Consider the following 121,377-nt stretch of genomic DNA (forward strand, 5'->3'; position numbering starts at 1 on the left):
GACCCCTGGCGGCCGGTATCAGGCACTTCCCGACGCTGGAAGAGTTCCGGGAAGGGAAGCGGGCCCCTCTGGAACCGAAGACATAGAATCCTAGCTACAGCTACTAAAGAAAAGTACACTATCAATTAGGGGCCGCGTCAGGTTCTCTGGATCTCCCCTTCTCCCATCCTGGACGCTCATCCCTGTGTTCTTTGCAGTGGGCCCGTCGGCCCTGCTGCCATCAATAGAAGCAGTACTCTCCCCGTCTGATTTCGCAGGGCCAAAGCCCAGGTGAGAGTCAGTGTGGTGTTCAGACTAGCCCTCGCTCCATTTCTGAGCCGCGAGGGCCGCACGCAACGAAATCAGGCAGCCCCGAACCTTGTGTCCTCCAGTGCAGTGAGTGTTCGGGAGCGACAGGCCGAGCGCGCATGTGCAGGCCCCGACATTGTGCTTGTCCCCTCCGGTGCTCCGTAGTTAGCCTCGGAGAGCTCCACGTAGGCGGCGCAGGCGCCCTTGGTGCACAGTTCACCTGCTGCCGTTGTCGTCGCCGCCGCGGCTCCCGGGGCTGGATGGGGGCCCGAGGCCAGCCAGTGGCACCCGGAAGAAAGAGACGCGGCGGCGGCGACGCCGACATCCTCAGGACGAGTGTCCGGACTTGCCCGCAGGCTCAAGGAGGAGGCGGCGAGGCCGGGTCCCCGCGGTCCCTGGTGTAGAGAAGTCGCCGTAGCCGCCGCGGCCGGGACTCCCCGGGCTCTCGCCCCTCAGGTCTCATTGACACTCAGGACCCTACGTACGCTGCGCCATGTTCAAGAAACTGAAGCAAAAGATCAGCGAGGAGCAGCAGCAGCTCCAGCAGGCGCTGGCTCCTGGTCAGGTACGATGGCCGCAGCTTTCCTCCCCTGGCTCCCGATACCCCTTGAACCAGCCCGCGGACGAAAAAGGCGGGGGGAGTGGGGCGTTCTTCCGTGACCTTTGACTCCTAACCCGGGACTCTTCCCAAACTCCGGATCCAGAAGGAGCTCCGGGCGGTGCAGGTCGCCCGTAACTCCTGACCTGGATTTTCCCATCGCAAAACTCCATCCAGTAATGAGTGGATGGGGGTGGCTGGATCCCTCGTGACGTCCCATCTCCGTTAAGAGTTTTTCCCTAAGGCCAGACTCCGAACTTACCTGATTTCTGATCCGTATTTGAGGTTCCCCCGCCCATCTGAGACCCCACGCTGGGAATGAGGGCGGGGTTGGAAAACCCGGGTCCCTTGTGATATCTAATCTCTGCTCGAGGTGTCCCCCTCTCTCATGCCCATCGTGAGATTTTGTGTGAAATGGCCAGGATCCCGCACAACTGACCCTTGACGGAAGTCTCTTAAATCCAAACCCAGGTCTAGGGATTGAAGGCTGGGGAATAGAGCCATCCTGGGTCAGGCTGCTGGTAGGAGCGGTGGGACATGAAAGAGGTGGCGGCGTGGCCGGCGTCCAGCGCCCGAGGCTGTCACGAGTTAGTCACTTCGCATAACTTGGTTGATCCGGGACTGGCGGGCGGAGGGGGAGACACTCTCCCTGTCCAGAACTCTGCTCTGCTTTTTGAGTCTTGTTGCTCTGCGGACAGGGTTATGTTTGTTTTTCAGGAATGCTGTTGCTTTAGGAAATGCGTTTCCAGGGGAAAGGAGGCGTGTTAGTAGTGTTAAAGATACAGTTTCCTAAGCGTTAACTGGAGATGTTTCGATGCTGGCAGCACAGGGTCTTAACAGCGAAGATGATGGTTTCTGCTTAATTTCTTCCCAGCCTTTTTGAATTGCAACAGATTGAGCAGATCTGTCCCTTAATTTTCGGGTTTTTGGTCTTTGCTTGCGGTTGCAAGAAAAGCTGAGTTTTGACTAACTTGGAGGCATTTCCAAATTCTTAACATAGAACGATTGCATTAGGTTTATTCGGAAACTATAAATTGAAGTTATTATTTTTAAATTTAAAGCTCATGTGTAGTAAAACAGTGCTTGAGAAAAACATCAGAACACAGCACTGAAGGGTTGCTTCATTTCTCAAGTATAAATGGTGGTTAAAATTTAAGTAGTAAAGATTGTCCTTTTCATACCATTTACTGCAGTCTTTTAAAATTTTACAAAACACTGTTAATTAAGAAACAAAGATAAACTTTAAAAGTGAGGTGGAGATGAGGAATGTGAGGAAATGGGCATGTTAGTGAATGTAAGGCACTTCCATTTGGGAGTGTATAAAATGTAATTGAGCCAGGATTCCATTTCTAGAAATTTATTCTAAGAAAATTTAGGATGTATTAAAGATTTAGCTCTATGGATTTTCATGTCAATGTTGTTTTAATAGGTTAAAAACTAGCCAGAAATGTCCACCAATAGAGAATTGGTTAAATAAATTTTATCAGGTAGTTAGTTTTGCTTGATAGGTTACTATGCAGCCATAAAAAGTCAGCATTTACTGTGTCCTTAGTATGTACCAGACATTTTGCTTAGTATTTACACAGATCATTTTATTTAATCTCACATAAGCCTGTGAGGTAGATAATACTATAATTCCTCTTTTATAGATGAAGGAGTGAGGCTCAAAGAGGTGAAGTAACTTGCCTGATGTTACGCAGCTAGTGTTAGAGACTTCAGAAAAGTATTAACACAGAAAGATATTTGTGTTAAAAGACAGAAGCAGCAGGTAAAATGTGATCCCAGTTTTGGGGAAAAGAATCTGTATGTAAGTGTATTTATATATACACATGGTAAAACTAGTTTAAGAGTAATATACTTTAAGGTGCTGGTGAATTACTGAGTGTGCTTTTTCTTATTTGTAGCGTTTAGCTTTTCATGAAAATGAGTTGTTTTTGTTCATTAACAAAGAGGTTGTTTTTAGTAATAAGCTAGTCACAAGCTAAGATGTAAGAGCTCTGTTTCTATAGCTTAATGCTTCTGGTGAAACAGGGCATCTGGATCAAATAAAATCACTTTGTGTACAAAAGGTTTAAAATAATCCTTTTGGATTATATGTATATTCACTGTGTTGGTCAGGCTGGTCTTGAACTCCTGACCTCTGGTGATTGGTCAGCCCCGGCCTCCTAAAATGCTGGGATTACAGGTGTGAGCCACTGCGCCTGGCCATTCTTGGTCTACTTTTGATAATTATTTTGTAACCTTCCTTTCTGCCTGCCATATATCTTTCTCCCTGCTTGTGAATTGTTACGATCTTAGAAACAAAAAATGTGGCCTGGTATGGTGGCCTCACACCTGTAATCCCAGCACTTCAAATCGCTTGAGCTCAGTAGTTCAAGACCAGCCTGGCCAAGATGGCAAAATCCCATTTCTGGCCAGGCACCGTGGCTCACGCCTGTAATCCCAGCACTTTGGGAGGCCAAGGCGGGTAGATCACCTGAGGTCTGCTAAAAGTACAAAAATTAGTGGGGCGTGGTGGCGCACACCTGTAATCCTGGCTACTCTGGAGGCTGAGGCAGCAGAATTGCTTGAACCTGGGAGGCAGAGGTTGCAATGAACTGAGATCGTGCCACTGCACTCCAGCCTGGGAGACAGAGTGAGACTCGGTCTCAAAAAAAAAAAAAAAAAAATTATGTTTTAACAACAAATATCTATTTTGGATTTTTAAACTCCTTGCAGAACTAAGTCAATGAAAGAAACATTAAGAAGTAATACAGACATTGTAATTTCTTGGGATATATGAATACAATATTTTAAAACATTTTTAGCCTTTTCAAATACTGCTAAAACTTAAAAATTATAGAAGTACAGATACAAAAGGATGAATACATGACTCCACTTAATTGAGGTACCTAGAATAGTCAAATTCATAGGGACAGAAAATAAAATGGTTGTTGCCAAAGGCTGGAGAGAGGAGAGAATGGGGAGTTACTGTTTAGTGGGTACAGAGTTTTAGTATGGAAAGATGAAAATGTACTGGAGATGGACGGTGGTGATTCCACGACAGTGTGAATGTACTTCATGCCACTGAACTGTATACCTACAAATGTTTAAACTGGTAAATTTTATGTTATGTATATTTTATCACGATAAAAAAATTAAGTTAAAAAAATCAACATATGGGCCCCTCCTTACGCCTGCAGAATCATCCCTTATTTTTTTCCCTCAGCTCAGAGATGGCTGCTGACCTCACTCTTTTAGAGTGAGACCGCAAAATAATAGTTTATGTGATACAAATTTAAAAAACAAAAACAAAACCAGCAAACAGTTCCACAGATAACAGGGAAAAGAGTCCTTTCTGAAAGGACATAGCCTTAATGTAAATCCAGGTTTACTAAATAGTTTCAGTCATGAAACTGGGGAAAGCATGAGTCCCAGAGAAAACATTTAGATCAGAAGGAGTTTATTAAGAACATGATGAAAGGCTTTAATAAGTTTGGTACCTAAAATATAAAGGTTTATTTGAAGAATTAACCTTGAGTTACTTTGACTGCTCTTTTAGAACTGGGATGTCAAATTGGTTTGGCAGTGACTTACAACAGTGCTGTGATGAGGATTCAACGGCTATGTCTCTGCCGTGACTAATCCATAGGTGTTGCAGGGAGAGTGAAATGAACCAGATATTAGTTATGAACGGTGAATGCCTAGGCCCTCTGCTGGATGTTGCATTTGCTTTGAAGGGTCTATGTAGTCCCTACACAATGGAGTTGTGAGACAAGTACTTTCAGTGTAATGGTGGTATGTACAGGGTGTTGTGGTTGTGCAAAATAAGGCATTTCTGGAGAAGATCAGGGTGACATTTGAGTAGAGCCTTGATGGATAATGAAAAGTCATGGTATAGGGACAAGGGATTCAAGACTTCCTCCTAAGGATGACTGGATTAGTTTTCTAATGTTGCATAACAAGTTACCACAACCTTATTGCCTAATAACCCAGTTATTATTTTATAGTTCTGTAGGTCAGAAATCTGGCGTGGCATAACTGGGTTCTCTGCTCAGGGTCTTTTTTTTTTTTTTTTTGAGACGGAGTCTCTGCCGCCCGGGCTGGAGTGCAGTGGCCGGATCTCAGCTCACTGCAAGCTCCGCCTCCTGGGTTCACGCCATTCTCCTGCCTCAGCCTCCCAAGTAGTTGGGACTACAGGCGCCCGCCACCTCGCCCGGCTAGTTTTTTGTATTTTTTAGTAGAGACGGGGTTTCACTGTGTTAGCCAGGATGGTCTCGATCTCCTGACCTCGTGATCCGCCCGTCTCGGCCTCCCAAAGTGCTGGGATTACAGGCTTGAGCCACCGCGCCCGGCCTGCTCAGGGTCTTGCAAGGCTAAAATCAATATGTTGTCCAAGCCGCGTTCTCATCGGGAGCTCAGGACCCTTTTGTATGCTCACATGGTTGTGGTAGAATTCAATCCTTTCTGGTTATAGGACTGGGGCCTTCATTTCTTGCTGACCACTTTCAGCTCCTAGAGGCTACCAGCAGCTCCTTGCCACGTGCCCGTGTAGGCATTTTGCTTTCTTCAGAACAGCAAAAGTACATCTCTCTGCCCTCTAGACCCATATTTGAAGGGCTTATGTAATTAGTTTAGACCTATCCAGGTAATCTTTTGATGAACTCATAGTCAACTGATTAGTAACCCAGTAACCTTAAATATGCCTTTAAAATCCCTTTGCCCTGTAATGTAACAATTCTGAGAGTGATATCTCATTATATTCACAGGGCAGGGGTCATTTGGGGTCATCTTATGATTTTGCCTGTTACAATGACTAAAATGGTTTTTCTTTTTTTAAGTTTTTGTAGTCAGGGCCTTACTGTGTTACTCAGGCTGTCTTGAACTCCTGGCCTCAAGTGATCCTTTTGCCTTGGCCTCTCAGAGTGTTGGAATTATAGGCATAAGCCACTGTGCATGGCCAAAATGGTTTTTCTTATACTGAAATTGAGTATAACTGTGGTCAGTTAATAATTAGGTAGTGAGCAATAAAATATTAATTGTGGGTCTGGATGTAGCTGTCAGGTTTTTTGGTTAGCAGCTTAGAAAGCTGACTCAGATTTCTTATGGCTATTGCAATTAATCAGCTCAAGTTTGGTTTGAAGGAACCTAAATCCCTTTATATCTTGAAGTGAGGATAGCCCATTAAGGAACCCGGCACCTGGGACAAATGCTCAAGTAGTTAGTTCTTTATGCACTGTTTTATACTTTATACTCACATCCATTTTCCCGTATAATCCTTACTCTTACAACTCTGGAGGAAGATCAACAAGCCATCAGGCCACGTTTTGCCACATAGTACTACTTTTCTGGGGAGAGTATGTTTTAGAACCTGTTAAACTTTGTAAACCCCGTTGTTTGATTTTTTGTCAGTTTCTCCAGAGCTGATGAGGCTCTCAGTTACTGATTAGAACATATGAGGCCAAGGTGTAAGACATAATGCCAGTTTTTAAGATTTGCAGTGAGGTATACTTTTTAAGCAGTTGGAAGGTCACTGTCTAAGGTAGCCCTTTCCTGGCATCTGGATATTTGGAAAGCTGAATTAATAAAAAAGCTGAATCTTAGACTTGATGGAATCACAACAGAGAGAGTTGATTAGTCAAGAGATATTTCCTGTAGTCTAGTAGTACTTTTCTAATTACTTTTCTAACTTTTTATCACCCAGTGACCATTTTATTAAAGGAGTGCTTACATATAATCATTTATAAATACATAGATACAAAAGACTGCCCCCATAGTGGCAGCCTTTGAGGCACCTACAGCCTTTGAAGCTGGCGCTGGCAAGGTTTGCAAATTATGGCTCTAGGTGTGGGAAGGGTTTACTGAATTTATCTCAGCTTTAATGAAAGCTATTTCTGATGTTCTTTGAACATTTGTAATTTGAATGTGGTGTTCAAGGTAGGCTCAAATTATCTCCAAGACTGAGATTAACACTACACAGTGACTGTGCTTTCCCTCGCTGTTTTCTAAATGGAGTGTTGACTTTTAGTCACATATTTTCTAGACATTTAAACCATTGCTAAGGCTTCAACTTTATTTCACATTCATTAATTTTCTTGTTTATATACTTTTTTTTTTGAGATAGAGTCTTGCTGGGTCACCCAGGCTGGAGCGTAGTAGCGCAATCTCAGCTCACTGCAACCTCTGCCTCCTGGGTTCGAGCAATTCTCCTGTCTCAGCCTCCTGAGTACCTGGGATTACAGGCATGCGCCACCACTCTTGTTTATATTTTTAAGTCCTTATTCTTCCTGCTTTGTCTTTGGTGGGAGAGGATATCTCATCCCTGAAAGTGACTTCTGCACATAGCTAATTTCATCTGTTGTATTGATTTTTCTGGTTCATCTTTTAGAAGGTGTTTGAGTTCTTACTTGTAAGCAACAAAAACGTAGTCAATCTAAGCAGAAAAAGAATTTATTGAAGACTCTTTTGCCTACAGAATTTCCTTGAGGTCCTAAAAGTCTGAGCTGATTGCTATGTTCAGTTATACTGGGGAGACTGCTCTGTGTTGCAGCTGCTTCATCTTGGCACCGGCATCGCGTCTTTCACTTCACAGCTTATATCTGCGTGGATGCATGAACTTCTGTCTCCATTGTCATCAGATGATGAACTTTATTCGCATGTCTGTTTTTTCACATCACTCACTTATGACTCGAAGTCTCATGTGTTTCATTGGTGGAGCTCAGGTTACCCTGTCTCAGATAAAAAGAAGATTGGGTTAGTAAGTTTTCTGAGTTCTAACTTATGGACTTATAAGAGCTATTTATAGAAAAAAGGTTATTAAACTTTTGTCATATTTGTAGATGCTTTTCCTCACCTCCCAATTAAACTGCTGCTTTGATTTGTTTTTCACGTAAATATCTCTTTCCCATTCAGAGTTTGTAGAAATAGACTCTTGTATTTTTTGTATTTCAATTTAAAAAAACTTAAATCTTTAATATAGCTTAAATATGAAGAATCTGATATGTGTGTCTTGCCCCATATAGATGGCCAGTTGTCCCAACATTTATTGAATGTCTATCCTGATGCAAAATGTTACTTTTTTTTTTTTTTTTTTTTTTTTGAGACGGAGTCTCGGTCTGTCGCCCAGGCTGGAGTGCAGTGGCCGGATCTCAGCTCACTGCAAGCTCCGCCTCCCGGGTTCACGCCATTCTCCTGCCTCAGCCTCCCGAGTAGCTGGGACTACAGGCGCCCGCCGCCTCGCCCGGCTAGTTTTTTGTATTTTTTAGTAGAGACGGGGTTTCACTGGGTTAGCCAGGATGGTCTCGATCTCCTGACCTTGTGATCCGCTGGTCTCGGCCTCCCAAAGTGCTGGGATTACAGGCTTGAGCCACCGCGCCCGGCCGCAAAATGTTACTTTTATCATAAGCTAAATACGTATGTCTGTCTAGATGTATATATGTGTATATAGAGTATGTGTATATGTGTGTATATATGTGTATATAGAGTATGTGTATGTTTGTATACTATTCCTCACAACCTCTCAGTTCCACCCTAGCCACAGCAATTTGTGCACAGATACGACAGACCAGAGTTCCATTTGTTTATTTATTCATTCATTCATTTATTTGACAAATATTTATTAACTACCTTTTGTAAAGTGCAGACTACAAAAAGAGGTAAAGTATCATGACTCATTCATTTCTCAAAATAGAGCTGAGTTCAGATCTATTTTGCTATGGGTGTAGGGGGATCTCGAAGTTTTGGTTTTATACTTCTAGGGTTGTTTTTAGGTCACCTTAGAGTAGACCCCAGACCCCTAGTTTAAATTTTGAGCCGTTTCTCCTGAGTTGTTTTGCATTGAGGATTATAGGAGTCAGGCTGTCAATTACAGAGCTAAATGGAATAGCATCTCAGTATTTAGCAGTGGTATTCAAGGTAGGCTCAAAGCAAGGCCATTAATTAGGTGGGCAAGTGCTGTTTATCTGCATTTCATACTATTGAATGTTAGAGCTAGAAGGTAGAAGGGATCTTAAAGATTGAATTGGCAGCCTTTTTTTGATGAACTTCTAATTTTGGAATAATTTTGGTTTACAGAAAAGTTATAAAGGTAGTGCAGAGAGTTTTTATGTACCCCTCACCTGGCTTCAGTTTTCTCTAATATTATCATCTTACATTAGTATCATGACTTTATTTTATATATATGGAGACACATAGTCCTCAAAAAGTTCATGTAGCTAAGATTATAGTTCTAGTTGGTGGCAGAGTTAGGCCAGGGACCTGGTAGGTAGCCTGGGTTTTCTAGTTGATTATATTTGTTATCCTTTTCTGCTTTTCATGTTTTTGCTCTTTTCCTTTCTTTCACTGAATTCTTTGGGCATGGACTGAGAGAAGGACTACCTAGTACATAGTTCACTAGTCAATATAGTCTTGCTAATTTGTGCAATAATTTTTAAATCTAGGCTTCCTCCAATTCTTCAACACCAACAAGAACGAGGAGCAGGACATCTTCATTTACAGAGCAACTTGATGAAGGTACACCCAATAGAGAGGTAAGTTTGGAATTATTTTTCTAGTATACCTCTCACAATAAACTAATTAATCTAAAATGTAATGCTGTTGATAACAAAATGGGAAATTATTTTGACAAGTCAGCTATTTAATTCCTAGGTAGAGTTATTAGTAACACAATTAGTCTTTTTTTTCACAAATAGCAGTTATGATTTATGTATGTATGTATTTATATATGTATGTATGTATGTTTTTGAGACTGGATCTGGTTCAGTCACCCAGGCTAGAGTGCAGTGGCACCATCACTACTCATTGCAGCCTTGACCTTCTGGGTTCAAGTGATGCTCTAACTTTAGCCTCCTGGGTAGCTGGGACTATAGGCATATGCCACCATGCCTGGCTAATGTTTAAATTTTTTGTAGATGGGGTCCCACTGTGTTGCTCAGGCTGGTCTTGAACTCCTGGGCTCAAGTGATTCTTCCAGTTATGCTTTGTAAACTTGGTTTGTTGAGAACCTTAATTTGAGAGGATAATACATTCTGGATTTAATAGTTGAAGTTTTCAGAATAATTTGATAAATTTGTTCAACATAGCATCATTTTTTCAAGCTGGTGAGTGGAAACTGAGAAGTAACTTATTGAACTTATTCCGTGTAACCAGCAGCTGGCATTAAAACTCATTATTTCCAACTTTGTTTTTCTGTGAAGTGTAACACATGTACAAAAAGAAGGTAAAACATAAATGTACAGAGATCAGCAAATTAATCATGAAGTGAATCCTCCCAGGTCAAGCAAAGGAACACTGTCAGCACTGTAGTGCTCCCTCTTTCCCCCTGAAGGATTACCACCATCCTGAATTTTTGGTATTTGCTTGCTTCCTTTTTTTTTTTTTTTTTTTTTTTTTTTAAAATAGTTTTACCTCTTAAATATGCTTTCTAAATGTAGACATTGTAGTTAAACATTTGGGTTGTCCGCAGGTTTTGGCTACTATGAATTAGGTTGCCATCAACATTATTGTACATTTCTTTTGGTGTACATGTACCTGCATTTCTGTTGGTATGTACTTTGGAGTAGAATCACTGCTCTATTTTAACACTTAAGAAGATAATGCTGATGGTTTTCCAGAGTGGTTGTAGAAATTTAAATTCCCACCAGGAGCTTATGAAAGTTGCTTTTGCCCTATATTTTTGAGAGTCTTTATTTTTCTACTCTGTGTAAATATGCTGGAAAACAGTCTTTTTCATTTCAGCTGTTCTGGTGGTGGTCTTTCATTTTAGTTTTAATTTGCATTCTCTGATAACTAACAAGATTGAGCATTTTCATCTGTTTATTGGCCATTTGATGTCTTCTTTTGTGAGTGCTTAAGTCCCTTGCCCATTTTTCTGTTGGATTATCTTTTTTAAAAATTGATTTGTAGGAGTTTTTAAAAAATATAGAATACATAGGAGTTTTTTGTTGAATATATATCTTGCAGATATCTTCCCACTCTGGCTTGCCATTCATTTTCTTAACGATGTCCTTTGATGAACAGAAGTTCTTAGTTTTAGGCCAAGTGTGGTGGCTCATGCCTGTAATCCCAGCACTTTGGGAGACCAAGACGGGAGGATTGCTCGAGTCCAGGAATTTGAGACCAGCCTGGGCAACAGAGTGAGACCCTGTTTCTACAAAAAAAATAAAATAAAATTAGCCAGTTATGGTGGCATGCACCTGTGTGGTCCCAGCTACTCAGGAGGCTAAGGCAGGAGGATCACTTGAGCCTTGGAGGTCAAAGCTGCAGTGAGCCATGATTGCGCTCGCCTGGGTGACACAGTAAGACCTAGGCTTACTTGAAAAAAGAAAAAAAAAAAAACGCCTGGGTCCCATCTATGTCCCATCCCTGACAGTACCTTCTATCTTAGAAGTTTAACAAAATGAGAAACCAGATAGGGTGGAGGGAGATGATAAAAAATTAATGTCCTTTTAATAAAAAACTTTATATAATTGAAAAATCCTTTATTATAAAATAAGTCGAAGTAAGGTTTACATTGCACTCTGTGGTCCAAAGTACCTGTTAAAGTTGTCAAAAAAGCTTAAAAAGCAAGGAGATGAAGTGATGACAATGCTTTGTCATTCTATCCGAAACCATCTCTTAGCTAGGATTGTTAAAATTTAGAAAGAAAGAAATAACCTTTAGCTGACTTGATCGATTGTAAAAGAGTACTAAAACCAAATCTTTCAGAAATAATTATTTTGTAACAGTATATTCAATTAAATTGTTTTAAAGCATCCTAGATTTTTAAAAAGTATTTTTAAAAAGCAGTGGTAGCCGTCAGCCGGGTGCGGTGGCACGTGCCTGTAATCCCAGCTATTTGGGAGGCTGAGGCAGGAGAATCGCTTGAACCTAGGAGGTGGAGGTTGCAGTGAACTGAGATTGTGCCACTGCTCTCTAGCCTGGGCGACAGAGCGAGACTCTGTCTCAAAAAAAAAAAAAAAGCAATGGTAGCAATCAGCATAATTCTGCACTATTTTCAGTGTTTCACTTTATTGTATGCAAACTAATATACTATAATGTCAATCAATATGCGGAGTATAGAAATGATGCCATTAATACTGATTGCAAAAACATTACAACTCAGTACTGCAGCTTTCATTCGAATTGGTTATATGTATAAACTGAGTTCAACAATATTGTATTTGAAATTGTAAATGCAGTAACGTAAGTAATGCTTAAGAAAATAAGATCTCAGGAGACTGTATATACTCTGTACTTTTATGCAACTTTATCAGATCATTTCAGTATATGCACCAAGGATATAGCGTATGTGACAAGAACTTTGAGTGTAAAAACTGTACTATGTACCTTTTGTTTATTTTGCTCTCAACATCTAAATAAAGGTGTTTTGTTTTGTTTTTTTAATTGTTTTAAAGTAATCCCCATCAGGACAATTTGTATGTATTTTTACAATTTTTTTTTTTTTTTGAGACGGAGTCTTGTTCTTTCGCCAGGCTGCAGTTCAGGGGTGCGGTCTTGGCTCACTGCAACCTCTGCCTCCCAGGTTCAAGTGGTTCTCCTGCCTCAGCCTCCTGAGTAGCTGAGACTACAGGTGGGCGCCACCACGCCCAGCTAATTTTTTGTATTTTTACTTGAGACGGAGTTTTACCATGTTGCTGAGAATGGTCTCAATCTCTTGGCCTTGTGATCTGCCCGCCTCAGCCTCCCAAAGTGCTGGGATTACGAGTGCGAGCCACTGTGCCGGGCCGTATTTTTACAATTTTTAAATTAGCTTATACCCTATTATCTAGAAATCCCATTTCTAGAAATCTGTCCTGTAGAACAATAGCATTTTAAATGTATATCCACAAGGCTTATTGTAGTAAGCTATTTATAATACTAAAAAGATGATAAAGTTTGATTTGTAATGTTAAGTTTTTCTCCAAACTAATCTATAGACTCAGTGCAATCCCAGTCAAAATCCTTATAGGTTTGTTTTCTTGTCATCATCATCATTATTACTATTATTATTTTTTGAGATGAAGTCTCACTCTGTCACCCAGGCTGGAGTGCAGTGGTGCGATCTCAGCTCACTGCAGCCTCCACCTCCCAGGTTCAAGCAATTCTCCCTGCCTCATTCTCCCGATTAACTGGGATTACAGGCACCCACCACCATGCCCAGCTAACTTTTTGTATTTTTAGTAGAGACAGAATTTCACCATGTTGGCCAGGCTGGTATTGAACTTCTGACCTCAGGTGATCCACCTGCCTCGGCCTCCCAAAGTGCTGGGATTACAGGTGTGAGCCACCACGCCCGGCCTTTGTGTCCCTTTTATAAAGAAGCCTAAGGCACTCCAAACAAAGACAGATTTATTTGGGTTTATATACAGTATTTACCAACACAGGAAAGTAGACATGTTAGTATTTTCAGCAATAGAGAAAAAGGCAAAACCTTTTTTTAATTGACAAGGAAATTAACTTAATGAAACCATTCTACTACCTAAGCATTCCAGATATGTAGACTTTACTGTGTCTACTGTTGCTATGGACAAATATTTATGTTTTGAGCTAAATTTCCACATTTTTCTTCCAAAAAAAAAAAAAAAAAAGCATTTTTTTGTCTTTTGAGACAGGGTCTCACTCTGTTGCCCAGATTGAAGCGTAGTGTCACAATCTCAGCACTCCACAGCTTCAACCGCCTGAGCTCAAGTGATCCATCCACCTCGGCCTTGTAAAGTGCTGGGATTACAGGCATGAATCATCACACAGGGCCAAAACAAACAAACAAACAGAAAAAAAAACACTTAACACTTAAAATAAATCCAAGCCAGGCACAGTGGTGTGCACCTGTAGTCCCAGCTACTCAGGAGGCTGAGGCAGGAGGATCCCTTGAGCCCGGGAAATGATTTTTCAATATGATATGAAGTAGGGATCAAGTTTCATCGCCTCCAATATGTTTATCCAGTTGTCTCATCTTTTTCACACTGCTTTACTGTTGTACATTTTTTCATTAATTGTGTCCATATGTCCATATTTGAGTGGCTTTGTTCCTGAGTTCTCTGTTCTGTTCCATTGTTCTCTTTGTCTTTGATACCACACTGTCTTAATGAGTATCGTTTTACATTCACGCTTTATATTCATGTCCATATTTGAGTGGCTTTTTTTCTGAGCTTTCTGTATTCTGTTCCACCGTTCTCTTTGTCTTTGATTCAACACCATACTCCCAGCTATTCGGGAGGCTAAGGCAGGAGAATCACTTGAACTCAGGAGGCAGAGGTTGCAGTGTGAGCCGAGGTCGTGCCATTGCACTCCAGCCTGGGCAATAAAAGCAAAACTTCATCTCAAAAAAAAAAAAGGGACATAAAAAATCTATTATTATAAACATTGAAGGCAGAGGAGAGTAGACTGAATTTGCATTGACTCTGAAGTCTACATAAGTCTACTCTGGGTACTCTCCTATCCTGCGCAAATGACACATCTGTCTGTTTGATCATAGCACTCTCTACTGGTGATCCTAGGCATAGCCCCACTATCCTCAGAGTAGGGCTTCCTGTCCTTGTTGTTTGAGGTTAATCTTTTTTGCTTTCCTAGGTCTGGGTTGCTTTAGAGCAATATGTAATGTAGGATCCTGTAAGGGATTAACTAGAGCAAATGAAGCTAACATCCTCCTATCCTCTGCCCCACTCCAGATTGGACCTGGACTTTTTCAGAGATAGGGTCTCACACTATGTTGCTCTGGCTGGCCTCCAACTCTTAGGCTCAAGGGACCCTGATTTTTTTTTTAATTGAGTTTAAATTCATATAACATAAATTAACCATTTAAAGCAAACAGGTAGCATTTAGTACATTCCCAGCGTTGTACATTCATCACATCTATCTAGTTCCATAACATTTCCATCACCCCAAAATGAAACCCCACGCTGATTAAGCAGTCATTCCCATTCCTCCTTCCTCCAACCCCTGGCAACCATTAATTTGCTTTCTGTCTTAATGGATTTACCTTTTCTGGATATTTCATATAAATGGAATCATTTGATGTGTTACCTTTTGTGTCTGACCACTTTTACTTAGCTTAATGTTTTCAAGATTCTTTTGTGTTGTAGCATGTATCTACTTTCTTTTTATAACTGAGTCTAATGATTTTTTTTAAGGGAGTAAAAATCTGTATACTGTATTAGTTTGGAATAAGACCTGGAATAGACTGATGAGGAAAGGATGGTTTTTGGTGTTACCTGGATTCAGCCTAAGTTTACATCCTGGCTTTGTCATTTGCTGACCGAAAGATTTATTAAAGTTAACTTTTCAGTCTCAGGTTTTCTCATTTGTGTAATGAGAAATTTGTGAAGTTTTGGGGATTATCAGTAAGATGGCATGTAAATCTCTAGTGTGGTAATTTGCATATAGTGGGCGCTAAGTTATTAGGGACAGCCTCGGAAGAGGGGAGGGCCTGCTCTGCTTCCTCTTTTTAGGGGAGGGGAACAGGTGGACTTTATGTGGATTAAGGTCCTAGGCATGTTATCTCTGTGTCGCTTTGCCTATTGAATTTGTGAAGGAAGGATTGATAGCTTCACTTTGCCTCCTATCTTGCTCTCTCCGGTTTGCTGTCTTCCTGAGACACTTCCTCATTTATTAGGGGCCATAGTAAACGTGTCTATTGTTATCCTGGGGACTCATCCATGAACAACTTGCATATTGTTTTTAAATTAAATTCCAGAATTAGGTGTGTTTTCATATACATACATATATATCTCTATATAATTTTTATATGTGTATGTATGTATGTATGAGATGGAATCTTGCTCTGTCGCTCAGGGTGGAGTGCAGTGTCATGATCTTGGCTCACTGCAACCTGTGCCTCAGCCTCCTGAGTAGCTGGGATTACAGGCATGTGCCACCACGCCTGGCTGATATTTGTGTTTTTAGTAGAGATGAGGTTTCACCATGTTGGCTAGGCTGGAGTGGAACTCCTGGCGCTCAAGTGATCCACCCACCTTGAACTCCTAAAGTGCTGGGATTACAGGCATGAACCACCACACCTGGCCCCAGTTTTTGAGCATTCTTAAGCACATTTTAGAGATTCATTTTATGTTTCAAGGCTTATATGGCTTAAAGGCATAGATTTAGAGATTACTGGGAAGTATCTTCGAAGTAGTACATGAGAAACATTCCTTCCTAAATCCTTTATTATATTGAATGTCGTGTTAATTGGTTTTCAGAGGTTAAATTAACCATGTATTCCTGCAATAAATGTCACGTGTTTCTTGTATATAATTTTTTTATATATTACTGGATTGATTCATTAGTATTTTGTTGAGGATTTTTTTGTCTATATTCATAAGAAATGCTGGTCTGCAGTTTTCTTTTTTTGTGATAACCTAGTTGTTGTATCAGTAATACAGGCCCCATGAAATGAGTTGGAAAGTGTTCACTTCTCTTGTATTTTTTCAAGAGTTTGTGAAGAATTGCTGTTAATTCTTCTTTAAATGTTTGGTAGAATCTACCATTGAAATCATGTGTCCTGGGCTTTTTTTCAAGGGAAGTGTTTTGATAACTAATTCAGTATCTACTTTTTATAGCTCTGTTCAGATTTTGCTTCTTCCTGAGTTAGTTTTGTAATTTGTGTATCTCTAGGAATTTGTCCATTTCATTTATCTCATTTGTTGGCATAAATTAAACTAAATTTGGCCCGAGGCTACCTGTATATCTTGAGTCCCTATGTAAGGAACTGTAGCCTAACTTAGTACATAAGCAAACTGAAATCCTAAATTAGGAATGTAGTTTTTGTAACAGCTCCTGAGTCTCAGGCAGTCACAGTAGTCAAGTCTGCCAATTGCAGGCTGCTAACTAAGCAGCCCATTCTCAAATGAGGCAAAAACCTTTGCTTTTAACACATAGTATAGCTTTGTAATCCTTTTCTGCAAATTCAGGGGTAATTTCTTCTCCTTCATTCCTGATTTTCATGATATGAGTCTTCTTTTTTCCCCTCTGTCAGTGTAGCTAATGGTTTGTCAATTTTGTTGATCTTTTGAAGAACAAACCTTTGGTTCCACTTTCTTGTTGCATATGCTGAGTATTTTCGTAATTGGAGTGGAAAGCTGATCTTTCATAACTTATTTTACTTAAGCCTGAGGTGTCTTGGACTTAGCAAAACTTCCTTGAATCTAAATTACATCTTCTTTCCTGGTTTCTGGGCTGATACATGTTTTTTCCTATCTTATATACCCTTGGTCTTTTCATTGGCGATTAAGACTAGGGAAAGTTAGTTACCTTGTCCTTTTATGCTGTCATTTTGTTTAAAGGCTTTCTGTGTAGTAAAACTATCCATATAGACAAAATAGAGCCTTGAGTTGTGATCTTGAATTTGATCAATATGATTTACCCACAGTCTGTACTGGATATTTCTTCACCTGCTGCTACTGTAAACCATTTTATTCTTGTATCTTCTGTAGAGTATGTTATCACAGGTACTTTTTATAGGGATGTCCAATCTTTTGGCTTCCCTGGGCCACATTGAAAGAAGAATTGTCTTGGGCCACACATCAAATACGCTAACACTAATAATAGCTGATGAACTAAAAAAAAAAAATAAATAAAGTCTCATAATGTTTTAAGAAAGTTTATGAAGTTGTATTGGGTCTCATTCGAAGCCATCCTGGGTCACAGATTGGATGAATTTAATTGACCCAAAATCATAAGGGTTCTACTAACAGTTGTACTTAACAGTATCTGAGAAGATAGAAACAGGACCATCTGCCAGGCGTGGCGGCTCATGCCTGTAATCCCAGCACCTTGGAAAGCCAAGGATGGTGGATTACCTGAGGTCAGGAGTTCGAGACCAGCCTGGCCAATACAAAAAATTAGCTGGGCGTGGTGGCGGGTGCCTGTAATCCCAGCTACTCAGTAGGCTGAGGTGGGAGAATCGCTTGAACCCGGGAGGTAGAGGTTCCAATGAGCCAAGATCATGCCACTGCACTCCAGCCTGGGCAGCAAGAGTGAAACTCCGTCTCAAAAAAAAAAAAAAAAAAAGAAACAGGGCTATCTGTCTTTGAGGAAGAGGGATTTACACCCTTACTAAGACACTAAACTTTTTTGCTAAGGCACTAAACTTTTTAGGCCCTTCCCCCAGTATTATACATGAGAGATGATAATCAAGCCTTTGTTGCCTATGAGTAAAAAGGAATCTAAAAATCACTGAAATAAATAAGTTTTTCAAGGAATTTCAAAGAAGTTTTTTCACATGGGAAAGGACTTCTAGGCTGGATGTGGTGGCTCACACCTGTAATCCCAGCAATTTGAGAAGCTGCAGCAGGAGGAATGCTTGAACCCAGGAGTTGGAGACCAGTGTGGGCAACATAGTGAGATCCTGTCTACCAAAAAAAAAAAAAAAAATCAAAAAAATTAGCCACATGTGCTGGTGTGCACCTGTGGTCCCAGCTACTTAAGAGGCTGAAGTAGGAAGATTTTTTGATCCCAGGAGGTCGAGGTTGCAGTGAGCCATGACTGTGCCACTGCACTCCACCCTTAGTGACAGAGCAAGACCCTGTCTCAAAAAAAAAAAAAAAAAAAAAAAAAAAAGGCTGCTGGTTGTTGTTGGAAATAATCAGTCACAATGGCATGCTGCCTAACATGCTAAATCCTCCCCAGAAGACTTCAGGACTTTTGGTCAAATCGTGCTGTGATTTGACCCTTGAGGCGTCCTTGCTGTTTTAGTCACAGAAGTAGTAGATAAAACTTAAAAAACATTGAGACATGTATCTGAGTTCACAAACAAGGTAAACATCTCCGTGGGCTGAGAGGGAGTGAATCCTTGGTCCTAGAGGGTTTGGGGTTGGGACAAAGGCAGCCATTTTCAACTAGGGTTTTGTGAGAGAATTAAGCTCTGTGGAAAATGATTTGAGTAACTGCATTTTTTATTCTTCCAAGTATTGTATGAAACTATTACCATGCTATATATACATAGTAGATACATTAATTCATTGTATGCAGGCATTTGGATTTAATTTTCTCTTTGAACTCTGGTTGAGAAGGACTGGAGATGTTCTATACAGAGGAGATTTTGTGTTACAAGCTGAGAGCTAATGTGGGGCTCCTACCACTGGTGAAAGGAAGTTGAAAAAAGCTGTTGCTAACAGCTGCCTAGTGCACTCAATTGTCCATTATGGGAAACTGCTCTCCTTAGGGAGGCCTCATGACCAAGAATCGAATCCAACCTCACATTAGCTTAGTGACTGAGTTTGTGATAACCCCTATATTGCCATAAGGTAAGAAACCCGAACCAAGGCCTTGGGTATCAGATTGGCTGGATAAGGAGGGATGAGCACAGGAGGAAGGACAAAGATAATACCTTTTTCAAGATGAGCCTGTAAATGAAAATTCTAAAATAAATGTTAAGAGGGCAACCAGTAAAAACAGAGATTAAGACATATTTACTCCAGATGAAATTAAAGTAATACAATAGTCTGGAAATTACTTTAAAACAAATTTCTTCAGTAAGGAAAAGGAAGTAATAATTTTCTTAAAAAGAACAGAAAATTGTGGGAGAAAAACAGGCCAAAACAAAACTAGACTAGATGGATATGAAAAAGAACTAATTAGAAATTCTGTAAATTGGCTGGGCATGGTGGCTCATGCCTGTAATCCCAGCACTTTGGGAGGCCAAGGCGGGCAGATCACTTGAGGCTAGGAGTTCGAGACCAGCCTGGCCAACATGGCAAAAACTCATTTCTACTAATATTACAAAAATTAGCTGGGCATGGTGGCGCATACCTGTTACCCCAGCTGCTCGGGAGGCTGAGTGAGGCAGGAGAATTGGTTGAACGCAGGAGGTGGAGGTTACAGTGAGCTGAGATGGCGCCAGTGCCTGGGCGACACAGACTCCCATCAAAAAAAAAAAAAAAAAAAGAAAAAAAAAATCCTGGAAATGAAAAAAATTGATGTAAACATGTAAATCACAATAAAACTCAGACTGATGCCAGTTACAGAGAAAATTATAGAATTCAAAAAGAACACTGGCTAGGCGTGATGGCTCATGCCTGTAATCCCAGCAGTTTGGGAGGTCAAGGTAGGTGGATTGCTAGCACTCAGGAGTTCAAGATTAGCCTGGGCAACATGGCAAAACCCTGTCTCTTTATTTTCATTTAAAAAACAAAAACAAAAAGAATACTGAGTAATCCTACCAAAACCACCGAGATTAAGGAAAAATATATGATATGCCTCATAATGATGTTTCGTTCAGTGATGGACCGCATATATGACGATAAGATTATAAGATTATAATGTGTAGATTTGTGTAACCTCCCTCATCAAAAAATTGATTTGTGTAACCTCCCTCATCAAAAAATTCGTTCTGATTATAATTTATTGTACATGTAATTCATGATTGTCAGTATTTTGGTGTGTAGCATACAGTTTCTGAAAGAAAACTAAAGCACAGAAGATAATATGTACCAAAAGCACTAGTGTAACAGAAAATGTCTTTAAACTTATTATAAAGTTTCAAATGTTTCTTCTGTACATACTTTAGAGAAAAATAATTATAATCTTTGTCTCATAAGATTATAATGGAGCTGAAAAAGTCCTATCGCTTAGTGACATGTAGTTATTGTAATGTGTTTGTGGTGATGCCGGTATAAACAAACCTATTGTGCTGCCAGTGGTATAAAAGCTCACAGTAATGTCCTAGGACTTCACCTTCACTCACCACTCACTCAGTGACTCACCCAGAGCAATTTCTAGTCCTGCAATCTTCATTCATGACAAGTGAGTGCCCTATAGAGTTGTGTAATTTTTTCTTTTTTACTGTAGTTCTATTATACTTTTTCTGTGTTTACATAGATACTTACCATGGTAGTACAGCCGCCTGCAATATTCAGTACAGTAACATGATGGACTAGTTTGTAGTGTAGGAGCAATAGGCTCCACCATGTATCCTAGGTATGTAGTATGCTATGCCCTCTAGGTTTGTGTAAGTATGCTTGTCCAACCCAGCTTATTTTGCTGCTGTTCTTGTTGTGTTTTGTTTTAGTCTTTTAGCAGCCTAAAGGCATGGTTTTTAGTTTCTGTCTCTAGTGATAAGTGGAAAAGAGGGATGAGGAAAGGTCCTTACTGATTCAACTAGAAACAGAAACTAAGAACCCATGACTGTATTTTCTACCTTGGACACCCCTCCATGATGTTCACGTGACAAAATGGCCTAACAGTACATTTCTCAGCATGTATCCCCTCCCTGTTGTTAAGCAATGCATGACTGTATATCCTCCACGTCTCACACTCATGTATGTATGTGTGTTTATTTAGGAAGGAAATAACAAGGTCAACAAAGACTCCTTAGGGTTTAAGGTGGCTGTCAATGGACACTAATTTTGATATACTTTTATATATACATGCATACATATATGAGAATATGAGACATGGAGGATAGATTGAAAACCTTCAATGCATATCTGCTGAGAGTTTCGGATAGTCTTCATGAATGTTCAGACACGTATAACTTCAGTGTTGGTTCAACTGATGGCTTCAGTGGGGAACCACACAGAAGAGGTGGATTAAATCCTTAGCAGAATTGCATCTGAGTTGGTTTTCCATTTGAAGAGTTTGAGAGATGGAGTTGAGACAGAATCTTAGTGAGAATATTTAGAGAACTGTTGCTTATGAGACTTTTTCAGGCATAAGAAGGAGATAACAAGGACAACAAAGACTACTTAGGCTTTGAGGTGACTGTCAGAGGACACTAATTTTGATATACTTTGCTTTTGCTAGGGTTAGAGGTCATAGTGTACATTTTTGTTTGGCAGCATCTTTTGAAATGGTGGCCATTTTTCTATGCTGGACATTAGCTTTTTTGTTTTTCTCTTAAAATTTCAAATATACTCCTCTGAAGTTTTGAATTATTTTTTAATGTGGACAAGAGTGACTTCATTACAAAAATTAACTTTGGAAGTCTAAGAAGAGTGAATTTTTTATAGCCTTTAACTTAAATTTAACATCCATTCTAAGGATAATCTGAGTTCCTGGGAGAGTAAGATTTTCAGCAGGAGTAGAAACTTGGATATGATGATACCCTAGAGCCAAAGAGGCATTTAGCATATTTTAGTATACTACTAATACTAAAATTAAGAATTTAGTGTAAATTGCTGAATCCTGTCCAAGAAGTACTAGTTATTACGTAATATAAAAGACTTTGAAATGTTTTTCCTATTTATAATTATGATGGTCTCTAATGTAGGACCAAATGAACAGTTAGGTAAGGCTCTAGTTAGTATTCATAACTCTACAGTACTGAGATGAAAAGTTTATGTTCTTAAGCTTTTGCAGACTTTTTTTCAGATATTTATATATGATATAATATGTAACTTATCACCATATTAGATAATGTATTAACTGCCGAATTCATGTTTCAAAAAATTTTTTTTGAGGCAGGATCTCACTCTTTTGCTCAGGCTGGAGTGCAGTGGTGTGATCACAGCTCACTGCCGGGCTTAGGCGAGCCTCCTACCTCAGCCTCCCAGGTAGCTGGGACTACAGGTGTGTGCCACCATGCCTGGCAAATTTTTTGTATTTTTTGTAGAGACGGGGTTTCATTATGTTGTCCGGGCTGGTTTTAGTTTTAGTTTGGAAATAATTATAGATTCATAGGAGGTTCTGACATCTTTTGTGGGGGAGACCCTATATATGCATCACCTATTTCTCCCCAATAGTAACACCTTATATAACCATAGTACACTGTCCAGACAAGGAAACTGACATTGGTAAACTGTGACATCCATAGAACTTATTCAAATTTTACCAGTTTTACATGCTCACATCTTCTCTGTCTCTCTGTGTGTGTGTGTGTGTGTGTATAATTCTATACAATTTTATCACGTGTAGATTTGTGTAACCTCCCTCATCAAAAAATTCGTTCTGATTATAATTTATTGCACATGTAATTCATGATTGTCAGTATTTTGGTGTGTAGGATACAGTTTCTGAAAGAAAACTAAAGCACAGAAGATAGTATGTACCAAAAGCACTAGTGTAACAGAAAATGTCTTTAAACTTATTATAAAGTTTCAAATGTTTCTTCTGTACATATTTTAGAGAAAAATAATGTGGTCTGTAAGTACAAATAAATGATTAAAGTGTTTTATGTTTTATTCTCTCCATGTGTTTTCATGCTATTTTTTGAATATGTAAAAATGAATGGGTCAGTATTTATAAATGTTATTCTGAGACATTGTGTTCTTTACTATGCATTTTTAAGCCCACTTTATTGAAGTGTGATTGACATGTAAAAAACTGTGCATACTTAATGTATACAATTTGATGAATTTGGTGATAAGTATACACCTGTGAAACCATCACCACCATCAAGGCCATAGGCATATCTATTACCTCCCAAAGTTTTCTCCTACCTCCACTGTTACTATTTGTGGTAGGAAGTAACATAAGATCTACTTTTCGAGAAAATTTTAGGCCAGGTGTGCTGGCTCATGCCTGTAATCCCAGCACTTGGGAGGCCGAGACAGGTGAATCGCTTGAGCTCAGGAGTTGAGACCAGCTTGGGCAATGTGGTGAAACCCCGTCTCTACAAAAAATACAAAAATTAGCAGGCATATTGATGTGCGCCTGTAGTCCCAGTTACTCAGGAGGCTGAGGTGGAGGATGGCTTGAGCCCAGGAGGTTGGAGGTTACAGTAAGCTGAGATTGCAATACTGTGCTTCAGCCTGGGCGATGGAGCTAGACCTTGTCTCAAAAAAAAAAAGTTTTTTTTAAACATTATAATACAGTATTGTTAAGTGTAGGCACTATGCTATAGAGAAGATCTCGATAACTTACTTAGCTCACGTGTCTGAAACTATGTCCCGTCATGTGTTTTTTTTGTTGTTTGTTTTGTTTTGTTTTTTGAGATAGAGTCTCACTCTGTCACCCAGGCTGGAGTGCAATGGCACGATCTCGGCTCACTACAACCTCTGCCTCCCGGGTTCAAGCCATTCTCCTGCCTCAGCCTCCTGAGTAGCTGGGACTACAGGTGCGCACCACCACGCCTGGCTAATTTTTGTATTTTTAGTAGATACGGGGTTTCACCATATTGGTCAGGCTGGTCTTGAATTCCTGACCTTGTGATCTGCCCACCTCAGCCTCCCAAAGTGCAGGGATTACAGGCCTGAGTAACCACACCCAGCCCTGTATTGTTGTTAATTGGTGTTGATTTTTATAACAGAGTACCAGGCACTCTGTGTGCAGTGGTTCCTGTTGCATATATCATTTGTATGCCAATAAGCAAGTTGTTCATAGGTTGGATTTTGAGATCCTAAACTGATCACTCATCTCCATTCCTGATCTTTTCTAGCAGCTTATTATTTCTGTGGGTGGGATGGTGGTGGGGTGGTGGTGGTGATGGTGGTACTGATGTCCATTATAGTGTTATGCATGCTGCGTGGTGAGAACACTTTGCAACATGCCATTATGATTTGTTTTTCATCATTTGTTTTATTTTTATACTTTTGCTTATGAATTTTTGCTGAATGAGACAGCTACTAGCCGGGATGATAGCAGAGCCTGCTTTTCTCTCTGAGTATACTATCTTTGCTTTGGATTCCTCCAAACATCCTAAAACACAGAGTGACAGTGTGGTGAGTCCTTCCACCGCTTTCTGCATTCCCTTTGTGGGGAAGCAAAGTAATTTGGCAATGTAGAAGCAAATCTCATGTTACTTGCCACTTACTATCTCTCAAAGTATCTTCAGTGTCCTGTTGCTAACCCTGCTTTAAAAAAATCAGAGAGTAAATTGCTGAATTCTGATGGCTGGTGTGCTTCCTGGTAGCTTTTTAACTGCAACAAAAATAACACTGTTTTTGCTAATGTAGCTACTTTAGTAATGAAGCTGCCTTCACTTATTCTAACCTCTTTTTTTCCTAGGGAATGTTTGTTCATTAACTAAAAAAAGGTATGCAGTGCTAGATATCTCTGTTCTACTATTGATGGGAGGTTAAGAATATTTTGAAATATGACTTACGTTTTTAGGGGAAAAATTCGTTGTTATGTAAATCCATAATTAAACAGCATTGAATAGGTGGGTAGATTCTACTGTAACAGATAATTGCATCTTATTTCGCAATTACCTGTTTTTTATATATTAAACATCTGAAAGAAGAGAATTGTCTCATTTGTTTTCATCTGACTGATGTCACACGGTTTTGAATCCTGTATGTAATTTCATCTTAGGAAAGTGGATATTTTCCTATTGAAAGTATCTGGTAAGCTCATAATTTAGCAAATTAGAATTTAGAGATGTTTGCCCAGTAAGGATAGCCTTTGGTGTTAAACACTGACTGAACTGGGATTGAGATTTTTCTTTCTTTTTTAAAAAAATTGTTCCACAAATCTATTAATTACAAAAACAGAAAGTTTACAATGGAGAAATGTGGCAAACACCATCAGATTGAGGTTTTTCTAAACAATAAGAATTGATTTAACTTATTAGGTAGCTGGTGATGGAAGTAGTACATTTCTGTACTTGAACCATGTAGCCAGTAAAGACTTGGTATGCATATGGCCAGCAGCAGTCTTAAATTACTTCGTAAACTCAGTTTTAGGAAAGAAAGCAGCTAGGGAGATAATGGGATTTCTAGTGATGCCTTAGCTTGGGTCTCAGGGAAAAGTGGTCTCTCCTTGGCTCTGGCTACAAGTAATATCTTATTGTTTTTAAAAACTGATTTGGGAGGGAGTCAGAAGTCCCAGTTAGAGAGACTTACTGTTTTGTTTATTTATGTATATATATTTGTTTGTGTGGGGTCTCATTCTGTTGCCCTGGCTGGAGTGCAGTGGTGCAGTCATAGCTCACTATACCCCTGGGCTCAAGCAGTCCTTCTTCCTCAGCCTCCCAAGTATGTGGGACCACAGACATACACCACCATGCCCAGCTAATCTTATTTTAATCTTTTTAGAGAGACAGTCTCACAATATTGCTCAGGCTCATCTTGAATTCCTGGCCTCAGGTGATCCTCCTGCCTCAGCCTTACAAAGTGCTGGGATTACAGACATGAGCCACTGTGTCTGGCCCAATTTACGTTGAAAAGCATAAAATGATATTGCTGTATATTTTCATGTAGTAGTAATAGAAGCTATTAAAGAGAAAAAAAAAACAGAAAAGGTTCTCCTAGGGCCAATTCCATAAGTACATAAAAGTAATTTGTATTGAGTACTTATTCTGTTGTTGAAAATGCTATTAATGTTAAAGTGGAGGCTTTAGAACTTTTTTTTTTCTTTCGAGTGAGAGGGTCTCGCTCTGATACCCAGGCTGGAGTGCAGTGGCCCGATCTCGGCTCACTGCAACCTCTACCTCCTGAGCTTAGGTGATCTGCCCACCTCAGCCTCCCAAGTAGCCGGGACCACAGGTGCATGCCACCGTACCTTGCTAACTTTTCTCTTTTTAGTAGAGATGGAGTTTCGCCATCTTGGCCAGGCTGGTCTCGAACTCAGGCTCAAGCAATCCACCTGCCTTGGCCTCCCAAAGTGCTGGAATTACAAGCTTGAGCCACCACACCCAGCCTAGTCAGAAACTTATTTCTCCCAATGGAACAAGGGAAACCATAGCATAGCTCATATTAGAATAAAAATTTAGTGAGGGTCTAATCCCTTATAGGCTCACTAGGCACTGACTTTTCCTTAGTTAAGTTTTTTGAAAAATGCAGCTGTTTACCCAAATTCTAAAATTACTGTAACCTTGGTGCTCAGCAGTCAATACAATGGTTGTTGAAAGATTGAAACAATATGTAATTGAGGACAAGCCTGGCAGGGAACCTGTGTGTGCTTTTAAGTTGAATATACTTTAAAAGAGTTTTTATCTGATTTTCCCCAGTAGAAAGTATTGGTGAGTTTTGAGTATTGACATGTATTGAGCTAGTTCTGCAGGCACCTCCCTAGGAGAAAGCCTTCAGAGGAAGCAATTGCATAAGGATTTAATATACATTTGTTGAGCCCTTACTACTAGTCAGGCAGAATATTAGGTCATGGGGACTAAGATGAAAATGGTCGCGTTCTCACCATGGGACACGTATACCTGTGTAACAGACTTGCACATCCTGAACATGTACCCCTGAACTTAAAAGTTGAAGGGAGAAAAAAAGAGAAGAAAATGTAGGGCTCTGTCCTCTGAGAGTTTATAGTTTACTTTGGAGACAAACATGTCAACATACACTGAAAGTACAAAGGAATTAAGGCTTCATAGAAAAAAAACACACACACACACACACAGGGATAAGGAATGTGTTAGCCTTCCAGGAACCATATAAAGCTTCACATACAGGGCTTCACAAAATTTGAAAGCTGAAAGATGAACAGAAGTTTGGCAGAAATGGAGAAGGCATTACAAGTAGTGACAGGTCTCTAATTTTACTTCTAGAGATTCCTAATGTAAATTTACAGGGCAACTTAGGCCAATACTTTTCATAAGCTATCCTGCATTTACTTAGATATGTGGTTTAATACAGAAATTGAAATACATATGTGGGGAGAAGTTTTTAAATGTTGTTCTCTGTGTGTTTAATAGGGTGATATTTCTGACAATTGTAGGGTAGCTGGTTTTTTGTTGTTGTTGTTGTTGTTTTTGAGGCGGAGTCTCGCTCTGTCACCCAGGCTGGAGTACAGTGGTGTGATCTCGGCTCACTGCAGTCTCTGCCTCCCAGGTTCAGGTGATTCTCCTGCCTCACCCTCCCAAGCAGCTTGGATTACAGGCATTCGCCACCATGCCTGGCTAATTTTTGTATTTTTAGTAGAGACAGGGTTTTGCTATGTTGGCCAGGCTGCTCTTGAACTCCAGACCTCAGGTGGTCCACCTGCCTCGGTCTCCCAAAGTGCTGGGATTATAGGTGTGAGCCTCTGAACCCGGCCAGTGTAGCTTTTTTTTTTTTTTTTTTCGAGGTGGAGTCTCACTCTGTCGCCCAGGTTGGAGTGCAATGGCGTGATCTCGGCGCATTGCAGCCTCCGCCTCCAGGATTAAAGCGATTCTCCTGCCTCAGCCTCCCCAGTAGCTGGGACTACAGGTGCATGCCACCACGACGATTTTATAAAAAATATAATTTTTATATTTTTAGTAGAGACGGAGTTTCACGATATTGGCCAGGCTGGTCTTGAACTCCTTACCTCAGGTGATCTACCTGCCTCGGCCTCCCAAGGTGCTGGGATTACAGGCATGAGCCACCGTGCCAGCCCAATGTAGCTTTTTTGTATGGACCACAATCATGTGTCAAGTCATTTACTTCAAACAGAATATGGACTCTTGCTGTTCTTCCTCTTAAGCTAAATATTTTATGGAGCCCCTTCATTTCCTTTCTCCATAATTGGCCCATTAATTTTCAATATATTAACTGACCAAGAGAATTGATGATCTCTATAAAGTATGTTTTGTATTTTATGCAGTTGTCGCCAACCTTTTTGGGACCAGGGACTGGTTTCATGGAAGACAGTTTTTCCATGAACTGGAGGCACAGGGATGGTTTTGGGATGATTCGAGTGTATTACATTTACTGTGTACTTTACTTCTGTTATTATTACATTGTAATATGTAATGAAGTAATTATACAACTCACGACAATGTAGAATCAGTGGGAGCCCTTAGCTTGTTTTCCTGCAACTAGATGGTCCCTTCTGAGGGTGGTGGGAGACAGTGACAGATCATCAGGCATTACATTCTCATTAAGACCACACAACCTAGATCCTTCGCATGCACAGTTCACAGCAGGGTTCACACTTCTATGAATATCTAATGTCATCACTGATCTGATAGTAGACAGAGCTCAGGTAGTAATGCGAGTGATAGGGAGCAGTTGTAAATGCAGATGAAGTTTCGCTTGCTCACTCACTGCTCTCCTCCTGCTGTGTGGCCCCGTTCCTAAAAGGCCATGAGTTGATACTGGACTGTGGTCCAGATATTTGTGACCCCTCTTTTATAATGTGTAGTATATTATATTTTTAGACCTAGAAGGCATTCATTGTGATGTTACGTGGATAGATGCCGTGTATACAACTGGAAGATAAAAGTTAATTCCTATGTTCTCCCAACCTTTCTTCCCTATCTAACTTTAAGGAAATGTCTTAGACTGATAAAATTTGAAAGCTTTTTATTAGAGGGAAGAGGAGGTACTTAAAGTTTGTCTTTATTAGGGAAAAGTTGAAACATATTACAAAAGTGGGGATAGTGTTGGTACAAGAACCCCTCCCCATATCCATTACCGAATGCCAATAATTAATAACTCATGGCCATCTTGTTTTATCTATTACCCTAACCCCACACTTCCCTGACCACACCACTACCATCTTGCCTACTTGTGCAGCTCCCCCTGGCTTCCCCACTCCCACCCCATTGGGTATTTGAAGCAAATTTCAGAAGTTCTGTTCCATCAGTAAATATTTTGGTATATATCTCTAAAACAGTGCTTCCCAACCTCCAGGCACAGGTCCGTGGCCTGTTAGGAACTAGGCTGCACAGCAGGAGGTAAGAGGCAGGCAAGCAAGTGAAGCTTCATCTGCATTTACAGCTGTTCTCCATCACCCGCATTACCACCTGAGCTCTGCCTCCTGTTAGATCAGTGATGATATTAGATTCTCATAGGAGTGCGAACCCTGTTATGAACTGCGCATGCGAGGGATCGAGGTTGTGTGCTCCTTATGATAATCTAATGCCTGATGATCTGTCACTGTCTCCCATCACCCCCAGGTGGGATCGTCTAGTTGTAGGAAAACAAGCTCAGGGCTCCCACTGATTGTATATTATGGTGAGTTGTATAATTATTTATTATACATTACAGTGTAATAACAATAGAAATTAAGTGCATAATAAATGTAATGCACTTGAATCATCCCAAAACCATCCCTGAACCTCTGGTCTGTAGAAAAATTGTCTTTCATGAAACCCGTCCCTGATGCCAGAAAGGTTGGGGACCACTACTCTAAAAGATAAAGATGTCTGAGCATGGTGGCTCACGCTTGTAATCCCAGCATTTTGGGAGGCTGAGAAGGGCAGACCACCTGAGACCAGCCTGGACAACATGGGGAAACCCTGTTTCTACAAAAAGTACAAAAATTAGCTAGACATGGTAGTGCACACCTGTAGTCCCAGCTACTGAGGAGGCTGAGGTTAGAGGATCCTTTGAGGCTGGGAGGTTGAGGCTGTAGTCAGCTGTGAGCATGCCACTGCACTGCAGCTTGGGCAATAGAGCAAGACCCTGTCTCAGAAAAAAAGGCTTAAAAAATTTTAGCCACAATATTATTTATCACACCTAAAAATTAGTAATTTCTTACCATCAAACTACCTAATCAGTGTTCAAAAAGTAGAAAACACCTTTGCAAAACTGCAAAATGCAAGATGTAACTACTGAAACATAGTGGCTGGCATTTGGTGGAATGGTTTTGTTTAAAACATGGAAGTTATTTTATCATGAGTTACTTCTATAGTTCTAACTAATTTTAGTTAGACAGTGAATTATAAATGCAATGTAGAATTTTGAACCTCAAAGAATCTCATCTAGTATCATGAAATCTATGCTAGTATGATGTAATCGGTAGAATGTTGCTTAACTGGGAGCCTTTGGCATACCAACAGAACAGAATAAAACAAAAATCTTTCACATCTGGAAGAAGAGGTTTTTAAGTTCTTCTGAAAATTATTATTTCATTTAGATTGCTAACTTCAAATGAATGAGGCATTGCCATTTCTTGCTGTCAATATATTTTTCAGAGCTTAGCCCAAATAATTTTGAGTATTATTTTATTGTAGGAAAAAATTGACATTACTTACTTTTCTGGATAGTTTTCTGTTTGAGTGAGATTTGTTAATTGATTCCCTGATGTTGATTTTTGTTATGGGGGAAAAACTGGGGACATAATGAGAAGAGGTATGTGACTAGCTTGAAATAGGTTTTGCTACATACTAATCTTTGCTGTTGAGTTCTATGTATTACAGCAAAATGAATTTTCTAAAATACTTACCATACTACAATAGTTTTGCCTTGCATGAAAACATTCTAATAAATGAACAATTACTAATTTTGTTTAGTAGATAAATGTATCTAATAGATCTTGGTATATGGGCTTTATTCTTAACAGTTTTAAACCTTTAGTTTTTTGTTCTTTTGCTTTACAATGTTTCTTTCTTTTTCTTAGAATGCATCTACTCATGCCTCGAAATCTCCTGACAGTGTTAATGGAAGTGAACCAAGCATTCCTCAGGTCTGTTACTAATTGTTATTTTAGAAAATAACAAGTCATTTCAGAGTGTTGGTCAGTCTATATTAGTTATTAGCATCTGACTTCACATTGAAATGGCGATGTCCAAATATTCAATACAGTGTATATGGTAATACGGGTTTGCTCATGGTTTCTTGGAAAAAGTTTTAAATGAAAGCAGGATTGTATTATTTCTCATTTTAAAAATTAACGTGAAGCCAGGCACTGTGGCTCATGCCTGTCTGTAATCTCAGCACTTTGGGAGGCTGAGGTGGGCGGATCACTTGAGGCCAAGAGTTCAAGACTAACCTAGCCAACATGGCGAAACTCTGTCTCTACTAAAAATAGAAAAAGTCAGCTGGGAGTGGCACATGCCTGAAATCCCAGCTACTTAGGTGGCTGAAGCATGAGAATCACTTGAACCCAGGAGGCATACGTTGCCGTGAGCTGAGTTTGTGCCGCTGCACTCCAGCCTGGGCGACAGAGTGAGACTCCAAAAAAAAAAAAAAGGATAATAATAATTATGAGAAAGTAAAAACTTTTTGAAAAACTGTGATCTGAGTTTATAGTTACAAAAGATCATGGAGGTAGCCATATTGAGAGACATACTGAGTTATATAAGGTGGAAGGGGAATATAAAGGAATGAGATCTTTTAAAGTATTCTCTACTTTAAAGTGTATTTTACTACTAGAGTTTAGGTTGTCCTTGATTTTAAAAAGTTATTTATAGAGAGGGGCTCAAGTCTTTTTTTTTTTTTTGAACCCTTCCAAAAAAGAAAAAAAAAATCATTGTGATAGCGGGCTGGGTGCGCTGGTTCATGCCTGTTATCCCAGTACTTTAGGAGGCCAAGGTGGATGGATCGAGACCGGCCCAGCCAACATAGCAGAACCCTGTCTCTACTGAAAAAATACAAAAATTAGCTGGGTGTGGTGGTATGCGCCTGTAATCCCAGCTATTCAGGGGACTGAGGCATGATAATTGCTTGAGCCTGGGAGTGGAGGCTGCAGTGAGCTGAGATTGTACCACTGTGCTCCAGCTTGGATGACAGAGTGAGACCCTGTCTCAAGGAAAAAAAAAAACCTTGTGATAGCAGTGTTGGAGATGAACATTTGTTTACTTTGGTTTTAGTGATGACTATTGTCATTATCCTGTCTGTTCTTAGTAGTCCCTAATGTAAAATAGTAGTATTTCTAATTCTGCGAACCCAGGGCATGAGTCTAGACAAGTTGATTTATGAGCTAAATGATTCGTGAACTAAATTACCTAGACAAAACATTCGGAAGTATTGTCTAACAAATGTTTAAATGAGCTTCCCAAACTCCGTGGATGGGTGTCATGTGAGCTTAGATCCTCATAACTGTCAGTGAGGCTGGTCAGGTTCTGGGGACAGCCCAAGTCCCTGGGTCTGTTAACTCTGGTCTTGAGCAGCCACTCCAGTTAATCCCAAATTCTTTACAAATACATAATTTTCTATAAGTTCCATGAAGTAGGGGTAAAATATTGGGAGGCATCAGTCTAAACAGCACTGTACTGAACATATCCAGTGATCTTTAAATGATACTATTACAGAGTATGATTTAAAATGTATATTTTCTTTTCTTTTCTTTTCTTATGAGACAGAGTTTCACTCTTTGCCCAGGCTGGAGCGTAATGGCATGATCTCGCCTCACTGCAATCTCTGCCTCCCGGGTTCAAGCGATTTTCATGCCTCAGCCTCCCAAGTAGCTGGGATTGCAGGCTCCTGCCACCACGGCAGGCTAATTTTTTGTATTTTTAGTACAAACAGGGTTTCACCATGTTGGCCAGTCTGCTCTTGAACTCCTGACCTCAGGTGATCCAGCCGCCTTGGCCTCCCAAAGAGCTGGGATTACAGGCATGAGCCATCGCACCCAGCCTGAAATGCGTATTTTCTTCTCTCATGGAATAGTCCAAAAAGACTATAGTTATGAATGCAAAAACTTGAATGAGTTAACTTTATAACAAATTCAGAATTTTAATTAAGACAAAGAGTGAATGTAGGTGATATTCAGGAAATAAGCTCACTGAGGGCTTTGCGCTTTCTTAAATATTACAGATATTTTCTTAAAAAATAAAATGGTATTTATTGTGTACTGTGTATTAGACATATATGAAACATTTTACATATATGATCTCATTCATTCTCATAACAAAAAGATGCCTTCCCTCAGTTTTTTTTTTTTTTGAGACAGGGTCTCTCTCTGTCACCCAGGCTGTAGTGCAGTGGTGCAGTCATAGCTCACTGCAACCTCAAACTCCTGGGCTCAAGCAGTGCTCTCACCTCAGCCTCCCAGGTGACTGGGATTACAAATGTGAACCATCACATTTGGCTTGTTTACTTTTATTTTAAACAAATTTCTGAAAAGTTGATTTTGGGTTTAGCAAATTAAAAACTGTATATACACGAAGCGAGGGGGAAATGCTTACTGTATTTGAGCATATTGACAGCAGCAGGAAACCATAGTTCACAGCAAGGTTGAAGACATGGTAGAAAGCACACCCTAGAGTTCTTAAAACATAGCAGCCTGTGGACCCTCTTATGTGTGGGGCAAAGTATCCTACATAGATTGAACATTCCTAATCCAAAAATCTGAAATCCATAATGCTTCAAAATCTGAAACTTTTTGAGTACCCACATGATGCCACAAGTGGAAAACTTCACACCTCACCTCTTGATGAGTTGGAGTCAAAACACTGGCGTACAACATAGTTTATTCAGTGTTCCCAAGGGAAAAAAGACTATCCCCACCCTCTAGCTGTAAGATTTTCTTTTCCAGGCATACCCAGATTCTCTCATATGAGTATGTCCACAAAGGGTTACACAGTGGCACATATGCAAGCCAGATGGCGCCAAGGGCAGGTTCCCCATGATGCTCCACATGGTTCCAAGACTTACGTGCTTTACTTGCTGTTTTTTTTTTCCCTTCTTCTCTGCTCTGTTGTATGAAGATTTGTTGCAAATGTCAAAAAGGCCTGCAGAGGCCCAGTGTGTTGGCTCACGCCTGTAATACTGGCACTTTGGGAGGCTGAGGTGGGCAAATCACCTGAGGTCAAGAGTTAGAGACCAGGCCGGCCAACATGGTGAAACCTCCTCTCTACTGAAAATATAAAAATTAGTCTGGTGTGGTGGCACGTGCCTGTATTCCCAGCTACTTGGAAGGCTGAGGCACGAGAATCACTTGAACCTGAGAGGCGGAGGTTGCAGTGAGCTGAGATCACGCCACTGCACTGCAGCCTGGGCAACAGAGCAAGACCATGTCTCAAAAAAGAAAAAAAAAAAAATTAAAAAGGCATCCAGCAGAATGCCTCCTCCTCCCTAGTGGACCCATTTCCTGGTCCCTCAGTTGCTTCTGGTGTTTCTTTTTACGTAAAAAAAAAAAGCACAGCGTAGAGTAACTTTTCAATCAAAACACAGCATCATAGATAGAGACTGAAAGCTTACCATTGTTTGTTCTTGCTGTTGCTTAACAGCTATTACAGATATTCTGATGTTACTACTGTGCTGCTTAGTTACCCTGAACATGGTTTTTTTTTTTTTTACTGTGTTAATGGTATGTCATATATATATTTCTTTTACTGTGAAGTACTTATGGGTGAATAAGCGTAAGAAAAGTATTGCTTATCAGTAGCATGTAAGTTCAGAGTCAGGAGTGATGGTGGTGCCAGACAACCACAGATTGTATTTGTGGCTGAAATTGTGACACCTTTGCTTTCTAATGGTTCAGTGTGCACACTGTTTCATGTACAGAAATGATTAAAAATATGATAAAAAATTACCTTCAGGCTATGTGTATAAGGTGTATATGAAACATAAATGAATTTCATGTTTAGACTTGGGTTTCATCCCCATGACATCTCACTATGTATATGCAGATATTCCAAAATCTGGTTCCAAGGTTTTTGGATAAGGAGTACTTAGTCAAAATGAGTTCACAATATACATATTGTTTTATAATTTGACCTTTCCCATTTAATAGTATATCTTGAACTTGTTTCCATATATTATTGTTTATTTTTAACTTTTTTTTGAAAATACTTTATAGCCCAGGACATACTTTTCAAGTTGCCTTGGGGAGTGCTCTCCATATACTATAATTTATAAACTGTATCCTGTAATGATAAACGTTTGGGTTATTTCCAGTTTTTACTCTTTTAAACCACCTGTGATATATCTGGGTGTATGAAGGGCATGGGGCATATTATCTGCTCTTACTCCTACCTTGCCCAGTATTATTAAATCTCTAGAATCTGTGAACAGAACATTTCTGTTTTGATTTTTTAAACTCTAGACTGAAGAGAATCTTTTTTTTTTTCCTGTGTTTTTTGCCTCCACATGATGTCAGATTCCCTGGAGTATTTCACTCCTGGCACCTTTGAGATCATACAGTGACCCTGTTGTTAGCTAATGAGAATGAGCTTCTAGGAGACATCGTTGAATATTGACTGCTGTGACCTGAACAAAATAATACTGCTTAGAACAGTTAGTTGAATTAGGTCATATTATTTTTCATTGTGACTAAATTAATTTGTTGTTATTCCACTTAATTAGGAGGACAGGTCTTGCTTATCACTGTCTAACATTGGAGTTACTGATCTGTGCAGAGGGACTCTAACTCAGACCTTTCAACTGTCCTCCATGATTTGTTAATGCCTATTTTTATTCCTAGTAGACAAATGGTAAGTAGAGCAGAGTTGGCTGTTACTAGTCAACTCTGCCTCACGTTCCCTTATTAAACAAAGTGGATTCATTACATATTACCCTCCCCCTGCCCCAATTCGCCTCTTTTCTTGAGAATGATCAAGCATCACTACATCCATAAAGACCCTCCAGATAAAGCCCACTCGAGTTCAGTTACACACTTCACATTTCATGGTACATACCTACATTTTAGACACTGGATATGCAGGTGGTCACTACCTTCAAGGATCTTACAGTTTAGTGGATGAATCCTCACAATACACTTGTGAAGTCAGCTTAGAAAGTACTGCTTTTTTCTTTCTTACAGATGTGCAAACTGAAGGAGAGTGACTTACTGAAGGGCATGCACCCCAGTCCTCTGACTCCAGGTCCAACAATTTTTCAGCAATAACCAAGTGTCTTGTTTTTCAGAAAACAATGTATTATGTAAAATGTCAGGAATATAAATTCAACTTGTTAGAACTTTTATTAGATTATTGCTGGTGATAGGGGTAATAGAAGTCTAAATGTGTGTATTTTAATCCACACATTCTGTTGGGTTTTGGTTGCAGTCAGGTGACACACAGTCTTTTGCACAGAAGCTCCAGCTCCGGGTGCCCTCCGTGGAGTCTTTGTTTCGAAGTCCAATAAAGGAATCTCTATTCCGGTCTTCTTCTAAAGAGTCTTTGGTACGAACATCTTCCAGAGAATCCCTGAATCGACTTGACCTGGACAGTTCTACTGCCAATTTTGATCCACCCTCCGATATGGATAGCGAGGCCGAAGACTTGGTAGGGAATTCAGACAGTCTCAACAAAGAACAGTTGATTCAGCGGTTGCGAAGAATGGAACGAAGCTTAAGTAGCTACAGAGGAAAATATTCTGAGGTAGGAGCATGATCTTTTTGCCTGTACAAAAATTTCTTCCGCTTGTTCTCTCATTCACATTACTGTATTGCTTTACTCCTGTGATTGGCTAAACTGTTAATTCCCTAGATATATCCTGGTTACTAATGGTATGTAGTTTGTGGCAATATTTAGTTAAAGACTTTCAATATCTAGTTAAGTAAAGACAGAGGCCCTTTGGCAAGACTCTTGGTAAAAGTTTGGAAAAGATTGTTGTCTGTAGCCTTCTGGTTCTTATATTCTGTTCCCCTCTCCTTTTGTAGTCCCTCTGTTCAAGGTCACTTGAACACCCAGTGTGGAGTTCATCTTCTGTTCTCATATCCTCTCCTTTATTCCTCTCTAACTGATGCGACTCCAAAATGACCTCATCCTGCCAATGAGGTTCCCATTATTACTGATTCTAAAATTGTTTTAGGTAGCCTGATTATCTGACAGATTTGGTTCGTTCTCATTGTACCTACATTTAAACCTTTGCCTTGGATCAATCTTTTCATTGCTAAACCCGTGAGAATGACACTCCTTGTTTGGTCTAAGGGAGGAAGGAAGTCAGTGCTAGTCCATTTCGCTTTTCAGTCCTTTAGGAATGTAGCATCTTCCTTTCAGGCTAAATTTTATTTGTTGCCCTCCCTCAATTCCCTCTGCATCCTATGCAGTTAAAACAGTTCTTTCTTAGGAAAGTCTTTTTGGAGTAAGTTGTCCATATCTTTTTGTTTGTTTGTCTTAAAATGTGTAATGTCTTATGGTTTGTAAATCACCATTGTAGTTAATTTTAATTAATGAATACTAAAGTTCAGAGTCAGTATGTTAAAGATGGCTGTAACTTCTGTTTCCAATTATGACTATAATATGAGTAATTTTATCCTACAACCAAAAACAAAACAAAAACCCAAATGAAATATACAATATAAGATATCTTTTTAAACTATGAAGTGCTGACAAAATAGGAAGCAATTATCAGGCTTAAATATATAGGCTGGCTGGAACCCACCCAGAGATATAAAGAAGGCATTAAAGCCATGTATGTCATGAGGCACTTGTAGAATCAAGCATCTTTTTCCTTTACATTTTTTTAACTTTTATTTTTAAATTTCTACCAAAGTTAATAATGGTCATGAATGTTTAGTCTTGTTTCTTCACTAACTTAACCATGGCTTTTAGTTTGAAGCTGGGGTAGTAGTATTTAAATATGCTAGACACTGTGTATTTTATATTTATTTGTTGTTGTTGTTTTTGAGACAGGGTCTCACTTTGTTGCCCAGGCTGGAGTGCAGTGGCTCAAACACGGCTCATTGGAGCTTCAACTTCCCAGGCCCAAGCGATCCTTCAGCCTCAGCCCCAGCCCTGTCAAGTAGCTGGGACTACAGGCGCAGACCACCACACCCAGCTAATTTTTGTATTTTTTCATAGAGATGAGGTTTTGCTATGTTGCCCAGGCTGGTCTCGAACTCCTGAGGTCAAGCGATCCTCCCGCTTCAGCCTCCCAAGGGCTGTTCTTATAGGCATGAGCCACTACACCTGTCCTGTATATTTTATATTTATTTATTTATTTATTTATTTATTTATTTATTTATTTATTTTTTGAGACGGAGTCTCGCTCTGTCGCCCAGGCTGGAGTGCAGTGGCCTGATCTCAGCTCACTGCAAGCTCCGCCTCCCGGGTTCACGCCATTCTCCTGCCTCAGCCTCCCGAGTAGCTGGGACTACAGGCGCCCGCCACCTCGCCCGGCTAGTTTTTTTTTTTTTTTTTTTTTTTTTTTTTGAGACAGAGTCTCGCTCTGTCGCCCAGGCTGGAGTGCAGTGGCCGGATCTCAGCTCACTGCAAGCTCCGCCTCCCGGGTTTAGACCATTCTCCTGCCTCAGCCTCCCGAGTAGCTGGGACTACAGGCGCCCGCCACCTCGCCCGGCTAGTTTTTTTTGTATTTTTTAGTAGAGACGGGGTTTCACCGTGTTAGCCAGGATGGTCTCGATCTCCTGACCTTGTGATCCGCCCGTCTCGGCCTCCCAAAGTGCTGGGATTACAGGCTTGAGCCACCGCGCCCGGCTCGCCCGGCTAGTTTTTTGTAGTTTTAGTAGAGACGGGGTTTCACTGTGTTCACCAGGATGGTCTCGATCTCCTGATCTCGTGATCCACCCGTCTCGGCCTCCCAAAGTGCTGGGATTACAGGCTTGAGCCACCGTGCCCGGCCTATTTTATATTTATAATGTCATGTAATATTGTACCATTCCTATAGATGTTAATTAGCTCAATTTTGTAGAAAAAGAATTGGAGAGTCATAGTAACTTGCTGCTGTTGCCTGGTAACTTGCTTATGGTCGGACAGGTTGTAGTTGCAGAGTCTGGATTTGATTTTAGGTCTTTCTGGTTGTTTCTAGTATTCTGTGCTGTCTCAGAGTCAGGCAGCTTATTGGGATCAAAAGAACTCATAGACTTTGTCTCTACCTCTCTTTGGCATTGTTAGTGCCTAGGATGAAATAATGTTGTAAATGACATCTGATTCTTGGGTTACTCTTCCACACACACCACCCCCCTCCACCCGTTTTTTGAGCACCATTTTTCTTTTTCTTTTATTTTTAGTTCAGGGATACATATTCAGAATGTGCAGGATTGTTACACTGGTAAATGTGAACACCATTTTTCTATTTTTTGTGAGATGGAGTCTCACCCTGTAGCCCAGGGTGGAGTTCAGTGGTGTGATCTCGGCTCACTGTAACCTCTGCCTCCTGGGTCCTGGGTCAAGCAGTTCTCCTGCCTCATCCTACAAGCATGCGCCACCATGCCCAGCTAATTTTTGTGTTTTTAGTAGAGAGAGGGTTTCACCATGTCAGCCAGCCTGGTTTCCAACTCCTGACCTTGTCATCTGCCCACTTCGGCCTCCAAGAGTGCTGGGATTACGGGCTTGAGCCACCACGCCCGGCTGTGACCACTGTTTTTCTGTGTGGTGTTATGATAATAGTAAGCGGAGAGTCCTGGTCTTAGGCAGAATTTTGTTTTTTATATTATTTGTTGCTAGACTCACCTTCCATTGCTGCATTTTTTTTTTTTTTTTTTTTTTTGAGACAAGGTCTCACTCCTTCACCCAGGCTGGAGTGCAGTGGCGTGATCACAGCTCACCTTGCAGTCTTGAGTTCCCAGGGTTAGGTGATTCTCCCACCTCAGTCTCCTGAGTATCAGGGACCACAGGCACACACCACCATGCCTGGCTAATTATTTTGTATTTTTGGTAGAGATGGCATTTTGCCATTTTTGCCCAGGCTGGTCTCCAGCTCCTGGGCTCAAGCAGTCCTCTTGTCCTGGCCTCTCAAAGTGCTGGGATTACAGGTATGAGCCACCATGCCTGGCCCTATTGCTGCCTGTCTTTTGATTCAGGATATCACTAGTGGCATTTGGGGGACGCAACAGCCTTCCAAGGTAAATGGCAAAGCTCTAATAGGGGATGCTTCCTCTTAAATCTGCAGCTTATCTCTTTAGCACTTCCAAAGTAGGGTCGAAAGAATTCACTGGAGCCATGTACTTAGCCTTCAGATGAGTAACGCTTTTTTTTTTTTTAATTATAATAGAGACAAGGTCTCACTAAATTGCCCAGGCTGGTCTCGAACTCTTGGGCTCAAGTGATCCTTCTACCTTGGCCTCTCAAAACGTTGGGATTACAGGCATGAGCCACTGTACCCGGCCCTAGATGAGTAATGTTTTATAACTTATAGGCTGAAAAGATTTGTTAATCCATAATTTCATCAGGGTGTGCTAGAATGTTTAAATACCGTATTTAGGTTAAATGGTTAAATATCTCTTTAAGGACTTGAATTACCAGTTTTCATCTGTTGATTATGAGGTTCTTTGCTTAGATTTTTGCAGAGCTATAGTCACAGACCCTATAACCAGAAGGAACTTTTAGAAATCAATTGCGTGATCTATTATAGTCCAAAGCAGAAAAATCGCCTGGTGAGCTCATTAAAACATAGTTTCCTGTCTCTTCACACCCTTCCCAAATCTTATTCAGTTAGATTGGGGTGGGGCCCAAGAATTTCTGTTTCAAGCAAACTTGCAGGTGATGCTATTGCTGATTTAGTCTGTGACTATAGTTTGAGTAGCTTCCTGCCTTTAGGCAAGCTGGCTTGAATCACCACCTGTGAATTAGGTACTAAAATTTAGAGGTATATCTCTAAGATGAAGTCATATGGAGATTTAATGTTTGTCAAATTTACATTTTGTTTTTTAGAAATGTATGTCCTATGTTAGTTTTGACTGTCATGCATCTAATTAGGTTATCTTACAAGAACTCTTATAATTTATTTTTTGACTTTCATAAAGAGAATTTTTTAGTGGACTTTAGAATAATTGCATTTATTTAAGAATGACTAATGTTGATGACTATATTTTAGCTTGTTACAGCTTATCAGATGCTTCAGAGAGAGAAGAAAAAGCTACAAGTAAGTCATTTGTCGACTGTATTATTAAGTCATAATTTTTAAATCAGAAAGATCTTACATAGTAAGGTATTTCTAACCCTTCCTTTTAAATAATTGTGCATATGAACAAAGTATTAAACTTGTTTTAACATTATTGGAGGTTTTGATAAAGAGGAAGTGAATGAGATCCCAGAGATTTTACCTCTGTTAAGGATGAGCTTCCTTGAGTTACAGATCTCTGTAATGTTTAAGAAGTTAGAATTTACAGCATGCCTCTCTCAAGCATGTTTTCTAGTGTCTCAGTCTATAGGTTGCTTCCTTGTTTTAGTAGTAAAGACATGTCTAACCTTCCATGCAGAGTGGTAACACCAGTTATTTATTGTTAATTCAATGTTCTAGTTGTCCGTAGAACATAGGAAATAAGATGATTGCAAGGAGTTTTTAATTTATTTGATAATGTTTTCTTTCTTTTTTCTTTGAGATGGAGTCTCGCTCTGTCACCCAGGCTGGAGTGCAGTGGTGTGATCTCGGCCCACTGCAACCTCTGCCTCTCAGCTCAAGCGATTCTCCTGCCTCAGCCTCCCGAGTAGCTGGGATTACAGGCGTCCATCACCATACCTGGCTAATTTTTATGTTTTTAGTAGAGACGGTGTTTCACCATGTTGGCCAGGCTGGTCTTGAACTCCTGACCGCAAGTGATCCACCCTCTTCTGCCACCCAAAGTGCTGGTATTAAGGTGTGCACCACTGCGCCTGGCTTTGATAATGTTTTCTGAAACATGCAGCCCATTGAAGTGGGAGGTAATTTTGACTTAACCCATTGTGCTGTTAATATTCCATGAATTCATTCTCAAAAGGTTACCTTATTCTTAAGTTTGGTTGGCATCTTGTTTGTGTTTCTTCTGTGAATTGCCTATGGATTTTTATTTTTAGATGTAGGTAAGTAATTCTGACACTAAGTGACAGTAAAGAATTGTGGTTTCATAGTTCCAAATTTCAATAATGTTAAGAGATAAAATTTGGCTGGGTGTGGTGGCTCATGCCTGTATTCCCAGCACTTTGGGAGGCCAAGGTGGGTGGATCATCTGAGGTCAGGAGACCAGCCTGGCCAACATGGTGAAACTCCATCTCTAGTAAAAATACAAAAATTAGCCAGGTGTGGTGATGGGCATCTTTAATCCCAGCTACTCAGGAGGCTGAGGCAGGAGAATAGCTTGAGCCTGGGAGGCGGAGGTTGCAGTAAGCCGAGATCATGCCATTGCACTCCAGCCTAGGTGACAGAGCAAGACTCTGTCTCAAAAAAAAAAAAAAAAAAAAAAGATAAAATTGAATGCTTTACTCTCTTTTCTACGTGTGTGCATGCCTAGAAACCTTTTAAAATAGGCAAATATCTTTTCAATAGAGCCAGTGAAATTAAAATTGTGGGTATTGCCAACACTCTTACCTATGCTGCTTGTACTAGCTAACATTTATTGAGCTCCTACTGTGTGCCACACATTTTGTTATATTTAGTTCTAGCCTCTTTCCTGTGAAGAAACTGAGGCAGAGTGACTCGTTCATTGTTGCACAGCTTGTAAGAGGTAGGGAGGAGAGCCAGGATCTTTTTCCTAGCAGTTAGACTGCAGAGCATGTGCTTGTAACTACTGCACTACAGTTTTTCATCATTCTCAGCATGGCATGTTCCTGCATTTAAAATTTTATATTTGAAACTGAACAAACAAAACCTGTGTTCATGGGTTTTTTTGGGAAAAAAACTTTGGTTTTGTTTTATTCACTTACAAGTCCCCACAATACAATCCAGTCATACTCCCTTGGTCATAAGTAAGCCATTTGCCTATCTCTATCCCCTTGTTTTGCTCGTTAGTCCACACAAACCGGTGAAGTTTCAGATTACTCTATTCCTTTACCTCTGTATTTATGTTGTACAGGGATATATGGTTACTTTGTTTCCATAGGCCATAACTTTCCAAGTTTAATTTCCTTTACTAGAGAAAAGTACCTTCCTTACCCTACCCCAGGAAAGGGTGAGTCATTTCATCTCTCAATATTAGTCTTTTATTAGCTTCTCAATTTTTTTTTTTTTTTTTTTTGAGAAGTCTCGCTTTGTCGCCTAAGCTGGAGTACAGTGGTGCGATCTTGGCTTACTGCAACCTCCGCCTCCTGGGTTCAAGGAATTCTCCTGCCTCAGCCTCCTGAGTAGCTGGGACTACAGGCACGCACCACCATGCCCGGCTAATTTTTTTTCTTTTTTGAGTAGAGGCGGGGTTTCGCTATGTTGGCCAGGCTGGTCTCAAACTCCTGACCTCGTGATCTGCCTGCCTCGGCCTCCCAAAGTGCTGAGATTGTAGGTGTGAGCCACCATGCCTGGCCAGCTTCTTGATTTTTTTTAATGTATGGTTACTAATTTAGCCATCTGATGTTCTTTGTGAAGTTTTCTGGATTTTTTTTTTTTTTTAATGGAGTCTCACTCTTTCGTTCAGGCTGGAGTGCAGTGGCACGATCTTGGCTCACTGCAAGCTCCACCGCCCAGGTTCACACCATTCTCCTGCCTCAGCCTCCCGAGCAGCTGGGACTACAGGCACCTGCCACCATGCCTGGCTAATTTTTTTTGTATTTTTGGTAGAGAAGGGGTTTCACCGTGTTAGCCAGGATAGTCTTGATCTCCTGACCTTGTGGTCCACCTGCCTTGGCCTCCCAAAGTGCTGGGATTACAGGCGTGAGCCCCGTGCCCGGCTGGTTTTGTATTTTTAAATATAGACAATTATTTTGTTTCTAAGCCACAAAAACCTTTAGAACAGGCTGTTAATTGATGTGTTCCACACATTATAGGTTTCAGTGAAATAAATTGCAGTTGGAATTTGATTTAATTTTTAAAAATTTTATTTTTTAAATTGAACAAACAGTAAAATTGACTTTTTGTTTGGTTTACATGCCCATGCATTTTAACAAATGTATAGATTTTGAACCACTGCCACTGCCAGGATGCAGAACAGTTCTATAACATCATGATCTAAGTTTTAACAGATTTTTCAATATGGTCACATCTTTAACATTTTAATCTTGTCCTCTATCTTCAGGTTATTTTTGGATAAACGGTTGTAATATTTTAAAAATAATTATTTTTGACTTGCTTTGTATTTACTATGTCATACAGTTAGCTGTTTAACCAGTTTTTTTTTCCCTCTCAATTAAAGGGTATATTAAGTCAGAGTCAGGATAAATCACTTCGGAGAATTGCAGAATTAAGAGAGGTAAGTTTCAGTGATGAGTACTTTGAAAATAGTAGTTAAATCTCATATTTATCAGAACTGTTGTATGTCCTAGGGTAGTTTCATATGCATCTCATTAGTTATACAAATAACTAACGAGTCCAGCCTCCAAGACCAGGGGGTCTGTTCTTAAAGTTTTTATTTGTATGATTTTTCTAAGATACGTTGTCAAAATTAATGAAATAAGGTCTTAGCAACAGAATATCATTTGTCTGCATGAACAGTCAGCGTCAACTTCCAAGGGTTAACTGGGTTCTTCTGTTAAGTATTTCAGGCTTCTTTTTGTTTTTCCTAACCATCAGTCTTTTTTATAAAATAAATTATGTTTATTGTAATTTTTAGGGGGTGAGTAATTTTTCATAGCAGACTGTTTGAATTCCTTAATGTCTTCCCGTGGGCCATGTGTACCCACTTGCCATCGGAGTAGGCAAGACCACTCCTGGTTTGACTTGCTGTCTCAAATTATTTTGTAATGAGTACCTGTTGACTTTTGGGGTTCTCCTGCTGTCAGGTCCATCTGATACCTTGTTGCTTCCCTCTGCTTTCTCCTATACAGATCCCAACAATTGCATATTTTACTGCTATTGGTGCTTTCTCTCCACTCATTTATATTGTTTGTTGAAGAATGTCTTGTTACCTATTTTTGTTATGAATGTTCTTCATGGGTTTTTGTTACTTTCTGTTAATTCGTTAATGAAACTAGTATTATTTTGAGAAGTTTGAAATAGGTAGCTTTAGGACAAATCCAAGTAAGTTTAATGTTTTAGGTATTGTAACTGTGTAATTTATCAGTCCAAGATACAGATTTAAAAAGTATAGATAGCCTTAAAAGGGTCAGGTAAATTAATAAATCTATAAATAGTAATTGAGAAAAGCTAGTATATTTGTGGGAGGAGACAAAGAAGAAAAACAAGGGAGTATAGATTAGGATGATATCATCAATATAGCCATATTGTCCCATAGAATATTCTTTGTTGTTATTGTCAATGACAGACTATTACGTGAATTAACAATCAGAATTAATCATATAGGAATTCCATGTATTATATCACTAAAGTTTTATTCTTATTGCTATCATGTTTGATTTCTAGTCTCTTGCAATATTTTTTATGTAGCCAAATCACTGAATTTTTGTGATATGAAAGAAAGATTATATAATTTACCACAATTCCCAAATAAATTCTTTAAAACATTCTAAACATGACTTTGAAAACCAGGCTAATTTACTTTTGTTATACTGACAAGACCAAGCATTGGCATCAGTAATACAAATAATTACAGATGTCCTTTATTAATTAAAATTTGTATAACTTCTTTTGGATTAATAACTTAGAAAAATGTATACCCACTTTGGAAGTTATAGAGAAGGAACAAAACCTTAACTCCTGGTCTGCCCAAGATTCTGGTTTTCTAGTTGGACTGGGAATGTGTTAGTACTCAGAAGAGTATGCATGGGGGTTAGGCGTATGCAACAAAGGGGTTGTGGAAAGTGAGAGAATGATAGCTAGGGTATCCTCTTTTGTTTCTCCTGCTTTATATTAATAGAGAGAAAGTGCTTTTAGCAGCTAAAAGCCCCTTTGCTTTTGCTAGAGGGGCAAATAATACGGCATTTCTACCCAAAAGATTTTTCTGTTAAGCTAATATCTTTTTGCTTAACATTTCTTTTTTACTTGTCTTGTATTTTGGGAATAAATGAAGGGTGTTAATGATAGGTATCTTGTATTTCTGGTGAGAAATTAAATGCCCATGTTTTATGCAGTTAATGATTAGATACACATAGTAATGGAGAGCAGGCATGTTTAAAATTCAGAGAGTGTACATTAGAGATTAGGCATCAGGTTTTGATGCCTAAAACCTGATAAATCCTCTTTAAAACATTCGCATTATTTAAATATGCATTGAATAAAGAGACAGGAATACCTCTTTATAATGTTATTACATCTGGAAATACAGGAATACCTGTTTTTTTTTTTTTTTTTTTTTTTTTTTTTTTTTGAGACTGAGTCTCGCTCTCTTGCCCAGGCTGGAGTGCAGTGGCCGGATCTCAGCTCACTGCAAGCTTCGCCTCCCGGGTTCACGCCATTCTCCGGCCTCAGCCTCCCGAGTAGCTGGGACTACAGGCACCCGCCACCTCGCCCGGCTAGTTTTTTGTATTTCTTAGTAGAGATGGGGTTTCACCGTGTTAGCCAGGATGGTCTCGATCTCCTGACCTCGTGATCCGCCCGTCTCGGCCTCCCAAAGTGCTGGGATTACAGGCTTGAGCCACCGCGCCCGGCCGGAATACCTGTTTTTTTTCCTTCCTATGCTCAGCCCTTCTCCACTAGGAGCCCTCGTCTGAGGGAGCTATACTCAAGAAAATACAGCTGAACGGGAAACACATCTACTTTATTCATAGATGAGGAAGCACCCATGTGATTGCTGGCTGTTAGTAAAGATAGGCCTCCTATCTATTCTCGAATTTAAATTATAGAACCAGCATTCCTTGGCAACATCAAATGGGGAAAGAAAAAGAATTGACTTTGCTAGCGGGCCCCAGCCTTACTCATCTACTCAGTTTCAGCTGTTGAGGGACTTAGAAAAACTGTGAGAGAGCTCACTGGCTAAAAAGCATGCCTTGTCATGCTTGTCTGTGGTAAAATGCATTTGTGTTTACCTTCCAAAGAGGGTGGAGCTCTGTGAGTACTCTGAATGCTGCCAGTTAGATTTGCAACTCTACCTAAATTTTTTAGGAGCTGGTGAAATACTGGGGGCAAAGACCAGAGGTAAGGGAATATGGAACTAAAGGGTCTATTTTAACTTTCCTGTCTAAATCCATAATTTTATGCAGTAACTTTATCTTCCTCTATTAGGAAATATTAATACTTATCAGAATCACAGATTGAAGAATTTGTTGTTATTGTTTTTTAATCTACCTACATGTGTTAGTTTTCTAATTACCACCAACTTAATGGCTTCACACAGCACAAATACATTATGTTGGAAGTTTGATCCAAGCCTCACTGGGCTAACATGTTGACAAAATAGTGTATAGGTAGCCGGGAGAGGGAGAAGGGGACATGATTAAAAGATGCTCCCTTGTATCGGAGAACTTTCTGTCTAGATGAAGAAATGAAAACATGCAAAATCTGAAAACTATAGTATAAATCGAGGAGTGTTTTTTGGTTTGTTTTTTGTTTTGGTGGGCTATTAGGACCGCTCTGTAACAGAGCCGAGCATGGAAGGTTGTAGGTTGTAGGAAATTATTTGGAAGAAATGAATTTTACCTTCCAGTTCCTTCCAGAAGTGGGGGAGAAGGGATGTCATAGGGCCACTAACTGTTGTATTTCGGAATAAAGACATCAGGAATTTCTTCACCCAGAAGAAATTTCTTTCACCCATCAGGAATTTCTTTCACCCATCAGGAATTTCTTCACCCAGATTCTTTTATTGGCATTATTTCATTAAAGAAGTTGTGGCCGGGCACAGTGGCTCCTGGGCACGGTGGCTCACACCTATGTCTGTAATCCCAGCACTTTGGGAGGCTGAGGTGGGTGGATCACGAGGTCAAGAGATTGAGACCTTCCTGGCCAACATAGTGAAACCCCGTCTCTACTAAAAATAACAAAAATTAGCTGGGTGTGGTGGCATGCACCTGTAGTCCCAGCTACTCAGGAGGCTGAGGCAGGAGAATCACTTGAACTTGGGAGGTGGAGTTTGGGAGTGAGCCTAGATCGCACCACTGTACTTCAGCCTGGTGACAGCGAGACTCCATCTCAAAAAAAAAAAAAAAAGTTGTTTTAGTACCAAAGCAATTAGGAAGGACATGTTCCCAGGACAAAGTAGCAGCTACTTACATGAAAGGAATTTAGATCTAAGAAAATCTCTCCACATTGGCTTTTGTTTCTTATTTCACTATGGATCTCTGAAAACTTTATTTAGAACATGACCAGCATTTGGAGACTACTGCTGTGGGAATGTCAAGTCAGGAGACATTTGTGAGAGGAAAAGTAAAAAATATGCTCAGAGATGTTGGGGCAATGTGGGTGTTGGGCAGAATAGAGAACACTTATAAGTGTACCAGATAGTGCCTCAGTGTTTTGCTGGGGCAGTTCTCAGTGTTTTGAGAATTAATAAGTTAGAAACAATGTAAGAAGAGGGAGTTGCTTATAAGTCTTCGAAAATATTGTTTGAGGAAAAGTTTTCTAGCAAATGTGTGAGGGATGGATTAAATTAGAGGAGGACTTGAGGTAAGGAATCTGTCTAGAAGGCTAGTGAAGGAAATGAACTATCACAAGCTTGTCCAACCTGCAACCCATGGCCTGCATGCAGCCCAGGACGGCTTTGAATGCTGCCCAGCACAAATTTGTAAACTTCCTTAAAACATTGTGAGGTTTTTTTTGTGTGATTTTTTTTTTTTTTTTTTAAATGCTCATCAGCTATAGTTGGTATATTTTATGTGTGGCCCAAGACAATTCTTTTTCTTCCAGTGTGGCCTAGGGAAGCTAAAAGATTGGACATCCCTGATCTAAAGTTTTAGACACCTGAACTGTGGTTATAGTTATGGTAAAAGATAGGATCTAATTCTAGAAAAAGTAATAAAAAATATTGATTATATGCAGGGATTAACAAAGATAAGTAAAATGTGACTTTGAATATTTTGAGTTTAGGGAACTAGTGAAGTATAGGAATCCCAGAATGATAAAGGAGTGTTTGATATTTCCATATGCTAACCTCTAGCATTCTAAGGGAGAAACATAGAAGACACAAGATTGAATCCAGAGGGCTGGAAGGAATCAGTGAAGGACAAAGAGGAAACTGTAATTGACAGGAATGTAGCCAAGAGCCCTAAAGCCATGGTCAGCAGATATAGCCAAGAAAAGCTTCCATAGGTGATTTTGTCATTGTGCGAATACCACAGAGTGTTCTTTCAAAAACTTAGATGGTATAACCTACTATATACCTAGGCAATATTGTATTGTTTATTGTTCCTAAGCTATAAGCCTGTACAGCATGTTACTGTACTGAATTCTGTAGACAGTTGTAACATAATGGTATTTGTATATCCAAGTCTATCTAAACATAGAAAAAGCACAGTAAAAATACGTTATTATAATATTATGAAAGCACCGTCGTATATGTGGTCTGTCATTTTCCAGAATGTTGTTACGTGGTATGTGACTATACCTAAAATGAAAGGGTAATTACTGGTGGCTGGTATTGCAGAGAGATAAAAATAAGTGGATTTGGTTAGGAAGGCTTGTTAATGACCTAAAGAAAGCAGCATTTTAACTAATTGCAGGGACTAGAAATTTCATTTTACAGATGAGAAAGCATTTGGTTTCGACTATCAGATACTTTCATATATTGGAGGAGGAAGACTCTACTGGCTGTTTGGCATATAATAATTTGGTTTCAGATCAAATGCATATAATATAACACAAGTAGTAAGAGTCTCAAAGTTTTACTTTTATCTTCAGTAATTTTTTTTTTTTTTTGGGAGACCGAGCCTTATTCTGTCACCCAGGCTGGAGTGCAGTGGCAAGCCTCAATTCACTGCAACCTCTGCCCCCAAGTGATTCTCCTGCCTCAGCTTCCCGAGTAGCTGGGACCACAGATGCCTGCCACCACACCCAGCTCATTTTTGCATATTTAGTAGAGATGGGGTTTCACCATGTTGGCCAGGCTGGTCTCGAACTCCTGACCTCAAGTGATCCACCCTCCTCGGCCTCCCAAAGTGTGGGATTACAGGTATGAGCCACCGCACCTGGCCTATTTTAAGTGATTATTTATTTTCTCCACATTATTATCAATGCAGCCATCATTACAGCTCCAGAAAGTGTACATTTTTCTTCTTGGATCTTCACATTCTTTAAGGAACAAAATTATTTGTTGATGCAAATGTTTTAAATAATGTTAATGTTTTACATGCTGATTATTCTCTAATTATTGTCGCTGATGCCTTAAGGGAAATGTAAATCTGTATTCAACATGTTTTTAAATTTTGAAAACTTTAAGTTTATATTTTTTGTTTTATACTGAAAATTGCCTGTAAATCGTTTTGTTTTAGGAGCTCCAAATGGACCAGCAGGCAAAGAAACATCTCCAAGAGGAGTTTGATGCATCTTTAGAGGAGAAAGATCAATATATCAGTGTTCTCCAAACTCAGGTAAAAGAATAAAAGAAAAAGTATGGAATTTTTTGGATAAGGAAAAATAGAGGTGGTTTGATTTGGATATCTGCAAGGTTCCAAAAGTTTTTTCTTTTTTAAGACCTATTTTTAAAACTTTTTGCTTTCCTCAATTTTTTTATTTTTAATTTTTTTTTTTTGAGACAGGGTCTTGCTCTTTTACCTCGGCTACAGTGCAGTGGCATGATCATAGCTTACTGCAATCTCAAATTCCTGGACTCAAGCAATCCTCCAACCTCTGCCTCCAGAGTAGCTGGGACTACAGGCATATGCCACTGTGCCCAGCTAATTTTTAAAATTTTTTGTAGAGATGGGGTCTCACTCTGTTGCCCAGGCTGGTCTCAAACTCCTGGGCTCAAGTGATCCTTCCGCCTTGGCTGCACAAAGTGTTGGGATTATAGGCATGAGCCACCACTCCTAGCTCCTCAGTTAATGTTAAGGATATTTTTTTATTTATTGTATCTTTTGACTAACTGCATAATAATAATAGCAAATACAAAAACCGACTGTATTGGGAGTAAACTTGTTTTATTTTCCCCCACTTTAGTAAGAAGAGTATCATTTAATCCATCCTCTCTCTGTTTTAAAGAAAGTACAATAAGCCATCTACATTGATGTGTTTTGTATGTGTGGATTCAACCAACTGGATAGAAATATTTAGGGGGAAAAAGCCATGTGTAGTGAACATGTAGACTTTTTTTCTTGTCATTATTTTCTAAAATATATATAGTATAACAACTATTTGCGTAGCATTTTCATTATTTAGGTAGTTTATGTAATCTAGGGATGATTTAAAGTATACTGGAGGATGTGTGTAGGCTGTATGCAAATACTACACCATTTTATATAATGGACTTGAGCTCCTGCAAATTTTGGTATTGACAGGGAATCCTGGAACCAATCCCCCACAGATACCAAGGGACAATTGTACTACTCCCATAGTTTTTTTTTTGGCTTTTTTCTAATGAAGCACATTTATATTAGGTTTCTCTGCTGAAACAACGATTACGAAATGGCCCGATGAATGTTGATGTACTGAAACCACTTCCTCAGCTGGAACCACAGGCTGAATTCTTGACTAAAGAAGAGAATCCAGAGAGTGATGTAGAGCCAGTAGGTAAGCTTCATTTTGTCAAAAGGTTAATTTAAAAACTAGAGGAGGGCCGGGCTCCTTGGCTCACACCTGTATTCCCAACACTTTGGGAGGCTAGTGTGGGAGGATCTCTTGAGTTCAGGAGTTTGAGACCAGCCTGGGCAACATAGAGAAAACCCTTCTCCACAAGAAAAAAAAATGAAAACGAAACCCCAAGAAAACCTAGAGGAGGATTTTGAGAGATTCCAGGATGTGAACTGATAGATGTGGGCTGAGGTAGAAATGTCCGTGGTCCTAATAGTTTCAGGAAGATGCAAGGGTTTGTTTTTTGTTTTGTTTTTTTTTGGTTCTTTGTTATTTAGGAGAAAATAAGTGTTTTTTGTTTGTTTGTTTGTTTATTTGAGGTGGTGTCTCACTCTGTTGCCTAGGCTGGAGTGCAGTGGCATGATCTCGGCTCACTGCAACCTCTGTCTCCTGGGTTCAAGTGATTCTCCTGCGTCATCCTCCTGAGTAGCTGAGATTACAAGTGTGCACCACCACGCCTGGCTAATTTTTGTATTTTCAGTAGAGACGGGCTTTCACCATGTTGGCCAGGCTGGTCTCAAACTCCTAATCTCAAGTAATCTGCCTGCCTCCGCCTCCCAAAATATTGGGATTACAGGCGCAAGTCACTGTGCCCAACCAAAATAATTGTTTTAATATGCAAAAATGTCATAGTCTGTGAGTAACACCACATTTTCATTGTAACTGAAATTCATTTATTATGCTACACTGTTTTATTAATAGCAGTAGCTAGAGGTCATATGAACAGGTCAGTTCTGCTTACATGCTAATAAATGTGCTATGTGTAATTGTTTGGATATTTTCGTTTTTAAATAATATTGCTTAAATATTTCTATATTCTTAGATATTTGTATTTGTCGTATTTCCTATTAATTGCTTTTTAACTGGAAAAAGAAGAAATAGCTATATTTTGTCTTAAAATTCAGTTATAGCCTTCTTTGCTTTGAAGCTTGGAGGTATATACGCAATAAAATTCCCATCTTTTATTTCCTAGCTTTTTCTTTCAAAGGGACTTAGGCTAAACTTGGAGTAAGTAGTTGAGCAGTTAACTGTCTGAGCAGCCAGCCTGTGGTGGGGTGATGGGGCGGGGGGTCGTTCCCGAAATTCCCCAAATATGTGGAAACTTCAGACTCATAAATGTAAAGTGATGGAGAAAGCTGCACTTACCAGAACTTCTCTCAGAAAGATATTAGAATGTGGTTGGAAAGAACACTGTACTTTATTAATCCTTTTGGGAGGTGAGCTAAGACACATAATTTTGAATAACAAAAGATGATTATCAAACTGTCATTTTAAGGAGGGTGGATTCAGTTAATGTTAGTTAACTACTGTGCCATTCTGAATGGGGTTGAACCACAAAGAGGTGAATTCACTACTAAGCTTCTTCAGATAAAGATTAAACAACTAATACTAAGTAGAGTTTTGGAAGGGTGCCAGTTTATTAGCTGACTAGGGTTGTCCCTTCTTCCTCTGACTAAGAGTATAGCAGAACGTTGGTGTAAGAATACACTCCTGGCTGGGCATGGTGGCTCTCGGCTGTAATCCCAGCACTTTGGAAGGCTGAGGCAGGCGGATTGCCTGAGGTCAGGAGTTCGAGACTAGTCTGGCCCACATGGTGAAACCCCATCTCTACTAAAAATAAAAAAAATTAGCCGGTCGTGGTGGCATGCACCTGTAATCCCAGCTACTTGGGAGGCTGAGGCAGGGGAATTGCTTGAACCAGGGAGATGGAGGTTGCAGTGAGCCGAGATCACGCCACCGCACTCCAGCCTGGGTGGCAGAGCAAGGCTCCGTCTCAAAAAAAAAAAAAAAAAGGAATACACTCCTGTGTACTAACAGACTGTTACTGGAGCACCCTTATATTTGTAACTGCCCAATGGGTTCACCTTGCCCACTGCCTAGACAGAGCTGATTTATCAAGACAGGGGAATTGCAGTAGAGAAAGAGTAATTCACACAGAGCCGACTGCACGTGACCGGAGTTTTATTTTACTCAAATTAGTCTCGCCAAGCATTTGCGGATCCGAGTTTTTAAGGACAATTTAGTGGATGTGGGGAAGCCAGTGAGCCAGGAGTGCTGATTGGTCAGGTCAGAGATGATATCATAGGTAGTCAAAGCCGTCTTCTTATGCTGAGTCACTTCCTGGGTGAGAGCCACAAGATCAGATGAGCCAATTTATCGATCTGGGTGTTGCCAGCTGATCCATCAAGTGCAGGGTCTGCAAAATATCTCAAGCAGTGATATTAGGAGCCGTTTAGTGGTGGTCAGAATCTTGTGGCCTTCAGCTGCATGACTCCTAAACGATAATTTCTAATCTTTTGGCTAATTTGTTAGTCCTACAAAGGCAGTCTAGTCCCCAGGCAAGAAGGAGGTTTGTTTGGGAAATGGCTTTTATTGTCTTTGTTTTAAACTATAAGTTCTCCCAAAGTTAGTTCGGCCTACACCCAGGAACGAACGATGACAGCTTAAAGGTTAGAACCAAGATGGAGTCAGTTAGGTTAGATCTCTTTCACTGTCTCAGTCTTAATTTTCCAAAGGTGGTTTCATATTCCTTACTGATGGCCCCTCCTTATGCTGCTTTATTGTTAGTGGAAGATGGAACTTCTGCTAAAACACTGGAAACACTCCAGCAAAGAGTTAAGCGTCAAGAGAACCTACTTAAGCGTTGTAAGGAAACAATTCAGTCACATAAGGAACAATGTACACTATTAACTAGTGAAAAAGAAGCTCTGCAAGAACAACTGGATGAAAGACTTCAAGAACTAGAAAAGATAAAGGTAAAAGAGCAGATGAGTTTTGTTCTAATTTAATCCTGTAAAGTTAGATCCACAGGCTCCACAGCATGGCTTGTACCTCCGGGAAAGGAGAGTGGATGGAAAGGACATTCTTATTTGCCCTGGCCTGCATAACACTTACTATACCTTGAGACTTCCTGTGTACTTTTCTCCTTCTACACTGTAACATGTATATAAATTTGATAAATGTTTAGAGTTCTCAAATGAGAAGAAGCTTTATTAGAGATGGAAATGAATTTCAAAATTTTTTTTAGGACCTTCATATGGCTGAGAAGACTAAACTTATCACTCAGTTACGTGATGCAAAGAACTTAATTGAACAGCTTGAACAAGATAAGGTAAAACAACAAAACCTATGATACTAAAATTTGTCAAGAGGTCCCAACATTTACTTTTGGAAACAGTTGGAAACATTCATGCTTGTTTCTGTTTTCCAAAATTATTGCAGCTTTTTCCATGAAAAATCTTTTTAATTCCTAGATTTATGTAACTACTAGCATTAGTTTTGTATTGTGTGAAACTGATTCTCTGATTTGTTGATCCCAGTCAGCATTTTGATTTGTAGACTAGAATAACTGTTGCAAAGTAAGTTTATATTTATAGTGCATAACTACTTTACAGAGAAAAGTTAAATTATTTATAGTTAAGGCATTCTAAATGTGAATAATATCAGTATGTTCTTTCAAATAATATGGAAACAGATTAATCTCTCAGATAAGTTGCCTAAAAAATAAATAAGGGGCTGGGCACAGTGTCTCATCCCTTTAATCTCAGTACTTTGGGAGACTGAGGCAGGAGGATTGCTTGAAACCAGAAGTTCAAGATCAACCTGGGCAGTAAAGCAAGACCCCTCTCTACAAAAAGTAACAAATTAGTTGGGTATGTTGGTATATGCCTGTGGTCCCAGCTACTCGGGAGGCTGAGGCAGGAGGATTGCTTGAACCCAGGAGTAAGAGGCTGCAGTGAGCTATGATCACACTACTGTACTGCAGCCTGGGTGACAGGGTGAGACCCTGTCTCTTAAAAAAACAAAAAGTAAGTAAGTGATAATGTATATATTAGCATAAATAACAATTTCTACAAATAAATCTTAGAATGTGTAGGTGAGATTGGAGGATTGAGGAAGGAATGAGTCTTTTTTTTTTTTTTTTTTTTTGAGACGGAGTCTCGCTCTGTTGCCCAGCCCAGGCTGGAGTGCAGTGGCGCGATCTCGGCTCACTGCAAGCTCCGCCTCCCGGGTTCACGCCATTCTCCTGCCTCAGCCTCCCGAGTAGCTGGGACTACAGGCGCCCACAACCGCGCCCGGCTAGGAATGAGTCTTACCTTTGGTAGTTTGGAGTTGGAGCAGCAGCTATAGCTATGCAGCAAAGACAGCCAGAAAATTCATGGGTTAACAGTTTTGACCTAAGTCTTTCAATCCCAAGTTCTTGGGTCCTTTTTCTAAGCAGCTCCCAGTTTGTTCCATACCATCCACCAGTTTCTTTAATATGCCGGGTTATCACTACAGTATTTTAAGTGGTCATGTAATTAAGAACATGTCAGAACTGTCCTGCTGTTAAAATGTATTGGCAGTCTTTTTCATCCTTTTGATAATATTGCTTTGCTAGATTATAAACTTCTTGAGGGCCTATTTAAATTTTTTTTTTTTTTTTTATTACTAAGAACTTAAAACATTTACAAAAGAAAAGCTGCTAAAATGAATTTCTGTGAACCCACCACCCATCTTCAACAGTTAACATCTCATGACTAATCTTGTTTCATCTGTACCTTCTCAACTCTCATTGTCGTACTCATCCCAGGATTGTTTTAGAGCAAATCCAAGAAATTTTATCATTTTTTTTCCAAAAGTATTTTAGTATATCTTTAAAATAAAAGATGTTAGTTTTACAATAATACAACCACATTATCATGATCACATCTAAAAATTTAATAATTTTTTAATATGACCTGCTATCTAGTCAGTTTCAGATTTTCTCTAGTCTCTCATATATTTTTTGCTCTTTTATGAATCAGGGTCCTTATAAAGTTTTTTCATTGCAATTGGTTGGTATGACTCTCAAGATTTCTTTTAATTTAGAGGTTCGATTATTTTCTCTCCTTCTCTTTCCACTATATTTTGGTTTTTGAAGAAACTGAAGTCCCATGATTTTGTTTTGAGATTTCATATAACAGTGTCTTACTTACCTGGTTGTTATCTTTCTATCTCTCCATTAATATTAGCCATCTGGAAGAGTCATACTCTAAAGTAAGGGTTGGCAAACCCTGTGGAGAGGGTGCTAATCTTAAGACCATGAAATAGTTGTCACAAAGTCTGAACATTTTTTCAACAGACAAGTGAACCACCTCATTTTTTGTTAGTCCTAAATGACTTTTTTACTTCATACAATTTGGTTATCTTTTTCCGCTGCTGAGCTCCATTTCTAGTGTAGATTATCCAGAAAGAGGGAACAGAAGTAACTAGCAAGTTGGAGGAATGGGGATGCCTTACTGAGCAAAGTAAGGAGTAGTGGTGGTACCAGAGACAGTCACAGGAAGAAAGAGAAAAACCACGTAGATGTGCCCTGGGATTTTGCTTTATCCAGTGTGGCAGCAGGCACCTTCCATTCTCAGTCTCTGGGGTTATCCCCATGTTATAGCACAGATCAATACTTGTAGTTTATTGTAGCATCAAGCCAAGTTCAGAAGACTATATTTTGTTCATTATAAACTGTTTACAAAGACAGATAGCACATTTGTAGAAAGGTTATAAATTAAATATTTTAAGTAGTAATGGTTTAATGCATTAAGGGTTAAACTATTAAAATTTTTTAATGTAAAAAATACCCTGTTATGCTAGGTAATAGGATTAGAGCAGAAAACAGATCTCAGTTTGTGAAGTACTGAAATAATTGTTACGCTGTACTTAGCAAGAAATATTTTTTTCTGCCTTTTATTTTTAATTTTTTAATTTTTAATTTTTTTGAGATGGAGTCTCGCTCTGTCACCCAGGCTGGAGTGCAATGGCATGATCTCAGCTCTTCAGCCTCCACCCCCTGGGTTCAAGCAATTCTCCTGCCTCAGCCTTCTGAGTAGCTGGAATTACAGGCATGTGCCACCACGCCTGGCTAATTTTTGTATTTTTAGTAGAGACAGGGTTTCGCCATGTTGGCCAGGCTGGTATCGAACTCCTGACCTCAGGCCATCCACCCTGCTTGGCCTCCCAAAGTGCTGGGATTACAGACATGAGGCACCATGCTCGGCCTTTTTCTGCCTTTTAAATTAAGTTTTATCTGTGCTGTTGATGCAGTTTTGTTATGCAAATGTTTTAGAGTCTTCACTTCTATTCAGGGAATGGTAATCGCAGAGACAAAACGCCAGATGCATGAAACCCTGGAAATGAAAGAAGAAGAAATTGCTCAACTCCGTAGTCGCATCAAACAGATGACTACCCAGGGAGAGGAATTACGGGAACAGAAAGAAAAGTCCGAAAGAGCTGGTAAGAACTTGAGGGTTACTTGTTTTATGTTGGAACTCTAAAGTTATTTAAAGTGCTTGACCAGTATTTTTTAAAAAATGAGTTAAATATTGATAAAAATTCTTAACTGTAGAGGCTCCTAATAAGACACCCATCTGCTTATTAGGGGAGGCAGAGGTTGGCAAACTGTGGCCTGTGGGCCAGATCCAGCCCACTGCCTGTTTATGTACGGCCCTTAGGCTAAGGATGATTTTTAAATTTTTAAATAGTTGAAGAAAAGAAAAATATATGACAGAGATCAGATGTGATCTACAAAACCTAAAATATTTACCATCTGGCCCCGTACAGAAAATGTTTGCTGACAGAGTATCAAAATCCACATTTAAAATTTTAGAACTTCCCAGTAAGGTACAGCATGGTATTTATTAAATAATTGTTACCTTATAGTTGCTTTAGGGTAAACAAAAAGTATAAGTTATAGTCTGCTTTTAAAGAGAATAATGAGCACTTTAGTGTTAATAGCATGTTTTGACACAATAAATGCTGGGCTATAAAGTATAGAACCCAGCATAGTATTCAACAAGGTACAAAACTGACTAAAGCTAGGAAAGGAGGGATGTTTGAAAGGGGGAGGGCAGGATGAACTGTGCCTTCATATCAGGGAAGATGTGAATTTTGAATTGGACCTCAAATAATGAATAGAATGGGCCTAACAAGAGAGGTGTGGGCAGCACACATTTCAGATGCTACAATGCCATGAACAGGCACAGTGATCATAGTAGGTGTGTGAATCAGCTGAAAACCATTCTTGCTGAAGTGGGAAATGCAATTGGATTGTAAAGGAACTGACTATTGAAATCTTAAAAGGTAGGTAGCTGAGTTTAGACTTTGATATACAAAGTAACAGGAAGCCAGTAATAGGAAGGCATAGTGTGATGGGAGCTAGGGTTTTACATAGAAAATAAATGAAATAGGAAGTCAAACTTAGAAGCAAAGACAGAAATCCAGATTTGAGGGACTATGAGCTTTGGTCACCTTGCTAGGATGGTGGTTCTGGGAAGGAGAAGAAAGAATCTGTAGAATTTGGTATCTAATCAACTCAGGGAGGCAGAAGAAAAGTAAGGACTCTAAGTCGACTCCAAAGTTTTAAGGTTAGGACACTTAATGAATAGTAGTGTGGAATTAGAATAGGAAATCTAAATGGGGAAGTTGAGAATTGGAGTGAAATGATGGGTTTGTTTAGATACATTGAATTTGAGCCAGTCATGAACTTTTCAAATGGAATTGAGTTGCAGGAATTTGGAAATAAGAAACTGGAACATCTTTCAGGAGTCGTCAGCCTAGGATTGAAACCTGTGGTTAAATCTCTAGGAGAGGCTGATTTCTACAAAAGGTTAAGTTTTACAGTAGTAGTAATAGTCGTGGTAGTAACAGCAGCAGCTGCTTCTACTGACACTTATTTAGCACTTGTTGCTGCTACTACTACTGCTGCTACTATTGTTAATACTGCTGCTAGCCATTACTTACTTTGTAATGCTCTGCTTTAAGGGCTTTGCTTGTATTTACTTGTGTTGCATCCTCACAAGTGTGTGAAATAATACTGTTATCTTCATTTTACAAATAAGCAAACCTAAGAATGTAGAAGTTAAGTAATTTACCCACATTTATGCACAGAGGGTAAGTATATACTCAAGATTTAATCCAGGCATTGTGACTCAGGTCTGTGCTCTTAACCATATAGAGGTCTTGAGTTTGGCAATGAGACATAAATGAGAAAAAAAAAAAGTTACCTCATGAAGTCATAGAAATTGTGGATAGTTAGGTTTTTGGGGGAATATAAGATGTGTTTCAAGAAGTGGAGAAGGTAAGATGAAGACTTTGAAAAGGTCTTTGAATTTGGTAAGGATATGATTTGGAGGATGCAGTTTTGAGAAATGATTTTACAAACCAGATTTTAAGGTGTTAAGAAGGGGACTGGGTCTCTACACAGAGAAATAGTTGACTATTTCATAAATATCTCCCCATCTTCTTGCAGTTATTTTATGGATAAAGTGACTGGGGAATTTAATGAATTTGTTCTCATCAAACCTGAGAAAACTTCCGTTTAGAGAGAGTAGATGGCATCTTTCAGAATATAATCTTTGAATACTTTCTAGAACCAGTTTGAGTGTTGTAAGACATTGGTTCAACAGCTTTGCTTTCAGTGAACAGAAAATCTAATGCATAGCCTCAGCTTCTCATATCAAGCCTTTCCATTTTTAGAACTGCTTTTTGTTGACTATTGTAGCCAGTAAAGAGAAAATGTTGGTAAGGGGATTAAATTTCTTTTGAAATTGGGTGTACTTAATGAGGAGATAGAAACTGATGAATAAATATCAGGTTGAAAGGGTAAATGGTTAAAAGGTAGACAAAATATATAGTTCGTTCACATGCAGGATAAAATTTTCCGTGTATATGTTCCAGTTAAACCTTTAGTTGTACAGCTTTCCTTCCCTTGCTTGCTTCTCCAAAACATATATATTTTGTCTTTAAGTGTGATTTTCATAAACCATATTTTTATAAATATTTGATAGCCTAAAGGTTTAAATTTTTTTCTATTAATACTGTCAAAAATAAAAAATTAATAAATACTAAAAGAATTAAGATTTAAATTACTATTATTATTACTTTTTTTTGGGCACAATTTTGACTCACTGCAATCTCCACCTCCTGGGTTCAAGTGATTCTCGTGCCTCACTCTCCTGAGTAGCCGGGATTACAGATGTGTGCCACCACTGCTGGCTAATTTTTGTACTTTTAGCAGAGACGGGGTTTCACTATGTTGGCCAGGCTGGTCTCGAACTCCCAACCTCAGGTAATCTACCCTCCTTGGCCTTTCAAAGTGCTGGGATGACAGGCGTGAGCTACTGTGCCCTGCCAGATTTAAATTATTAATGGATATATTTATTTTGGAAAGTCTTTAGATAACAAAGTTGTAAGTGCTTTTATAGATTTCGTAAAAATTATATTTGTAGTCATAATAAATGAGGGCTATGATACAAAGTTGTAACAAACTGGCTCTACATTGAAGATAATGCCTTTTACATCTATAATGAAAGCTACTTTTAGGCACACAAACTGTATTTCATTTAATAGTCTTAATTGAGTCTAAACAGAACTGTTCAAGTAGGAAGTGGTTCTTAGTTCAAATGTAAAGTGTGTATGCCAATTGAAAGAAAACTTCCAATTAAGCACTAAGCATAAGAAAAGGTCAGTGCATTGGGAGTTATACCTGATGTAAATGACGAGTTGATGGGTGCTGACGAGTTGATGGGTGCAGCACACCAACATGGCACAAGTATACATATGTAACAAACCTGCACATTGTGCACATGTACCCTAGAACTTAAAGTATAATAAAAAAAAAAAAATTCAGTGTAAAGGAAGTAGGATTTCTATAAATAGTCTGGCTATTGGAAAATTCAGTTGCTCTATTAAATATTTGTTTTCTTTGTTAGATTTAAAATTCAAAGGTTAAACACATAAGAACTGGTCATGTGAAGGAAACATTAATATCATTACAGCTTACTGTTAGGATTTTAGAAGTAGATATAGCTACATAAAACTGTTATCTAGAAAATAAACTCTCCAAGTGCATTTTCAACTGTGAAGAAATTTAATTCTGATACTGCTAGTAATTCTTGATGTGGATATTAGTAAACAAATCACTGATTCCTTTGGCTCACTTATTCTGGATGTCAAAATCAGCTCAAGAACGTTCCCCACTACTTTTCTTGGGAAACAATCTCTTAAGCTGCTCCTCATATTTTTTTCTAGATGTATTGTGGTGCCTTTCATATGTTGGAGGACAGAGGAAATCTGAATGTCTTTGATTTTAAACAGAATGATTCTTTATTTTCTTTTTCTGTTTTTGCATGCTGGCATAAAAAGAATAATTCTATTATAAAATACTGAGACTGTGAATACGGTGGTATACTGATTTCAGGATGGTGTATCAACCTGCAGTTCTTAAATAGTCTCCTCTTTAGTGGAAATGTTAGGCATATTTTTTGAAGTATGATAGCATAGCATTTTTGTTTTGTTAAAGATATGTATTTTAGTGTATAAAGGAAACAGAAAATAAGTTTATTGGTTATAAGCGCTTCTACAATTGTTGATAGTGTTTCTTTCTTGTTGTTACTTACGAACAGATGGTCACATCTTCTATTAACCAGATTTTAAACTTGGAAAAGTTTGGTGATTTAGCTTAAGTGCCTGATGCTGTATTTTAACTCTCCAGGAAATTATATCCTCAGTGTAGCACCAGTGTAGAATGTTAATGCTACTAAAGTTCACACTAGTTCTTGGCTGTTCTGGGTGTGTGTGTGTGCATGTGTGTGTGTGCATGTGTGTGTGTATCAGGATAGGAGATAGGGGTAGCTAATTATTAATGCAGTATATTACCAAAAAATTGGAAAATAGAGAAAATGACATCACTGTTGTTTTAGTAAATTTCCATGTAGTGTTTTCTCTAATTTTTATTTTTATATTATTGTAATAATACTGTACATTCAATTTTGTATGTTCTTCTCCCCCATTTAGCATTGTTATTGACACTTTTACGTGTTGCTGAAGTACTAACATGTTTTAATGGCTGTGTCAAAGTGCATGTACATTATTTACTTGGTTATCATATCCTTACTGTTTATCATCTAGATTATTTTATAGTTTTGTTACAAATACTATTGTGACAATTTTGACATATAGCTTATTAGATCTTTGAATTTTATCTCCGGATAAATTCTTAACCACAGACTTTTAGTCTTTTTCGTTAGCCACTTTTAAGTGATTTAAATATATATAGCCATTAAAAAAAAATTAACCCGGGCTATAACGTTAATCCTCCCCCCTGTTAAAATGTTTTTTCCTACAATTATGCAAAATGAATGAAATATTTTGCTTAGATTAGGAAAGTTTCTAGAGTATAGTAACTTTTGTAAACCCCATTTCCTTTTCATGTACCTCGTCTTTGCTGAAGTTATGTGTTTTATATGATTAGTGGATTTAAAGACTTGGACTAACTCATAACATTCTTTGCTTTTTTATTGTCATGTTGTGTTTGTGCAGGAAATATGTTTTTTTATTCATATATTCATTTTTATAGTAGAGGTCTGATATGCCAAAAGCAATTCATTAGAACATATTTATTTGATGTTTGAAGGATCCTTTAACATAGTTTTATGTATTTATGTGTGTAAGATTTATGCATTTTTATATAACAAACCAAAATCACATATGTATTTAACCGCTTTGTTAGTTGCTGATAATTTATGTAACAAAGTTTTCTTGGAGTCTTAAGTCTCACAAAACATCTTATTTTTGTGCATCCACACATGCCAATAAGTGAATCATGGTGCCTTTCCCAAGCCTTGTATGAACAGGACTGGGGTAAGGGCTATTTTTTTTTCTTATCATGGGTACTTAGAATAAGCTTTACAAAGAAAATTCCATGTTTCTCAGGCAAAAAAAAAAAGTATGAATTAAAGTAGATTTTAAGTATGCCATGTTAGATAAGTAATATGTACGTATTTTGGCACTAAATGAATAGCTGCTGGAAAAATTTATTTTAAATGGCTTTTAAAATGCAATTATTTATGTCTCCAACAATGTCACTATTACTTGAAACTATCAATAATTTAAAAACACATTTCTTTGGTGCAAGATTATATTTCTAATTTAATCAATGTACTTAGCTTTAGCCTAATATTTTTCAACATTTGCCTGATGTTTTCAAGGTATTTGATAGATAAATATGTATGTAAAATGTACATGAAAATCTGGGGCTGGGCGTGGTGGCTTACGCCTGAAATCCCTGCACTTTGGGACGCTGAGGCCAGGAGGTCAGGAGTTCACCAGCCTGGCCAACATGGTGAACCCCGTCTCTACTAAAAATATAAAAATTAGCCGGGTGTGGTGGCATGTACCTGTAATCCCAGCTTACTCTGGAGGCTGAGGCAGGAGAATCACTTGAACCTGGGAGGAAGAGGTTGCACGTGAGCCGAGATCCCACCGTTGCACTCCAGCCTGGGCGACAAGAACGAAACTGTCTCAAAAAAAAAAAAAAAAAAAAAACCGAAAAAGAAAATTTGGATAAATTGGTAAATTTTTTGAAGGTCAAAGCATAGTCAGTTTATAGAATGAATCTCATTACATATTTTGTAGTATGGCTTAAAATTTAGATTTCCCTTGCAAATGTAATATTTATTAAATCTCTGCAAAGGCCCTAATTTATAGATAAGCATTGCACTATCTAATTTATGCCACTGGGTGGTAGTAGTTTATTTTCATTTATGTAAGCTCTAGACTAGTAGCTTGCAAACTTTTTGATCTCAGGGACCTCTTAACACTCTTAAAATTTATTGGGGATTCCAAAGAGCTTTATTTATTTGGGTTATATGTATTGACATTTACTGTATTAATAATTAAAAGTAAAAAAATTTTTTTTTTTTTTTTTTTATGGAGACAGAGTCTCACTCTGTCGCCGAGGCTGGAGTGCAGTGATGTGATCTCAGCTCACTGCAACCTCCGCCTCCCGGGTTCAAGCAATTCTCCTGCCTCAGCCTGCGGAGTAGCTGGGACTAAAGGCATGTACCACCATGCCCAGGTAATTTTTTTGTATTTTTAGTAGAGAGAGGTTTCACTGTGTTAGCCAGGATGGTTTCGAACTCCTGGCCTCGTGATCTGCACGCCTCGGCCTCCTAAAGTGCTGGGATCACAGGCATGAGGCACCGCGCCTGGCTAAAAGTAAAAATTTTAACAATATTTGTTTAATTCGTTTTTAAAATAACAGTTATAGACTGGGTGCAGTGGCTCATGCCTGTAATCCCAGTACTTTGGGAGGCCAAGGCAGGTGGATCACTTGAGTGCCAAGGGTTTGAGAACAGCCTGGCCAACATGGCAAAACCCCATCTCTACTAAAAATACAAAAATTAGCTGGATATGGTGGCGTGTGCCTGTAGTCCCAGCTACTCAGGAAGCTGAGGCAGGAGAATCGCTTGAACCCCAGGAGGTGGGGGTTGCAGTGAGCCAAGATCACGCCACTACACTCCAGCCTGGGTGACAGAACGAGACTCTGTTTCAAAAATAATAATACTAATTATAGGCCGGGCATGGTGGCTCATGCCTGTAATCCCAGCACTTTGGGAGGCCGAGGCAGGCGGATTACCTGAGGTCAGGAGTTTGAGACCAGCCTGGCCAACATGGTGAACGCTGTCTCTACTAAAAATACAAAAATTAGCCAGGCATGGTGGCATACGCCTGTAATCCCAGCTATTCTGGAGGCTGAGGCAGGAGAATTGCTTGAACCTGGGAGGTGGAGGTTGAAGATGGTGCCATTGCACTCCAGCCTGGCTGACAGAGCAAGACTTTATCTCAGAACAAACAAACAAACAACAAAAAACAAACCATTTATAAATCCATTACATGTTAGCACAAATACTTTTATGAAATCTACCTGTATTTTCCAAAATAAGGTTTAGTGTGAAGAATGGCCTTGTTTTACATTTTTGTTATCTCATTGCTTGGCTTAATACAATGCAGCTGGATTTTCATGCCTGTTTCTGCATTTAATCCGTTGTGATATATTATTTTGGTTGAAATATATGAAGAAAATCTAGTCTTATGTAGACACTTATTTGGAAAAGGGAGGATCTCACAGATCCTCTGAAAGGGTCTCAAGACCCCAGGATCTTTGGACCACATGTTGAGAACTGCTGCTGTAGACTTTGATTTTATTTGCCAAAGAGGCTTGATGATTCAGTGGGAATTCTGATAAAATTATTTTTGTTGCTTTTTCTGTTAATTTGTATTTCATTCATTTTGTAGTGCTTTTCATTCACTCATTTTGTTTGTTTGTTTTTGCTGGGATAGAGACAGGCATTGGCTTACTTATTCTTCATGTCATTAACCAGCTTGTTAGGATCATCAATTAATCTAGAGTTTAACAGCCTTTTCACACTTCTGCATTTTTGTTTATTTCCTACACTGGGAGTAGAAGTGGGTCTTCTTAACCATGTAGTAAAGTGTTCTCTGGGACAGTGTAACAAAATAGTAATGCTACATGAAATCTCAGAATTCTGGCATTTCTTATTATAATTGATTAGGATACTCAGGATGAGGAGTATCCTCTAAGAGGTGCTGGAGTAGCAAAAACAATGCCACATTCTTCCTAGCTGTATCTAAGGATTAGTTATTTTATTCCCCTTTCTTACTACTTCAGCTATCTTTTTGTGAAATATTTTCTTTGTCACTTAATACCTAGCATATGCTTGGCAGTTGGTAAACAGCTGCTATGTATGTATTTGATGACTGAATGGTTGGATTATTGAGCTACAGATTGCCAACCTTTCTCATTTAACCCTTATAGAGAGCGTTTGCCCATTTTTATAATTCCCATGGATGTGAGTGAACCTCATCTGAAGTGGAAAGTGAGGAGCTAGCAATAAAGGGTCTGCCCTGCATTTTACTTAACTGACAGAGGATCATACTTACAGTTCATTGAAAATTGACCTAAAAGTATTTTTAAAGTGTGTGGGTTTTTTTTTTAAATAAAAATTGCCTGAGATACATTGAATTTTGCTTTGGAAGAACACAGTGTGTTCTTGCAAGATTCTGTGGCAGTTCATGCTTAGCCTTCCTATTGATGTGTGCCGTGACTGTGGTTTTCCCATGCACTCTTGCATGTTGGCAGAAGACTTGTCAGCTGTGGCTGATGCACGCTTTATTTCTCCTCACTCACTTATCTTTTGTTGGGAATTTGAAAGATAAATTGTCTAGACATTTTGAACATACTTTTTTAGTACTTACATTAAAATTCTATTTTCACTTTGGAAAGAGTAGGGAATTCACTTTTATAATATTATAGGCTGTGGACGCCATTTCTGGGAATTACAAGGTCAGGTGAGATGTTTCTGGGTAGTAAGTAAACTCTTGGTATATCCTCCTTAAACATTGTGATGAGAATCAGTGTTGGAGGCAGACTTCCTGTGAGGAAGTGGCTTCATTTGTGATACAGTGTAGAATCCATAATGGGTTTGAAATATGTTTTCTGTGTTTGGAGATATATATATATATATATATATATAAAATCTTAATGCCTTTCCCCACCAGTTTTTTGGCTATTTAACATTTCCTTAAAGCAGGATGGGGAGGTAGAAAGCAGTGAGTTTTGTGTCAGAAAGAAGTATAACATATTGCATTTTGTTGAGAGTTAAAAGCCATTAGTAATTAATTGGTTCAGAAATTCTGCTTTAGTAAGAAATATTATTGCCCAACGGAGCTTGATCCATGTCAGCATTCTTAGTTTTTAAAAATATTGCAAGGTAAGGATCGTTGCTTAAATCCAATTTTAAAGTTCTATCATCAGGCTTATATATTCAGGTTGATTTATCATCTGAAGGAAAAATTGGATGCTTCAGTTACCATATTTCAATGAAAGATTTCAATGGTTTCTTTCTAGGTGTGAAATTATTTGGTTCCCTGACATGGTACTGGAAAGTAGGAGAGAGGGTTAAATTAGGATGAAAAGAACTTTGAAACCAAATCCATCCTATTTTCATCATTGTATAATGGATAATAAGGTGACTTGGACAAACTGTTTTAGTGGATTAAACACTAATATTAGACTCTATATAGAATAGTATCCTGAAATTTATTGAATGTGATTAGAAAACTTAATTAGCAGAAAATTATATCTAAACAGGAACTTGTGGCATGGATTTTTTGTTGTTTGAAAAGGTGAGAACATTACATTTATTTTTTATACTGTGCTGGATTCCGGAATTTTAAAAATGAAAACAAAAAAATTCACTAGATTTGACTACATAGTTTTGTTTTATTTTACTTAATTGACAAAAGATTTTCATTTAAACTCTTATTTTGCTGAAAGGGTTTCAAAACTCTTCAGTTTCTCCAGAGCCTGATTGAAGATATTTTTGTGAATTACTCAGAAATGCTGAGATGCAATTTTATATGCTGAATAATAATGAAAAGGTACTGATGACATCTAAGTATTAAAAGACATTGATCATACCTTTTTTCATTCCCCCAGCATTTAACCTTCAACACAAACTAATTAGGCAGTAAGCACTTTGTTTCAGAATCTTTCCCATAATTAGTCACTTTACTGGACTGATTTTTTTAAGTGAGGAAACTTAATTTCTTGTTAGTAGTAAGCGTTCATTATTTCTTGACTGATTTTTTTAAGTGAGGAAACTAATTTCTTGTTAGTAGTAAGCGTTCATTATTTCTGTATTTTCTGTATGGTTGACATCAGAATTTATAGTAAAAGAATATGTAAACCAAAGACACCATTTTTGTTTCCAACATATTTATATCTGAGGATTATCATCTTGGGGTTTGCAGGCAAATGCCAGTAAAGTTAGAATAGGAATCTTTTCTTTTTTTTTTTTTTTGAGAGGGTCTCTCTTTGTCACCTAAGCTAGAGTGCAGTGGTACAATCACTGCTCACTGCAGCCTTGACCTCTCAGACTTAAGTGATTCTCCCACCTCAGCTGCTCAGAGTAGCTGAGACTACAGGTACAAGCCAACCTGCCTGGCTAATTTTTAATTTTTTTGTAGAGATGGGGTTTCACTATGTTGCCTAGGCTGGTCTTGAACTCCTGGGCTCAGGCAATCCTCCCACCTTGGCCTCCCATAGTGATGGAATTATAGGCGTGAGCCCCACTGCACCTGGCAATAGGAATCTTTATAAATGATTTCAGCTAATTAATATTCCTTTGAAATTTAGACCTGTTTGAGTATCAGTTTTATACTTTGGGCATATAAAATAAATAAATTGGATAGATTTGCTTTTTATGTAAAAGATATCACTTTGGGAGGCCAACGTGACGGATCACGAGGTCAGGAGTTTGAGACCAGCCTGGCCAATATGGTGAAATCCTGTCTTTACTAAAAATACAGAAATTAGCTGGGTGTGGTGGCGGGCACCTGTAGTGCCAGCTACTCTGGAGGCCAAGGCAGGAGAATCGCTTGAACCTGGGAGGCAGAGGTTGCGGGGAGCCGAGATCGTGCCCACTGCACTCTAGCCTGGGTGACAGAATGAGACTCCATCTCAAAAGAAAAAAAATGTATATGGTTGTCAGATAAATTACTTTTTAAATGATTGAGCAAACTAAGTTGCATTTCCCAGTTGTTACCAGAATTCACTCTTCTCTTGGCAATTTTGCCTTTGAGAAAATGCTTTAGAATAAATGTTTGTCTTCAGGTTTGCAATTCCTGTACCCAAACCACTGTGTTAAACCAAATTGTTAATGAAGGCCTTTTTTCCTGAGCTGCCATAGGTTGAAGTTCCCACATTTCTTATACCACTGGAAGTGAAAATGTTATATGTGCCAATAAACGACTGTCTCCCTGGGGCATATGTTTCTTGGTAGGATTACAAACCTATCTTGAAAACTGAGTTTTGTTTATAGTCCATCTCAATGGTAGAGGGAAGTCTGGAGACTTCTGTGAGGACTAAAGGAAATAATCTAGGATGGCAGTAGCAGTAGGACTTTCCTAGGGTATCATTATGCTAATAATGCGTGTGTGTGTGTGTGCATGCATACATACATATACAACCCACATATATGTACACATATATAAAGGCATATACAGATCCTCCTTGACTTATGATAGGGTTAGAATTTGATAAATTAATTGTAAGTTGAAAATATCAGTATCAACTTGTAAAGGTCTTATCCAGATATAACTTTATTATTAAGTGGAGGAGTGTACTGAATGTGTATTGCTTTTGCACTGTTGTGAAGTTGACAGATCCAAGAGCATCGTAAATCAGGGACCATCTGTGTACACAAATACACGTAAACACACACATATGTATTTTGTTTGTTTGTTTGTTTGGGGACAAAGTCTTGCTCTGTTAGGCAAGCTGGAGTGCAGTGGCACCATCTCAGCTCACTGCAGCCTCCATCTCCCAGACTCAAGTGATTCTACTGTCTCCAGCCTCCCGGGTAGCTGGGACTACAGGAGTGTGCTACTGCACACTCAGGCTAATTTTTGTATTTTTAGTAGAGATGGGGTTTCACCATGTTGGCCAGGCTGGTCTTGAACTCCTGACCTCAGGTAATTCACCTGCCTCAGCCTCCAAAAGTGCTGGGATTACAGGTGTGAGCCACTGTGCCCAGTCACACGTATGTATTTTTGGTGCCAAGTTACACACCTGTTGCACCCGTCCTATCTGATTTTGTTTGATAATGTTGAGCTGTTTGGCCTCTTTAAAGACCTGGCCAGATGCAGTGTCTCATGCCTGTAATCCCAGCACTTTGGGAGGATAAGGTGGGTGGATCACTTGAGGTCAAGAGTTTGAGACCATTTTGGACAATATGGTGAAACCGCATCTCTACTAAAAATACAAAAATTAGTCAAGCATGGTGGTGCATGCCTGTGGTCCCAGCTACTTGGGAGGCTGAGGCAGGAGTATTGCTTGAACCCAGGAGGCGGAGGTTGTAGTGGGCTGAGATTGCACCACTGCACTCCAGCCTGGGTGACAGAGCAAGATTCCGTCTCAAACACACACACACACACACACACACACACACACACTCTCTCTCTCTCTCTCTCTCTCTCTCTCTCTCTCTCTCTCTCTCTCTCTCACGAAAAAAACCCTGCTACTCTAGCCAAGATGATTATTTTTGCAGAGTCTGAATTCTTCCTTATCTTACCCAAAAACCCCCTGCTGTGGTAGTGCCTTTCTATAATACTGTTGAATCAGGTAAAGATTTCTTTCCAGTCACCTGGAAACAGCTCTGGTTTGAAACTTATACAGATAGTAAGTTTCATTTCAAAATATTCAGCCAGTAAATGTTTAAAAAAGTAACAAAAATCTCTGCTCTTTTATTATATAGTTAAGAAGTTTTTAAAAATAAAATATGCCTAAGAATAGTTTTTCCGTTCTTAAAAGTGTCATAGTGAGTATATAATAGTATTACATAATTATTGATGATAAGAACTATAGAGCAAACAAAAAGCAATTGAAATTATACAGTACAGAAATAGGGACAAGTCTTCATTTCTTTAAATTTACTATCCATAAAGAAACTGGTAGAGAATGGAGAGCCTTCAGTCATTTATTTTTTCCAAACTTCTAAACTTAGACTCATATAAACAGTTTTAATATCCTAATCCAGAACTGAGTGATAAATTGGTTTTGGTGACTGAACATTTCTTGTGGCTTTGTTGAACTACTCCAATATCTCTTGGCTTAGAACAGTGATGAGTTTTTAAAGCTGTCCTGCTACTGCTGCTCTTAGTTCTCAAAAATTGAATGTAAAACACTTTAGCTCAGTGATATTTCTTGAGATACTTGATTTCTGCTGTTTTCATTATAGCTTTTGAGGAACTTGAAAAAGCTTTGAGTACAGCCCAAAAAACAGAGGAAGCACGGAGAAAACTGAAAGCAGAAATGGATGAACAAATAAAAACTATCGAAAAAACAAGTGAGGAGGAACGCATCAGTCTTCAAAAGGAATTAAGTCGGGTGAAACAAGAGGTTGTTGATGTAATGAAAGTAAGAATAATTCTGTAATGAAATGGGCTACAACAAATTTGAAATTTAAGTGTATTTTTCCTTACACTCTTTGACTGTAAAGAAGAATTTGTTTGTATTTTAGACATTGACTGTTTCCTGATATTCAGGATATAGTACAAATTTTGATAGATAAATGCTTTTAATACTTAGGTAATTCTTTGGAACCTTTTAAGCTTTGCTTTCTCTCCAGTGGACTATGTTATAAACTGAGATGTGCCTTAACTGTTCTGTGGCTCCCCGACGCTTAGGCACCTTGAAGATAGGCTACTTAGCTGCTTCAGTAGCATATCCTCCAAAGAACTTGGCCAAGAAGGTACTTGCCTAGTATGTGTTGAGGGAATGAGGGAGTAGTGACTGAGGGACTAGATTGTTTAAATGTTTTAAAGGATCATTATTACTTAATGTTCTGGTTACTCTTAATATAGATAGACCTTACTTTAAAAGTTAGCTTTTTGGAAAGATCTCTTAGAAATTAATGAATTTTTAAAATCCCATAGATTTTCAATTTTTCAGAAATATGAACATGTCATCATCATGGCCCCTCCCTGCTCCCAGCTTCCTTCCTCACCCATTTTTTTCTGCTTTGTTTTTTTGCTTGTTTTTCCTCCTGTCATGTTTGCCTTTCTTGCCACGTTGCTTATTTTATCCTATTTCTTTACTGACTCCCCATTTATATTCTTGATATTTCATTATGGCCACTAAAATTGCTCAAGATAAATTATAGATCTGAATAGATGAGGCTTGGATTTCAGAGTTGCAGTATGCATTTCTACAACTCATGGTAAGGTTTCTGTGATTTTATGAGTGCATAACAAGCATTGAGGGGGCAAATTATATTTCTTTTCATTTTCTTCTTCCTGCTGAACTGTAGGTAATTTTCAAAGTAGAAATTATTTGTGGCCAATTATTGGATATATAAGGCTTTAACTATAACTGCCTGACTGTATTTTAAGTTTTAAAGTAGTCATATGATGTGATAAGTAATGTTACCATGGACTCCAACAACTTAAAAATAATGTATTATTTTGAAAGGTAATAATATAGACATATGGTATAAAAATCAGAGGATATAAAGTATATAGTGAAAAGATTCCCCTGTTTTCCCACAGAAAAGTGCTGTTTTCCTTTTTGAGTATATTTCCCATAGATAGCCTGTGTATATAATTTCTCTTTTCTCCTCTAATTTTTTTTCTTTTCCTTATAGATGGGTTTATTAGGCTTCCTTTAAATGGTATCTGGATTTTTTTTTTAACTTAAAAACCACATGGTTAATCCTGACATCATTTTTAAAAATTCAGTTTTTTCTTTTTTTAAACACAAAAGATAGCATGTTATATAGAATGTTCTATATTTTGCTTTTCCACTTAATAATCTTTCTAGGAGATTGTTCCTTAGCCATTGGTAGTTGATAATTCATAGTGATACCCCATTTATTTTAAAGGCTGCTCAAGATTTCATTGTATGAATATCCTGTAATTTAATCAGTTTCCTATTGATAGATACTTAGATTGTTTTCTGTTTTTGCTATTGCAAATTATCACTTTTTTTTTTTTCTGAGACGGAGTCTTGCTCTGTCACACAGACTGGGGTGCAATGGTGCAATCTCGATTCACTGCATCCTCTGCCACCCAGGTTCAAGCGATTCTCCTGCCTCAGCCTCCTGAGTAGCTGGGATTACAGGCATGTGCTATCATGCCTAGCTAATTGTTGTATTTTTAATAGAGATGGGGTTTCACCATGTTGGCCAGGCTGGTCTCAAACTCCTGACCTCAGGTGATCCACTTGCCTCGGCCTCCCAAATTGTTGGGATTACAGGCATGAGCCACTGTGCCTGGCCTGTGAATATTCTTATCCATACTTGTTCACATTTGTATTTCTTTAGGGTAGATGACTACAAGGGGACTATTACTCAAGCAAAGACTATACGTATTTTTAATTGTTGCCTAGTTGCTATGAGGTCTGTGGAGGACAATTTATACCCTCACAAGCAATGTGTTAGAATATGTTTCCCCCCTCATAAAGATGGCATTATCTAACTTTGTCTTTCCAACTTTATACATTAAAAAATTATCATTCTAATATATATAATTCTTACCTGTATGATAAACATATTTTTCCTATTTATTTGCCCAAATCCTTGACTCACTTTTCTATTGGGCTGTTGGTCTTTTATTGATTTGTAGAAGCTCTTTGTTTATGAGAATTAGCCCTTTGGACATAGGTCCTTTTAGCCAAATAGTTTTCTCAGTTTGTTATTTGTTGACTTTACAACTTGTTTTTGTAGAAATTTTTTTTTTCCTTGTAGTTGAATTTATAAGGCTTTTCTTTAAATGTTATCTGGATTTTTTTTTTTTTTTTAAACACATATTCAGTCCTGAGATCATTTTTTAAAATTTTATTTTTTCTTCTGGCACTTTCATGCTTTCAATTTTTTTTACTGTTAACATCTTTGATCCAACTGAAATTTATTTAGTGTAAGGAATGAGATAAGGATTCAACTTAAATTTTTCCCAGATGGCTACTAAATGGTCTCTAAATCATTTATTTAGTAATCCACATTTCTCCCTCCGATATGCCATATTATCTTCTTTTTTTGTTTGTTTTTTTTTGTAGAGACTGGGTCTCCCTATTTTGTCCAGGCCAGTCTTGAACTCCTGGGCTCAAGCTGTCCTCCTGCCTTGGCCTCCCAAAGTGCTGGGATTACAGGCATAAGCCACCATGCCCTGCCTATGTTATCTTTAATACACACTAAATTATTAAAGTATTAAATGTGAGGTTTTTTCCCTTCATTTTCTGTGCTGTTCTATTTGTCTGACCATGTGCAGCTGTTTACTCTAATTTTATAATATGCTATTTGGTAGCTGCTTCTTATTACTCTTATTTCTTGGAATAGTGTTTGTTATTCTTCCATGTTTATTTTGTCCAGTGGGCTCCCCCATTCTGGTTTTTTTTTTTTTTATATATTAACTTTTTAGATTTATATAAGGAGATTTGACATTTTTATGAGATTGAGGTTTCCTATCCAAAAAAAAGAGCAAGGCCTGTACCTTTTAATAAATAGTACAAGCCTGGAAAGCTGGGCATAATTTGATTGGTGCAGCCAGGGCGCACCTTCACCAGTGTAGTGCCCTCTTTGAGAGCATCCTTATTCCTCAGCTGTGCTCCCCTATCCTGACTTGTAGGGAACATCCCTGCAAGATGTGGAAATGAAGTCTATTGCAGCAGCAGCAGCATTTGTCTTAAAATAAGAGGAAAACTACTGGTTATTCTTTTAACTATCATGGCTTTTATGACTTTGATCTGTGTAGGAAATGTGTTTTAGGAGGAATATGATTTTTTTCTTCTTAAAAAGTTATTAGTTTGAGTAAATTATAATAGTATTTAGTTGTGGAGTTACATATTTTATTCTGGGTGTCCTTATATTATCTATATGGCTCATTTTCAGAAATCCTCAGAAGAACAAATTGCTAAGCTACAGAAGCTTCATGAAAAGGAGCTGGCCAGAAAAGAGCAGGAACTGACCAAGAAGCTTCAGACCCGAGAAAGGGAATTTCAGGAGCAAATGAAAGTAGCTCTTGTAAGTGCCTATTTTTTTTTTTTCTGCTCTAGATATACTTCTCAGAGTTACAAAGTTATCATCCTCTCACCGTTGCATTCCAGTTAGAGGTCAGACTACTGGCAGCCTTGACGTTTGGGTATAAAGAGAGGATAGGGAGTAGGCAAGCTGTCAGAGCTTATTAGCTTGGTATTATGTGAAAATTAAATTTACTGATCTAACACACTTTCTTTCTTTCTTTTTCTTTTTTTTTTGAGATAGAGTCTCGCTCTATCGCCTAGGCTGGAGTGCAGTGGTGAGATCTCGGCTCACTGCAGCCTGCATAATCTCCATCTCCCCAGTTCAAGTGATTCCCCTGCCTCAGCCTCACAAGTAGCTGGGACTGCAGGTGCACACCACCAAGCTCAGCTAATTTTTATTTTTTTATTTTTAGTAGAGATGGGGTTTCACCATGTTGGCCAGGCTGGTCTTGAACTCCTGACCTCAAGTGATCCACCCACATTGGCCTCCCAAATTGTTGGGATTACAGGCGTGAGCAACTGTGCTTGGCCACACTTTCTTTTTAAAACATTTAAAAATTTTTAACAATTTCTTTCAATATTTATAGTTCTCTTTCATTGTCAATATTCAGTATAATTAACACACTTTCATTAAGCAGTTTGTTTTTCCGTCCCTCCCACCTGGCAGTCGGCTATGATTAGGGACAAGAAAAGGAGAAGATAGATTAATTGAACTAGTGACTGCATAATTCAAGAAGAGAGTGCATAATTCAAGAACAGTGTCAAAAATCTCATCAGACTGAGTGTACCCAGAGCTCAAGTCTGAGAAAATTTTGGCTGAGTTGTATTTTACAGAATAAGAAATAAAAATGGCCAAGTAATTTTTATTTTAAGTGGAATAATTTCAGTACTAATTTTCAGTCCATATGATGGCTTAAAAAATAGAGTTAAATTTAAAAACTTCCTGAACTAACAAAAACCAGAAAAGCAGATTGAGATTTTTGTTGAAAGATTTTTTAAAATAGCGTAATTTGAAAGTTTAAAACAAAAAATATTTTTCTTCACTTATGAAAGCCTTTTACATAAGTTGCCATAAAAAAGTGTTAGTGACAAAAATGTAATACGTTTTTGTATGAAGTTATTATCCATAAGATAATATGTGTAACTCAAAAATGCTTTCAGTGTAAAAGGATAATAAATAGTATTTTAGATTTTAATCTTCTTTCTTACATATATTGTTGTTTTCACTCTTAGTTGCTTCTGGGGCCCCGAGAATTTCTAGCAGCAGTGATTCTTGAATTGAGTTAACAAGTTCTCTAACCTGCTTTGTGGGGGCACATGGATTTACAGTATGATTGGGTGTCTGTGGTCATGAAATTTACACATATGTGGCCACATACTTGTTTTCTTTGTTGATCCAGAAAAGAATTAAAGCATTTTACAAGAATACTTAACTGTAACAGTACAACATAAATTAAAAATAGGGGCAAAAAATTAAGGAACAAAGTGGGAAATAAATAACACTAAAAATGCCTGTCACAAGGGCCTACTCTGAGTTTTCATGCTGGGGTAATTGACCTTTGGGGATACTGAGCCAGCCTTCATATACACATGTGTGGGTACCTGTGCCTGCCCTTTTCTTAATTCAGTGGACTATTAAAATTTCCTCCTTTATGGGCATATAGAGATATATTTAAAATATAGTTTACATTAAATAATATATTTAAGTGGATATTTTAAAATCAATGCTATGGAAACTAATATTTTCTTATCAACCTACTCATAATATGGTACAAAATCTTTCCTTAATTAAAGTAGTGCACTTTACTTGAGTACAGTGAACTGAAAGTATTGCCGTTGGCAATATCTGCTCTAAGCAATAGGTGTAGATAAGTACACTTGTCTTAATTGGAGTTCAGTTAAGAAATTAACATTTAATATGTTAATCGACCGTTAAAAATACTCTCTAAAGCTTCTCTTCTCAAAACACTAAACACTTTAAATTGAATATTGATACATGGTAAGGACAATCAGAGAAGCTTTTAAGTATTAGTAGGGTGGTAGAACCAATGTAGCTTTGTTTTATAGATATTGTCTTGATCTTACCCATATATTGACAAGTAATCTTCTGATTTCAATTTGATTTTCCATGTGGGGTCCCTTTCTGAATGACGTATTTCTCACAAACTGTATAAACTTAAATCTGGTTTCTAGACCTAGAGTAGAAATACCGAACTCTGGTGACCTTTCACATTCAGCAGTGTTTTGTAAAACATTTAAGTAGTGGAAAAATAGCAGACATAGTGGGGTTATTGGAACATAATTTTTCATATCAGTAATAATTGTGGCAATTACCCCACTGGAAAAACCATAGTGCCTTGTTTGTATAGATTAGAGCATGGGAGGAGAGAGATGATGACATTACCTATCCAACAGGGCTGGGTGCAGATCAAAAGAAATGAATGATTCCTGGGGAAGTACTTTGTGAATGCTGAAGATTTATATGCATTTAAGGTGGTATTAATTATTTTTGGCACAGGAAAAGAGTCAATCAGAATATTTGAAGATCAGCCAAGAAAAAGAACAGCAAGAATCTTTGGCCCTAGAAGAGTTAGAGTTGCAGAAAAAAGCAATCCTCACAGAAAGTGAAAATAAACTTCGGGACCTTCAGCAAGAAGCAGAGACTTACAGAACTGTAAGTTTTAATGATACTCAGATTCTGGAGTTGTGAAACTATTTGCATATGAAAATTTGTTATCTCTCTAGTCAGTAAAAAGTTTCAAAGATTACTGGATTAGATTTATGTATACGTGCCCTTCATTTTTAGATAGTGTGAGCTATGCATGGGAGTGGATTTGGCTTTGGGCTCTGTTTATTACATGGTGCTCCTGGTTCTGCCTTTAGCTAGCTGTATTTCTGTCAGCCACTGAGTCTGCCGCTTTTCACTGACCCTGCAGCATCTCCATTGCATGCTCATCCTTGATGTCTAGGAAGTGGGCTCATTTTGTAGGCAGTACTTGTTCTGGCACCTTCCTGCTTGTCCAGGTTTATCTTATGCCATGTCCTGAACGTAATCCAGTCTCTGCTTATATCACAGTTTAATTACACTAGTGTGTTGTTTTGCATTTGGTTTCCCCAGTTTTTCCATACTAAACATAGTCCTGTAATGAACATATTTGTATATATGTCTCAGAGTGTACATTTTAAAGACCCTGTCTGACCCTTTCCTTAGCAGTATTTGAAATGTACAACCTGTTTTGAAAACTGACGATGTTTAGACTTGTTAACTTTTTTCCTCTGATTTAGATAGTAAAACAGCCATACTTCTTACTCATAGTTCTAAACCATCCTTAGTTTTTCCATTACGAACACTTACAAAAGGTTCCATGGTGGGTGAAATGGACACTTAGGAGGCCTAGATCTTCTACTTGTTAGCTTTTTAATTTAATTGTACTTTAATTTCATCACCTGTCTCATGAAGAGATTAGATTCAGTAATTCCTTAGGACCCTAGGACCTTTCCAGCTCTGACATTTTGTGGGTCTGCCTTACTTAACTCCTTCAGAGTCAAAATTACATTTTCATGAGATAATAATAATCTTTGTTAAAATTTGTGCAAGTTCCTTCTTTTTGAAAAAAGAAAGAACCTTCTAAATGATAATTTTGAAGGTGGAAAAATCATACGTTCTTTTTCTTCTAAAATTATGAGAATAATAAAATAGTATGTAGGCTGGAACTATGAGTTGGGTTAAGCATATAATCTTTTCTTTTCTTGTCTTTTTTTTGTTGTTTTTTTGTTTGTTTTTCAAGATAGTCTTGCTTTGTTGCCCAGGCTGGAGTGTAGTGGCACGATCTCGGCTCACTGCAGCCTTCGCCTCCTGGGTTCAAGGGTCCCCAACCTTAGCCTCCCGAGTAGCTGGGACTACAGCCGCACGCTACCCCGCCTGGCTAATTTTTGTATTTTTTTGGTAGAGACGGGGCTTTACCATGTTGGCCAGGCTGGGTCTCAAACTCCCGGCTTCAAGTGATCTACTCTCCTTGGCCTCCCAGACTGCTGGGATTACAGGCGTGAGCCACCGTGCCTGGCCATAATCTTTTCTTTGTTATATGATTCCTTTAGTAATTGAGCACAGATTCTTTGTTCTTTCTAGTGTTTGGTATGATATGTTAAGCTATTTATGTAAATTTTGATCTTCAGGTAGGTGGTAGACATCATGTCTGTGTATCATTGCTAATAGGTAAGTACGTACTTTAATAAAAATGCGTCTGTTTTTAATTAACAGAGAATTCTTGAATTGGAAAGTTCTTTGGAAAAAAGCTTACAAGAAAACAAAAATCAGTCAAAAGATTTGGCTGTTCATCTGGAAGCTGAAAAAAATAAGCACAATAAGGAGATTACAGTCATGGTTGAAAAACACAAGACAGAATTGGAAAGCCTTAAGCATCAGCAGGATGCCCTTTGGACTGAAAAACTCCAAGTCTTAAAGCAACAATATCAGACAGAAATGGAAAAACTTAGGGAAAGGTGTGAACAAGAAAAAGAAACATTGTTGAAAGACAAAGAGATTCTCTTCCAGGCCCACATAGAAGAAATGAATGAAAAGACTTTAGAAAAGCTTGACGTGAAACAAACAGAACTAGAATCATTATCTTCTGAACTGTCAGAGGTATTAAAAGCCCGTCACAAGCTAGAAGAGGAACTTTCTGTTCTGAAAGATCAAACAGATAAAATGAAGCAGGAATTAGAGGCCAAGATGGATAAACAGAAAAATCATCACCAGCAGCAAGTTGACAGTATCATTAAAGAACACGAGGTATCTATCCAGAGGACTGAGAAGGCATTAAAAGATCAAATTAATCAACTTGAGCTTCTGTTGAAGGAAAAGGACAAGCATTTGAAAGAGCATCAGACTCATGTAGAAAATTTAGAGGCAGATATTAAAAGGTCTGAAGGGGAACTCCAGCAGGCATCTACTAAGCTGGATGTTTTTCAGTCTTACCAGAGTGCCACACATGAGCAGACAAAAGCATATGAGGAACAGTTGGCCCAATTGCAGCAGAAGTTGTTGGATTTGGAAACAGAAAGAATTCTTCTTACCAAACAGGTAGCTGAAGTTGAAACACAAAAGAAAGATGTTTGTACTGAGTTAGATGCTCACAAAATCCAGGTGCAGGACTTAATGCAGCAACTTGAAAAACAGAATAGTGAAATGGAGCAAAAGGTAAAATCTTTAACCCAAGTCTATGAGTCCAAACTTGAAGATAGTAACAGAGAACAGAAACAGACAAAACAAATCTTGGTGGAAAAGGAAAATACGATTTTACAAATGAGAGAAGGACAGAAGAAAGAAATTGAGATACTCACACAGAAATTGTCAGCCAAGGAGGACAGTATTCATATTTTGAATGAGGAATATGAAACCAAATTTAAAAACCAAGAAAAAAAGATGGAAAAAATTAAGCAGAAAGCAAAGGAGATGCAAGAAACATTAAAGAAAAAATTACTGGATCAGGAAGCCAAACTTAAGAAAGAGCTTGAAAATACTGTTCTAGAACTTAGTCAGAAAGAAAAACAGTTTAATGCCAAAATGCTGGAAATGGCACAGGCTAACTCAGCTGGAATCAGTGATGCAGTGTCAAGACTGGAAACAAACCAAAAGGAACAAATAGAAAGTCTTATGGAGGTTCATCAACGAGAACTCAATGATGTCATATCAATCTGGGAAAAGAAACTTAATCAGCAAGCTGAAGAACTTCAGGAAATACATGAAATCCAATTACAGGAAAAAGAACAAGAGGTAGCAGAACTGAAACAGAAGATCCTCCTATTTGGGTGTGAAAAAGAAGAGATGAACAAGGAAATAACATGGCTGAAGGAAGAAGGTGTTAAGCAGGATACAACATTAAATGAATTACAGGAACAGTTAAAGCAGAAGTCTGCCCATGTGAATTCTCTTGCACAAGATGAAACTAAACTGAAAGCCGACCTTGAAAAGCTGGAGGTTGACTTGAATAATTCTCTGAAGGAAAATACTTTTCTTCAAGAGCAGCTAGTTGAACTGAAGATGCTGGCAGAAGAAGATAAGCGGAAAGTTTCTGAGTTGACTAGCAAGTTGAAAACCACAGATGAAGAATTCCAGAGTTTGAAATCTTCACATGAAAGCAGTAACAAAAGCCTAGAGGACAAGAGCTTGGAATTTAAAAAACTGTCTGAGGAACTAGCGATTCAGCTAGATATTTGCTGTAAGAAAACCGAAGCCTTATTAGAAGCTAAAACAAATGAGCTAATCAACATTAGTAGTAGTAAAACTAATGCCATTCTCTCTAGGATTTCTCATTGTCAGCACCATACAACTAAAGTTAAGGAGGCACTGTTAATTAAAACTTGCACAGTTTCTGAATTAGAAGCACAGCTTAGACAGTTGACAGAGGAACAGAATGCACTAAATACTTCTTTTCAACAGGCTACTCATCAGTTAGAAGAAAAAGAAAATCAAATTAAGAGCATGAAGGCTGATATTGAAAGTCTTGTAACAGAAAAGGAAGCCTTACAGAAGGAAGGAGGCAATCAGCAACAGGCTGCTTCTGAAAAGGAGTCTTGTATAACACAGTTGAAGAAAGAGTTGTCTGAAAACATCAATGCTGTCACATTGATGAAAGAAGAGCTTAAAGAAAAAAAAATTGAGATTAGCAGTCTTAGTAAACAACTAACTGATTTGAATGTTCAGCTTCAAAATAGTATCAGCCTATCCGAAAAAGAAGCAGCCATTTCATCACTAAGAAAGCAATATGATGAAGAAAAACATGAATTGCTGGATCAGGTGCAAGATTTATCTTTAAAAGTTGATACTCTGAGTAAAGAGAAAATTTCTGCTCTTGAGCAGGTAGATCACTGGTCCAATAAATTCTCAGAATGGAAGAAGAAAGCGCAGTCAAGATTTACACAGCATCAAAACACTATTAAAGATTTGCAGATTCAGCTTGAGTTAAAATCAAAGGAAGCTCATGAAAAGGATGAGAAGATAAATTTATTGAAGGAAGACCTTGATCAACAAAATAAAAGATTTGATTGTTTAAGGGGTGAAATGGAAGACAAGAAGAGCAAGATGGAGAAAAAGGAGTGTAATTTAGAAACAGAGTTAAAGACTCAAACAGCAAGAATTATGGAATTAGAGGACCATATTACCCAGAAAACGATTGAAATAGAGTCCTTAAATGAAGTTCTTAAAAATTACAATCAACAAAAGGATATTGAACACAAAGAATTGGTTCAGAAACTTCAACATTTTCAAGAGTTAGGAGAGGAAAAGGACAACAAGGTTAAAGAAGCTGAAGAAAAAATCTTGACCCTTGAAAACCAAGTTTATTCCATGAAAGCTGAACTTGAAACTAAGAAGAAAGAATTAGAACATGTGAATTTAAGTGTGAAAAGCAAAGAGGAGGAGTTAAAGGCATTGGAAGATAGGCTTGAGTCAGAAAGTGCTGCAAAATTAGCAGAGTTGAAGAAAAAAGCTGAACAAAAAATTGCTGCCATTAAGAAGCAGTTGTTATCTCAAATGGAAGAGAAAGAAGAGCAGTATAAAAAAGGTACAGAAAGCCATTTGAGTGAGTTAAATACAAAATTGCAGGAAAGAGAAAGGGAAGTTCACATCTTGGAAGAAAAACTTAAGTCAGTGGAAAGTTCACAATCAGAGACATTAATTGTACCCAGATCAGCAAAAAATGTGGCAGCATGTACTGAACAAGAAGCAGCAGATTCCCAAGGCTGTATGCAGAAGACACATGAAGAAAAAATCAGTGTTTTACAAAGAAATTTAACTGAAAAAGAAAAGCTATTGCCGCGGGTAGGGCAGGAAAAAGAAGAGACCATTTCTTCTCATTCTGAAATGCAGTGCAAATACCAGGAGCTCTTAATAAAGCTAGAACATGCTGAGGCAAAGCAACATGAAGATCAAGTTATGATAGGTCATCTTCAAGAAGAACTTGAAGAAAAAAACAAGAAATATTCCTTGATAGTATCCCAGCATGTGGAAGAAGAAGGTAAAAATAACATACAGGCAAAGCAAAACTTGGAAAATGTGTTTGACGATGTCCAGAAAATCCTCCAGGAGAAGGAACTAACCTGTCAAATCTTGGAGCAAAAGATAAAAGAGCTGGATTCCTGCTTAGTAAGACAGAAAGAAGTACATAGAGTTGAAATGGAAGCGTTGACCTCAAAATATGAAAAATTACAGGCTTTACAACAGATGGATGGAAAAAATAAACCCACAGAATTTTTGGAAGAAAACACTGACGAAAAGTCCAAATCACATTTGGTCCAACCCAAATTGCTTAGTAACATGGAAGCCCAGCACAATGACCTGGAGTTTAAATTAGCAGGGGCAGAACGGGAGAAACAGAAACTGGGCAAGGAGATTGTTAGACTGCAGAAAGACCTTCGAATGTTGAGAAAGGAACATCAGCAAGAATTGGAAATACTAAAGAAAGAATATGAACAAGAAAGGGAAGAGAAAATCAAGTAAGTTTTATATCAGCTTGAATATTTTTATGGCAATCCTTAATGAAGTCTCCTTTTTTGTGTGTGTGTGCCTAATACAGTTATTTTAAATTATTTGGGTAAGTTTCACCAGCCCAAAGTATTAAACATAAATCCAGTATGTTAAATATGAGGAGAAGTACAAACAATTTAGGGCAAGTGACAGTGTTATTCCATGTCCATTTAGGGGAGAAAAACCTTTTCTTGTGTACAAGATTCTGGTTATTAGGGACATATCCAAGTAATTATTTTCTTTTCGTTTCATTGTTTTTAGTCTTAGCAGTATTATTATATAACATAGATGTGTTTTGAAAAAAAATTAAAATGGAAAACAAAAAATTCTGTGGTCCCTAGGACCACTCCCTTAGAGGTAATCATAGTTGATGTGTCCTTCCAGAAGTGTTTTCTGTACCTGGACACACAACACACACACACACTCTCTCTCTCTCTCTCAAAAATGTTTTCATACAGTGAACTCAATGCACTGTTTTGAAGACCAGGTAGTTCCTTGCAGCTTGTTCTTTGTGTGGCCACAGTTAACTGTAAAGTTTTGTTCCTCAGACAGGAGCAGGAAGATCTTGAACTGAAGCACAATTCCACATTAAAACAGCTGATGAGGGAGTTTAATACGCAGCTGGCACAAAAGGAGCAAGAGCTGGAAATGACCATAAAAGAAACTATCAGTAAGTAAAAGTTTAAGTTCCAGAAGGAACAATTATATCAGCAGAGGCTATAATTTAAGCTTATTGTTTTTGCACTTTGTGGTAAGTGCATTAAGTCATTAAACTGGAGAAGAAGAAATCTTTGCCCAATAACATTCTCTATTGGGAACCTGCCCTGCCTGGCAATGACTTACCTTAAGGAGAGGGGGAGCAGGTAAAACAATCGGAAAATATTAGCTAAATAATTACCTTGTAAAGACACTTTTGCTCAGGGAAAGGAAACGTTTGATCACTGTTGAGTTAGATGTCTCATTAAACATCTTACAATGCTTATATAAAATTAAATATCAAAATTAATTGGAATGAGAATTGTTACTGAAACTGAGATGTAAATATTAACTCTTGACTAATGTGTTTTCTTGCCTGTGTCCATTTTTATTTATTAGATAAGGCCCAGGAGGTGGAGGCCGAACTTTTAGAAAGCCATCAAGAAGAGACAAATCAGTTACTTAAAAAAATTGCTGAGAAAGATGATGATCTAAAACGAACAGCCAAAAGATATGAAGAAATCCTTGATGTTTGTACCTCATTTCTTCTCTCTCACTTTTGAAATTTAGCTGTAATAGATTTCGTGGTAGTGCCGAAGATTTCCTTTTCAAATGTGTTTTTTTGAACGAAAAGTGGTTTTTTTTTTTGACTCAGTATTATTCAAATTAGTACTGTTATATGCAGATTTATAAAGTTGAGTTGATTTCTGCCAGGATTGTAGTTTCCTGATGAGATTCTGCTAACCTGGCAGCACAGTCCCCTTGTTGCTAGTATTGAAGCAACAGTAGATACTAAAAGAAAGAATAGTTTCTTTCCCATCTGCCTCACAGAGTCTGACTGAACTGTGAGGGAACCAGACTAAAAATCAAGACCTTGTGCTTCAGTGAAGTCTAAGTAATGGGGTAGTGAGTGTATATTTAAATGTGGCTGCTTAACTTAGCTAGAATCTTTCTGGGAGGGCCAGTTAACTTTATCTCTACCCAGTATGTGGAGGTTGTATTGGTCTCAAGAGAAAAAAACTGGGAAAAAATGGAATTTGTAAGCCAAATCTTTTATATTTAATGGAAGGTTATTTCAAAGTACTTACTCTACTTATGCCATGTTGCAATTTGTAGAATATGCCACTAATGCATTGCCATTAGCAAAATAAGATAAGCCCTGAAGATATACCATGAAGATAAATCATAAATGCTAGTTAGTACTTTGGACTCTAAGAAAACATTTTCAGGCCGGGCGCGGTGGCTCAAGCCTGTAATCCCAGCACTTTGGGAGGCCGAGGCGGGTGGATCACGAGGTCAGGAGATCGAGACTATCCTGGCTAACATGGTGAAACCCCGTCTCTACTAAAAAAATACAAAAAACTAGCCGGGCGTGGTGGCGGGCGCCTGTAGTCTCAGCTACTTGGGAGGCTGAGGTGGGAGAATGGCGTGAACCCGGGAGGCGGAGCTTGCAGTGAGCCGAGATCACGCCACTGCACTCCAGCCTGGGAGACACAGCGAGACTCCGTCTCAAAAAAAATAAATAAATAAAAAAAAAAAAAAAAGAAAACATTTTCAAATGTAACACAATATAAATTGTTTTTGGTTGGCTTACAGATTCTGTAGTTACTCTAAGCCTTATTTCACTATATGCTGAGAATCTTTTGGTGATTAAGAATTTATAAATCAAAGAATCATGCCTTAACTGACTATGTCAGCAGAAGTCTGAGTCAGGAACAGATTCTAATAATTATTTTAAATGTAATTGAAATGGCTAAAATTCCAAGATATAACACATACCTATAAATGCCACCTTTTATAATTCTTGAGCTTTATATATCATTATGAAAAGATTTAAATAATTTCACGTTTTCTTATACTTCCATAGAGGGTATATGTGCTAAGTTTTAAAAAACAGTATTATTTCTTGAATGCCTAGAGAATGTTGGAATTGGAAGATACAGTAAAGCTAGTTTAGTTCTACTTTTTTTTTTCTTCTGTTTTTGTTTTTCAGAAGGAAAAGCCAGCTCAGTATAGTTAAGTAATTTCGCTAAAACTACATAGTGAGTGGTAGAGCAGTGATTCTTCATTAGCTTTACACATTTTGTAAAAAAAGACTTCTTCCTAACAAAGGAACTTAGAGAAGTCAGTTATATATCATGGATAATTAAGTCAGGGAGATTCATTTGCAGGGAGTAAATTGTGCCATAGCTCTAGAATTCCCTTTTGTGAGCTATTTCTCTGTCTTGGGATGTGTGGGGTAGCAGATGGTAGACTTTTCTAGAGTCATGACAGACCTTTTAGGTAGAAGGTGAGGGAACAAAGAGACAGGTTACTGTATACCCTTTGACATGGTTCTTCCTTAAAAAATCTGCTGTATTTTAGGGAAGTTAATGAAATTGTCCTTCAAACTTCAGGCTTAGAGTAGTAGAGCAAGTGGACAGGAAGTGGAGGGTGGGCAAGGGATTGGCATGGACTCTTTTCCAAGTTCCTTCCTGTGCCTTGGACCAGCACTGCCTTTGGAAATATAATGCAAGCCAGCCAGGCACGGTGGCTCATGCCTGTAATTCCAGCACTTTGGGAGGCTGAGGTGGGTGGATCACCTGAAGTTAGGAGTTCAAGACCAGCCTGGCCAACATGGTGAAACCCCATCTCTACTAAAAATACAAAAAATTTGCCAGATGTGGTGTCATGTGCTTGTAATCCCAGCTGCTCAAGAGGGTGAGGCAGGAGAGTCGCTTGAACCTGGGAGGCGGAGGTTGCAGTGAGCCGAGATTGTGCCACAGCACTCCAGCCTGGGCGACAGAGACTCCATCTCAAAAAAAAAAAAAAGCAAGCCACAGATGTGAGCCATATTGTAATTTGAAATTTTCTAGTAGACACATTTAAGAAAAAAAGGAAACAGGTAAACTTAATTTTAATATTATCTGCTACCAATGCAATATAACCAAAATAGTATCATTTCAACATGTAGTCAATATTAAAAATATATACATACATATAAATTCTTTGAAATTCACTGTGTTTTTACATTTCATCTCAATTTGGAATAGCAACATTTCAAGTTCTCACTGTCCACAGTTTTAGGGTAGCTAGTGGCTACCATATTGAACAGTATAGCCTTAGACTTTCAGCTGCCAGGACTTAGGACTGACTTTGTAATTAAATAGCCAGTCCCCATCCAGATATCCCCAGATATACCTTATCCTGAAGAAATTTTTTTAAAAATGCAAATACTACTAAAAAGGGCTATTAGCAGTTCTCAGCAAACACCATATTGCTTTGATTCAAAGACATAGTCTCTATGACTCTCTCATTTAGAAATTTCTGGGATTGGAATTTCGTATGGGATTTGTATGTATTATGTAGTAGTGTTTTTTACCCCTTAAAAGCTATTATCAGATTGGTGATTTGTCTCAGTGATGACATTGTAGAATGCTGCATTTTTGTCACCTATTAAAATAATTCTGTGATTTGTTAATAGCAAGTTTGAACACAGGCACATTTTCATTTTTCTACTTTGAATGACATTCTTACCATTCCTCCATTTGAAGAAGCTGGAAACTTTTGACATCTTTAGTTCCCACTTCCTATGTCTCTAAACACCATACACATATATATTCATGTACCTATTTGGTCGTTAAATCTGCTTCTCTCCCCAGCATAATTATCTGACATATAATGGGCTCACAGGATATGGTTTGAAACATCCTGAGAGTCATGTTGCCTGTTGCTCTTCTCTGAACTCTGCTGCTGCCACCACAGTCTGTGCTGCCATTTTTTCATCTGGCCCGATCTGTTGTATTAATGTCCTACCTAGTTCCCTTACTGCAGTTTTTTTTTTCCCTAACATAGTCATCTCTGTCAGAGTTATTGTCTGTCTGGAAACAAAGGCGTGAATTTATTACTTCTCCTAAATATGTGCAGTGGTTTCCCATTGTCACAGTGATACCTCGTCCAGTTTGTTCTGTGTTCCAGCCAAACTCAACCATAGCTTGTTCTTCTCCAGATGTTTCCTTTGTACATGCTTTTCTGTGTGCCTAAAATCACATTCTCAGGCTTCATAAAATAATGCAGGCGTTACCATCTCTCTTTTGGCTAAAAAAAATGTTGGGGAGCAGGTGTGTGTGACTGGGCTCAGTGGCTTATACTTGTCATCCCAGCACTTTGGGAGACTGAGGCAGGAGGATTGCTTGAGCTTGGGAGGTCAAGGCTGCACTGAGCTGTGAACGTGCCTCTGCATTCCAGCCTGGGTGACAGAGTGAGACCCTGTCTCAAAAGAACAACAACAACAAAAAATTAAAATTTTTAATTTTTATTTTTATTTAGAAAAAATTTTTGAATCAAATGTATTCACATGGCTTAAAGATTAAAATAATATTAAAAAGTATTCTTGGAGATGGCATATATGTATAATGAAAATTGTACCCATTCCTCCTCTCTGTGTTCTGTGTCCTCTCCCTCTTCTCCCTCCACTGGCAACCATTAGTTTCTTATACTCCAGTGTTTCATTATGTAAACAAGCAAAAATGAAATATATTCTTATTTTTTTCCCCTTTCCTACTCAAAAGGTAGCTTTTTGAATATGCTTTTCTATGTTGTTTTTTCACTTGTTCGTTTTTTTTGAAACCTCTTAAATATAATTAATTGCATCTATGTTCCTTGGTACTCATCTATATTTGTTACTTATGTGATTTTTGTCATATACACATATGTGTGTAGGAATGTATTAATAAATTTATCCTCTCCCTTAGATTATAAGCATCCCTCTAGAGAAGAGATTTTGTTCTTCTCTAGTCTTGAGAATCTGGCCTAGTGCCTGGCACATACTAGCACTTGATAAATTTGAAGGAGGTGACACATGGTGGAATTCATTTGGGAGGAGGGCATGGTGACTTACAAGTTGGAGACTCACAAGTAAGGGTGCCTAATCTCAATCTCAGAGCAGTCTCACTTGGAGACTATATTAGATACAAAAGGCTGCATTAGATACAAAAGGCTGCATTAGATACAAAATTGGTTTCTTTTTAACACTGACTGTATTTTAGTGATTTTGTTTTGGCATAATAACTAGTCTTCAAAGCATAACCTGTCATGTATATACATAAAAATTCAACATAGTTTTTCTTAGTGTTTTTACTTCAGAGCAATAATATACTTTTTTTTTTAATCTTAAAAGAAGACTAGAAGGCCTTTATAAAGGAAATTACATAACTGTTACTTCAATTAGAAATGACACATCAAAGATTCTTTTCTAATTATTGGGGGGATTGCTTTAAATTAGTATCCCACAGTTGTCAAAGGAAATGTCAGACATAGCTAATTGTCGTATTAGAAACTGAGCGTGACTAAACAAGTAGCTCTAGAGGTTATTCTTTCAAACAAGGCTAAACCACATTGACACAACCATACAAGAAATGTCAACAAACCAAGACAGCAGTGACGTATTTACAACAATTATGGGTTGATGGTGTTTTAGAGGTGGAGGCCAAATTCATGTGTGCCTCAGTGGGAAGATATCTAAGATATCTGAGGATATCTAGTAGAGATCTCTGCTATACTTATGTTGAAAAAAGGGATTTGTTTTTGCAATTAAGTCTAAGAAAATTTCATGAAAAGTGGTATTTAAAATTAGATTTTCCAAATGTCCTATGATTCATTGCCTTATTTTGTGCCATAGGGCCTATGTTTGCATTTGTTTTTGAGAATGATGTTTCTGTTTTTGGCAAGTCAGGATCTGTTAAATCCGATACCTGTTTGTGATTGTTTTTCCTGTTAAGTCTCTTGCTCAGCAAACACTTGCCCTCATTACTCAAATAAGATCAATATTCCAATTCCAAATATTATTTTAGCACAAAGGTTATTGCAAGATTTATAAGAATAAAGAGAAGTCTGGGTTGCTCTGTACAATAAATCATGGCAATGACCAAGACAAATGAAGGAATGTAAGGATGGAAAACAGCCTTTTACCAGGGCAGTCAAAACAGAAGAGAGGACAGTTCGTATGCCAAATTTTATAAGTAGGAATATTGAATCAATAAGTCACGTATTGCTCTTTCTAATTCAGCCTTGTTTGTTTTTTGCAGTTTGGGGCAAAGGAAGTCATTACGTTGCTTACCAGCACATTGGACAGTAACTAATTTTTTTTTCAAAAATAGATTTTAGTAGAACATTTTACCTCAGAGAACCACTGGTAGGGGTGGATATATAGGAGATGTGCAGGCTTGTCAAATTAGAACAAAGGACTATCTGTTGATTTATGCAGCCTAACTAAAGAGGGTGAGAAAACTGAAAACCCCGTAACTTCTGTGATCTGTAAATTGCCATCTGATTGGGTAGTGTTGTGTATAAAAATATCTACTACTTTATTTTAATGAATATTTTCTAGAAATCAAATTCCAATATAGAAAAGGCTGAAATCTTAAAACACAGCCTATGTATTGTAGTTCTGTCACAATTCTGTTATATACCTAATTGTTGCTTAAACCTGGGAACCCTAGTTTAAGGGGAAATAAACAGCTTGATGAGCTTTTTGGGATGAGAAGAGAGGGAGTGAGGGTGAGAAAAATGATATCCTATGAATAATGAGCATTGGAAAGGGCTTGGAGTTTAAAGTGAGGCATGAAGGAAGGTGTTTAGAGCACAATAATGAATTAAAATAAAAACAGTAGTGTGTGTCTCAAAAACTTAAATGTTTATTTCCTTACAGAGAGAGTTTTCTCTACACCATGTTGCCTCTCCAGAGTGCTTTTTTGATGTGTTCATTTATTAACACTGCTTCTTTTTTTTTTTTTTTTTAATCCTAAAGGCTCGTGAAGAAGAAATGACCACAAAAGTAATGGACCTGCAGACTCAACTTGAGGAGCTGCAGAAGAAATATCAGCAAAAGCTAGAGCAGGAGGAGAACCCTGGCAATGATAATGTGAGAGGAGTTTGAGTTTGCTGCACATGTTTCTTGAAAACATTGTCATTTCTGTGATTTGACTAGCCTACTAACATACATACATATTTATCTCATTTAATCCTAACAAAAACCCTTTGAGATTTTTACCTCTGTTTTATAGACAGATAAACTAATGTTCAAAGAGATTAAATAAAATGTTCAAGCTCACACAATAAATGTTGTGGTGAGGATTTAAACCAAATCTACCAGACGTCAAAGCCTAGGCATTTTGTTATACCAATGCTTCTCCATCTTTTCCATGGAAACAATAGCGGAGGAAAGTGAATCTTACAACCCTGGAGCATAGCTAAAAATAGTCCATCGTAAATGTAATACGTTTAGATTTTTGGGTTTTTGTGCTAAAAATTCACGTTAATTTTATATCCTACTCTGTAATATATCCTTAGTTGTAGTCACATAAAAATGGTGTTTTTAGTTGTATACTATTAAGAAAAACAATTTCTTTTTGGCCAATGGACCAGATGCAAATACAATGTGATGATTTGGGAAAATTGGACTGAATTCAAAGAGAACTGGCTTGCAAATCTAAGCTTTTTTTTTTTTTTTTTTTTTTTTTTTTTTTAAGAGAGTCCTAATCCTTAAGTAAAATCGTCATTATGAAAGGTAGACCATGTTTACTCCGTGCTTTCTTGTCCTGCTGTGCACCTCAGCAGCACACACCCACAGTTGGAGCAGGCTGCCACTGTACTTTTCTACTGCCTAAAATGTTCTCACTCATCCAGGATGGTCTTTTCATAGCACAGTCTTGCGGGTAATGGGAAGGTGGGTGGTCATTATGACTTTATCCTGGAGAGGATTTGTTACAGAATGTCAGTTACCAGATAACAATTTTTTACACAACCAGTTACATGGATGACTTACCCACAGTGCAGAGAAAGGGCCTCTAAAAAGAGCTTTCCTTCTCTGTCACTTAGCAGGCATATGTCAGGTGTAAGCACTGAGCACGCTGAGAGGACCATTTTCTGTTTCTTTAATAGCTAGGTTAGTTGTGTTTAAATTTTCTTTACTTTCTTTCTTTTTTTGCCGTTTAGTCATGTAGTCATGACTTGAGTATTCCAGGTGCTATTATATATTACTTCTTTTGAGAAAATACGTGTTTTTAACTAACTTTTCCTTAGTATCAAAGTATTAATATTGGATATAGTAACATTTTAACTTGTGTCAGGATGCCATAGAATATTGAAACATTATGAGATATTAAGAAGGACTTCTGAGTCCTTTATCTTGTGTCATAAGAAAGGTAAGAAAATAGCCTTAATTTGTCGGGGCGTGGTAGCTCATGCCTGTAATCCCAGCACTTTGGGAGTCCGAGGTGGGCGGATCACCTGAAGTTGGGAGTTCGAGACCAGCCTGACCAACATGGAGAAATCCCATCTCTACTAAAATTACCAAAAAAAAAAAAAAATCAACTGGCCATGGTGGCACATGCCGGTGGTCCCAGCTACTTGGGAGGCTGAGGCAGGAGAATCACTTGAACCAGGGAGGTGGAGGTTGCAGTGAGCTGAGATCGCGCCATAGCACTCCAGCCTGGGCAACAAGAGTGAAACTCTGTCAAGAAAGAAAGAGAGAGAGAGAGAGAGAGAGAGAAAGAGGGAGAGAAGGAGGGAGGGAGGAAGGAAGACTTAATTTTTATTTCTACTCTAAACATTTTTTTTTCTGTTTTATTCTTCATAAATTTGTTTCCTTCTGGAGCATCTTCTGGTGCTTCTAGATATCTTAAATTGCAATATGTATTTAGAGTATAATATTTTGTAAAACAAAACAGACCATTTGTTTAGAAGCACATATTTAAAGTTGCCTTACCTCAAGTCTGACCACTTCCTTGAGACTCTTAACCCTGACTTCTTATTTCCTTATATCTTTATAGTGCTTTGTTTTACTGTTTCTTATAGCTATTATTGTATACACTCATGTTCTTTTCCATTTTTTCAGGTAACAATTACGGAGCTACAGGTAAGACTAGTTCTTTTTTTTTTCTCTTTTTTCCTTTGAGCCAGAGTCTCGCTCTGTCACCCTGGCTGTTGCCCAGGCTGGAGTGCAGTGGTGCAGTCTCGGCTCACTGCAACCTCTGCCTCCTGGGTTCAAGTGATTCTCATGTCTTAGCCTCCCAAATAGGTGGGACTATAGGTGTGTGTCACCACGCCCGGCCAATTTTTTTTTAGTAGAGATGGGGTTTTGCCATGTTGGCCAGGCTGGTCTCGAACTCCTGAGCTCAGGCAATTACCCCCCTCGGCTTACCAAAGTGTTAGAATTACAGACGTGAGCCACCACACCCAACCAAGACTTGTTCTTCTTTGAATTTGTCTGAAAGTTGTGCATTTTAGGAGTATTCAGTGTTACAAGTTAAAACATAAAGAGACTATTTTAACAAGGAAAAATTTCCAAGCAGTACAGAAATGTGTCTGGGCAATAATGAAACCTCTGTGCATTTCAGATCTGACTTTTTGTTCTTTCAGACACAGCTAGCACAGAAGACGACTTTAATCAGTGATTCGAAATTGAAAGAGCAAGAGTTCAGAGAACAGGTACAGGCCTAATTGGTATCTTTTATTTTGAACTAAAGTTACGTTAGTATGTCCTTGGATCTCAGCTAATTTTTAAATAGTTGGCTTTGAAATTTTTCAGTCTTACACACAGGAAATTTTATGTCCACATCCAGAGGTACTAGAGGTTTTCTTTATAAATTCATGATCATATATATTTAAGCAAGAACATTTGTATCATGTTATTTTTAATGCCTAACTTTTTTTATAACAATTTGTATAATGTATAGTAATTTATGTTCTACAAAGAAGTTATTTTTTGCTTTTATCAGAGAGAAAATAGTCATCTATCTTTGGTACTTTTTCCAAGTGATTTAATTGTCCTAATTTAATTCGCCCATATATTATTGATGGACAATATATGTAAGTCAATTTAAATAGGACCATGTGGTACACCTTCAAGGATGCACAGTACACACATACCAGGATATGTGGTATATGATCTTTAGTAAAGTCTTTTTCCAAACTCTAGGAGAAATAGTGCCTCAAATCAGCAGACTGAGTTTGAAGGCTAAATCTCCTGGGATTTTCCCAGTTCTTTTAAAATTCATACAGACAAAAATCTTGATAATTGTTAGAACTGAGTGATGGATAGGTATATGAGCATTAATTGTGCTATACTTCCTTGGAATATGTTTGAAATTTTTCATAATATTTCTAAAAATTTCATAAAGATAGGTCCCAATGTGACTTTATTTTTTGTTTCACCAGTGATTTAACTTTTCCCATCTATTCTCAAGATTACTGCTTTAAAATTCTTTTAACATCAAATCTTGAAAACTGCCCTAGCATAACAATTTTTATATTAGTTATTTTTATTGTGCAAATATACACATTAAAAGTTACCATTTTAATCATTGTAAAGTACACATTTCATTGACATTTAGTTTATTTACAATGTTGTGAAACCATCACTGTTACCCAGTTCCAGAATATTTCATCACCCCAAAGGGAAACTCCATACCCATTAAGCAGTCACTCCCCATTACCTCCTCCCCATAACACCTAGCAGCCACTAATCTGCTTTCTGTCTCTATGGATTTGCCTATTCTGGGTATTTCATATAAATGGAATAATACAATACCCGACCTTTTATGTTGGGCTTTTTTTATTTTTATTTTTTGAGATATAGTCTCGCTCTGTCACCTGGGCTGGAGTGCAGTGGCATGATCTCATACAGTTTCCCTGCGAATCTTACATGGTCTGATTATTTGTTATTTTTAGATTCATAATTTAGAAGACCGTTTGAAGAAATATGAAAAGAATGTATATGCAACAACTGTGGGGACACCTTACAAAGGTAAGGATGATCTCGTATCATGTTATTCACTGTTATCTTTTATTGGTGGATTTGTGCATGATTTTTATTTTTGTCTTTGCTAATTTATATTTTTTCTCATTAAAAAATTTTTAATTTTATTTTTTCTTAATTGACAAATGCATATATGTATTGTGTGCAACGTGATATTTTGAGTTATGTATTCATTGTGGAATGGTTAAACTAAGTGCATTACCTAACATGTTACCTTTTTTGTGTGTGTGTGATGACAACACTTTAAAATCTACTGTTTTCACAATTTTCAAGAATACGGTATATTGGATGGGGAATAATACAGTACATTAACTATAGTCAATTTTATTCTTATTTATTACATTAACTATAGTCAATTTTATTCTTATTCAAACTATTATAATCATATTTTACAATAGATCTTTTGAACTTATTCTTCCTTATTGAACTGAAATTTTGTATCCTTTGGACAGCATCTCGCACCGCCCACAGTCCCTGATAACCACCAGTTTACCCTGCTTAAGTTCAGCTTTTTAGATTCCACATATAAGTGAGATTATGTGGTATTTGCCTTTCTGCAGCTAGCTTATATCACTTAATATAATGTACTCCAGCTTCACCATGTTGTTCCAGTGACAGGGTTTTCTTCTATTTGGAGGCCGAATAGTATTCCCTGTGGTTAATCTGTTTTTAACAATGAATATATTTTACCTTTTAACAGCTGGTTTTAAGGAAAGAAAGATAGTAAGCTGGCGGGCGCAGTGGCTCATGCCTGTAATGTAATCCCAGCACTTTGGGAGGCCGAGGCGGGTGGATCATGAGGTCAGGAGATCAAGACCATCCTGGCCAACATGGTGAAACCCCGTCTCTACTAAAAATAAAAGAAATTAGCTGGACATGGTGTTGTGCATCTGTAGGCCCAGCTACACGGGAGCCTGAGGCAGGGGAATCACTTGAACCTGGGAGGTGGAGGTTGCAGTGAGCCAAGATCACACCACTGCACTAAAAAAAAAAAAAAAAAAAGGAAAGATCCACTCACTTCCCAAAGTGTTGGATTACAGGCGTGAGCTACCACACCTGGCCCAAAGGATTTTAAAGATGAGCTTGAGTCTTTATGTGGTAATTCCCTTGAGATAATGGAAATCATTGAATAATCTTATATAACACCCATTCTCTAAAGTTCAGTTTCGCTACCTCACTGTATTAAGAATAGTTTTGTTTTGCTACATGTTTTGTAAACCTTTCTGCTTTCTCATGGGAAGCATGAGGACATAAAAGCCATTTGGCATTCTTTTCTTTTGTGGTTTTGAAAGCTCTCATTGCTATCAAATAATGTAAAATACTACACTACACAAATTTTAACTAAATTAAAAGGCTTGCTGTCGATCCTTTCCAAACTGGAGCTCCTCAAAAAAAAGTAAAAACCAGCCTGGAAGTTTCCTATGCTCACTGCAGAGATGATTCTTGCTGCAAAGATTATTTACTATAGCTAAGTCACTGTATATGATTCTCAGCATAGAACTAGGCTGAATCAGCCTACAGCCATACCACCGTGAATGCTTCCAATCTCATCTGATCTCAAAAGCTAAGCAGGGTTGGGCCTGGTTAATATTTGTGTGGAAGAACTATACTGAATCAGTACTCAGCAGTGCATAGAGAATAGTGTCGATTCCTTTTATTTTCCATTTAAGAATTTCCTACATAATTTTCTTTTTTCTCAATTTTGTGAATACGTGTATACAATTTAATAGCTAACTCATAATACTAAGTGCTAAACACTTATAAACACATTTTTGTCTTTTTTAAAACATTATTTTTCTCAGATTTCTGAAGGATAATATAGCTTATCTGCTCATTTAATCCTCTTAAAAATCCAAGCAGTCTGGTGCAGTATGCACATTAATCTCTTCATCATGCTGCCTCTTTAAAGAGTAAAATGAGGCCAGGCAGGGTGTTTCACGCTTGTAATCCCAGCACTTTGGGAGGCCAAAGTGGGTGGATCACTTGAGGCCAGGAGTTTGAGACCAGCCTGGACAACAGGGTGAAACCCTGTCTCTATTAAAAATACAAAAAATTAGCCAGGTGTGGTGGTGCACACCTGTAATCTCAGCTACTTGGGAGGCTGAGGCAGGAGAATCACTTGAACCTGGGAGGCGGAGGTTGCAGTGAGCCGAGATCACGCCACTGGACTCCAGCCTGGGCAACAGAGCACAACTCTGTCTCAAAAACAAATAGAGAGTAAAATGAGCACCTATCTTGTAGTACAAAATAAAACATTCCTAGTTCTTTAGAAGTCCCTGTGTGTTTGCCTTTACAATATCTATCCCTCTCATCATTTTTACTGTTTCCCCTGACTTTTCTTAATCATTATCTTGTTCTTTATCATTTACACCTGTATTTATATTTTCAAGCAATATTTTGTTTAGATTTTGTTTGCTTTGTGAATTTATGTAATTCAGTCATACCATAAGCATTCTTGTATGACCTATTTCTTTGGCTTAATATAAGGTTTGAGAGTTACTCAGATTGTGTGTAGTTGTGGTTCACTCATTTCCATTATATTAATTTTGTGCATTCTTTTTCATTTTTCCTAGTACACATGTGGAAATTTTTCTCTAGAATATATAATAAGAATGGAATTGCTAAGTCATAGGATATATTTTTGTGCATATTCCATATTAGGTTAAGCCAAACTGTTTGCTGTATCTTTTGTAGTAATTTCCACTTCCATCAGCAGTGGGTGAGATTTCTGACCACTCTAGCACCTCATCAGTGCTGGATATATATATATATATATATATATATATATTTTTTTTTTTTTTTTTTTTTTACATGGAGTCTTGCTCTGTTGCCCAGGCTGAAGTGCAGTGGCGTGATCTCAGCTCACTGCATCCTCCACCTCCTGTGTTCAAGCAATTATTCTGCCTCAGCTTCCCAACTAGCTGGGAGTACAGAGGTCCACGCCCAGCAAATTTTTGTATTTTTGGGAGAGACGGAGTTTCACCATTTTGGCCAGGCTGGTTTTGAACTCCTGAACTCAGGTATCTGCCTGCCTTGGCCTCCCAAAGTGCTGGGATTATAGGTGTGAGCCACTGTGCCTGGCCTCATAAATGTTCTCTTTTGGTGGTGATAAATAGTTGGTTAATTTGAATCAAGAGCCAAACAGTGCTCATACATTACATTTGATTGATAAATTACTTAAGTCTGTTTTGAACTTTAGGTCCTTCTTCACCTTTGCTTTTATCATTTATTTGATGAGAAAACCAACTTACTTGTCATATAGAGTGAACCACATTCTTAATTTTCTGGATTCCATCTCCATGGAGTCCTCTGTCCCCTGGTAGGTAGAACTAGAGGCTTGATCAGATTTAGGTTTGATTAGCTTTAGGTTTGCATTGACAGTAGTGCTTCATGAAGGAAGTTGTGTAATTCTTGTTGTCTTATATCAAAACTTTCATGACATATTTACAATTTTAAGATCTGCCACCCAGTTCCAGGTGTGATCCATCACTTTTCACCAGATTTTAGCATCCATTGGTAACTTCCCTGATCTGTTACTTCAGTAGTGGTTGCATAATGGTGTTAGTAAAATTCGACCATTTCTTGTGCATATATTAATTGGAATTCTTCTATAAATAGGAACTTTTCCACATTATCTATATGGTTACCTTGAGGTACAACTCAAACAAGAAAAGCAGGATAAATTTCAGTTAGTCTGAAACTGGTAAACAGAGTTTATCCTGCTTTTCTTGTTTTTTTTTTTTTTTCAATCAGAGTCTCAATCTGTCATTCAGGCTGGAGTGCAGTGGTGTAGCCTTGGCTCAGTGGGACCTCTGCCTCCTGGGTTCAAGCGATTCTCATGTTTCAGCCTCCCAAGTAGCTGGGATTACAGGCGCACACCACCACGCCTGGCTAATTTTTGTATTTTTAGTAGAGACGGGGTTTTGCCATGTTGGCCAGGCTGGTCTCGAACTCCTGACCTCATGTGATCCACCCACCTTGGCCTCCCAAAGTGCTGGGACTATAGGCATGAGCCACTGTATCTGGCCAGTTAGTCTGTATTTTTGAAGATCTGTTTCTGGCACCTCTAGTGTGTTTCATTGATCAGTTTGTCTATGCCTGCTCTAATACCTCACTGTCTTTTTTTTTTTTTTTTTTCCTTCAGTAGAGATGAGGTCTCTCTCTATTGCTCAGTCTAGTCTCGAACTCCTGGCCTCAAGTGGTCCTCCTGCCTTGGCCTCCCAAAGTGCTGAAATTTCAGGAGTGAGTCACCATGCCCAACCTTCACTATCTTAATAACCGTCACTTCATAATAAGTCTTGATGTCTGGCTGGGGAAGTCCTCCCACTTTTTCTTTAAGAATTGTTTAACTATTCTTAGCTCTTTGAATGTCCATACAGATTTTAAAATCACCTCGTTAAGTTATATACATGCATACATATACATTCTTGGGAGGATTTTGATTAGGCTTACATTGAATTTATAGAAAAGTTAAAGAGAATTGGAATTTATATGGTATTGATTCTCCAATCCATAATCACAGTATACCTCAACATCTACGTAGGTCTTCAATGTCTGTCAATAATGTTTCTTGGCTGGGCACAGTGACTCATGCCAATAATCCGAACACTTTGGGAGGCTGAGGTGGGAGGATCACTTGAGCCCAGGAGTTCGAGACTAACCTGGACAGTGTAGTGGGACCCTGTCTCTAGAAAAAAAAAGTTAGCTAGGCATGGTGACATGTACCTGTAGTCCCAGCTACTTGGGAGGCTGAGGTGGGAAAATCACTTGAATCCAGGAGATTGAGGCTGCAGTGAGCTGTGATCGCACCATTGCACTCTATCCTGGGTGACAGTGAGACCCTGTCTCAAAATAATAATGTTTGTTGTTCTCAGTAGTAATCTTGCACCTCTTTTATTACATTTATTCGTAGATGTGATTGTAAATGTAATATTTATTTTCTAACTAAATGCATATTTTAAAGGCATTACGGCATGATGCATTTTTTGAGGAAAATCCAAGCAAGCTTATGTTTTAAAATTATCTGTAACACACAGATAAAATTATGTTAAATGTCAAGTGGATTTTTTAGTTATACACTTTGGAATTTGGCCCAGATAAAGTGTGGATTTTAAAATGCTGAGTGTTACGTAGATGAAGTTATTTGGGAAGACCCATTAGAGGCAATGAGTAGACAATTTGGAAAGCCTCTTTATTTGAATAGTAACTAATTTCCTCTAATAATTGCTTAAAACCAGAAATAAGAGCTATAAAGTCTTTTGTGCAACTGTTTGGGAGAAATCAAGAAGAGGCACAAGTATTGAAAAATAATATTAATTCCCTCTCCTGGAAAATAGCTATTCCAGCACTTTGGGAGGCCAAGGCAGGTGAATCGTGAGGTCAGGAGTTCAAGACCAGCCTGACCAACATGGTGAAACCCTGTCTCTACTAAAAATACAAAAATTAGCCAGGCATGGTGACGCACACCTGTAATCTCAGCTACTCAGGAGGCTGAGGCAGGAGAATCACTTGAACCCGGGAGGTGGGGGTTGCAGTGAGCCACGATCTCGCCACTGCACTCCAGCCTAGGCGACAGAGCAAGACTGTCTCAAAAAAAAAAAAAAAAAAAGTACTCTGCCTATTTAATAAAATTACTTATCTTCTGAAAAGTGAAAAAAGATCTGCATTTTGTATAGATCTAGAGGAATAAAACAATTAAGTATAATATATAGAAGGATATATTACCCATAGGAAATAATGTATTTTCATTATTTAGTTCTTAGAACTCTATACTTGCAAAGTATAATTTGAGTGAGTTGAGTCTTCTAAAAGTATGCACTTAAAAAAAATTCCAAACATGTGAGTACATGTAACGTACATGTAATGTATGGAGGCTGTTTAACACCTCAGAATCCACCCTCCAGAACATTGCCATTTCTTTTGAGGCTTCTTGTGCTGCTCTGTAGTCTTTATATCTCTGTTGTTTCCCAAGAGTAACTGCTGTTATTATATTACAACATAACTAGTTCCTTAAAAAAAATTGATTTTAATGTTTTATATGTTTTGGGCTGTATAGAAATGACATCGTACTGTATGTGTCCTATGTAAATTACTTATTTTAACCCAATATTGTTATTTTGAGATTCATTCTAATGTGTGAAGCTATAATTTGACCATTTTCAACGCTGAATTTAACAATAATACATTATATCTTTATGTCACAGTATATTCTCTTGGTGGACATTTGAGTTGTTTCAATTTTGCTTTTATAAACAGTGTAAATAAACATTGACTCCTACTGTACATGTGAAGTGTTTCTGTAGGTTATATTGCTAATAATTGAATTTCTGTGTCATATAATATGCTTATTATCTATGTTACACAGTTTTAAAAGCAATGCCAAATTGTCATCTGTAGTGCTTGTTACCAGTTTCCTCTCCTCGTAGTACACAAGAGTCTCCATTGTTTCACATCCTCACCAGTGCTTTGTATTATCTGATTTTTAAGATTTTGCTCATCAGACTCTGTAAATGACACATAACACAGTTTGTTTTCACTGAACAAATGGTTATTTAAATTCTAAACCCGAAGTAATGTATAATTACAATAAAAGGCCAGAAGAAAGAGGAGGAAGAGAAAAAGATGTGAGAAATAAAATTGTTATAGTGATTCTTGTTTTCTCTTCCAAGTATAAAATAGTAATTGGAATGTTTAGTGTGCATGTGTGTATACAATGCAATATGATACAATGTAAAAGCAATGCCTCTCTGTTCCATTGGTTGTTTTAAAATCTGTTTTTATAAGTAATAAGTAATTTACCTGGTTTTGTCTTTACAGTTTGGTCTGCTTTTTATTTGACAGGTGGCAATTTGTACCATACTGATGTCTCACTCTTTGGAGAACCTACCGAATTTGAGTATTTGCGAAAAGTGCTTTTTGAGTATATGATGGGTCGTGAGACTAAGGTATAAATCATGTCTCGTGATTTGGTGTGTGGCTTAATTTTAAAAGAAATATATTCCACTTTTAATACACATATGAATGCCATATGTTTACTATTAGCACATCAGACATGCTAATAGTAGGTAATAGATAATTATTTTATTGCTGTTAGTTTACAAAGTGAATTGGTGGATCTTGCTTATATTTGTTAAATTTATAAAATATTAATTTTTAAAATACTGTGGGTAACACTGAACACTAAACATTAAAATTTCATTAACGTAAGAATAATTGGTGAACCATGTGGCTTTTTTTCTTCTTGATTTCGTATCTTTAAGTTAGAAGAATAAGTTTCATTTTCAAGGAGACTTTAGGATATTATGAATAATATTGGAAATAGTAATAATTAATAGCTACCTGGAGAGATTTAGAAACATTGTACTTTACTGTAAGAAAATAATTTCTGCACTTGTGGCATATTGATCATTTAAAAATTACCCCATGTAAGTAATAATGCTTGGCTAATTTGTTTTCTAGAATGTTGCATTTGTTGTAAGGTTCTTAAATGTAGAGTCTTGTCTTATTCTTATTTGTATCCCTTGCAGTGTTTTAAAAAGAGCCTTATTGGACATTTGGTAAATATATGTTGAATTGAGTTAAATGCTTCTAGGGAAATTGATGAGCCTTTCCTCAAACAAAATTTTTCATTTAAAGCAGTTTCTGTTTTTGACATTTTTTACCTTCAAGGAATTTTGATTGTCTGTGTGCCTTGGCTGAGAATGGGATAATGAATTTTCTATGCTCAGAGGCAATCAGTGTTTTAATGTGTAGGTGTGTGGGAGTTGCTGAGTCATAGGATACTAAGCAGGTTCAAGCACTGATTTGGCAAATATATTTAAAACCTAAAAAGCAAGTACCTTAAAATAGTATTATAAAAGGAAATATCTTAAAAGAATATTATAAATGTATAGATTGGAGATTCAACTAAATACCAGGAGTGGGTTAGAAGTCATTTGAATCCTTAATATCTGTAGAAATCACATTTCATTATATCAAATTAAAGTAATATCTAATTTTGTGAACATGTATCACAGAAGGGAGATATTAAATCACAGCACTTTAGTGTCTTTTTTTTTTCTCAATGCCATTTTTCAAAAAGTTCAAGGATAGATAAAAACTAATTTTTCCTTATCTTTTAAAAACAAAACTAACAAAATAACAGCTTTCTCTTATGTCCTTATGGGACATACACTATCTTACCTCAAATACAGGGTATATTACGTCCTGTGGGGGGATATTTGAGGTGGGATAGATTGTTTAAAGTTACCTTGTTATTGTTTTGGGGGTGGGGAGGAGAGGCATGTCTTTAAAAAACAAAAAGCTCCTCAGAACTTTAGCTACTTTGGCTCATCAGTGAATCTAAAGCTATGATGCAAAGGTTGTTGCTAAATACTTTATTTAGCTTTTTGTTGATCTGTAAAATGGAGAGACAGACTGCCTCAACCTGTTTCTTCTGAAGGTTATGAATGTATGTGAGATGAGATAGATAGCTACAGAGCTTAACTACCCTGAAGAAAGGCCTAGCATAAGTGGCTTATGGGGTAGTACCAATTCAGCCAAGTCTAAGCTTGTGCTTCAGGGCTCTGCAATTAATCTTAGAGTGTGACTTGGGAAGTAGCTGAAAGGGATGTCTCATGGCACAAGCAACCCCTTCTAATAAGGTGGCTGGGAATCTGTGTTGAGGAGTAGTCCTCTGTCTCCTCTTATCTTCAGCATTGATTCTCCTTTTCTGGCTTTAAAAATGCAGGGTAGCCTGTCATTCTGCCATCACATTTTATAGACTAATAGAAAATTGGTACCAGGTATTTACTTTTAAGTTGCTGCACATTTATTGAGCATGACCTTTTATCACCATGGTGGATAGCAAGATCACATTTGATACCATCTCTAACTTTAAGGTGTTCACTGTGCAGTAAGGAAGGGAACCATTCTCACTTAACCATAATGTGATGATGAATGTAATAAGTGCTGTAAGAGAGAAACAGAGTCCTCATGTTTACTTGTGGGAAGATCAAGGAGAACATCACGGAGGAGGTGGTGTGTATACTAGGATTTAAGGGGGGATGTTAGATTTTTATATATGAGCCCAGATGGTGGAGGGGTAGCCCAGACAGAAGGTTTCAGGCAGGAAATAGAATGTGGGTTTTTGAAATCACAAGTAGCCTGGTCCAACTAAAACACTGGATTTATGAAGAGGAAGTGATTCACTTAAGGCTACACTAGAGTGCAGGGCCTTGAATGTTTTCAGAGTTTTACCTGTAGGTATTGGGAGGGGGTAGCCCTGAAAATTTTCACGTAGGGATTGACAAGATCAGAGCTGTTTTTAGACACTTTTTTTTTGGGCTTGCCCAATTTCTATACATTAACAAAGAATTTGAAATGGAGACCAGGTTTCGGTTTTAGAATAAGTCAGATTATGTTGTGCCCTTTGTGATTTGATTACCATCTGCAGTTGTTTCTTGTCTAGCAGGATTCATATGTCTTCTCACCTGTGTTTCTTCATCTGCTTTTGTACACAGTGTTCTTTATTTTATGAGGCAGATGACTTTTAAAAGAAGACTGTATATAGTACATACGTTCTTGTAGTATGGAGTTAAGTAAGTTCCCTTCCTTCCTTCTATCCGTATACTTCTTTTTCTTGGGTTTTGATCCTCCATGCTAATATTGAACCTGAAATTCAGCCTGTTCTCCTTTTCAACATAAAGTGTTTCTCATCCTAAGCTTTTCTGCAGATGCCTCTCCCTAAGGAATACCTGGCGGGAGAGGTCACTTCTAAATCAGGTGGCTCATTTGAACTTTTCCTTACTTCCCAGGGCCTGAGGATATTGTATGTAGAGTAGACAGTCTGATATCTTTTCCAAGGTGTGGCAAAGAGCCTGGGCTTCTCAAAGTGTTTTCTGGCAAGCCAGGGACGAGCTTTAACTCTTTACTGGGTAATGAGCTGCAGATTCTGGATCGCTGATGAATTTAGAGGTGGGTTTACCTTTTAATGTCGTCTAGAAATATGAAGAGACAACTAGCCACAGCTCTTTTTTTTTTTCCCCCAAACATGCTTGTGCATGCGTGTATATGTTGTTTCATAGTAAATATAAATGGACTTTTTGGTCCTTGGAGCTTTACGTGGTGTTGATATTAGAGAAATGCTTCCTATAATTGTGAATCCCTGAATTTTAGATTTTTTGGTACTTATAAAAAAACCTTTATAGATAGTATACTAGAAACTAAAATACGGAAGTGATTACTACTTCATATTTCTCTTGCCATTTCATGCCACATATTTACAGGCATACCTCGGAGGTATTGCAGGTTCAGTTCTAGACCACTGCAATAAACGAATATCACAATAAAGCAAATCATACAAATTATTTTGGTTTCCCAGTGTGTATAAAGTACATTTATACTATACTGTAGCCTATTAAGTGTTCAATAGGCATTTTGTCTCAAAAAAAGTGTATACCTTGATTTAAAAATACTTTGTTGCTAAAAAATGCTAACATTCATCTGAGCCTTCAGCAAGTCGTAATATTTTTGCTAGTGGAGGGTATTACCTCGATGTTGATGGCTCTTGACTAATCAGAGTGGTGGTTGCTGAAGGTTGGGGTATCTGTGGCATTTTCCTAAGACAACAGTGACATTTGCCACATCAGTTGACACTTCCTTTCATGAGCATGTTTGATAGCATTTTACCCACCATAGAACTTCTTTCAAAATTGCAGTCAGTTCTCTCAAACTCTGCCGTGGCGTTATCAACTAAGTTTATTTAATATTCTAAATTCTTTGATGTCATTTCAACAATGTTCACAGCATCTTCACCAGAAGTAGATTCCATCTCAAGAAACCACTTCTTTGTTCATCCAAAAGAAGCAATTCCTCATCCTTAAAGTTTTATCATGAGATTGCAGCAATGCAGTCATGTCTTCAGGCTCTGGTTCTCTTGATAGCTCCACTATATCTGCAACTACTTCCTCCACTGAAGTCTTGAATCCCTCCAAGTCATCCATGAAAGTTGGAATCTTCTTCCAAACCCATTAATGTTGACATTTTGATCTCTTCCCATGAACCACCAATCTTCTTAATGGCATCTAGAACAGTGAATCCTTTCCAGAAGCTCTTCACTTTGCCCACTGTCATGAGAGGAATCATTACCTATGGCAACTATAGCCTTATGAAATATATTCCTTAAGTAAGAAAACTTGAAAGTTGGAATTACTTCTTGATCCATGGGCTGCAAAATGGATGTTGTGTTAGCAGGCATGAAACAATTTAATCTTGTATATCTCCATCAGAGCTTTTGGGTGACCAGGTGCGTTATCAATGAGCAGTAATATTTGAAGGGAATCTTTTTTCTGAGCAGTAGATCTGAACAGTGGGCTTCAAATATTCAGTAAACCATGCTGTAAACAGGTGTGCTGTCATCCAGGCCTTATTTCATTTCTAGAGCACAGGCAGAGTAGAGTTAGCATAATTCTGAAGGGCCGTAGTATCTTTGGAATGGTAAATGAGCATTGCCTTCAGCTGAGAGTCACAGGCTGCACTAGCCTCTAATGAGAGAGCCAGCCTATGTATTAAAGCTTTGAAGCTTTTGAACTTCTCCTCTCTAGCTATGTAAGTCCTAGATGGCATATTCTTCAAATAGACAGCAGTTTCATCTACACTGAAAATCTGTTGTTTAGTGTAGCCATCTTCATCAGTTAACTTAGCTAGATCTTCTGGATTATTTGCTGTACCTTCTCCATCAGCACTTACTGCTTATATTAGTCCCTTCTCACACTGCTAATAAAGACATACCTGAGAATGGGTAATTTATAAAGGAAAGAGGTTTAATTGACTCACTGTTCTGCAGGGCTGAACTAATGACATGAGGAAGGCCTCAGGAAACTTAGAATCATGGTGGAAGGGGATGTAAACACATTCTTCTTCTCATAATGGCAGAAAGGAGAAGTGCCCAGCAAAAGGGAGAAAAGCCCCTTATAAAACCATCAGATCTCGTGAGAATTCACTCACTATCACAAGAACAGCAGCATGGGGGTAACTGTGCCCATGATTCAGTTACCTCCCACTGGGTCCTTCCCACAACATGTGGGGATTATGGGAACTGCAAGATGAGATTTGAGGTGGGGACAGAGCCAAACCATGTCACTGCTTTACCTTGCAATTTTATGATATGGAGATGTCTTCTCTCCTTAAATCTCATGAACCAGTCTTTTAGCTTTAAACTTTTCTTCTACCTCTTTCTCACTTCCCTCAGCCTTCATAGAATTGAAGGGAGTTAGGGCCTTGCTCTGGATTAGGGTTTGGCAAAGGGAATGTTGTGACTGGTTTGCTCTTCAGACCACTAAGACTTTCTCCAAACTTCTATCCAGACCACTAAATGAAATAAGGCTATTTCATTCTGATTCGTGTGTTCACTGGAGTAGCACTTTTAATTTCCTTTCAAGAACTTTTCTTTAATGTTTACAACTTGGCTAACTGGCATACAAGGCCTAGCTTTCAGTCTCTCTTGGCTGTCAGAATGCCTTTCTCACTAAGCTTAATCATTTCTAGCTTTTAATTCAGAGTGAGAGGCATGCGACTCTTCCTTTTACTTGCATACTTACAGACCATTGTAGGGTTATTATTTGGCCTAATTTAATATTATTGTGACTCAGGGAATAGAGAAGCCCAAGGAAAGGGAAAGAGATGGGGGCTCAGCAGAACACAAACCACATTTTCGGATTAAGTCTACTGTCTTACATGGGCATGGTTTGTGGTGCCCCAACACAGTGACTATCATAACATCAAAGGTCACAGAGTGCAGTAACAGATATTATAATAATGAAAAGATTTGAAATACTGCAAGTATTATCAAAATGTGACACAGAGATATAAAGTGATCACATGCTAGAAAAATGGCACCAATAGACTTGCTTGACAAAGGATTCCCACACACCTTCAATTTGTAAAATAAAAACAAAAACTAAAAAACAGTTTCCGTGAAGCTCAGTAAAGTGAAGCGCAATAGAATGAGGTATGCCTGTACTTCGTTTCTAGACTGCAGTTTAACACACAAGATTCTAGGCAGTACAATTTAAATGATGAGGGTTTTTGTAAAATGCCTTTGGAATTTTCCAAGAACTGAGTTGTCTTAAATATATATGTATTTGTTGTTGTTGTTGTTGTATTTTTTAAGACAGGGTCTTACTCTATCACCTGAATGACAGTGGTGCAATCATCGTTCACTGCAACCTCAAATTCCTGGGCTCAAGCAATTCTCCCACCTCTCCCAAGTAGCTAGTAATACAGACATGAGCCATAACACCTGACTAATTGTTAAAATTTTTTGTAGAGATAGCCATAAATAAAATAGCCATAATCCTGGCTAATTTAAAAGATTTTTTTGTAGAGATGGGAGTCTCACTATGTTGCCCACGCTAATCACAAACTTCAGGCCTCAAGCGATCCTCCCACCTCAGTCTCCCAAAGTGTTGAGATTACATTTGTTAGCCACCATACCCGACTAAACTTTTTTTTATTACCAAAATGGGAGAAGACGAAAGACAAAAGGAAGAAGAGGTCTGAAACTAAAATCTTGCCATGTGTGGGATTTGTGAGTAAGGAATAGTATTAGTTGATCTGTTAGTAGAAGTAAATATTAGAAATACGTAAAATGTCTTGCCTAGACTTAGTATATAATAAGAACTTTAAAAAAATTAGTTCCTTTCCTTCCTGGAAATAATTATGATACTTTTTTTCCTAATGACATGAGTCTCCAAAATTTTTGGTTAACTATATTATCTTTTCCTTCATGACGTTCCCCTGATCACTTCCACCCTTCCCTCTTCCCCCATACGCAAAGTCTGTGTAACTATGATCAAGGAATGTTAGAGTCAGTTTTCTGGGCTACCCTTCCGTCTGCTGTAGGAATCTTTAGGAGAATACTACCACCTGATTTTGTATGTAAGCACTGAAGTTGTTATCCTACTTATTTCATAAGTGGTATCTTCTTTCCTCTCTGTCTCCCTCAAAACATCTCATCTTGATACAAAATAGGGAGTTTCAACCTTTGAGGAGAATTTTCCAGGAGCTTATGGGTGACAGTCTGACTTACGGTATATTTATTTAGATCTGCACAATTTATAATCTTGTTTTGCAAGCCGCCATGTGTAATGTTTTGATTCATCATGTTTTCTACCAAATAAAACATCTTGTGTTTATTTAAAATGTAATTTGTATTTCTATTAGGTTGATGTGCTGCATGTCTTGAAAAATACCTACTGAGCATGTTCATGTTCATGCAGTAGCCGTGTTTATGAGATATATGATGTGATTTAGTTAAAGCTGAACATGGGGGTATTTAAAATCTGATTATTTAGAGCATATGTTTTGGCAATACATCACTTACCAGATAGATTTCTGCAAATAAGAAGCCTTTTAAAATGAATGTATAATAAAGTTTTATTTTAATAAAGGGGCCAAGAGCATTAGAATTTTATATAGCTTCATGCTATTATAAATGCATCTTGTTAAAATAATATAAATCTAGACATTGTAAGGAGTCCTTTTAAATTGAAATTCTAGTGTTGTTATTTCCTTGACTAATACCTTCACATCATACTTCTTTGTTCGTGGCTTTCATTGAGAGCACTAAAGAATCCCACCAGCAGAACATGTCAGAATGGGTTGAGACTTTATGTGCTTCACTGTCTGTTAGTGATCATCTCTTGCTTTTCTTATAGACCATGGCAAAAGTTATAACCACTGTACTGAAGTTCCCTGATGATCAGACCCAGAAAATTTTGGAAAGAGAAGATGCTCGGCTAATGGTAAGTTCTAGAAGTAGGCTCTAGATAGAAGAAGATGATATCCCATCTGTTTATATTCTGTCTCATTTATAAGGACTTTTGAGTTGGTAAAATAAATTTTAAGATTTCAAATCTTTATTATATCACAGCCTGAAAAATGAGAGGGAATTTACACTAAGACATTTAACCAAGGGTAAATGTGAATGGATGCCCTCAAGGAAAGGAACAGTCTAATTTAATACTATATAAGAGGTTGACACCCATATATGCTATATGGAATTTCCAGAACTTGGGCTTTTTTTGGAAAGGATGGAAAAGACATTTGTTCAGGTATATCCAGTAATAGTTTTTTAAACCAAATTATATCATGATGTTAGATGTTTTATATATTATAGTTCTTTATTTCATTCCAATTGATTTCCAAATACATTAATTCTGGGTGAAAGAATTTAAGCATTCTTGAGCTTTTGATACCTTACGGGGGAAATCAGACAAACAACTGAGTTATTTTTAAAAACATAGTGTGAAGTCAGCTGTAATTGAAAAATGAAAGAAATACACACTGTGTAAATTATACAAAATTCTCCATGCCACAGTTAGTTTTGCCCTGGACCAGTAATTTAATAAGGTCCATTCTAGGCAGAGTGTAAAACTTGAAAAATTTGGGTCCTGCATTCAGCTCTCTTTTTCTGCTTCCTTTCCTTGTCTTGATAGTAGCCTGCAGAGCCCTCCGTGAATACCCTCCTCCTCCCAATCTCTTAACCTATTTCATCATACCAGCGCTGGTTTTCTTCTCTCTCTCCCCTCACTAAAGCAAGCCAACATCTTTTCCTTAGTGGTGGGTTAGCGTGTGTCTGAGCATCTCCAATAAAGAGCATAAGTCACTAAGTCCCAAAGCATCTCATCATATCCCAACAGATTGTTTTCTTACAAAAGTTCTTGATTCTCTTGAACTCAAATCTCCTTCTCTACATGATCACCTATTTGTTCTGGTTCTAACTCATAGAACTCAACCAAAAATCTGGGGATGACCTAGATGGAGGAGTTTTCCCCCTCCCGGCTAAATAATACCTCTTACACTTACAGCCTTTTATGAAGTTCCTCTGACCCTCTGCACAAGGTCAGCCCTGAAGGGACCCCAATGTCTCAGGCACATTCTGACCACTTCTTGGTCTCCTCTAAGCTCATCCTAGCTTTCCCTGACCTTTGTCCCAATGCTTCATTTTATATTGTATTGTATTATATACTTCATTGCCTGTTTTCTGAGGTAATTGCTATTATTTTGGTTAGCATTTAATTGTTTTTTTGTAAAAATCCCTCCTCCGCCACTCCCTGGCATTTAGTAGCCTGAAAAGCATTGCTCTAGTTATTTCTGATTATAAATATTTTTGATAACGAAGTATGTCACTATAATGTATACCATTCATCAATAGAATGTTATTTTAAATTAGAATGAACATCTAATTCTACAAGTGTGAAATTTTGTATCCATGAGTAGAAATTTTTCCTTTACTGGGTAAAATAGCTATCTTTGTGAAGATACAAATTTCTAATACAGTTTGAGCCTGTTGACATAATTTTGTCATTATGGTCCAGTTTAAGAAAATAATTTTAAATGATACAAAAGGGCTTTTATATAGTTACCTGTATTCATTCTCCCATAGCTGCTTTATCATCTTGATGTTGGAATATGGCAGACTTTTACTGCATTTTCTCAGGATTTGCTGTATAGTATAGACTCATCTTAAGTCACTGCTGAAGTAAATGTGGTAGGAAACATTCCCCTTCATTCCGTATACACATGCAGTCTTTGGTTGATTTGCTTTGATGAAAAACAAATCAAATTGGTAAATGTAGGTAGTGAATCAATAAAACTCTTTTAAAGCAGACAAAAAAGCTTCTTTTTGTTAACTTTTAAAAAGTCTTTGAAAAACAGACTGTTTTCTTCCTGAATACAGTGGTATTCATTCTAGGTAGGGATGAAATGTTGGCTGACTTATCCTTCCTGAAAGAATCTTCCTTTATCCCAGAGGTTGACCTGCCCAGAAAGAATGTTCTACTTTTCTACTACTCCTTTAAGCAAGTCTCATCCATCATTATCTCTTGCTTAATGAATAAGTTCAGTCAACAGTCGTCTACTCTTCTAGTTGTTACAGGAAATATAGGAAAATAGAAGATACAGAAGACATTGGTTGTTGACCTTGTGGAACTTTTCATTTTAGGGGGAAGGTGTAATATCCATTCATCTATTCATACATGAATAAAAATATATGCTTAAGTAATATTATTCAAATAATAAAGATGCTTAGGAAATAAGAAATTTTATGATGAACTGCATTGAAATGAGGAAGGCCCCAAAATATGAGATGACATGAATTAATCAATTTGAGTCAACTTTTGTCAGTTTAAGGAGATTCTTGATACTTGATAATGTGACTCATGATTGTTTCACGAGTATAAGAAAGTTGAAGCAAGAGTTACCTTTGTCAGAGATTGCCATCATTCATAAAATGAGCAATAAGAATCACTGTCTTTGAATAAGTCTCTTGAAGAAATTTCAGCTAATTTCATACCTCTCTGTCCATTGAGCTGTAGCTCATTAGAACAAAACACAGGTATGAAAATGACTTTTCTTTTTCCAACAGAAAGTGCACATGATGAAATGTATAGAAAACAAAACTGTAGGAGTTTATTAAATAATCATTTTTAAATGATTTAATCACATTAATTTTAAATGTATACATCAAAATGGATCTTTTCTGTAAGTTTTTGTAACTGTGCAGCTATGGTTTCACTTCTGTTAAAATCAGCAACCCTAAGTGTTTTGTTATTTTTGCCTAAGGGCTGAAAAGGTGGTATAAGAAAACCAAAACAAACGTAAAATATGTTGCCAAGCTACCCCCTCTGTCAGATTAATATTTGCGATGCTTACAAGAGTGTGGATCGTACTTCTTGTTGACAGTGTACAGCCCATGTTAGTTTTTACATTATTTATCAGCTATTATCAGAGGAATACATTCTAAAAACTTTGCTTTTTGACCATGATGATTATACATTTACTTTGTAGCACTAATCAAAAACTTTCTATGACTGCTGGTGAGGTACTTTTCAATATATCTTATCTTTACTATACTTTGTTCTCTTCAGTGAGTTTTATACTCTTTATGTAAAAAACCTCATTAGAGGATACAAGTTATTACTGTTTTCAGAGTTTAACCAATCTCGAGTAGATTTTATAGATGAGAAATCACTATCTGTTAAGTAAGGTTAAATTATAGAGCATAATTACAGTCTGGTTTATTTGAGGGTCTTGGTGTATAGGGAAGGAATCTTAGTCCTTTGTTGACTTGCTGTGGAAACTCAGGCAATTCTCAGAGCCTCTTTTCTTCACAAGACTAACATAATCTTATTAGGTTTGTCGGGGAACCATAGTACAGTTGTCTGTGCTGAGTGATAATGTAGGGATGGTGATGATGATTATTTAGCCTCCTTATAGCAATGTGTAGAACTAGTCTTTTCTGGAAAAAGAGACTGGAAAGGTAAACAAATCATTTATGTGTATAATAAAAACCATTAAAGACCTCAGTAGGAGAGTCAAGTCACAGGATGACACCAGCCCACAAAATGCCCCCATCTCCAGCTTCAGTACCTTAGAGTGCCAGCCACATGCGATATTGCTGGAATGAAAGCCTAGATCTCAACAGCTTGATTGCTGTATGACTTAGAGCAAACCGTTTTCATATTTTTGACCCTCATTGGTAAAATGAGATTGTTGGATTATACTATCTCTAAGGTTTCTTTCCCCATAAAGTATAAAATTTTGTTTTAGATTTGTTTCAAGTAGGAAAAAGAATTGCCTCTAAACAGCAGGCAGAAGTTAAAACAAAATGCACATACCAAATGCACGTATCTCTGTTTTTCCTAGAACAGCCTTTTTTCCTTCCTCTCAATTTTTAGTTTACTATATCTTGCTGTTTCATTTTGTGATGGTTTAGGTAGCTTAGATGGCCAGAGTAGACTGGATATTTGAGTACCACAGTATGGGCAAGAGTGAATACATAAGTCCTTGGCTTGTCTAATTGTTTGTGTTTTTATTGAATAAAACTGCCTCAGAAGTACACCCTAATTTTTTTAAAGGAGAATATTGTTACATTCTTTAAGATAATTTCATTAGGAAAGTTTATTGTAATTGGGTAACAAGTCATCTCAGAATTGAGAGAGTCCTTTGTTATATGGAAACCCCTCTTTAAAAGTTTTCTTAGACATTTTTCTCTTTAGAGTGCTAGCAAAATGTAATGACATAAACTGACACCACTGTTTTCTTGATGACTCCATTAAAGAAAATTTCTCTTCTTTGATGGAGAAGGTTGGCTTGTTTGTGTTCTCTGTCCATTCTAGTCGTGTATTTCAATTGCTCTTTTGTTGACTCTCCTTCAGCTTTGCTTTCACACTGATTCTTGGTGTTGTATATACTTCTTCATCATTCCTTGCCCTGGACCAGTCTTGTATTCTATTAACGTCTCATTTTCTTCCTTTGTTGGAATTTTCAAAATTTCCTCCGAATTAATAAAATCATCAGAACTTTTCAGCATTGCTAGGTACAGAAGTTTTCCATTCCTACACGAGGTTTACCCTTTCCCTTTGCATGGGCTCAGAAGATGCATGCAAGGTGGGTTCAGGAAACACATATAAATAAAACTGACACATTGTAGAAAATATTGCACATGTCAAATACATATTTGTTTTCTTGAGAGTGATTTTTATTCTGGTATTGGTAGAATAAGGTAATATGTGATCATTGGAAAAAACAATGTAAGCCAGAAACATAGAAAGGGAGTCCCTCATGATCTTCAGCCTCCAGACTACTTCTGCTATGCCAGTATCATCTCTGTGAACAGTTTGGGAAATATCTCCATGTTTTCTAAGCCATATAATTACATATTTATAGTTATTCCTTTATCACTTACTTTATAAAAATGAGAGTATGCAATGGCTTGCTTTTTTCACTTAATATATTTTTATATTATTCTACCTAATTACAAATTGTTCTCATTCTTTTCAATGGCTGATTGTATGATTATATGGATGTCCTACAGTTTAGTTCACCAGTTTCCTGCTCATTCCATTTACTTATGTTGTTTTCAAGATTTTCAGTACTTAACAAGCAGAGACATAGGGAATATCCATATACATGGGTTTTGTATACTTCTGCCAGATTGGATATATTAACCTCATTGTGTTGTGTGTGTTGTACATATTATTTTCTAGCTTGTCTTTTGGTTTTGCTGCTTTTTACTAACTTTAAATATGAAAAATAAATAAAATGAGGTTTCTGAGGTTGGCCACACTGTCCAAGAATAGACTCAGATTTTATAAACAATCTTTGTTTTTAATGCTGCCATTTTAAATCACCGTGAAGGTAATTAATGATTTTGGACTATGATCATCTTACAGTGGGGCATAGAATTTATTTAAGGTTTGTCACAGTAAAAACTGTATTTGAGATTGAGTTTCCTTAAATTGAAATTTCAGTTTGGGTAACCATTCCTGAAACCATTTCTGATACATTGTTGAATTACAAGATAGTTATTCAGTGATAAAATTGACACATGTTAGGAATGAGAATTCAACATATAGACACATGTCTCTTCAAATTCATCATCATTTTCCCGAAAACTTTTTAGGGTAAATTGGGATTATGCAAATCAAATTTTAATGTGTACTTTCATGGAATTCTGAAAGATCCTTTTGTAAAGCAAATCATTGCCCCATAATTTAACTGGTAAATATGTACTTAAAATATGCAGTACACCTTTCATTATGTTAAGTCTTTAAATGAAAGTTGCAAGTAAAATCTCAGCGACATAATATTTTATTTACCTAGGATATGGGGGGAGGTATTACAGATTCCTTATTCCTTGCCTGTGCACCCTCAATTTGGGGAGATTTGAGAAAAATTTAAGTATAGTCTGTAATCCTATGAACTTCATATACACATATAATCTATGTGTTATATTAAGTCTTAAAACTAACCCAATAAGCTTTTTTTCTTCCTGGCTTTGTAGTTTACTTCACCTCGCAGTGGTATCTTCTGAGTAAACCATCAGTCTGTGCTTAGTTAGCATGTGGTGAGTGAAGAACAATGTCTTGTGTCTTTTGTGCAAAAATCAAATGTGTTGCATGATACTAACCATTTTGCTGAAATTCTTTTGCTCTTGTTTAATGAACATATGATTATGCTATGGGTTAATACAAGTATTTTCTGTTCATTATGTTATATGGATCAATAATAGTTAAAAATTATTACCACCAGTAAGAGTTATATAATTTTAGGAAATTTCATTTCTTTAAAGAGTAAATGAAAGTTTGAAAATTGCTCTTTGAAATTTTGTTAAATAATCCAAAAAAGTATTTATGTAACTTACTTTCCCTTTTGTTTTTAATTTTCCAAGAATGATCTTTGAAATTATGATTGTGAGAGAGAAGTGAAAATCATTTTCTAGATAAAAGTGAAGTGGTATATTTCGTGAGAATTAATCCTGCTAGCCTAAGTAGAGTCAAGGCTAGTCAGAAATAATGAAAACTAGTAAGATTGATTTTAAAGTATAGCTTTATTACTTCCTGGGATCAGACAGTTTAACACAAGACAACACATTTGTCCTGAGGAGAGACCCTTAGGCAGCCTACTTTAATTGTACGTGATTCTTTCTGATTAACATATTACAGTGAAATGGAGGCATACAAAACGTTTCAACCCAGTTGACTGTCTTCATCATTGAAACCCTCTCCCCTCATCTCTACATATTTTTCATGCTGTTAGGTTGATTTAGTACCCCCTAAAAATGTAGCATACATCTTTACCTCAGCCTTTGCTAGAATTTTCACAAAACCAAAACAGATCACAATTAATAGGGCTTCACTGTAATTAAAATAAATACTCTCAGTGATTGTTAATATCCAGCTAATAATACTATCAAGGTTTAAAATGGCAAGATACAACATTTCTCCGTTCTTTTAAGCTTTTACCTTTTTTTTTTCTTTTTCTTTTTCTTCTTTTTTTTTTTAATAAGGAGAGCCTTTATTACCCTGGCTGGAGTGCAGTAGTGTGATCATAGTTTACTGCTGCCTCAGCTCCTGGACTCAAGGGATCCTGCCACCTCAGCCTCCCAAGTAATCGGGTCTACAAGGCGCCTGTCGATTTTTTTTTTTTTTTATTTTGTAGTGATGGGGTCTTACCATCTTGCCTAGGCTGGTCTCGAACTCCTGGGCTCAAGTGATCTTCCTACCTCGGGCTCAAGTGATCTTCCTACCTCAGCTTCTAAGCTTTTTTTTTTTTTCTTTTTTGAGACAGAGTCTTGCTGTGTCACCCAGGCTGGAGTGCAGTGGCGCAATCTTGGCTCACTGCAAGCTCCGCCTCCTGGGTTCACACCATTCTCCTCCCTCAGCCTCCCGAGTAGCTGGGACTACAGGCACCCGCCACCACACCCGGCTAAGTTTTTGTATTTTAGTAGAGACGAGGTTTCACTGTCTTAGCCAGGATGGTCTTGATCTCCTGACCTCATGATCCGCCTGCCTTGGCCTCCCAAAGTGCTGGGATTACAGACATGAGCCATTGCGCCTGGCCCTCTAAGCGTTTATCTTTAAAAGTCTTCTATGCCTACATTTGAGCCTCCTTTTCATTTTAATATATATTATTTGGTTTGCCTTAGTGATTATCCAGAACTGTCTTATTTTTGTCATCCACATTACTGCCATCCACATTACTGGCAGTACAGTGCATGGTTTTGTTAGGTTACTTTGATAATAAATGTGAACATTGAAAAACTGTAAATTCTATAGCTAACCAATTAAGTCTTAATGTTTTTCTTTTAAAAACAATATTATAAATACTGCATTGCACTTGTTATATTATTGCAACTAAATATCGATTATCACAGGAAATATATATTGTGCAGCATTTCTATTAATTGACTGTCTCCTCAACTTTTAGTTTGAAACATTTCAGACATAAGATTTGCAAAAATAGTACAGTGAACACCCATATACCTTTCTTCTAGTAGTGTTTGGCCAGATTTTCTCACTTGTTCTCACTCTTGTTCTCTCTCCATATATATTATTCCCCATTTGTAACATTTGGCAATTATTTACCGACATGCTTGCAAGTATTTGACATTGTAAACATATACTAAGTACTTTAGCATGTATCTTTAAAAACAAGGACATTTTCCTACATACAGTACAGTTATTACGCTTAGGAAGTTTAATATTGGCTAATACTAATATATAGTACATAATACTCAGTTTTTTCCAGTTTTCCAAATAATGTCTCCCATAATTTTTTAGAATCCAGGATCTACTCAAGAGATTTCACTTTACATTTAGTGGTCATATTTTCCTAGTCTTTTTTAAACGAGAAACTTCCCCTAGCTTTTTTGTCTTTCATGATGCAGCATTGTTGAACTGATGTTGAATTTTGTTTCTCACAACAGATCAAGCTAAGGTTTCCAAATAATAACTGACAAAGGAATTTACATATAACAGAAGATCTTGTTGATGTCTTCTTTAGGTTCCTAGGACCAACATGATTGTTGAACTAGTTTTATAAATAATATACTATTAGTAGTACATTATGAGTGGTGAATCATATTGTTCATTTACAAATTGAGAAGACTAAACCTTCCCCTATCCATTTAATATATATGGAAAGTTTGCCTCTATTAATCTTACTTGGTAATTTATTTTTATGGGATTTTAAACTCATACCTCGATGTGACTACTGGTTTTAGCATTTTCTTTTTCTTCCTTTTCTTTTTTTTGAGACGAAGTTTCATTCTTGTTGCCCAGGCTAGGGTGCAGTGGCGCGATCTCAGCTCACTGCAACCTCTGCCTCTTGGGTTCAAGTGATTCTCCTGCCTCAGCCTCCTGAGTAGCTGGGGTTACAGGCACCCGCCAACACGCCCAGCTTATTTTTTGTATATTTAGTAGAGACAGGATTTCACCATGTTGGCCAGGCTGGTCTCAAACTCCTGACCTCAGGTGATCCACCTGCCTCGGCCTCCCATAGTGCTGGAATTACAGGTGTAAGCCACTGCTCCTGGCCAGCATTTTCATTTGAGAAACATTATGAGGAAGACTTTGGCTTTGTCATAGCTGTTTTTTTTCCCCCCCAGCATGGTCATACCAGGCTAGAGTGCAGTGGCGTGAACACAGTTCACTGCAGCCTTGACCTCCTGGGCTAAAGGAATCCTCCCGCCTCAGCCTTCTGAGTAGCTGGGACCACAGGCACATGCCACCACACCTAGCTATTTTTTTAAAAAAAATTTGTAGATAACAGGGTCGTGCCATGTTACTCAGGCTGGTCTTGAATTCCTGGGCTCAAGCAGTCCTCCGATCTTGATCTCCCAAAAGTGCTGGGATTATAGGCATAAGCCACCATGCCCAGCCGGCATTTCTAATTTATTTTTTGAGACAAGGTCTCACTGTGTTGCCCAGCCTGGAGTGCAGTGGTACAGTCACAGCTCACTGCAGCCTTGACTTCCCAGGCTCAAGTGATCCTCCTGCCTCAGCCTCCTGAGAGTAGCTGGGACTATAGGCACACACCATCATACCTGCCTAATTTTTTCTTTTTTTTGTAGTGATGGGATCTCACTATGTTGCCCTGGCTATTTTTAATTTTTAAATTAAATTTCTTAATTCCAGATGAGACAAAAATTTTCACACCAAAATGCTGTTTGTCTTTTGCTATTATGTCATGCTGGGAGAATTGCAATATGTAGAATAATCAGCATACTGGATAAGAGGAAAGAGCTCTTTCTCATCTTTATTTTTAATTTTTTTTTTTGAGGCAGTCTCGCTCTGTTGCCCCGGGCTGGAGAGCAATGGTGTGATCTCGGCTTAATGCAGCCTCCACCTCCTGGGTTCTTGAACCCACCCTCCCAAGTAGGAGGCTACTGCCTCAGCCTCCCAAGTAGCTGAGAGTACAAGCACCACCACGCCTGGCTAATTTTTTTGTATTTTTAGTAGAGGCAGGGTTTTGCCGTGTTGGCCAGGCTGGTGTCAAACTCCTGGCCTCAAGTGATCTGCCCGCCTTGGCCTCCCAAAGTGCTAGGATTACAGGCATGAGCCACCATGTCCAGCCTGTCATCTTTAATTCCAGTCCAATATTTGTGAGATTCAACCAAGTCAGCGTGTTTACTCCTGGGTTACTGTATAAACAGACTGGTAGCATTCAATATGTGGTGAATGGTTGCAGTTCCAGATTTCACTTAGAAATGCCATTTTCCAGGATTGCTGACTATAGGTTGGTTTACATAATTGCAAGAATGTTAATTTTTAGAAGAACCTTTAAGATTTAGTATTTAAACAATTTCTACTTTTTTTTTTTTTTTTTTTTTTTTAAAGAATGGGGTCTTGCTGTGTTGACCAGGCTGGTCTCGAACTCCTGGTGTCAAGTGATTCTCCCATCTCGGCCTCTCAAAGTGCTGGGATTACAGTCATGAGCCACCACACCTAGCCTTATTTCTCCTTCCTTACTGCAGTCTCTAGACCATGGAATAGAATTTTATTTCAAACTTGAAAAAGCAAATCTCCCAAAAAGTCAACCTAAATGTTTTGGGGTTTTTCCCTCCTTTATTCTCTTTTCCTTTTTCTTTTCCAGTCATGGCTCCGATCTTCATCTTGAAGAAGAGTGACATTGGGCGACTGCTGCTTGGAAAACTGTCCACACTTGCTACTCTTTGAGAATGAAGTTGTCATTCAGGGCCCCTCATGTAGCCCAAAGACCAAGAAAAATCTGGCCCACAGATATGTTGCAGACTGCCTTTAAAATAGATTTTATCAGTGGAGAAATGGTGATAGTTTTTTCTTCAGTTTTCTCTTGGGAAGAGTTTTATGTTGTTTAAAAAATATTTTGAATGACTTAACCTGCTTTATGGGCTTACGTAATACTCCTTTCATCCATTCTTTTTAAAGAACGGCTTACCTTTCCTATTTATTTTTAGGGTGATTTTTTAAAAAGACTTGTGCAATACATTTTGAGGTGAAACTTAGTGGATTTTTTCTGATAAATTAAAGCATTTAATTGACTATTTTATTCAGGTTGATCTGTTGAATATTTGCTAAAGACCAGTTCTTTAAGCTAAGACATGTAATAAATCCCAAATGGCAGTACCTCATTGTTTACTTAGCTTTTGTACTTATATTTTTCAGAGGAAAAAAACACTACTGTAAATTGTGAATAGCCAATACATAACTGTATTGTATGCAGATCTGTGATTGTTGGCAGTGTCATCTCTGAGAAACAGATAAATAAAGTTTATTTACTATATAACATTTGTTTATTGTACTTCTTCCTCAGTTGAGATCTAGTTTTACAGTGGTTATGAATGCGTATTCTATTTGGATGAATATAGTGAGGAATTATTTGTCAATATAACTAAATGCTGAGCATTTGAAAAGAATTTTCGTGTTCAAATTTGGTATGACCAAGTTAGAAGGAGCATGGAAATAATACCCCCATGATGTCTGTTTTAGGATTCTGACAACTTGGAAACGCCTC

The 121,377-nt window shown here is 38.0% G+C and overlaps 1 protein-coding gene across 6 annotated transcripts; it reads left to right on the forward strand.

Annotated features, from left to right (window-relative positions):
- The first annotated feature begins 715 nt into the window (after positions 1-715).
- Positions 716-121,149, forward strand: LOC105480182 (golgin A4). 6 transcript variants are annotated; one of them, XM_011738719.3, is made up of 26 exons: positions 716-853; positions 9,304-9,393; positions 24,337-24,435; positions 30,965-31,030; positions 36,297-36,611; positions 41,008-41,055; positions 44,228-44,284; positions 50,349-50,447; positions 51,453-51,585; positions 54,214-54,401; positions 54,674-54,757; positions 57,747-57,894; positions 71,262-71,440; positions 74,907-75,038; positions 77,556-77,711; positions 79,299-83,533; positions 84,113-84,234; positions 84,660-84,790; positions 91,048-91,161; positions 93,136-93,156; positions 93,660-93,728; positions 94,971-95,046; positions 101,899-102,002; positions 109,755-109,841; positions 115,886-115,948; positions 120,478-121,149. In XM_011738719.3, exons 1-25 carry the CDS (start codon positions 782-784, stop codon positions 115,913-115,915), a joined length of 6,855 nt encoding a protein of 2,284 aa, XP_011737021.2. In that variant the 5' UTR covers positions 716-781; the 3' UTR covers positions 115,916-115,948; positions 120,478-121,149. The 6 variants fall into 6 exon arrangements, with proteins under 6 accessions (XP_011737021.2, XP_011737023.2, XP_011737022.2 ...); XM_011738721.3 differs by having other exon boundaries at positions 36,324-36,611; XM_011738720.3 differs by lacking the exon at positions 115,886-115,948.
- The last annotated feature ends 228 nt before the right edge of the window (positions 121,150-121,377 follow it).

This window comes from Macaca nemestrina, chromosome 2 (genome assembly GCF_043159975.1).
Source record: "Macaca nemestrina isolate mMacNem1 chromosome 2, mMacNem.hap1, whole genome shotgun sequence".
In the NCBI taxonomy this organism is placed as follows: Eukaryota; Metazoa; Chordata; class Mammalia; order Primates; family Cercopithecidae; genus Macaca; species Macaca nemestrina.

Excerpts from the sequence above, each read along its gene's own strand:
- LOC105480182 (XM_011738719.3), top strand. The coding sequence starts at position 782 with ATGTTCAAGAAACTGAAGCAAAAGATCAGCGAGGAGCAGCAGCAGCTC. Across the intron at positions 854-9,303 it reads AGGCGCTGGCTCCTGGTCAG|GCTTCCTCCAATTCTTCAAC; the intron begins GTACGATGGCCG and ends TTTTAAATCTAG. Across the intron at positions 102,003-109,754 it reads TGATGGGTCGTGAGACTAAG|ACCATGGCAAAAGTTATAAC; the intron begins GTATAAATCATG and ends CTTTTCTTATAG.